The sequence below is a fragment of the Spea bombifrons genome, chromosome 4, assembly GCF_027358695.1.
Source record: "Spea bombifrons isolate aSpeBom1 chromosome 4, aSpeBom1.2.pri, whole genome shotgun sequence".
Classification (NCBI taxonomy): Eukaryota; Metazoa; Chordata; class Amphibia; order Anura; family Pelobatidae; genus Spea; species Spea bombifrons.
Genome location: NC_071090.1, coordinates 102,058,350 through 102,202,528, shown reverse-complemented (window position 1 = coordinate 102,202,528; position 144,179 = coordinate 102,058,350). Strand labels below are relative to the sequence as shown.

At 40.6% G+C, this 144,179-nt stretch overlaps 5 protein-coding genes across 5 annotated transcripts in view; 4 read left to right on the top strand and 1 right to left on the bottom strand.

Annotated features, from left to right (window-relative positions):
* The first annotated feature begins 21,706 nt into the window (after positions 1 to 21,706).
* On the top strand, positions 21,707 to 47,784 carry PLEKHA2 (pleckstrin homology domain containing A2). Its single transcript, XM_053463070.1, has 12 exons — positions 21,707 to 22,138; positions 24,272 to 24,432; positions 25,871 to 25,927; positions 29,852 to 29,900; positions 30,895 to 30,992; positions 35,752 to 35,877; positions 36,530 to 36,682; positions 37,127 to 37,195; positions 37,560 to 37,630; positions 43,296 to 43,359; positions 44,130 to 44,207; positions 46,881 to 47,784. The coding sequence occupies exons 2-12, from the start codon at positions 24,295 to 24,297 to the stop codon at positions 47,199 to 47,201; spliced, it is 1,224 nt and encodes a 407-aa protein (XP_053319045.1). The 5' UTR covers positions 21,707 to 22,138; positions 24,272 to 24,294; the 3' UTR covers positions 47,202 to 47,784.
* A 17,765-nt stretch (positions 47,785 to 65,549) lies between these two features.
* HTRA4 (HtrA serine peptidase 4) lies at positions 65,550 to 75,299 on the top strand. The gene is made up of 9 exons (XM_053463061.1): positions 65,550 to 66,566; positions 68,623 to 68,722; positions 69,774 to 69,978; positions 70,758 to 70,952; positions 71,380 to 71,412; positions 72,733 to 72,847; positions 73,536 to 73,593; positions 73,940 to 74,035; positions 74,556 to 75,299. Exons 1-9 carry the CDS (start codon positions 66,125 to 66,127, stop codon positions 74,719 to 74,721), a joined length of 1,410 nt encoding a protein of 469 aa, XP_053319036.1. The 5' UTR covers positions 65,550 to 66,124; the 3' UTR covers positions 74,722 to 75,299.
* A 3,007-nt stretch (positions 75,300 to 78,306) lies between these two features.
* TM2D2 (TM2 domain containing 2) lies at positions 78,307 to 80,511 on the bottom strand. Its single transcript, XM_053463085.1, has 4 exons — positions 80,288 to 80,511; positions 79,614 to 79,701; positions 79,169 to 79,284; positions 78,307 to 78,965 (listed from the first exon to the last, which is right to left on the bottom strand). The coding sequence occupies exons 1-4, from the start codon at positions 80,464 to 80,466 to the stop codon at positions 78,752 to 78,754; spliced, it is 597 nt and encodes a 198-aa protein (XP_053319060.1). The 5' UTR covers positions 80,467 to 80,511; the 3' UTR covers positions 78,307 to 78,751.
* A 2,297-nt stretch (positions 80,512 to 82,808) lies between these two features.
* Positions 82,809 to 132,054, top strand: ADAM9 (ADAM metallopeptidase domain 9). Its single transcript, XM_053463036.1, has 22 exons — positions 82,809 to 83,016; positions 101,287 to 101,375; positions 102,433 to 102,497; positions 103,581 to 103,659; positions 107,240 to 107,316; positions 107,967 to 108,153; positions 108,602 to 108,667; positions 110,608 to 110,679; positions 111,039 to 111,208; positions 112,231 to 112,312; positions 120,361 to 120,497; positions 121,110 to 121,281; positions 121,562 to 121,654; positions 122,404 to 122,599; positions 123,111 to 123,216; positions 125,254 to 125,437; positions 125,954 to 126,034; positions 126,680 to 126,785; positions 127,112 to 127,253; positions 127,508 to 127,754; positions 131,607 to 131,674; positions 131,910 to 132,054. Exons 1-22 carry the CDS (start codon positions 82,929 to 82,931, stop codon positions 131,983 to 131,985), a joined length of 2,583 nt encoding a protein of 860 aa, XP_053319011.1. The 5' UTR covers positions 82,809 to 82,928; the 3' UTR covers positions 131,986 to 132,054.
* An 11,025-nt stretch (positions 132,055 to 143,079) lies between these two features.
* Positions 143,080 to 144,179, top strand: part of LOC128490927 (gamma-glutamyl hydrolase-like) — an 8,659-nt gene continuing 7,559 nt past the window's right edge. The window contains exon 1 of the mRNA XM_053463075.1: positions 143,080 to 143,135. The gene's annotated coding sequence lies outside the window, so the exon portion shown is untranslated. The remainder of the gene's footprint in view (positions 143,136 to 144,179) is intronic.

Below are 144,179 nucleotides of genomic sequence, written 5' to 3'. Positions count from 1 at the left end.
GGGCTGGACAACTCATAGATACTGTGCATTGCTATACAATGCACATATATGATCCTTGGACATGTTGTAACGTACATCGTAGGGGGTCGTGGAAGAGGATAAGGGAGAATTAAATTCAGCATGAACGCCTAACAGTACTAAGTATTGGCTGGTCCAATATAGGTTTTGATGCACAGTCCATCTGCACGAGGGTTAAAAACTCAACGCAGGATTGCACCAAGGGGGGTTAATGCCACTGTATGTCCCTATAACTTACTTAGTAAATTAATTTCGGATCTGTTACGGAATTCCGGATGGCGTTGTAGTAAATCCAAACAAAACATGTCAGCAATACCTTTCCCAAGGAGGTACCTTGAATCGAGGAATAATTTTGTTTGCTTGTTTTAATTGTTCTTAGGCCTTAATGTTCATTGGCACAAAATAAATTGTGCAACTTTGTGTTTTTTGCACAAACACCCCCAGACTTATTGTAGGCAGCCCCCTTCACCTTCCTTATCAAATTATTAAAAAAAAATTCCCTCAAAAAATATCTCTTTATGAACATTAACACAACTGCCGCCATTTTGAAAATGGAGGCCTAGAGTATACAGCCATATGTTTGGTCCCTAATATTGTTTTCTGTTGCTTTTCATAAAACTATAATAATTTCTAGTGTCAGGGACCCCAAAAACACAATTTGTTGGGGGGAAAAAAATCTAATTGCCTCAATGTTATGGCAGCATATTGAGGGTCCTACAGGCTGCGCTGCTATTGTTTGGATAATAAAATATATATATATGTATTAAAGGATATATTTTTCAACATATACAATATGCGGAGGCCATATAACCTTGGCTTTATGTGAATCCTAATCCCTGCGTAATCTCAAAAAAAGAAGGCTTCATATATTAAACCACAGTATATTTTATATACAGCAAATGTTTTTTATATGTTCAGGAAAATAATTAACTGTTCTGACACAGAAGATTAAAAAAGATGACCGATAAATACGAACACATATATATATATTTTTCCTTTGGTTGTGTATGTATAAACTGTGTTTAAAATCAACTTGTGTCTGTGTTTTCTTTTGGGTTTTTTTTTGTGGTTTTTTTATATAGCAAACTTTCCAAATCCAGAACATTTAAAATACAATTTTATCAATGTTTTATAATAGGCTAAATTGTGCTTTTTTGAGTAATAATTCAGATTGGTGAGCAACAAGAAGATCCTGCATTTTTAGATAAATCGGAAGAAAATCAAAGCTACGTCCTGATTTAACGTGGTATTTTCAGCGTGTCTGCAGACCTCTATCGCTGCATATATGTCGTGGCAGGCGCTTTACTGAGCAGCGTCTGATGAATTTGCCAAAGCCCTGTCATCTAAACATTGATGTCCTTCTACAGACATAGAAACATACAATTTGACAACGCATAAGAACAATTCTGCCTGTTTTTCCTGTAAAGAATTCTCATTTATGGCGATAGCAGATAAAGCCTTTGTTTTTTTTAAATAAAAACCTGGTGGTCTATAATACAGTACAGAGAATACAAGGTGGAAATAACCCACCGCAAGATGCAGCCAGTTTACCTTCTCAATATTCCTCACCATAAAGGGTTCAGGTGTGTGTATGTGTAAAAAAAATATATATATATACACACACACACACACTCTCTCACACTAAAATGCTGGACGTCTTAATATATGATCATAGCTGTGTAGAAGAAGGAGTTAGTTCCAGATGCCCCTCAGGTGGCATGTTACAGGGGCCATCTTTGTTCTGCCAATGCCTTTTCTACAAAGCATTAACATTTAATTTCAGTTTTTTGTACGTTCACATAGAGGCTTTCCAACATTAATCAGCGGCTTCTTGTTAAGGATTTCGCGTCTCTTTAATCCTAGGGGTGACAAGCTGGTAGGCTGCGCTTTCTACCACCTGCCTCCTATCCACTACGTGTGTTTGGGTGTAGAGGTAATAACACAGATGGCCCCGGCACTGCCCTTGGCTTGGTGTCTCTCCAATGGTATTAAGTTCATCTCTTGCAATAATCACATGATAGTCAGACCTCTAATCCTATAACAGGACATTAGCACCTAGAGCCTAGCGTCCGGCTTCTGCCATACTACAGCCTGCGACATCCTCAAGACTCATCATGAGGGGCCTCCTTCTACTCAGCCTCATTCTTACACTACCCTTGGGCAGTAAGTACAGCCTTTTGGGGGGAGAAGAGAACCTAAAATCAAAGGGGTCCATAATAATTTGATTGAGAATGGAATGGCTGGGGGTATCATGATAGGTTTGGTAATTCAGAAAAATCCCCATCTTGTTCCCAAAGGTGGTACCCCTTAGAGTGTCAATGAGTGACGGAGGGTGAAAACTGTGCAGTGTAATGATTGATCAGGAATATGTTGGAAATCGTATAATATAATAATCTTTCTTCAGCTTATGAATATAAACCCTGGAAACTGTATATAAAATTATAGGAATGATCTGGTATACATCTTGTTGATACAATAGGTCTTTGTTCTGGTGTGTATCTCGGCTTGTAACACTGATCCAGTATATAGTAGATGCTTTCTCCGGTATCTCACTTTATAGACCTACAGTATGTAAGACAGTTGAACAGTTGTGTGTTTTGCTCTATTAGTTAGCTATAACTAAACACATTGCTTGTATGTTCTCAAAAAAAGTCTTTTTACCCTTAAAATGTAATATCCAAGGAAAGATATAGTATTAGGTATTCTATGCTGTCGGTGACCCTGAACTGCAGCTGCACACTCTCCGCCATTCTCCTTATCAAAATCATAATTAGTAATTTGGCTAATTGCACCCTGTTGTAGACCTGTGAGAAGACATATCTTACATCTCAGACTTTTTGTAATGTTGCTCATAAAAACGTATGGGTCCAGGTACCAATCCTTCAGGTATCCTTGTAGTAACAAGAGTACAACCATTTAGTACCACCTTCTATCTCCTGTCACCTTGCCGTTGTCTTATCCATTCATTTTAACACCCAAACCCAAACATGGCGATTAATTTCTTCTTTGGTGGACATAAGCTACTTGTATATCTATATTATCTACTGCTCCTCCCGGGTCTATTATTTTAGCTGCCCAGTAAAATGCTTGGTTAGGTTAGTTTCCTTTTATCACTACTGGCATAAGGCTTACCGGGCTGTAGTTGGCCGCGTCGTCCCTGCTACCTTTTTTTGTGCAGGGGTACTACCGTTGCAGATTTTCAATGTTCTTGAATTACTCCTGTTAATAGAATTGAATAAATCTGTTAAATGTCTTAACAGCACACACCAAAGTTCTTTTAATTACTTTGGGTGCATCCCATTGGGTCCCATTAATTTAAAATAAGCACCTGTGTATAATTCGGACTAATTTACACTCAATTTTGTAGGAAAAAAATGATGTACTTGTGTATAATGCTTACTCACCAGATTAGAAAACTGATCAGTAAAGAGCTATTAATCATTCACTGGATAACAATTTATTAAGTTAAAAGCTGTTAAAATATATTTGGGGACAATTTTTTTAAAAAAGAAATATTAATAAATGACGTATGCGGCATTCTCAATTTTATGCACAAATAGATCCAGAGAACAGAATGGGGAATAATGTTACAGAATACAGTATGTTAGGAGATGACACTGTATATATATTTGTTAGAATATTAAGATTTTTTTCTTTCTTTCATCAATCGCACTGTTATAGTCAGCAGACTAGGTTTTAAAGAGTTTCTTAGGGTTTTAAGATTAAATTAAAACAGCCTCCATCAAGCGACACATATACAGGCTGCTGTGACCTGTCAGATTATCTCGGTTACTGATTACGTGTGTTAGTCATTGTAAAATCGCTGTGCAAAGAGAGAGGCCAAAGGGACCAGCACTGGTGGATTTCAAGTGGTCATCATGCGCCATTGAGTGCTAAGGAATCTCCAGAACATGACTTCCTCGAGGTTTCACCCAACTCTAACCAAAATCCTCCAATGGAGACTCCATGAAATACATAAACATAACTCCATGAACACAAATTAGGACTCCTTTTCTCTGAATTCACAAGGATGAAGACACTGGGTTATGATGTGATTATTTATATAATCAACTTCCTTGTGATTTCCAAAGCTGGAATTACATCAGAAGAAGGGACCTGTAGGAGGATGATACACAATGTTTAAGGTCAATCACCTCTGTTTTATTTATCCGGGACTATAACACAAAATACCGTAAATATTCTTTATTTCAGCAATTAAACTGGGAATGTCACTGTTTTGGGTTATGAATGAGACCTTCTCATAAGTAAGTAAAGTTTCCCGGCTTATTGGGTAAGAACGGCTCAGTCTTTCTGGGGTTGACCCAGAGTCTCCTGGTGATGCCCTGCTTCCCGGGGTCTCTTGGTTAGTTCATTCTTTGTCAGCGCAGAAGAATGTTTGACCATGCCCACTCTACTTACTGCCTACCCTCAGCCCACTATCCACCCGCTCGCCATTTACTCAAACAACATGTGAGCATATAGCACCACTGATCATGGCGGCCCTGACCACTGACTTGGATTCAATCTATCATTACTGTGAAGAAGTTCCTACTGGGGACACTAGGTGGAGCTATAAACCAACAGGAGATTTAGACGCTTTCTGAACTTGACTTTATTGCAGTTATGATGTCATAGTATAGTCAAAGTATAGTTTCAGTGGCATATAAAAGCCTTTCTTGGCGAACTTCTACACCAAAATTGTTGGTTTACTGCGTGTGCGAAAGAAGGAAATCGTTTGAAAAAAACATAGAAGTATTTCTGCTTATATGTACGTGATAAAAGAACTTTGATTTCCCATAATAAAACTTTTGTTTCAAAGGCATAAAAATGAGTTTACACACATAATGTGAAACTGCTGGTGATCATATAATATATAATAATGTAGACATACACAGCAAGCACCTGTGCGCAGGACTCTGTTATTGTGGAGTTTTTTTTATTCATGGGGAAGCCGTTGTGGTCAGCTTACAAAAATCAGAGGTAGTCAGGGAAATGAAACCTAAATTTGAATTATTTCGGTTCGGCACTACAGTATATTTTTAGACTAGATAAATAAAACCGTGAGATATATGGAGACTGTCCACCTGCAACCATGCACCTCCCACAAATGCCACCTTAAAGCCTGTAGTGCTGCGGACATAGTGGATAGAATTATAATTTATTAACCCGTTTCTCTATCTCTCTCTGTGGTAAAGCATAGAAACACGGGGACCTTCCGCCTGCAACCAAGTAACGCCAACATGCCTCCTGTCATTATAGGCTGAGCATAACTCACTTAGTTACCCAAGTCTGTCTTAATATAGCTGTAAGAAGTTAATTCCTTTTTAGACCAAACTTTACAAAATGCATTAATATTAATGACAATAATATTAATTAATATTGTACAAAGTTCTACAAACCCCCCTCTATACTGAAACTGCAGCCCCTAGATCCTTTGCTGCAGGAGATGTGTTTAGACTAACAGATTTCCTGTGCCCATGTGGTATATTCCATGTAAATTAGGCTCCTGTTTATGCCTTCATCATCTCCCATCTTGACTACTGCAACTCTGTCTTAGCTATAGCTCACCTTTTCTAGTCTCTCCTGCTGTCAGTCTACACTTATTTTCACGGCCACCATTAAGGAGGTACAACTATTACAGTTGTTAGGGGGTTTGTTGTCCCGGAGTGCTTCCATTAAAACAAAAAAAAAACCTCTGGTGCAGTTAATGAGATATTATGTTTTCCTTCTCTGGTGCTGCTGGTCCTGGCCAGCACCAGAAATGACCGCACATGTCCCCTGCCCCCCAGCACTACACACGGCAACAAGCAGAGTATCTGGAGTAGGTTTGTGCTGAGCACAGACCAACAGCTCCCAGCACAATGATTGGACCCACCAATGAATTACCCATCAGCCTTCAAGGTAGGGAACTTGGTGGTGGTGAATTTAAGTTTTTGTTACCATTCACAAGTTGTCTGTGCCATGTTTGTCCCTAAACAGCTTGTCGGTGCCCCCCAAAAGCTTGTCTGTGCCATGTTTGTCCCTGAATAGCTTGTCAGTGTCCCCAAACAACCTATCTGTACCATCTTTGCCCACAAACAGCTTGTCAAAAAAATCTGTATCAGCTTTGGAACCAAACAGTTTCTGAGTGCCCCAAACTACCTGCCTGTGTCATCTTTACTGTGAAACTACCTGCCTGTGCCATCTTTGCCAGCAAAAAAGAGGAGTAGAATCCTGGTGTTGTGTTGGTGGAGCTCATCTAGAGAGGGGAGGCTCCAGACCATTTGTTCTGTAAGGGGCCCCAAAATTTCTTATGGCGGCCATGCTAATGTCCAGCAATATTGTAAATGTAATTAAATAAATGATTACACTTACAACATACCAAAGGCTGGTCCTTTGCAAACGTATGCACTTACACTTCTTGAGTAATATAAACCCAAGTCCTTCTAGAGTGTAAGCTCCTTTGAGCAGGGCCTTCTTTACCTTTGGTTTCTGTAAGTCCAACTTGTTATGTTATGCACTGTTTAACCATTGTACAGCGCTGAGGAATATGATGGCGCTATACTGTATAACTGAAAAACATGCAAGAGTTCTGGGTGAGTGGGACTAATGGGAACCCCCTTGCGCATACACAGAAAGCGTTCCCATTTATTTCAGGGACTGCACTTAGGTGTCACTTATGGGGTGCTTCATATTTTTTAAACAGGTCGAAGAATGCATAAAGTACTTTGATATGCAGTCTTTGCTGGAGAAGCTACATGATGTCCCTTTAAATTTAAGCTTTCAAAAGTTTACTTTTGAAAATGTTATAAGTTTGTAAATGTTACGAGGAACTTCGATCAATAGTCAAAGTACGGGGAGTAAGGCTTATCGGTAATTCCCCTATGACCGGCTCCAATCCTTATTCTAAGCCATGGTGACTTGCCTCTACACTTTAATTGGTTATTATTGTAATAACATTGGATGTATCATACAATCTCACTCCAAACAGTTCTTCTTCTGAGCAATATAGTTAAAGGGGAATTCCTACCAATATTTATTTTTACTGGCATTGCATTAAAAATAAGCATTCAAAAATACTGTGCTGTTTTCTTTTTTTTTAAACAATTCTAGATTTTGATTAATATAATAATTTTGGCCAGCACCGTGACTCCCTGTCATATTGCCTTGCGGTAAGCAATAGAACAGCTCTGTTTTAATCACCCAGCCTGACACTCTGACTAATGAAAGTCTATGGCGGAACAGACTTTGTTAGCATTGCTAAAAAGAATCAGCTCAGTGTCCAGTTTTGAGTCGTCAAAAATATGTCAGATAACAATGGCGGCCTCCAGGTCTCCAGATAAATGAAATTTTTTTCAAACAAAAAAGATAAAACCAGGTATTTTTTTAGTTCCAACCTACATTACTGTATAAAGCACATAATACATTATGCAGGGTTTTTGGTCCCTAGGCAAAGCCCGGGCGTGGGTTCATAAAGGGTTTTAAAGGGACATTATATAATATAACATAATATAATATAATAATTTAATAAAGTAAACATAATATTTAACTGTAATGACATTTCATGTGTTTAGGGAAGATATTTCATATTAAAAGTTCTATTCTTTAAAAATAGCTGGAAAGCTCACATTTTTTTAAATCTCTTTACATCTACTAAAACAAACAAAAAACACCAATAATAATAGTTGTGAGTTTCTATAAAAGAGGGGCACCTGGGGCAGAAAGAGGGACAGATTTGGGTTTAAAGTTGGGAGTCTGAAGAGTCTGTTATATTACCAGTACACAGATACAAAAGTAAGAAAATACTGCATGGTTAAAATAGTTGTGTTTCCATGTTCCTTCTGTAAAGGCCAAACGCTGAGATGTCACAGCTGTGTAGCATCCACCGAGGAGGAGTGTTACAAGCAGGGCTCCCACGTCTGCCCACAACACGCTGAGGTCTGTTCCACCATTACTGCACCAAGTAAGTCAATAATGGACGCTACATTGGTAATTCTAGACAGATAGATAGATAGATAAATAGATAGATAGATAGATAGATAGATAGATAGAGAGATAGATAGATAGATAGATAGATAGATAGATAGATAGATAGATAGATAGATAGATAGATAGATAGATAGATAGATAGGTAGATAGATAGATAGATAGATAGATAGATAGATAGATAGATAGATAGATAGATATATAGATAGATAGTACTTTGTAGCCCCTGAAACCCAATGGATGAGAATTCCTGTGTTTTGCTAAAGGCCAGTTGGAGCCGTAGGTCATCAGCAGATGGTGGGCTACCAGTTTGCTTCCCAAAGCCTAGATGTACAGCTCTAGGCAGGCCCAACTATTAGGCAGGACCCTTTCTAAATGGAAAATAGAAAGAACCCCCTTCAGAGAAGAACTATTACTAAGTACATATACAGACACATGTCACAATTTAAATATATGTGTCTATTCCAGTCTCTCTAATAAGCATCATCTTATCAGTGATATCTTTTCCCCTTGTCTCTTATGCTCAGTATTCAATAAGCTCATGGATGTGCGTGGGGCACAGCTGAACACGTTTACTAGCTTTACTGAGTGCTGCACGTAGGAGATATGAGCCACTCTACTTGGTTTCTCTTTAAGGAGTCACAGAATTCTGAAGACCAATGAGAGAGTTCTCTACCCAAATCATCCACCACAACGCATCCCGTTACACCTGTATCCCTTCCCAAAGTGTCGGTGGGCTGTGTTTGATGCGTCTTTTGTCTCTGTTGACAGGCAGCATCATCAAGTCCTGCTCCTACAAGTCCTTCTGCGACCATGCGCGACAGAGTGGTAACGGCGCCACCGTCGAATGCTGCTTTTCGGATGACTGTAATGGCCCACCCCAGGGGAACAGCGCCGGCCTGAAGAACTCGGCTAGCAGCCACACGCTGTCCCCTGCCCTCGTCATCACAGCTCTGCTCATCCTCAGACCCCTGTAGATCACTGTGCCGCAATGTATAGTGATCCTGAGTATCTTCATACAGCTTTCTAATGACAGTTCAGCGTTGTCTATTTCATGCTTTCAGGTCCACGTACCGAACGTAATGTCCGTTGTACATAAATATGTAAGGCCCAACTATATACAGATTACAGGTTTAACCCGGAGTCTCAGATAATAAGACATAATTACCAGGACTCTGCAGGGGGGCTTTTGTGGAGTTGCCCCCAACTACTCCCTGCTCCCTCTAACGTTTACAGGGGCCAGACCCGCCCTAGCCCTTACCCATCCACCATAAGGAGCAGGAACGGGAGAGCTCCTGGAGGGACCTGGGAAGTTCTTACTATACTCAGATCATGAATGCGCTGCCGCTGTATAACTATGCTGAGAATCTCTTCATACCGTGTATCTCTCCTCCTTTTCCTTGTGTGATGTTTTGTCTTTTAGTTTTTAGGATTCTCATATGTCTGCTTTGTGTCTCTTGTTTCCTCATCCTTCACTAGAATGGTCCCAATTTCCTGCATCCATGGAACGAAACTCTCTTCTTTTTGTAGATAACTCACATCAATGTATCAAAGTAACGTATTGACTATACTGGTTTATACCGTTAAAAATATAAATATGTTGAAAATATCCAAATATATCTATATAGTTATGTATCTAGAAATGACCCGCACCCCCCATAAAAGAAGAAAAAATTGTTGTGAGTTATTTTGATCGAAATTTGTATTATTTATTAGTAAAACCGCAGTAAGCAGATGGGGAAGGCAAACGCAGTGAACATTTCACATTGTGATCGCTGCTACCGAGGCCTTCTGTATATTATTTGGGTATTGGACATGGTGTGGGGGGCCTTAAATGAATGAAGTAAAGAGAGAGAAAATCTGTGGGGGTACATGCTGGGATACTGTACCTGGGAACCCTTTACATGAATTGACCTTAAAATTCTCTAAATACTAATCATTTAATAGTCCATCACAAAGATTCTATTGCCGTGGCTCGCTAACGACACCCAAATGGATCTAATAACGTTTACTGCGGAAACCATGACTTGTCACGAGGTGAAGATTACTCGAGCAGGCTTTCCGTGATATACTAGTGAGAAAAGCACTAGTTGGGATGCTTAGATATCATTAAATTAGAATAGAAGCTGAAGAAGTCCGCTGAGACCCCGAGAATCCCCCGACACAGAGACCGAGGTAAAATAAAACACTGAGAGATCCAAAGTTTGCAAACTGAGAGCCAGAGAAAAAAACTCTGAGAGCCCCCATCTGGCCCCAGGGCCACAAAAGCAGAAAATTATGCAATACTGTATGACGTGTTGCCTAATTGCATGGGCAATTAAGAATGGGATATTAAAATTAGTTAAAATAACTAAAAACAGGTGAAAAGAACTGAACTGTTCTTCATAATGATGGAAATCTCAGTGCATGCAGTAAAATGTGTAAATTAAAACGTATAATACAGAAAGTCAGTAAAATGTGCTGTTCTATAGCATTTGGGTTATGTGGGACTGGAGGTCTCTCTATCATTCCCTAATAATCTGTGCATCTCATTTTTTTGACGCGTTTTTTTGTTTAAATTTTTTTTTTACCTAAAATGATCCCCTTTATTTCATACAACATTATTTTCGTTCGTTTTTGATTTTTAAAGGTGCAAACATTTTGTTTTTGACCACAGCGCCCTGTAACAACAGCTGCACATCCTTCAGAGGCAGAGTGTTGGATTATGAGGTCATATCCAGGCCCTGGTGTGTCCCGGCGTGCCGTATTAATGATGCCTATGGAGGCTGTTTTGAATCGGCACAGCCTTCGTAACCTAAATAGGCCCCGGACCTGCCACCATAGGCTTGGGGTGGGATACGTCACTGTATCCAGGCGCTCAGTAATCAAAATGGCAGGGGGTGGCAGCCAAAACAGCCATAGGACATGTCTATGGTAATGCCCAAGGTGAATATATCTGTGCCTCGCTATTTAATTAGTCCCTAGAAATATGAGGCTTTGAGGTTTATTTTCTAAACAGGAAATTGAGATACGATGAAACAATGTCAGAAACCACTATGCATCGTTAGTTTCTGCTGTAAGAATAGTTGAGTTGGCCCTGCATAATGCATAGTAAAATATGTGATACTCCATGAACTGCCCCCCCTCCTCCATTACCGCTTTCTCTATCATTTACACCTGTCTGTACATAAAAAAATATTATTGGTTTGGATTGCAGTTTTATTGGCCAGATATGGGTCTTTAATCCGTTCCTTCACAGACCTTCAGCTTCCTATGTTCTGCTCATCGTTTGATTACCAAATATATGGAAATAATTTCGGTCCAAGAGAGTTCTCTGTATGCACGCGCAGGACTCTACAAGCAGAGGAAGTCAGAGGAACCATCGGTGTCCACAAAATACATTTTTTCAGTTGTATTAATGCGCAAAAGACACGTTTTATGTAATGTAAGGGGATGTGACTGCAGATTATCAGGACAGGCTCAGACAGTGCTGGGTTTGTATGTAATGTAAGGGGATGTGACTGCGGATTATCAGGACAGGCTCAGACAGTGCTGGGTTTGTATGTAATGTAAGGGGATGTGACTGCAGATTATCAGGACAGGCTCAGACAGTGCTGGGTTTGTATGTAATGTAAGGAGATGTGACTGCAGATTATCAGGACAGGCTCAGACAGCGCTGGGTTTGTATGTAATGTAAGGAGATGTGACTGCAGATTATCAGGACAGGCTCAGACAGCGCTGGGTTTGTATGTAATGTAAGGAGATGTGACTGCAGATTATCAGGACAGGCTCAGACAGCGCTGGGTTTGTATGTAATGTAAGGGGATGTGACTGCTGATTATCAGGACAGGCTCAGACAGCGCTGGGTTTGTATGTAGAATATGTACAGGTGACCGCAGGATTCATAAGAAGCAGGGTTGGCAGCCTAACTGCATTCAGCCCCCCCCCCAAAACAAAATTTTGTATCCTCCACCATAATCCGCAGTGTATAAGGGCACTTATTTTATAAACTCAACTCTGGATCAGCAGATTATTTTTGTAGTTAATTGAGCCCTTCTACTTGTGGGCCTTTACATTCCTCTCCTTCCCCCCACAATTCTAGTACCCATCATAACATACAATTAAGTCCATAGTTTAAAGGAAACGCATCAGGAGATTTTCAGGACTTACAGTCAAGTGAAAAAAGAAAGTACTCCCTCTTTGAATTCTATGGTTTCATATTTCAGGACATAATAATAATCATCTGTTCCTTAGCAGGTCTCAAAATTAGGTAAATACAACCTCAGGTGAACAACAACACATGACATATTACACCATGTCATGATTCATTCAACAAAAATAAAGCCAAAATGGAGAAGCCCTGTGTGACGTACACCTTGTAGAACCACATTTTGGCAGCTTGTTACCCTTTGGAATCAAAGTTATATTTTATAGTATGACCCTGTGCAGCGTGATTTACTAACCAGGTAATCCCTGCTATGTGTGGGCTTCGTTTTTCGTTGGCCCTTTGGCTTGCCCACCATCCGCTGTAGTCTGTCACGAGGGCAAGTGTTTGTGTGCTGGGGCTTCCTTTTTGCCATCATAAAAGACAGGACTGGAATCATTTCTTCCAGTACGTTATTAGGTGTCTCCTACTGTGTTTTAGTTGCACATGTTAATGTAGTATAAAACAGATCATGTTCAACCTAAACTAATTCTTTTTTTGGAAAAAAACAAACAGTTAATTTTTTGGTTTTTTTTAAGCAGTGTTTCAGTTTCAGTCTCCAGTTCTTTAAGTCAAGAAAGAGGAACTAACTTCTTTTTTTTTTTTTTAATCGGTGCGGAGAAAACAAATCTTCATTTTACAGCCACAAACAAAGCCTTTTGCATTATTTGAGTCCGTTAGAGCTAATTTCCTGTTTTGAGCTGTTTTAAATGACAGCTGGTCGTCAAAAGCACTTTATTGGGTACATTTCATGAAAAAAAGGATCTTGACTTCTGGTTGGGGCAACTATATTGGATATTTATTCTGGAACATACATGTTACTAACGGGTCCATGTTATCTGCTGCCTCTTGCAGCATGTGGGTAATCCATTACTTGGTTATATATCATACATAGTGCAGGGTTGCACTTTACATGTTCCAATCAATAACATGTTACATGTATCTGTGTCCCCAAAAAAACTAGGCATCCTATGATGTGAATGCGTTAAAGGTTGTAACTTGGTAAAATTATACTTTTATTAGTTAATATGCCTTAAAAAGAGAGTTTGAAATATAATTAGCCAACAAATCATCAAATTTGCTGCTTTTCTTTCTACGCCTTCCACGGTCTGATTCTATCCCTAACTTAAAGGTGTTGTTCCACTTAAACAAGACATTCATTTACAAATGATTCACATAAAATCAACATAGAAACTTTTCCGTTTCCATGGCAACGCCCTCTCAGTGTCTACTTTTACACCCCCTGACAATTTGGTGTTCCCGGGCTAAATTGATTAACGAGGCCAAGTTCTGCTTAATTAAAAATAATTACTGGGGATGTTTTGGGCTTTCTAACAATGGTATTTATCATACAAAATTAAGTTACGAAAGTGTTAAATTCAAATATGAATGTAAACAACTTAGTTTTGGAAAATGTGATCTTACAGTAAGGTTATTTAAAGGGTCTCCATACTTCCCAAGTGTCCTTCTTTGGGCCCCTAATCCCTCTGTTGCTCTTTCATCACCTGATGCCCCCTTCTTTTCTTGGAGCCCAGAATGTTCGCTGGGTACGAGGGTATCACAGCGTTCTACAGACATAAAACTCACATTAATGTGGATATAATCCGCAGCGCACGGGTTTATAAATTAAATCATTTACACAAAACGCATTCATCTTCTTCTAAACACTTAATTCAATCGCATAAATAGCTATCAACAGTTAAGTGACACGGGAGTTAAACCCTAAACCGTCATTATGGGTTATCCCTCTTTCAGGGTCCCAGTGGAGCTCCACTGCGGCGTCACAGCAACATTATAGTTTTTTAGGAAGTGGTTTATTCCACCAAGAACCAGTTGAAAGGTTAAGGAGGATAACAACACGGACGCTTACTAGGAGAAGACTGAGCGTTCAGTTCAAATTTAGTCTTAAGGCTAAAGGACCAATAAACAACAGCGATTTATACAAAACAGCCAATGAATAGTGGTGGGGGGTGTTAGTAAATGATTGGAAGTAGGAAAAGCGCCTACTCAAGTGCTGCTTTCAAAGTTGACCAATGAGAGGGGCACTCCGTGTTATGCCATTGTTAAGGGCCAACCAATCAGAGGAGTGTCTACTCTCACCATTTTATTCTATGGAGATAGTCACGGACAGTCTGGCTTAATGGTTTGTGCCATCTGATGCCAATCCGAGGGGCCTCCAATTGGGCAGACTCGCTAGTACGCCCATCACTGCCATCTTGTCACGACTATTACAAGATAATTATTCATATTTTTCCAGTTATTTTATGTGCTAAAATATGCTTATCTCAGTGAAATTATGTTACATTACATATGATATGAGATTAAAACCAGCTTTTTTGCTAATGCCGACCTGAATTACTGTAAACAGTGTTGGGGTTTATGATCAAGAAGATAAGCATAAAGAGGAAGACATTTTTAAAGGAACAGTCTTTACTTGGCAGAAGATCTTACAGGGAGGTTTCACTGACTTCACTTTATATTTTGAAGGGTCAACTCCAGTGAGCTTCTGCACCAAGAATATCTAATATGGCCTTATATATAGCATATTTAAATTAAGATTATTTTAGAATACTTCTTTTGGGTTGTCAGGGTTGGCTCCCCAGTCACAAAGATCTTACGCCGGTTTCAAGGTGAATGGGTAGATGCTCAAGGTCACATAGTCTGAAGCTGAATCCTCCATATTATTTCATACATGATAGCTTTAGCTTCTTACAAGTCTGTAAGTGGTAGTGGAACCATTTGGTTTCCACCATTAATGAGTCACTGCAACAGAATCTTTATGGTGTTCTACTAAAAGTTTAGAATTGGAAGATTCTTGGGGTCAACTCATTTATAAAGTTCCCAGGTGTGGAATCCATGGTCATAGGTAGCAATCCATAAACTAATGGAAGGAGGTACCGCTTGTTACAGAATTGTTATATATGCTCTGAACAGTTGTATCAACATTGCTTACTTTGTATACAAAGTTGACTTTTACAAGAGATGGTTGACCCTAAATCTTTTGGCCGATGCACTGATAGCCTGGATCCACACCCCATTTGCTACGCAGCAGCTGGAACGTTAGGGATTGCGTGTTCCGGGATCTGCAGAACATTCTCTCTTTCTCTAAAGAGAAGTCCAGTCTGAACTCAGATAGTAAGCTGTGCTGTGTAAAAATTCCGAGGGAATGGTTTGTGTGCAGCGCTTCTGATATTTTCAGAGTTAGCGGTGATTCATACCCCAGGGGAGCTCAAAACCTAAAATACAAATGCATCTGATACGTATTAGTCAGATGTGACTTCCTCCTACGCAGTTTTAAGCCCAGCTTGAATCAGCCGCTGAATGTGCTGATTCCACGGTATCTTCTCTGAAATTCCAATTTATTGTGTGCTCATGATTTCAGCGACAGGACTGACCACATATTGTGCTTTCAAGGCCACGTTGTGTGAATCAGAATGATCATGAAACACGCATGACTCACGACTCAAAAAATGGAAGGGCACATCAAAAAACAAAAAATGTAATATCATGTAGTTCTATTTCTGCAAAGGCCAACTCCATATTATGGCATTCGGATACGTCAAAATGATCATGGCTTTATTAGTATTTGTTATTATTACTCTATAGATTAATAGATGAGGAGACCGTGGCTAGATGGTCCGTGGCTAGATGGTCCTTTAAGTGGAGGGCAGCATTTATTTTAATTCTGTTTACATTTCTTTAATGCCCTCAGTCGATGATGGTGGTGATCTTAGATTAGAGGAGCAAAAGAGACTAGGAGCATAATAATATCTGCGGTTTTCCACCTATCTTCGTTTTGGGGCAAAACTCCTTTCTTCTGGCACCTTTGGTGTCAAAGGTTGTTCACCGCCCAGCGAATGTGTCTACATTAAATGACAATCCAACAATGAACCAAGTCCAAAGAGCAGAGGATGCACTTATACCAGGTGTCCTCTTTTATATGGCCTATATCATTGTAGCATGGGGACCCCAACATGGGGATAGCTCATCGTCCATTTCCATTACTGACCAAGCCTAAGAAAAACCCCATCTCCTATAGCACAGGGCATCTTTATGAAGATTAACCCCTTCATAAAACCAATTTTTTTTATTACGAGCCCTAGTTAAAGGGTCCACCTGGTCACACTCGCAGTAACTTTACGCATCGTGAGAAATGGCACTATTTAGGTGATAATTCTTTAATGAATCACTCCGGGATATTTGGTTCTGGTTTCCTCTCCATGCTGACGTCTGATCCACACTCTCTGTTTATCGTTGGGTTAAGCCATGGGAGCGGTTGGTTTTCTGCTGACTGACTCCTTTCATCCCATTTCTGTCTAGGCTGAACAGCTGTTTTCACAAAGCACTGATGAGGGCAGGGAGGGGTTAACATTAACCCTTCCAGTGCCAAGTGTAATTATCGCCTGATAACAATGTTATGCTAAATAAAAGCAAAAAATAAATAAAAAGGAAAACTTGCCTCGGCTCGTCTTTGGGAAGGGAGTGATTTAGCGATCTATGGGTGTATATATAAAATATAAATTATTTTTTTTTTAAATACATAACAATGGAGATACTAAGGTGTTTTGTCGTCTAGTTTATATCTTAGGTGCATAAAAATTCTCCCACCTGCGCTGAAAAGCAAAAAAAATAAAAGGATTTTTCGGAGATAGGGCAAAGCTTGGCCAATCGTGAGTAAAATGTGAAATGGTGAACATGATTAAAATGTGTAGGGTATGGGTGGCAAATCGGCAATAGTAGTAGCTTAAAGAAACATGATTGACAATACCAGTAAGCTTTTCCCCAACATATCCGGCAGAGACATTAATAGAAGAGCGCCAGTATGGGGCCAGGATTAAGCTTGGCTCGACTTGTCTGGAACAGAGTGGCGAAAGCCAGGGTCAAGCTGGCCAAACTGTCCTTGAGTCCAGATACGTGTCTGGAAGGACTTTGGTACTTTCCCGTTATGCTTAACGTATCTGAATGGCTGAGAGTTATGGGGAATGTAGTCCCCAAATACATGTTTAAAATAAACTACCTTGTGTCTGCCACATGCAAACTCTGCCCAGGTGTGCCTGTGAAGGAGCAGCTGCCAAAGTGAAGGGGGGGTGCACTTGGAAGGTGCCATACAGAGGTCCAAAGTCTCACGGAAATTCCCTTTGTCTCCCTAGCTTCCCTGTGACCTCTTTCTTGTTCCGGTCTCCTTTCCCGCAGCTCCGCTTGTTCCTGATATCAGCTCCACTGACCAGGTCTTCCGGAGTGCTTCTGCAAAAGGGGGCGGAGCCACGGAGAGCACCACGTGAACAGCCATTCCTCCATTCGGGGGAAAGGGTGTGCAAGGAGGTTGCCAGCTGAGATATAGTAAGATCAGCCGGTTGGCACACTGGAAAAAACTGTCCTGCAGGTGATCAGTCATTATGCCACAGCCACCCACCCCCCCACACCTGCAAATAAAACCAATAAAATTAATCACAAATTTAAAAAAAGAAGAAAAAGAAGAAAAAACACCCTACACCCGCTTTTAATCATAATTTTTTTTTTCTCTCGAAATGAACTGATGACTCTCTGTGGATTACAATCTCAGCCAGGCTGATGATGAGGGTTATGGGAGTTGTTGCCCACAAAAGCAGGTGCACAAGAAAAAGCAAAAAACCGTCACACTTGTGAAAACGTAACTGTTTTAATCTAAACATTGTATGTATAGCGTATTATCGTTTAACCCTTTATTTTCTGTGTGCCTACCCTGCCTTAGTCTGTGTGCTGTTGGTGACCAAATGATCCTAGTGAAATTTTTTCAAAAGAAAGCTCTGTTTTTTTAAAAAAAAACAATAAAAAAAAAAAACAATATATAATTTGTGTGGATGCACAAAAAAAATTAAAAGGAGAATCATGGCTAAATAAAAAATAATGTAAAAATGCAAAAAAGCCCCAAATTATTGGGTACAAAATGCCCTCAGTAAAGAAGGGGTTAACATTTTGACCTGCATTTTGATTTTTCCAGGAAAAAAACACCACCACATTTGTCTGGAGCACAGAGATGGGCAGTGATATTACTATTAGCCTGAAATCAGTTACATATTTGCTTACATTAACATTTTAAGATTAGAATCTGAAATTCGAGCACCTTTTGGGTTACCCCCCCCAACCCCCCCCCCTTTTGGGTTACCCCCCCCTTCCCTGATAAAACACAGCAAATCTGACCACTTAACAGAGGCAGCAAACCCAAAAAATATAACCACAAGAAGCTGATGGCGTGATATGAGATGAGTCAGCTTCGGCATGTGAAAGAGAAACACTTTTTAGCAGCATATCGTATGTTTAATCCAATAACCTGTTTACACAGGACGGTAAAGAGCCCCAAAAATCTGGGTTGTGTTTTGCCTTTTTTTAAAGGGACCACTTTTCTTAAATAAATATTGTATTTGTATCGGCTCCAATGGTAAAAAAAATAAATTAAAAAATGCATGCATTTTTCTGGTTTTCCTGCCTTTCTACCTGCTTTAACTAAACCAGGCGGCATACTTAAGTATGCTGCCCATGCATTTGCCAAAGCGCTCCTGTTTAAATGCCCTTACTATATTAGCCTCTAGCATTTCTTATGGGAGGCTGTTCCACTTATCCACCACTCTCTTGGTAAAGTAAAACTTCCTTACATTACATCTAGCCCCTCTAGTAGTGGATTATGACGTCTTGTTCTAAATTATGACCTCAAAATGTGAGTTGACCTCCCTCTTAATAAGAGTTGCCACCCAACTCTATGAATACGAGTTAAATCTCCAATGATTTGAATGTACTCTAACGCCAATATGCATTTTACATAAATAGAGCATTTATTTAAATTCATCACATTTCCCAATTATAGGTTGATTTGCAGTTCAATATATATATATATATAAATAAACCTATGTAATAGTGCTCATATATATATATATATATATATATATATAATATGCATTAGAATCTACCTCATTTGAGAGGTGATCGCTCCACCTTTTAGAAAATATTTTAAAATGATGCGTTTTTTATTTAAATATATTTATTTTTAATGTATACTTTTTTTTAATGCAGTACTAGAGCACCCTGGATGTAAAATATACGACCCGATTACACTGCTCTGAAACTGGTGACTTCAAATGGCCATAGGGTCACTTCTTCGGTGTTGTGGCTGGATATTGGGTATCTTCATAACCTATTCAGACCTATTTATGTAATTTAGTAAGTAATTTAGTGTGTGAATGATTTTTTTTATTGAGGCAATCCCGTTTACTGCAGTTCAAACACACATCGTTGCTGGTTTCATCGCTCTTCAGCACTGTGATAAACTCATATACACCAAATGTCCGTGGAAAACAGTGGCACAGGAGTATGTAAGAGGATATCAGGTATATTATGGTTGCCAGATGTCCGACTTTGATATGGATCGGCCCATCAGGAAAAATATACTAGAAAAAATCTGTTGATATGAACTGAACCGTCCTATATTTGGGAATTTGGCCAGTGAAAAAAAAGGAGGTTGAAAGAACCTGATGGGCCCGGATTAAGGAGCTTTGGGCCCTGGGGCAATTATACAGGAAGGACCCCTGTCTTTCCTGCCTTTAGCAAGTTTCTTTTTCTCGTCTTTCTCCTTTTTAGTCTTTTTTTTTCTTTTGTAGCTTTCTGCCTCTTCTAGTCTTCTTTCCTCCTTCTTTGTCTTTTCTTTGCCCTATCTCTCATTTCCATGTCACTTCTTACTTCTGTCATGTTTTCCTTATTTTTTTCTGCCTTTGACAATTTTTATCATCTTTCTCACTTCTATTTTGCCCCAACCTACACATAATACTGTACACACACAATTTAACGGTAGTGAGTACACACACAGAACTACCGCATCCTCCACTTCCCTCCTGTATGTTCCTTGTGGCCTGCAGCTTCCTCACTGAGCGGTGATCCGATCGGGTCCCGCCATCCGCAGCAGTCATCCTCCCTCACTACCCTTGCACGACAAGAAGTGATGTCATGTCCGGGCACGCAGTGACAGCGAGGGAGGATGATTGCGGGCACTTCACACGACCCAATCGGATCGCTGCGTCATGGACGGGTGAGAGAGATGGACCCATCGGATGGCCAGGGCCTTGGAGCAATTGCTCAACGTGCTCAGTCGTTAATTCAGCCAGCAAGTTTTATCTCATTTGTGAGTCCAGCATCGAAGGCCAATTTCCTGAGGAAACCAACAACCACATTTTGGCCTTTATGGGCCTCGTCAGTGAGGTGCAGGTAGGCATCACTCTAGGCACAAGTGAGCAAGGAAAGCTAGGCCTGGACTCACCTTTACACTTGGGATGTACCCCAAAAGACCCCCAATGGGTGAAATACCATACAAATATGTAGAACAACTCTACCGAGAAAACAGTCCTGGTCATCATCATTTTTCTGTTCACCTACTTTTTTTAAAATGAATTTGGCGGAAACCAATCTTCCGACAGATGCTGACATCTGAAGTAGGATCAGTCAAATATTCTGGATTACATTTTAATTAGAGTTAAGGTGCTTATAAACCAGTACAGGGGAATTTAGAAGCTGAATCATACCTCCAGAGGTGCTACTCAATGAATCAACCTGCACACTCCACCTACTATTACATTTTTACAGCCCAATAACACTAATAATACTGCACCTGTCGCTTTCCCAACCAAAATAGTAGTAAATCTATGTAACAACACAGATTTCATCAACCAGAACATGTGTATTAAAAATTCATGCTATGTGTCCATGAGGGCGACCGTCTAAATTACTAGACAAAGGGGTAAAATGATCATTCTTCCTTATTCAATTGCTCATTCATCTTGTGGTAAGCTGAGTAGAAAATTACGAAAAGTAAAGAGGAGTCCAAGGCAGGACAAGTCATTCATTTTTTAGGGTTTTGCCAGCTTTAAAAGAAAGGCACAAGTCAAGGGTGGTTTAGCAAACGAGTTGAACTCAAAACCAACAGAATCTCCCTTATAGAATTCAGAACCTTCGTAATGGCACTTAGAACCTATCAAGGGCTCGGTAGTTCTTTGAAGCTTGATGAAGGTTAATGTATAAAACATATATGATACTGGCTCTCCAATATGTTACGGTCCAACAGGAGAGCTACAGTCCTGAAAAAGACCTAGATCATCACTGATCGAAGAGATCGGTCTTTAAGCTCGTGTAGTTGACTGGCATGTGGTCCTCTACATTAAAATACCAGATATCACTTGTTAGGAGGCAGCGTGAGGAGTGGAAAGTTCCATCGGTGGACGTTTGTCCATCATCTCAATGCTTTTGCGTCTAAGTGGTTATGAAGGCCATCTACGGCTTCCGTTTCCCAATGCATTTCTGCCTGATTACTATAATGGGTGCTGCTTACAAATTGTTGACGCCAATCAATTAATAAACGAATCACTAAGGCAGTGTTCGCACAAGCGTGTTTTCTTGTCTCGTTCACTTCACTGGGCGGTAGAGTTTGACACACTTAGCCACACAATGTGCACAGTGGCAGCAAAGGGAATCTACGCAGCATTCGCCTGCTGCTTCCTGCTTCGGATCGCACTGCGAGAGGATCCTGCCCACATGTGTTGTATGTGTGTGTCTTTTGTGTCTGCGGAGGGGTGTGTTTGAGGCGTGCCTGCTTTTGGAGATTGTCAGGGGAAAGCATAGAGAATAGGAATCTCACAAACAATTACAAGGAGAAGATTTTATCTCTGGGGAGATCAAAGAAGAAGTTCAAGTGCAAGAGAATCTAGACAGAGAGCCTCCAGTGGGTCGGGAGACGTATCTCCTCTATAACAGAATAGTTTACTCCTCGAAGAAGGGATCGCTGTCTGGCTCCATCCCTGGAAATATTGTTCATAATTGAAAATATTATTTTACATTAAAGACCAGGGAATACCCCACCAAATCAGCATATAGGATAAGCAATGAAACACGGTCTGTACAGAACTGGAGATGTCTACATGGGGGGATCACTTTAGGACCAAGGCAAATTTTAAGGTAAGAAGTATGTTTGGATTGGATATACTTGGTTTGTATGTATTGTCATTGGGTCTGACTGTAGATTATCAGGACAGGCTCAGACAGCGCTGGGTTTGTATGTAATGTAAGGAGATGTGATTGCAGATTATCAGGACAGGCTCAGACAGCGCTGGGTTTGTATGTAATGTAAGGGTATGTGACTGTAGATTATCAGGACAGGCTCAGACAGTGCTGGGTTTGTATGTAATGTAAGGAGATGTGACTGTAGATTATCAGGACAGGCTCAGACAGCGCTGGGTTTGTATGTAATGTAAGGAGATGTGACTGCAGATTATCAGGACAGGCTCAGACAGCGCTGGGTTTGTATGTAATGTAAGGGGATGTGACTGCAGATTATCAGGACAGGCTCAGACAGCGCTGGGTTTGTATGTAATGTAAGGTGATGTGACTGTAGATTATCAGGACAGGCTCAGACAGTGCTGGGTTTGTATGTAATGTAAGGAGATGTGACTGTAGATTATCAGGACAGGCTCAGACAGCGCTGGGTTTGTATGTAATGTAAGGGGATGTGACTGCAGATTATCAGGACAGGCTCAGGCAGCGCTGGGTTTGTGTCTAATGTAAGGGGATCTGACTGCTGATAATCAGGACAGGCTCAGTGCTGGGTTGCAGTCAGTTAAACCCATGACCCATGCAGTCAGGAGTTTATAACATGGTGACAGATTATCAGTATATGCTCAGACATGACCCTTTTTATGTAATGTACAGTGACACATGCCCACAATATTAGAAACACAGGGCTAGGGTTATTAATGTAAATATACCCCCCCTGACCACAGATTATCAGGATGGACTCAGACAAAGGTGGATTCTGATGGAAGGACTGGCTCAGAATCGGTCTCATATATGGTGTAGGGTGACGGCGTTACTACAGATTACTACAGATTTTCAGAGGAAATTCTGAAATCATCTATAGTATGATGTCATAAAACTGTTTTTTTACAGACAAAAAAGCTATTATTACTTTTCTGTTAATAAATAAAATGTTTCCAGAATTATGTTAAAGCATTACATAGAGTTTCAGGTGTGCTGAACCCTTGGAACATGCTGCATTGATGGCTGGGTGAATGTTGATCCAAGTATTTTTCTGACCGCCCGAGAACTTCATAAAGCAGTTTATCCGCCCCCTATATGTGCGCAATTAGCATGAGCTTAAAAGGGGTTTTTGTTTGGGTTCACCGATGGTCACTCATTGTTCTCGCAATCCGATTCTTGAGTAAAAAGGATCTCAAGTAGATTTATGAAGATTTAGTAGGGTTGTGAGCAAAAACCGAGAGATTCTACAGGAGCAACAAGATAAAATCTGAGTTTACTGGCTCTAAATTATTCTTAAAGCTTACTTTTTACCTGGGGATCGATGGATGGATTATACATGACAGAAGGAAATAAACATAGAACATCTCATTTGGCCTATCTAGTCTGTTAAATGTTTTACCCCCTGACAATTTACTTGGTCCTTGGTCTTATGTTGAGGATGACCTCATCCCTACTCCATGGATCTTTAAGGATATTCAATGAAGGCTTGAGTTCCCTCATTACTAGAAGGCCACTCCAGCTACCCACCACCCACGTAATGGAGAAACACTTTCTAACATAGATAAACCGCCGACGAAGCAGTCTCCACTTTCTAACATAGATAAACCACCGACGAAGTAGTCTCGTCCTAACGTTTCTTCTCCTTTACGATATAATTTCCTACCGAACTGCTGAATCGTTTGTGTGTTTGAATTTTTAGGTCAGATCTAAAGGTATTTAGAGGAAGATAGATTTGTATATAAAAAAATGTTTCATTTTAGAAAGAATAGTCCCTCTTTCCTCTCCTAATGTCCCTCTTTTCTAGGAGCTCAGAATGTTTGTTGAGTGTGAGGGTATCGCAGTGTTCTACAGCCATTCAATGTGTTTAGGAACATGGAGAAATGCGTTTATAAATTACATTCAACGCCATCAATAAGACACAAGGTCACATAAAATATTTTGGTAAACCCTGTCCCCGACCACCTCTCTAACCACACCTTCTTTGGCCATTTGAATGGATGGGAGGCTCGATAGCAATGTACGAGGCTGACCCTGAAACCGTTTGCTATGATGCAGGGTGATGCGTGGAAGGCGTAGGAATGCCTTATGTTGATCGACAAAACCGCACCTGTGGTTTTCTGGACATTGAAGATGGACAGAGTGGAAGATCTCTGCGGAGGTATTTTATTCTGGATACCCAGGCGAATTACCTTCTGTGGTACATGGACAATCCCCAGGTAAGCAACGTTACCCTGCATACCTACTTCTGATTATTGTTATATACTGCATAACCCAGATTACATATATCGATAATTGTTGCTTCTTTATTTATTTGTGTTAGAACTTTTATTAAGCAGAAAATATAATTCACAAACTTTTTTCTGGCTGCATTACGGTAATTCTTGCCTTTTTATTCCCCCAAAAAGACAGTTCGAATCATTAAGGTCTTTGGTCACAATAGGAGATGTTTCTATATGTAGATGATCACTGTATGGATCCAAATGTATCACTGATCATTAATGTCAATGCAATTCTGTAATATATTTATTGTGAATTTATTATATATATATATATATATGTATACATTCTTTGCTGTGACCGCACAGATCTATTCGCAGATGCAATTATTAGTCAGTGATATAGTACGCTGAGGTGAATAGCACAGCTTCCACATCACATTGTTCATAATCATTAGTTGAGTCACTAAGGCTGTCGTGTCTAACTACCGTAGCGGACATGTCTCGTCTTTCAGAACATGTCACAGATTCTACGCTTGTGTTGCAGCTTGGCTGAAGTCCATTTTGGTCTCCAGATGACCCACCTCCCATTATGTGTTATTTATAAAATCCACAAGTTAGTAGCTTAAATATTACAGAAAGACAGTGTGTGAGTGGGATCAAGACAAGATCCCTCAGAATCCAGGGGATCCCATTATAGATCTATTAGCGTTACCTCATTGAGATGATTTCAAGGAAGACCATGACTTTCCACCGTAGACTGAACTTTGTTATGTTATTGAGATCATTTTGCAAAACAGATGTTATCACGAACTTGATGAGATCTTCTCATAAATGCCTGTGGCTAATTGATTATTTATATATCTTTTTTTAAAAATGAAGGGATCATTTTTAGACATATTATGTATCATAATATAGATATATTGAGTGAACATTTTTCATGATTAAAAACAAACAAAAAACCCGATATAATATTTTATATATTTTCCTATATAACATTGGCTTTGATTCCCTGCTTACTCACTTATGTCCTCTCCTCACGTGGATCTGATTCATGTTGAGGAACATGTGCGATGTTCTACCTGGATTACAGGAAGACACTGAAACCAAACCTTACTAGGTTGTCACCAAAAGTAGTTGGGTTCTCAGACTGACCCTGCTAAAAATGATCATTTGTTTAGTTATGAACTGGGCTGGAAAATGCACATTTCACAAATGAAAAGAGCTCTGGTGGGGCCTTCAAAAAACACCAAGAGAAGAAGTAATAGATGCAAATAATTCAAAACTGAATGTATTATTTACAATACATACAGTACATATAATATATATAAATACTGTAAGTACTATATATATATATACTGTAAGTACTATATATATATATATATATATATATATATATATATATATATATATATCTTACCTATACTTACTTTCCTAGAATCTGCCCAATGGAACCGGAGCAGTTGGGTCTCTGAAATTGACATATATCTCAAAGGTAAGAATATTGTGCCTATATTTTGAAATTATTTTTGACACCTGAACCAAGAAACTAACATTAATTCACATACAAAACATGGACTCTAATACGAACACAATAGAGCTAAAAGAGCTGACACTCTAATACAGACACAATTACATTATAGGATAGGCAGTAATCACAGAGCCGGAATCCTGCCACACATTGCAGGATTAACCATTGCTTGTTAAAGTAACAGTGCGGAGAAAGCAGAGAAGGGGTATTCTAAGAGGGCAGAAGGCAGAGATAGGGCAGCAATATCACTTCGAAATGTAAAGCTATATCACACACATATCACTGCTAAACAGGGATTTAACCATCGCTAATTCTTCCTCTTTCTTTTTTTTTTTAAACTGCTTTCTTAAGCCTCTTCCTGTCTCTGTCTCAAGATATTTTTAGGGCTTGAATTCATTTTTTTAAAAAACTTCAACGGCAGTTTAACTATTTCTAAAACTGACAGGCTGGATAATGAATCATATCAACTTTTGTAGAATTTGCAGTATGTCCAGCGCACCGCTGCAGAAAGCTCAACCTCACCGCTATGTAATAAACATGATCCTTTTTTCATGTGTGTATGTGTATATATATATATATATATATATATATATATATATAGGGACAGTATCAAGCTCATACTACTTTCTTGACAACAAACAGCTGGTGCAACATTATATATCCTGTGTATGTGTGTGTATATATATATATATATATATATATATATATATATATATATATATATATATATATATTGTATAATTAATTGTTCCCCTATATGTCATTATTGACCAAACCCTACCCATTTTCCCTTATGTTCCACCCTGATAATACAGATGATTTAGTCATTGACCAATCGGTAGCTTCCCGCGATTGGTACATTAAGCAGGTAACCTAATATGGTTGGCTGCTGCTATGGTCAACAATGGAGAAAAACGAGTGGCTGATTTTTTGTGAGATCAGCTGGCCAGCATTCAGGAAAAAAATATCTGATCCCCCCTAAAATGCTGGGATCAGTAATTATGATGTCATAGGTGCCTCTCCGCTACCGTCATTTTCAGGTGACTATGGAAGGGCATCTTATTATGAATTATTAATCTTGCATAAGGCTTTGGCAGATTTTTTTTTTAACTCTAGAGTCTGAGTCCTTCTTTTCTTTGCTGTTATAATCTCCTGGCACTAATTCAAACCTAATTTCCCTTTTGTTGTATCACATGGTGAATAGCATGACAAAGGGTTTGGACTTTAGCAACTTGGTCTCCATAACAACCCAGAAACTTACACAGCATTTCTTTGGCATTAAGTAATTTGAAATAAGGTAGACCGACTTCCCTATTCTCCTTGAAGGGACACGCAAGTCTCTTAAGCCATAAACGCATGTTAAAGTGCTTTGTAAATACACCACCATATGAACCCTTTCTAAAAAGAGAGGGAGTCCCATGACGTTCATACCAGGGTCTCACACTGAACAATTTCTGCCATTAAAAGCATAGATTTTCTAACCTACCTAAACAAATTGGGACACTGGTCTAGACAGCTGGCATCTGGGCCATGAGACCAAATGTGTGGCCGTCTAACACGGGGTCATATCTGCCCACCGTTAGTCTCATGCCCCAGATGCCAGCTGGGTCATCATTAGGCCTGGTATATGAAATGACACCACTAATCTTTACCAATCATCGCTAAAAACAAATACATCAGAACTAGCATGGTTTGCTTCTGTTTACCCCAATCTCAGGGTGAATGGGCAGATTCTCAGGGTGGAGCTGATTTCTACTCTAATTTAATGATATCTGGGCATTCCGTTCCGTTTTATCACTAGTTTCTCACCTAGTTGTTAAATTTTTTAATAAAGAATGTTATTAGAACCATATTTTGCTTGAATATTAAAGGGACATTATAAGGACAATCCATGGTCTCATGCAGCCCCACCAGCACACCTCTGCAGCCTAAATATCGCCCCACTTTTGATTAGGAAAGTGCTCCCATTGAAGTCAACAAGGTTCTCCTTAGATCTCCTGGAACACTAGCGCAAGCCAGTGCCGGAACGGGTTAGTGGCATATGTGCGCTGGAAAACAGGACACATGTTTGGCCAAATGCCATCGCCTGCAGGCCAAGTTGCTGGAGGGTAGGAAGCGCTCTTCTATAGAGGAGATCCTGCTGAATCCCTCCATGCGTTCACAATGGGGGGGGCATGTTAATTTAAAGTGTGCACCCATCCATCATATGCATTAATGTGCATACGAGGGCTAGAGCATCCCGTTAAAGAGCGCATATACTTTAAGGGAATTTTGGAGAGGGGAATATGTTTTGCGCTAACAGTAAACTCTCCCAGGGGAATACCAGACACTGACATCCAGTTAGTGGACATGTCATAGGACTGAGTTGGTCTGACACCAAAAAAATCATTTCAAATTTGGAGTATAAGCAGAAGTGAGTTTGAGGAAGTGAGAGTTCATTAGGAACTCATTTTTTAACATGCCAGTACATGCATAGCCCTATAGACAAGGCAACCCTTCTATACGTTTATGTACGATTCAAACCCTATAGGCGCTAGCGACTGGTAGATAGCTACAGAGCAACACGTCTTAAATTTGCAATGCAAAAAACGTGCAAAACAATTATAGATATAGAATGCAGACGCCATTGACCTTATTTCACCCTTTTCTGATGAAGATTTTAGTTATTCCGTTACTTTTACTGTCTCCAGCATATTCAGTAGTGCTGTACAAGGTGGTTAGAAAAACAACAACTTGAATTATGTTTAATAAAATGCAGTGGGAGCAGCACTTAGTAGAGATTTGTAACGCTATCCAAGGGTGTTACCGAAACCACTGGTTCCCTGATCACTGGGATGGATACCGTCTATTTGCCGGTCTTCTGGCATCTACTGAGTTTGGACGCAACGATCTCCTTTGCCTTATCCCAAACAGTCCTGACACTGCGGCTTACCACCCCCTACAAGGTTTTTCTGGAAAACGTCTTGTTTGGTGGGACAGCCTTTAACTCCATGAACGACAACCAAATCCGGCTGCGCGTTCATTCAAAAAGCTGGAGATGTGACGTCCTCCTCGGGGATTATAAGAAGAAGAGGAGGTGACACGCAGTGTGCCGTGCTCTGTCTCACACATGTTCCAACATTTCCAAGCGTGTTCTATAATTCATCATTAGCGTTACATGTTTTGTACCTACGCCCCTACTATAATTTTCTTAAGTGTACAAGGTTACTGAAAATCGTTATTCTTAGGGCTGCCGGGGATGTAAGTTCTTTCTTGGGCTACGAGGTCCCCTGCGGCCCGCTCACAGCTGCACTCCCGTTAACGTCAGAGAACTGCAAACACAATGGGCTTTCTGCTGCCAGAACAGAAACACGAGTGCAGCCAAAAACTGAGCGAGGCCTCGCCAGCTGCATAACGGCAAACGGCATGTTTCCAGCAACGCTTCGCAAATGACACCAACATGTTAACCCCTCAATAGCTGCACAGGGAATCCTCTGTACAAAGAGTTACATGGGAATGGATGCTATTATATATATATACATTACCGTTCAAAGGTTTGGGGGGTCACTTTGTCGATTTGGTCTAATACCATTTGATGGAATATCTTCATAGGTGTACAGAGGCCCTTTATCACTCCCATCACTCCTTTATCGCTCCCATCACTTCTGTGTTCCAATGGCACGTTGTGTTTGCTGATCCAAGTTTAGAAAGTTAGAAATGTCCTTGTTTTCCATGAAAACAGTTGAGTGACCCAAAACTTTTGAACAGTAGTGTATGTATGTAGATAGATAGCCTGTTTAAAATATATATAGAATCTACACCTTACTATATAAATTTTTTTTTTAACATTTCATAGGTTTTAAAAACAATGAATATAATATAGCCTTACTAGATATTTTTCTTTTTCAGGTTGGTATAGCTTCTGTGAAGCAAAAACCAAAGGCAACATATTGCTTCGGTGAGTTTTGTTTTTGTGGTTTCTACTGGTAAACTATTGTCAAACTTGAATCTTTCTCGCTTCAGTTTTTTTTTCCTTCAAAAGCACTTTAACTTCTCCGTTTACCTTAGGGATGGCCACTACCCCCTTGGCTGCTTTGAGATATAAAAAAATTGGGCCCCTATCTGAATGTTTTGCATGTTTTACTTGTAGTTCTTCATATAACCACTAGGGCGTCTAGAGTGCTCCCTTTAACACTTTTCTCTAAATGTGTTTAGGACAGGATAGTGCCAAATTTTGTTTTTGGTTACTTGATTACTGGGTCACTTGGCTAGACTTACTCCCCAAATCCTGTACGTCCTTCAGTTGCTTTTAATATCCACTCCATCTAACCTCACCTTACACCTCCTCCGATGACTCTATATAATCCCTGCCTATAGCTTCACCTATTACTCCATATACCAATAATTTGGAACTCTCTGGATTTCCAGAACCTTTTGGAAATCAGATCTGATTACCCCCAGGTTCCATTAACTCTCTGCCCTTGCATGACTAACCCTGTTCCTTATCTCAGCTACGCTCCTTCCCTACCACCTATAATGACTAAGAGAAGAAGACCTCCACGAGACAGACCAGAAAGTTATTATATAAGCCTTCTTATAACTCTTCTTATCACTCAATAAAACATCTCCTTATGACTTCTCACCCTGCGTCTACATTTAACCCCTCACCCCACTTTACATTTTAGAAATTATAACAAGTGTAAGAGAACCTTTAACTTCTCATGAAACAGGAAAAATGTCCACTACTTAAGAGTCAAGACTGCTCCAACTATAAATATGCCACAAGAATGCAAGAATACAACACTTTTCAGAAAAGTTTTAAATTATCTTGGTGGCCTCTGATTATTTCTCAAAATCGGGTCACCACAAGGGCAAAATTACATTGACCATGTTTACTCATACGGTACACGGCTCCTGCGCCATATTTACTTAACCTCTAAATTTTCCCCCAGTTATCAATGCTCTGTCACAGCGATATTTCCTACAAGCCAGTGATCCGAAGGACCTTCAAGGGTGGGTGGATGCCCTGAACTCAGCAAGCAAAATAACAGTAAGTTCTAACAACTCTTCTCTCTCTGGGTTAGTAGTTATGGTAGATGATGACATGATGGACATTGAGATGATGACCTTCAATCGGAAGCTGTCAAGAGACCCCAGCTGGAAAGTTTTTAAACTGCCCAATATCTAAGAGAACACAGAGCTGTGAGCTATTTGGTCAATGGAGGAGGAATATTTCGGATACCATGTGACTGTATTTGTTTATCCCTAAACCGCCAACAAACCCTAAAAAATGCAATTTTAAAAGCTGTTCCCATAGCATGGCTCAGTCCTAAGTCATGGAGGTGGGGGTAAGAGGGGCAGCCCCAGGCACCGTTGATCCTGCCCAAGGGGCCAAGAGTTCTAGTTACAACTCTGTCCATGTCCCTAGACAGAAATAGAACTTGAGGATAATACATTCCGCCTTGCTCACTGTAGCACAATGTTAATTGTTTGATTGCATATTAATTAAGAAATTAAAATTATTAGGTGCCTGTCTTCTGCTGTTTGATAGAACATATAAATTACATTCTTCCAGGATATGATGTGATTGGATAGTGTGCAAATTTAAGATCTGTTCAAATTCTATCTACCTTTTGTCTTTCAAACATGGAGGTGCAAAGTGCCGATGTAACAGACACCAGAGAAGTAAATCGGGACCATGGGATTGTAGTCCCGATTCCCACTGTCCTGATGAGCTCTACTTCGACCCGAAAAGCAGGACAGAGGTAGAGCCCGGTGGGACAGTGGGATAGAGTGACAAAATATGTACTGTCAGCGCAAAGTGGGACAGTTGGGAGGCATATGATGGGCTTGATGGATTTTTCTCTGTCGGACACTCATCAGTTTGACATGAGGTTTCAGTTTAATTGCCAAGCTAGGCCATTTCTGACCTGGTTCTGGCTATTTCCCTTCTTTTAGATTTCGTCTGCTCAGCTGTGTGCTCTAAATGTTCAATAGGCGACTAGCAAGAACTACATAAAGTGTTCTCAATGCCACCATCTAATCACAGACTGCCCCCCCCCAACCGAGTGGCCATTACTTAATGTATGTGGCAGAAGAACAAAAATCTCATTGAAAAAAATGTGAATAATTTATGAAGAGTTCCTAAAATAAGACAATTGAATCAGACAATTGAATGGACAGATGCTATTAGCGAGTGCGATTTCTTGCAGTAATTATTGTCTGTGAAGCAGCAAATAAGACAAACTATCCATGTTTACAGTGTTGGGGTTCTTAACTGGAAATAGGTCCTTATGCTTCATCTAGCATGACTTCCTTCAACAACAGCTATGCCTTTTATAAACACCATCAAACCCCCCCGGATAGCAGATGTTTGGTGTTTTTGTGCTTTCTGCTTCAATGAGTTGTGAAAGATGTGTCACCAAAATAAAATCTAGCCCCCCTCTTTTAAAAAAATATCACGCAGAGATAAAGTTATTTCTACTGTCTTAGAGATGTCTTCTTTGGATAGAAAGGATCCCACGCCACATCATTAATGTTTGATTTTCCTCCATCCCATCATTTACCTATTCTTCCTCGTTCCTACCCCCCTCCCCTTGCCCTGGTCATTGTTCTGCCATTATATTTGGTGTCCAGTTCCCCACAGGCCTTGAATTGTTGTCCTGCCACCTTGATCCTTCTCTTGCCTCCCTGGAGTGAATTCAGAGCACACGTCTGGGTCACACATAACGAGAGATGTGTCTGATCCAAACACAACTTCCCCATTATCCTTTCAATCTCACACTATCCAGAGACTTCACTCTATCATCACCAACCCAGACATATTCCCACCATCCTTCCATCTTAGCTAACGTAGACATACCACCCAACATCCTTGCCAACATCCTATTGTTACCCTACCCTGACATCCAATCCTCCTCATGACTCTTCTCATCCTGACCTACCTAGACTTCTCTCCCACTGAGTACCTTTTCCATATCACCCTACCCAACATCTCACCTTCTCACACCATTCCCGCCTTATGACTGATGTACCCTCTATACCCAGGCCAGGCCCCCAACCCAAGTTAACTACTCAATAATGGCACAGCACCAAGATTGGGGTTGAAAAGGCCACAGTCAATTTATTTCTTTAACCTAGTTATTGCCAGGCAACCAAAACTAGACGCGTTAACAGGGCATCGACTACCAAAAACTGAACTCCAATAAATAACGTAAATAATTAACATGAATAAATAATAAACACAGAAAAAGTCCCCTAAGCTTACCAGGCTATCCAAGTACCACCAACACAGGGAAGGATGCCCAACCCCAGACCCGAGGCTCCAAGCACCCTCAGCCAGGAACCTCCCACCAAAATACCTCCAAATGCTCCCCAGAGCATTCATCCCCTAGACGCCTGGTAAGCTTCCTCCCCTGACCGTGACAAATTTTAACCACCCACACAAGGTAGGGTGACACACAAAATGGCCCCCAATCTAATGACACCGTCCTTAAATAAACCCTTACGTCTGCTGGGAAACTGTTCCCCTTATCTAGTACGGTCTCAGTAATCCTTCTAAGCCCTTTTCATCACTATAATCTCTGATCGTCCTTCCTATTGCCCCCTACTCAGACTCCTATTCCGATGAAATTTATCCCATCTCCTGGTTATCACATTATCATTCCTCCCTATGATTGTTCTCCCAAGATCCTTTCTTTACAGACATATAATATCATAGCTCTCACCCACCCAGTCTGTTCCCTCCGTGTAATAATTATCCTCACGCCTCTCCCTTACTCATGTAATAATGAATGCCTGTAGCTCTGGCTGGCGGAAGGTTTACTCAGGGTTCATCCTCAACGATAATTCACGAAAAATGTCAAGCGACACCCCGGATCGCTAAATACTTAAACATACAGACTGGCGTGAAGCTAATTACAGAGACACGCATCTCTCAGGCCTGCATTACTTACCAGTCCCGGCCCTTCCTGGCATTAATCCCAGCAACACAGGAATGTACGCATTACAAACAGCTATATATCATACAAAGAATAAATATTATCACTATTATTAATATCTAATACCGGAAGGACTAGTACCTCCACCCCAACCACGCCGGCTGCGGCACAGACATATTTTTACCGTACGTAAGCAGAGATATCCGTGTATTGGCAGCTCTTTTTAGGTATTTTTTTAACCTAAATTCCTACTATCTAAGTCCATCAGGTTCCCTGCTTTTGATCTAAAAGAAGGCAAAATAAATAAATAAATTTCCTTCTTGATTCCAAAAGGCAATCCGATTTCTCCATGGATCAAGGAGTTCTAAAATATTTATGTTTATTCTATAATTTATAGCCGTGTCTGTTCTTCTTTTTTTTAAAATAATTAATGATGTTGGAAGATGTGTCTGAAAAAAGATACTTACTTCTTGATAGATAAAAAAAAAAAGCATAAAAATTAGTAATAAATAAAAAAGTAATTTGTCAATTTTGAATATGCCGGGGTTGGATTTCACTTAAGGTAATTATCTAAAGTCCGCTGTAAGGACAAGTAGATGTTTCTAAATCCAGCCAATAAGCATTTATCCCCCCAATCAAATATATATATATATATATATATATATATATATATATATATATATATAATTATATATATATATATTCTTCTCCAAATGGTGGGTATGGACTGGTTTGAAATACATCAACGCTAATTTACAGATCAGAAAACGATAACTTATTTTATATAAAGGTTTCACTGCGGTTGTTTTGGAGCAGCACAGAGATGTATGTTATAAAATGTAAATGAAATAATTCCAAGACGGTGAGTACGTGTGTGGCGAACACGCCGCGGGGCATTACATTCTGACAGTGCTAATTATACTGTGAGAAATAGGCTGCTGTCCAACGTTGAGTAACCCGCACCTAGAATAGAATTCCAGTCGTTCTTGATTAGCATTTCTGGGAGCCTGAGAAGCTGAAGCATCTGCCAAAAAAAGTACTATTCAGCGATTCCTGCCCGGGCCGACTAGGCATAGGGTGGCAGTACCAGGTGGTTGCAGTCCCAGGGGGGCGGCAGCACCTCTTCTGCATACCTGGGGGCAGATAACCTAACTGGTCGATCAAGCTCCCTGGTGTACCATTGCTCCATGGGCCGTTTGGGCAGGTCAGGGACCCCCTTGTAACCAGCCCAAATACACTATGGAGGATTGTACCTAACTGGCAGATCCTCCATTGAGACATTACTCGCGCCGCACATCCTTAAAATGCAACATGCCGGGATATGACATCATATCCCAGCTCTCAGCATAGAGGACTTGGCATTAGAGCTAAGTGGCAGGGCAGTTTGGCGGTTAAGTTATATAGGGACCCAACAGTGATTTCTGATCCACAAAGGTATACCACCCGAGTGTCCTTGTGTAGGAGCGGCAGTCCTTTTTGAGACCCAAATCCATCTGTCCTTCTGATGACTCTCTAGGCGCTTAGAATGTTTGTGGGGTATCAGGTTATCACAGTGTTCTACAGCAATAATTGTTATAATAATGTGTAAACAGCAAAAAAAATGTATGCAGAAATTAAATTGTGCCTTACTCCTTTTCTAAATACTTGAATCAATACACAAAACATCTGATACTTTTATGAAATTAGCTTTTATTCCTATTAGCAAAGCAGTAGGGAGACAATAAGACAATGGCTAATTATTTTGTGCTTTGTTCTTCATATATGGTTCTCAATCAGTCGGAACACAATTGTTTATCTCAGAGTATATCACAAAGACACCACAAGGGCATCCGTGTTGGGGAAAAACATTTATTTTTGTTTTACGTCCAGGTGCCGAGGCCAGGCACCGCTCCTCCACCTGAAACAGGATCAACAGCTCTCCAAGAAAATAAGACACAGACTGCGTATAAGACGGAAATTATTGCGGGTGTTGTTGTGCAGACACCTATAAACCAGGTATGACGTCTCGTACTCTGTAACATTACAACGACCGCCGTGGAAGGCATTTATGTGACACTAGGCAGCTGCATTGATTATTGTATCTATCTTGAGAGGTTCTTCATCTCCTCATGGGAGGCTGCCCTGGAGACGTACCTGGCACACTCGGTCAAATGCTCCACGTTTGACCAAGTGTCTGTAGGTGAAGCTCTGCTTCCCGGGGCCTCTGGGGCCACTTTCTTCTTTGGGCTGAGGAGCAGCGTTTCTCCACTCTCTTTCATTTCATACTGTATGGTGCTAGACCGATGGATGGCTATCTCCAGCTACATGGACAGCTAGCCCCGCTCCCTCACAGCGAACCTAGAGAGCTCGCAGGTCTGTGATATTATATAATGTTGGTTCTTGATATGTATAGCTGTGTAGATACGTAGTTAATGAGACAATCCATCTTCTCTAGTCTGTAATTAGATTGAGTCTCAATAACATTTCCATGGGAACTGGAGAAACATCTCCGTGTGCTTACTTACACACCAAGTAGACTGCCATTGGAATATAATACCTGTATTCAATTTAACCATAGCTTTTAACGCAAAAAAAAAAAAGCTTTAGAATGTTTTCAGAAAGAAACGATTTAAAATGATTGTTAACAGGAGTTATCTTTTCCCCATAGAATGGAGGTGACCTTCCGGATGTAAGTCAGAGTGGCCTCCAAACACATCCCACCCTCCGGCGCACTCAGAGTCACGTTCCGCTGCCTGCCAATAAAGCTTTGCCAACGCGGTCAATACTGAAGAGCGGATACTGTGTCAAACAGGGAAACATGGTAATACTTCACTTGATGGGACCATTCATCCCAACTAGTCTGCCCAATTTCCTGCCTTAAAGGACCTTAATCGGTCAATGGGGATAGGCAGTCGGAGGGGTCCGTCCAACGCGCTTATATGTTTTATTTTCCCAATAGTTCATAGCATCGTTTCTTAATTAATCACCAATGGTTGAGTATCGTTATTGGGGAAGCATCATCTCTGGTATGCATTAAGGTGAACGGGTTGGTCCATCTAATAAAAGGTGACAAATGTCTCCATAGGGTAGTAGGTAGAAGGACAAGGTTCTTCGGAAAGGAACCAGGTTAGACCACCACTGGTCCAGCATCTGCAATGAATAAAGACCTAAAGCATAAATGTATATGTTTGCACGTACACCGATAAGCGACTGGATTTCTTATACATTCTCCGTAGTTTAATTCTGATTTATTGTCCTACTACAGAGGAAAAATTGGAAACGAAGATATTTTATCTTGGATGCGTTTTCAATCAGCTACTTCAAGTGCGAGAAGGTAACTTTTTATCAAAGTTCATGTTTTTTTACAATGACCGATGGTAGCTCTAATAACTTTAGAACTTTTATTGTGCCCTATAACCCACCCATAACACATTCTATTTCTTTATATACCTCTGTGTAACTCCTCTCATTCCTACACATCGTCCCTTGTTATAACTCTACTAACGTCTACTACTCTCAGTGGTGGCTCTAGTCTTTTAAAGGTCCTGTGGCAATATACTTACCGGGCTCCCCCTTTAACACAGGTGTAACAAGAATAATTACACATATGTGGCCATCATGTGGCACCCATCCTAAGCCTTTTCTCTGACATTTTTAGCAGCTTCAAATACATTTGTAACGATTTTATTTCTCTACAGGACCGAGAACCCCTCCGTTGTATATTTCTTAGAGATATTTTGAAGACGCATGAGTGTCTTGTCAAGTCTGGGTAAGTGCAGACAAAAAACATATCTTACATTTTATTTTCTTGTTTAAATTCCTTTCTTATCAGGTGAGGTTCAACCTGCAAAATTCGTAGTTGAGGAGGTAGTAGTTAAGTGTGGTGTCCTTCCAAGAGAAGTGGTAGATGCTGACGCGGTGAAGGAATTTTAGGACATTTCATATTTTGCCTTGATGATATGACAACTTTTTTGAATAGAGAAACCTATTTTTTCTGTATAAAACAATGATTTTTGGTACAGAGAGGTCCTCAGGAGTTAGTAAAATATCTCTATGTTTCCTGATCTCTGAGTTTAGGGGGGATAAGAACCCTACGCTTTGCACAATATCATTGCGATAATATATCACTTAATAACTTGAATTCTGTCTATTGATTCCTATAAAAGGTAAATGGGGTATTATTACAAACTCTCTACAAAAAGATATTTACTTAAAAAAAATAAAATGTTAATTAAAAAAAAAGCAAACAGCGCAAAAAGACAAAAAAAAATCCCATAGAAGAAAAGCATATTGGGTATAAATGACATAAATGAGTAACTGTACGGATGCAGGTCTGTCTTTCAATGCCGGCTGGGAGTGCTGATTACGGTGGCTCGGCTTCTTGCTGGCGCGTGCAGGTGAGGAAACGCAGATAAGACATCCTGTGCTGTGGTTTGAGCCGACGTCAGGGCCCTGCCGAGCGGAAGCTGCATTTCTCAAACGCTAACTGCACTTCAGAACTGTGGCAAGTGTTTGCGGCTACACACCCTAACGGTCACCTATACAAAGACATGCCGCGCCGTATAAAGTGCCAGCCTCGCCAGCCGTTCAAGGATTTAGGGGACGGTAGCTGCCGTTTATTTAAGAGAAATAAGTGGTAAATGGGCCGAATGGCTCTCATCTGCCGTAGAATTTCTTGTTTCTATTTCGCTTACGAACACTGCTTGTTTGCTTTCCTGCGGGCTGGCAGCCCCGGCACTCCAGGCAGGCATCTGTACACACACTCACACTCTCCCCTGGGCTCTGGATTGAACCCAGCTGCAGCCCGTCCTTGCCGCCAGCGCTCTGTGCTCTACGCGGTTAGATGCCAAGTTCCCTTTCTCCTCTCCTGATGTCCTTCTTTTCTAGGAGCTCAGAATGTTTTTTTTGTTTTTTTATTTACATATTACCACTATTAATTATTATTATGTATTTCAAGGAGATTTGTGTGGCTGCATCAAATGACAAAGACAAAATTTTGGTCATTAGGGTATATCAAAGCCCCGGTCATGAAGGGGTTAAAAGTAACCAACTTTCAGATAACTTAACTGTATAGTTGAGCAGCGTATCTGTTAATACCCCGGCTATACTCTTCTCTCGGGGTATAGAATAGAGAGCCGGCCTCACAGAAGGCAATGTATTATTTAGCAGCTGCGCGCGTAGAAGTAGCGCATGTTCAAACTGACGATCTGGATCTGTCATCTGCCATATGGCAGCAACTTTACATCATATGTATTATACACCCACATGTGTGTAACATCTATGTGCCCACGCATGGACCCTTTAAAAAGGGCTCCCATTGAAAAAAGCATATTGCAGGGATACATGAAATCATTGCTTTTTGCATAATATTTTTTTTGCCATTGGGTTGCCCTGCTGTATGAATGAGTTAATCACAGCGGATCCTATAAGAGCGACAGCTTGACGTGGAGGCACCGCTAGATAACCCCTTAGGGTCCCTGGCAAAAGCTACAGCAGCTATTAGATGGTCGTGGCCCCTGTAAGTATGAGGGGTCCTAATTTGGAATACCATATTTGCTCAATTACAAGATACGTTTTTCTCAGAAAAAATAATCTGAAAAACGACCTGATCTTATAACCGAGCTCGTCTTTTATTCAGACCTTTGATCTGCATCACCGCTGCGCAGCCAACTAAGCCTAGGGCTTGTCACTCTCACCCTCTCTCTAATGCTCTCATTTACTCTCCGAGCTCTCTCTCGAAGTCTCCCTAACTTCTCTGCAGACCTCTGTCCCTGTGTTCTTTTCCGCAGCTCCGCTTCTTCTTTTGCCTGTTCTTTTTTTTCTGTCTTCTTTCTTCTGACTTCTTTCTTCATCCCCTTCTCCTGGTACCAGCTCCAATATCCACCCTCCACTTACACCTTCTCCCCAATTGGAGGAATGTGCTCCGGCTCCGCCCCCTTTTGTGAAGGTACTCCAAGATTTCTGCTCCTCTCTTTCTCTGGGAATACGTCTGCAATATTTTGTCCACTTGGAGTACTTCTGCAAACGGGTGGAGAGACGGCGCACACCACGGGGACAGCCTCTCCCCATTCCTCTAATTGAGGGAGAGGGTGTACGAGAAGGCTCCCCACTTTTGCCAAAGTACATGGATAACGGGGCGAATTGGACAAAATAAGACGTTAGAAGAAGAAACGGAAAAGGAATAAGATCCAAAGTTTTGGGGAGGGGGTTCGTCTTAAATCAGGGTTTTCTTATAATTGAGTAAATATGGTAACCTTTTCATGCACATTATGTCAGAGAATAGTTGTGAGATTGCTTACAGCCAGGAAAAGGAAGCTTCTTTCAGTCAGGCTAATGCTGGACTACAGCTCCCATCATGCTCATCGAAATTTGCTGAATTAAAATTCGCACCGAATATATGAACAAAAACTGTATTCACCTCCATACATTGGTTTTGGGGAACAGAGGGCAGTCCTATTATTGTAACATTATCGCCACCTAGTGGTGAACTTTAACAACTACTCATCATTTTATATGTAGACACTGCGAACGCTCTTCTCTTAGAATCAAAACCACACAAGTGTCTGCGCACCCAAATAATAAGTGAGTAAATTATATGTGCAACACAAAAATAATATGTACTAAAATACCCTTCCAGCGAGAGTTCCCACACACAGTATCCAAAAGGTTCGTATATAAAGGGAATAGAAAAGAGAAAGAAAAAAAATTATGGTGTAGTATATCAAAGTAGGTCTTAAAAAAAATGCTATAAAGCAGGACCCTTACAATTTAAAGGGCATAAATATGCCCATACATAGAGTGTAATGGTCTCCTTAGGAGTTTCTTTATCCCACACTGGTACTTGTAGATAAAGAAGGTAGGCAGCGGAGGGGAGTAGGTAAAAACGATAATTTTAATGTATAAAAGAAAGGCAAACTTGTTGTCCTCCGTTTCGGATGTTACAGAGTCCAGGCTTCAAACTTCGTAGCAGCGCTACCACAAAGAGAGGCCGTCTTAGTCCTCTGATCCACTTCCGTAATGCTACTCCTCCTCCCAATGTCGTCAACACGCACTACGCGTTTCGCTTATCGCTTCAGGCAACTGCTCCAGGCAGCACTTTTGAAGGGGCGGCCCCAAGCCCCTTTTTTTTTTTAAAGCGGAAGAGAGAGAGGGGCGCCGAGTGGTTTTCACTTACCGAGTTGTCAGTACCTGCTCGGCGCCCTCTCTCTCTCTCCTCTGCGAGCCCTCTAGCTCGGTCTCGGTGCCGGCTTGTAATGCTGAGCGCCGGAAGATGACGTCATTTCCTTCGCTCAGCATTACAAACTGGCAATGAGACTGAGCAGGGAGACTCGCCGCAGGACTGCTGAAAGGTAAGTACGGGGGGGGCTGGGGGTAGATTATGGGGGGGGATTTTAAACTTCGCCCCAGGCTACATTTTGTCTTGGGCCGGCCCTGGTGCCTTCAATGCCATTCTAACACACTTACACATTCAGACTCATGCTATTACACACACTTACACGTACACGCCCTCGTGCTAACGCTTATACAGTGCCAGCAGATTCCGCAGCACTGTTACAATCAGCAGAATAATTTAAAGTCACGCACAACAACCAACTGGTAGAAAAGGAGAAGAGTGCGCTGTTCTTGTGAGCTTACAATCTAGTCACAAATATCTGTATGCAGAAACGCATGCTGCACCATACCAAAGAATAATGACTCAAAGGGGCTTATTTAACCCTGTACAATACCATCTGTGCCCCCTCGCATAGAAAATAACACAGAACAAAGTGATTCTTATACCTTCCACAACCGGTTACTTATAGGCACGTAACAAGAAGCAGCGCCCCCTGATATTGCTCTCTTACGTAGGTACATAACACTGATGTTTGCGTATCACTTTATAAGTACTTTAATATACATTTTCAAAAGGCATCTTCACGCAGCATCAGATATTAGGCATGGAACTTCTCACAAAGTAAATTACTCCCCCTAGTGGAGCGTTTAAACTTTTCACATCCAAACCACCTAAACCACCTCCTCCTCTTCGAGAAGACATTTATGCTACATGCAAGTTGATCGAAGCCCTTGTTCTCCCTGATCCCTGACACAGTATGTGCAGCGCTATTATTATTATTTATTGTTTTATATAGCGCCATCAGATTCCGCAGCGCTGTACAAAGGGTAGACAGGACATAACAATTAGTATATAACATAACAAGATGACATACAGAAACAACAGGTGAGGAGGGCCCGGCTCAACCGAGCTTAAAATCATGGGCTCTTGCTTGACCAGAGCAGTTCTTTATTGGGAAGCTGAACTGTCCGTCAAATAAAAGATATCCACTAATTAGACCTCCTGTCTGGATTGGCGGGACCTAGGGTGACGCCATCTTCCTTTTGCCAGGACACATGTAATTTCCACGTGTTACACACGTGATGTGCTGCCCCCTCTGTTGAGCATCCTGGGATGTATACGTGTCCTGAAAGAAATGGCTGTTGCGGGTACCATAAGGGGACCTGAGAAACAACCTAGTGAAGGGATGAAGGATCTCCTTGAGTTTTCATTCCATGCCTTCTCTTCTAAACATTCTAGAACAGTATGAAGGTTCCGTGACATGGTCAGTCTCAGCCGAGTTAAACTGGTTTGGTCCTATTCTGTCGAGTATATGTGAAAAGACGTTTTTCAGAGACAGAGTGACCTTTTCACGGTTATGTCTTCTTTTGGAAACATTTATTTTGGTGCGGGCTCCGTGTAGAAGCTATCAGCGCTGGCTGCGTGTTGACAGGCGTGGTGGAAACACCAGGATATTTTATCTTGTAATGGGTTTCCATCATGTCACGCGGAGCTCTCACAGGTACATGGCGTAGATGTGGTCATGTGTGGGGTGGGACGGTTTATAGAAGTCAGGAGGAACGTGTCAGTGTCCCTCTCCGCTCCCACTTCTTCTGAGCCGAGTCCAACATTAGGACAGCCGTCAGCGAGCAGCTGTAACACATAATTACCGGGACATTATAATTACTTCCCATCTTAATGAGGTCACGTCTAGAGCACATTACATGGCAGAAAGAGGATAGTGTTTCGATTCAACGGCCCTTGCGTTCCTCCTGAAAGGAACGCTCTGTTCTGTGTCATGATTCCGAATATGACAAGGGGCACAAGGGGCAAATAACAATGTGGGTATTACCGGGTAACATGCATGCTGTATAATGGTACAGAGGATCTCTAGACAGAATGCCCCGATCTCTTATTGTACTATTTCTAGGGGGGGGGGGGGGGACAGCCTTTAGTTGAAGTTGATAACTTTTATTGAGCCGAAATAAAGATGTAAAGTTACGTAGCCTTCTGGGCCTCAGAGGTCTCATCTTCAGATGGAAAATGAAAGGTTTCTTAAAGTCTCTGTACATCAGGATGCGTTTAAATGTAATATTCACATGGAATTCTCGTTCACTTTTAGGGATCTGTTGATGAGAGATAACCTGTTTGAAATCATCACAGCCCCGAGGACCTTTTACATTCAGGTAAGCAGGACGCGCGTCCCGGTTGTTTGCAGGAACTCTGATTCCAAATGACTTGTTTGGTGCTCAGGGATATAGATTTCACCGACCGGGTCTAATAACCTTATTTATTAAACCATGAGTTTGCAGGTGAGTTCGACATTCTGACTTTATAATGCATTCCGAAAGGGCCAACAGTGGCTTCGCTGGCTCTGCATAACTTATACATTCTACAGGGCTGGCTCTGCCCATCTTGTGGGAGAAAATACCCCAACTTTTACTTTATGGTGTATGGTGATAGGCATACCTGATTCTCAAGGTTTTTGCCCCAATATCAGGGTTAAGGGGCAGATTCTCAGGGTCACACAGCCTGGAACTGAATCCTTCCTATTCTACACTGCTGTGATTGTACATAAGACTCTTACCTTTAACAGCATGATACCATTGGTATCCCTGCTTGAATGCAGGTGACTCAGTTAAGTGTATCTTTAATTAATGACAAGTCCACAAGGACCGGTATTAGAGCCATTTGGTTGACACTTTTGGGGAGTAACTCCAAAGAACCTTCATGACGTGTTAAAAGGTTAAGAGTCCCACGTAGTCCCCGGGTATGGTCATGGGATAAAGACGGTGTTGTCGAAATGTCGGAGCAGACCTGGGAAATCTCCTGGCGCTCCGGGAATCACGGCTGGTTACTGGGCATCCACAGCAACATTACATTAGAGTGTGTGGCAGTAGTGCTTCTGCCCATTTGCCCCCGAATCTGCATACACATCTCGCTTTGTGTTTGACAGGCTGACAGTCCACAGGAAATGCACAGCTGGATAAAGGCAATCATCGCCGCCATTCAGACGCTGAGGATGCGCTGCAGGGTATGTACCTCACCTACTGGGTGATCATTACTGAATGGGCCAGTTGGGGCAATCAAAAACGTCCATTATAACTGGCCCGCTTGCCTTACAGCCTCTGTATCACTCTTCCCCATGCCGTGCATATTGTTGAGAGGTGGAACATGGAGACTTGATGTGGGGAGGGTGCTGCCCTGGAACATGCATATGACAAACCCCTCCTAAATCCATCACGGCCTCCAGGCCTGGACTAGATATCTGGCACACCGGGGAGACATCCAGTGTGCTGGATCGCCACCCTGCGCGCTACGTGAGCACAAAATTGTGCCGAAAAATCACTGATTTCATACCTTTTGTGGTTTCGTTAAAATGAAATGATCCGTTATCTCAATAAATCTAGAACCTTACTGATGCTTTGTGGATAAAGTGTCTAATGACATCCTGAACATTCCACCAAATGTTTCTTTCTGTAAATTGTGGTATATTGGGAAAATGTCAGGGCTTTTGGTTGACAAAGTTGCCCTAAAGGTGCTTGCAGTTTTCTTTGTAGAAGGTAATTTGCAGTCATCTGATGACAGATAAAAGAACTCTTTAGTCTCTATGTTTGCTTGACTGACGACTGAGATTAATGGGATTTTCACTGCTTTCTAAACCTCCCTTTTTAAGGATGATCCACCATGCTCCAAATGTAGTTTTTTTAACGTGGGTGGAGCTTAGGCAGGAAGTCATAGAAACACGTGGAGGAGCACTGATAAAAACATTGTAATGGTGGAGCTTTGGCTGGGTGATAGGGGTGGGGCTACCATGAAACCACACCCCTTTACCTCTTACCTTCAGAGGTCATATAGCTGATGCTGTGACTATAAAAGAGTCTCTGTAGGCAACTACCTGGTGTGTCATATGGGCTTACATGGGAACTTAATGGGTTTGACCTGGAGTCTCCGGGTGAAGCCCTGCTTCTGTGGGTCCCCTGGTCAGTTTCATTTTTTGACCATGCCCTCCACCTATTTTCCTCCCACTCCCCACCACCTAAGGTCAGTCTGGGGCTAAACCGTGTATGGCTACCCTCACCCCTTCACAAAACCACCCCCTCAGACGAGGGAGAGCTCCAGTTAGTCTGTGGTAATACGCCCCTGCCTCTCCAGCTATCCTACTACCTGACTAGAAAACAGAAGCTTCAGATTACTTTCATATAATCTGCATTCCAATCTGTTTTAATCATGAGGGTAACTAAACAGTAATTTATTAAAGAGCATTTAGTCTGTCTCAATACCTCCCAACTGTCCTGATTTGTGCAAGGTCTGATTTTCCCACTGTCTCAGCAAGTGATACCTCTTCCTCCGCTTTTCATGCACATACTGCCAGTGACACTGCCTCCCAGGCTTCGCTGGGGGTAGACGTTGGGAGGTATGGGTCTTTACTGTCTGGCACACCAGTAGCATCGAGGCTCCGTTTCAGAAATGACGCCATCCATGTTCTAGCAATGGGCTTGGGACAATGCTTAATTTTCCCTTTTTTAAATGTTCTTCATAAAATGATTTAGTAAATAAACTAGACCATTCCCTGACAGTTCCTGTAAGCAAGCTGTGCCAGTCACAAGTAACAAGCAAAGGCAGAATGGTCTGTGCGGAGATCTAACGTAGGCCCCTGCAGTCTCTGTATGGTTGGGGTCGCAGGACTCACAATGCACAAGATGCAAGATGACTTGTCCTAATGCTGAACCGGATCTCGTAACACAGCCTGCAGGAGATCAGTGCCTGACTTGGGGCAGTCCCCAAACGGTTCCCAGCCACCCACCTCTGCGGCTGCTTTACTTTACTGCTTAATGCCGGGGTATGATGTCACATCTTGGCGTGTCAGAAAAATATGACACTATAGGCTAGGCTCAATCCTCCGTTGTGTAAGTGCTCCACTTGGGAGATCAAAGATCTCCTTTTTAACTGGCCCATAGAGCAGTGGTGCTCACAGAAACCCGAATGCCCAGTAGGGTGACCTGCCCATGGTTTGGTGGTAGAAGGGCTGCCCAAGTTCTCTTCTATTTCACTGGACTATGTCTTATCAGTAAAGATGCTTAACATACACTAACTATATTTTCTCATTGATCGGCTTTCATGGCAGCAAGTTATTTATATCATTTTTTCAAAATACATAAGAATCTTATTTTTCTCAGCTGAGCTATAACAAATTAGGAATATTCTTTAAGGGTTTTCAACATCTTCCGTCCTTTCACTTGTATAAATAAAACTTGGGAGTCTTGGAAAAGAGTAAAATTACATATTTCCCAAGCTGAGAAAACAAGGTTTTGCAATCTGAGGTTTGGCACTTGGACCAAACCATTTACTGTGAAGTTTATGTGACTTCAAGTGAATTGGGTAAAACAGGTTTGCTTTTTGGTACAGGACCATCCACAGTATGGTGGGATTCCATGCCCCACTCTGCCCGTGATATCTACCACCACATAGGATTCCATCATTCACAATAAAAAGTATATTCGCTGGAACGTTGCCCAGTTGAGCCCAGTTGTTGGGACTGTCCTTGCAAATTATGGACTGTTAACTATGCAGAATTTGCCATTTGTCCCAGTCGTACCTGTAATAGTGATGGTTAAGCCCCATGGACTTTGGGATGCTATGGGTTTTTATGCATTCATTCAATCACATCATTCTTATAATAATCCTCTCATTCCAATTCCTGTAGGAGCTGGCGTTTGGGCGGACAATGTCTTTAAATCGTGCATTCGTTCCAGCTTCCCCTGCCTCCTCCGCCCATTCCGAAGTCAAGCGTCACCTGGTGAAAACTTCTTCCGTGAAGTCTCCCTCTGTGAAGTCGTCGTGGCAGCCCTGGACACCCATCCCAAAATGTGAAACCGAGGGGTCTGGAGAAGTGACTTGGGAGGGCACCAAGGAGTTTAATGAGGCAGGAGGACGAGCGAGACACGTGTCTGAACCCCAAAGGGTATTAGACAAACCGTTCCCGTTCAGTCTAGACGATGCAAGCATGCGCACTTCAGATGTTTAAACAATATTTTTTTTGTATAAAACTAGAAGATATCCTTCATGTATAAGGACTTACCATCTATATAGAGTTATTTGACCCCGGCAGTGTGTATAGATACCCCCACATTACGTTGGACCAAGCAACATTTTGCTACACATCCTTATAACTTTTGTAAACGTTGATAGTTGTTTAATATTACGTTCCAGAAGTGTGATAATGTAACAATATGAACTCGTCATTCATTGTGCTGGCCTTAATTAAGGGTTCGACAAACCCCAAGAGCCGGGTCGACTAGGATTGGCATCCTTTCAGCTAGTTTCAGCTCCTGGATCTATGCCAGGTTCTTGCTTCCTATGCGCAGCCGATCAGTGGGAACTCAGCAGGGTCTGGCAACCCCCCCAGTAGTAATGCAGCCGGTCATGGCGTCTGCATTACACGGTTGTCTTCTGCGTGTGCCCTGAAGATATCAAGCCCTGCTTTAATATAATATACTGTTTTCCTTGCATTTGGTTTAACTGTGAAAATCTCTAACTGCTTTACGGTTTTATTTGTTTTATGTGTGTGAATAACTGAATAATATACGATAAACAGCTGCTGCTCTGTATTTTGTAGAGTGAATTGCTTATTTGGTTTTATGGAGGCTGTACTTGCCTGTACCCCCAAAAATATTGCTCAGTAAATGTGAAGACATGTGAAGGTAATCAGGGGCAATTTAAAAAGTCAGGTGACCACAGGGACAATCACAGAAGCGCCAGAACCAGAAGACGGAGAAGCTTACAAAGGACATCACTTTGATTGCTTGTCCCATGCTACATTACATTAAAATTTTCTGTTTTTCTATTAAAAAAAAAGGTAATTGTCAGTTTCCATGGTTTAAAATGTCATTCATAGACTGTACTGGGGGGCATGTGATGGAGCTTATTAAGTGGCTGTACATGTAAATGCACGATGCAGTGTAGATGTATATCACCGTAGCACCACAAGGAAAGAAGCTGGAACATATAAAAGTCACTTTTCCAGGACAAGTATACATTTTTACATATTGCTGGCCAACACAGATAAAGGGGTCACTCTATTTGTACGACACTGTTATAAAGGACCCTCTCCAAGAGAATGACATAAATATATGTTTAAATGCAATAAACCAAGGTAGTTGTACTTCAACAGTATCTTGACAGTAGTTACCCCTGCACTAGGCAAGCATCGCAACAACAATTCTATTTCTGACCAGCCTGGAGAACTTATGACCGTAGCCATCAATGCAATGGCTCATCAACCACCAAGATTGGGCAGCATCCCGCAGAGCTGCCCTACTGTCCCCATTTTGTCCTAAGTCAGCATGATGGACCGGTTAGGGAGATAACAGGATCTCGCCTAACCGGCCCAACGAGCTGAGAAACCGATGAAGGACTGTGCTTCTGCTCAATAGGAGAAGATGGGCGCTGAGACATGACATCGTATCTGGGTTGTTGGGTGAGAAGTAAGTCACAGCCTGACTCTAAGCATTGGCCATCCATGTCTAACCAGGCTTTATAACCCCATGCCCCATTTAGGTGTTCCACTTTGGGCACTTGAAATGGTGGGGGGGGGGTAGGCTAGCTGCGTCATAGAACCATCGGGTTTTTGCCACACCAAGATTAATTACAACATAGGAAATTATGTCATGCCATTTATTTGAGGTTCTCTAAGCATAAACGCAGAAAATATCTTTCAAATGTAATCTTTCCTCTAAGGTATTTGTCGCCCCAGGGTTGCGGACAGTAGAAAAACAGAGAAATATTTTGATTTCTAGTATTATTAATGACCGTGAAATGAATTTATTGGGGTCACATAACAGTAAGAATAATACGTTTAATAGTGCTAACGACATCATTGGCAGTAAATGACATCATGTGTATCACACAGAGCGCAGACTTTGTTCTCTTGTGCTGCAAATCTTTCATGTGAGATAAAATAACATTTTGCACATAAATTATGTTTTAATACATATATATATATATATATATATATATATATAATTCCCTTCATTTTAAAGATTAAACTTCTTTATGTAGCTACGGCATTTTATTTCCAAAACCGTCATGCATCAATTACCCCAAGCCCCTCCATGTATATATATATATATATGTATATATATATGTATGTATATATATATATATATATATATATAGAATTAAGAGGATAGGAAGGGGACCATGGCCCTAAAAAGAAATCTTTTGGTCATGGAAACAGAGATACTGGGCCAAGAGGGTTGGCACCCCTTGGCCCAATGCACAAGAAAAAAAAGATGTCCCCAGGCCTTTGTCCTTACAAACACACATTTACTCATGTACATGTATAGACTTGGCTGTTCACATGCGTTACTGCAGGGTCAGGTGATGTTGCATTACGTGACCCCCTATGGTTTCCAGATTGGTTTTTAGGAGCCCCAAGGAAAAAAGATTAAGGGGCACTTAAAAGGTGCACATGAAAAATAGGAATAACCATAAGGAGGATATACTTGTGTCCCCCCGTCCCCCCCCCCCATTATACGAAGGCTGGGCTGTTTCATGCAGAATCCCAGCTACTACTGAAGTTCAAGAAGATCCTACAGATGAACAGATTGCACAGATTTACAGCAGGCAGTAAAGTAAACCCGCATTTACGCAATATTGTTAAAACCTGGTTATTATGGCTGAATCAGGCGCACAAGGAAACATTTCTCCAGCTGCTGTTTTGTAGCATTGCGCAGTTACATAGCCAATGAGATTATAGACCATAATAAATAAATAAATCCACCACAATAAATCCACCAAGTTCAATTTTTCCAAGACATCCCTATGTTGACCGGGATAAGGACAAAACACCTTAACTCCTTCAGCGCATATCAATTTTGCATTGTGGGTAGAAATACATTCCTTCTTGACTGTAATATGTAGTCAGATCCCTAATTAATTAAAATTTAGAGACACATAAAACCTGTATGTAGAAAACCATAGTATAGTCGCTTAACGAGACTACTACTACAGCTCCCATGATTCTGACCCTGCCAAAGTCCTTGGAGTTGGGGGGAGAATCAGTTGCAGATCCAGAAGTGCTTTCCTGCTGCTGATTGGCTGGTTGGAGCATCCAATGGGATTTGTTTGTTTTTGAAGATCATGTTTTACTTTAAAATGCATTCTTCTTTATTGGGGCTATCAGAGCCATTAAGCTGTTATTTTAGTATTATACACATGGAGATGGTCATCCCATACAGAACTAGAGATTACACTGTATAACACTAGCACCCCAGTCCTAATGGGAACCCCTGAGCTCACCCCTGAGCTCACCCCTGAGCTCACCGGATATCATTACCAATTTAAATCATTGTTTATTTCTATGGAGATGTGAATTGATGCATTCCCACCACAGAGATACGCCATGATTTAAAACAGTAACAGCTGAGTAGTGTCTCATTACTTCCCATCCTGTGGTTACTCATCCACCATTTAGATGAATAATATTTTAATGAATAGCCTTTCTGTGTGTGCAGTAAAGAGACACACAGTATTAAACAGGTCCAAACGCATCTAGTCTGGCAACCTTGAGCATATTTGTCTAGCCACGGCAATACCCAAGAATATAATCATACTCCGATGTAAGGGTTAATGAGCAGTATCCCAAGGTCACGTTGCGTACAGATGACTTCATATTCCGCCGTAATTATATCCCAGCGTCTCAGGTGTTTTTCTCACTGCTATATCACAGCTAAAATCTATGCTTCAGTACTGGTGACATTTCAGAAAATATCGTTACCTTCTGACAAGTCATGGTTTTCGTAAGGATCTTAATCAGAACCATTGGTTGCCACCATTAGCGAGTCTCTACCAGAGAGTTTGGCTCATTTTAAAAGCATCAGGATATTAATATAGGATGAAAATGCCCCATAAATGCCGACAGATCACAAAAACTACTAAAAAGTCCCCACTCCCATGTGTAGGGTAACCAAGAGCTCTGCTAATGGGGAATCGGGTCTCTACCCCCCCAATGTTCCAGTAGAAGGTTACACTTTATTCTCTCCTTCCTGTCTGTGGCATTTGCTTTGGCATGCCTCATTTCTAAAGAAGCATCTGAGTACACCATCTGTATTTAGTTAGATAAACAATGATATAATTTTATGATCTTGAAACTATTCCTTACTAAGGTCATGGCAATAAAATATAAAAAAGCGCGAACAGAATCTGTATTATATGTGTTTCCTTTTGACTTACTTTGATCTCGCCTTCCTCTTCCACTGATATACCTTTTAAAATTCATAAACTTGAATACGTCATTTTATTTTTTTTATAATTTAAGGTTTTCATTTTCTTTTTATAGCTAATTTTCCGAGTTGCTATTCGACAGCCTCCTTCAGGAGCATGCTTTGGGTTCTGCAAACAAGAGCAAACCAGGAGAAGCCAAGGTTGTGATTAGGCAGGTTGTGATCGGTGGTGGGGTAATAAGGACCTGGCTACAGAATTCTGGTTACATGTAGTCTGTTACGTGGTAATCCATATGTGTTAAAACAGGGATGTCAATCATAATCTCACTTCATAGGTCATCAAGATGGATGGGACTCGTCTACATCTTACCCTATAAGCGCTGGTCCACTAAAAGGCATCACAAACTTCTTCTCTTGGACCCACATGACATCCATTGCGTTAAAGTGTATACATGGCCGATGGAATGTTAATTAAACCAACATGGGTTTGTTTCCACAGTTCTCTGACCCTTAAGTAGTTAATATTCTATGTATTGCGTATTTAGAAAGTTCCATGAAGGAAAAAAGAAGAAATATATTTATAGATTTTAAGGTCCTGATAAACATGTCCCCTGCGGCTTGGCCGGGACGTCAAATAAATCCTCCATGAAAGACATTATAGGCAGATGTTTTGCTGGTATGTGTTGTCTTTCTGTTAGTGACTTTAATCTTTTCACTGCCAGAGGTACTAAAAGAGAAGTATTGGGGAGCAGGAAGAAAGTTCTATTGCTTTTTTTTAAGCTCTTGCAGATTACCCTGCTCTGTGTCTTATGGGCAATATGGACTTTTGCCCGCAACCTAAAGGAGCTCACAAAAGGCCATCACTCAGGTTTGGATGGGCTTCAATTTCCATGCCCATTCTTGCTAGGTTCTGATGTATGTCTGGGATGTATACACATTAACATGACGTATTATTATTATTTTTTATAGTTAAAGAAGAGGGAGGCTTATTTTTAAGGTACTTCTAAAGTGCCACAAAGTCAATGCCATTGGAGTTTTGAGAACACAACCTCTGCCTTAGAAGCTACAAGAGGTTTAGAAGCTACCTTAAGCCAACAAGTAGCTCTCCAGATGCTGCGGAGCTACACCTGGGATGGAGAGCCGAAGGTTTATTGATAATCATGTAGGTTTTGATTGAAAATAGTTGGGGATCTACCCTTTGGTTACTTTTGCCGTATGCATAGATACAAGAATCTTACAGTGAAGTCCATCTCCACTTGGACGTATCTCTTGACTGCATAAAAGTACTACGAATCAGGCTCTAAATCTTTCTTTCAAGTGGAGATAGAGTATAAACTCAGTGAGTATATGAGCACCACCACAAAATACCAATCACATAACTCTTGTAGAGTTTTTTTAACTGATAACAGGCCATAGTCACTGATTGAGGTAAACACACGGACATGGAACTTTGACTTTCTTTGCCGTTACAGCTGTGACACCGCCACAAACGACCAATGCTTCCTGGAGGGTTGTGGTTTTAGGCTCTTCCTTTTAGGTTCTGATGACTATTCCAGAAAATGCAGATAGATGTCGTCCCTCCACAAAGACCATACATTGTGTAGCTGACCTTTCCGGATGTTGTTCCTCCGCAAGATGAACATATCCTCTGTGCCAGCCTGAGAGCCGATATATGAATGACTCTATTTAATAGAAGCCGGCCGCTGGGATACAGCCAGAGCGCAATTTCAGTTCTTGGAAAAAAGAAAAAGATGATTTTCTTCAATATTGTACCGATGTGCCGTGTTTAGTAACAAAATGCACTACTAACTAGTATTTTTTATACATTTTTTTCAAAGCAAGTCTTTCACGATTCCTTCTAAACCAGTTAGGCCTGACTCTGTAGTCCTCATAAAAAAACCTTGAGGAGATGGTTGGACCTCTGCTGGCTCCATGAGTATGCACGGAGTAAGCTAACAATCATTTTGAGGTATATTGGTGTGTACTGTTATATTTAAATCATTATTTATACTATTTTTATTAAATTTATAGTTAACATATTCAGATGTTGAGGAACAGGGTGGATCCTTTTGCTATGATACATTGGATGAGTAACTTCTATTACCCTAGGGCTTGCTCTAGGAGACCTGGGTGGTGAAGGCAGATGTTTGATGCTTCCTACATAGATAGCTAGAACCCTGAGCTATGGATGATTCATCCACATTCTTTTGTAATAAAAATGCTTTACTTATTGGAATACACTGCGATGACATCAATAAAATATAAAAAAAAAAATCATCATGTTGATACGGCGTCTTTTCTTTTTAACACATAATGATGGGTAAGAGGCAAAGAAAGAAAGAGAAAAAAGGAAATTGAGAAGGGGATTTTAAATAAATATCTAGAAATAAAAGGGGGTTAAAAAAAGGTATCAGGGACAGAGAGCGTGATTATCAAGCCACAATGTCCATACTGGTGGTGTGAGGGCCATTAGCTTGTTTATGATCATATTATCCATAATTTCTTGGAGGAATCTTAGTGCGACAGGAGGGTCTACTTGAAGCCAGCCCCAGAGATCATGGGGCTTTGGTAAGAGTAAAGTCTCCAGGCTGGTCAGCTTGTCAAAAACTTGGTAAACATTTCCTAGGGATTCGTTGACCTTCTTGATCACAACAGATTGACACTTTATTGGGTGTACAGGCCCTATTTTCCAATGAAACGTGGTTTGCTTGTGCCCAGTGGCCAGGACAACGATTTGGTGGGGCATTATGTGATGTCAGGTAGAGTTAAAGCACTTTATATGCCTCCTGATGAACATAATATCTGTTCTAGCTATATGGCGCTCGCCAATCTGGCTGCCCATCACTACTGACAAGAATGCGTGACCCGTCCAATAAATGCCACCATCTAAGCCATATCAACGTGGCACCGATCTCTACGGTTCCATCAAAGGTTTGTCCACTAAAGTTCTTCAGGAGTATTGTTTGGCGCTGCATGATGCATTGTTAAACCTAGGACATTTCTTAAAAGACCCCTTAAAGGTTGAACCATACATTATGCAGGGCCAGCATTTTCAATCGTGTATATTGAAGTCGGTGAGTTAAAGCTGTATGTGACCTGCAACCACCCTTTTTAGTGAATAAATAAAGAGTAGCCATGACACACTTGGATTGTAGAACACGTTCCATGCAGGCTTCGACATGCCTTAGTAAGCAGTCGCATACAGGCAGCTGAGGATATTCCTGCAGAGCGAGGCATAGTGCCGGGAATAAACTGCATAAATTAATATGAGTTCCCGAACTGGGTCACTAGGTTAAAAATCATATAAAAGGCGCAGTGTGCCATTCGGAGGAGAGAAATTTATAGCTTCCGGAAAAATAAAAAGCAATGAGACGGACGTTTCGCCCATCTGGTTTTCAGATTAAAAAAATAAATAAATACACAAAAAATCTTATTATCTGATGGCAGATTAGTAAAAGTCGTTATCAATGAAAAAAAAAATGTAGTGTGAATTATTTTGTAGTTAGGTTATCATTGTTTTTAGATAAAACCTGCACCAAACACTTAATAAAAGTCAAAATCAGTGATTACGGTATTTTTTCCTGTATTTATGTTTTAAAAAGCAAAATGCAAACTTCTGCTGCTTGCCTCTGACATCATGTCTGGAGTTTGCCAATAAAGTCCAACTGAGCAATGCTGTTCCGTAGGAACGGAGACCGGGCTTCTCACGTATAGACGTTAAACATCTTAAAATGTTGCCTCCCAATTACTTTCTTGGAAAGTGAGCCAGGATTATTGATGAACGTCTAGAATCTAAGAGCTTTTTCTTTGTCAGCGCTGACTTGCGCAACATACATTATGCACAGAGCTTGACAGAATAAGTTGAGAAGCGCCCCTGGGCTGAGGATCTTGAAATCAAAAAATATTAGTTTCAGGTTTTTGATAAGGGAACTTCCATATGTGAGGTTAGGACACCCTTTCATGCTCAGCAGTGTCAGTTTGAGCTACGACACCATTTTTCCACCTCCACTATGACTTTCCAGGTCATCACCTGCCACCACCAGAGAAATGATGGCTCTACAAGTACTTTATACTGATATGCTGAGTACCCAGAGAAATATCAGAGAGTCATTTTTTTTATCAAAAAGTGCATTTCCTACAAAGTTCATAAGAATATTTTTAAGCGCGCCATAGGAGCCATATGAGCTTCCTGGAGCTCTTTCTCCTCTGGGAGAGTACCGGTAATTTTGTACCAGGGCAGGACTAGCCACACATAGCAGGGTGACTAGCCAAGCATAGTGGAGGGACTAGCCAAGCATAGTGGAGGGACTAGCCATGCATAGTGGAGGGACTAGCCATGCGTAGTGGAGGGACTAGCCAAGTGTAGTGGGGGGACTAGCCAAGCATAGTGGGGGACAGCCACACCTAGTGGAGGGGCTACCCTTAGTACAGGGAACTTGCCACATGCCTCACCCCTGAATAGAGGAGCGAAAAATTCACATGGAAAGGAGACTTTGGGTCAAACATTGCAAAGTTCACAGTATGCACTCATACCCAGACCCATGAGAAACAGAAGGATTTGGGTCCCAAAGAGGGACTGTCCCTCCTAAAGAGGGACACACAAGAGGTATTTAAGATGTAAATCTACTCCTAGATCTGGAAATTTAGGATGCGTTTATTTTCTGATTGTGAGAAAAACACCATTCTACCCAAAATAATTCAGCATTGGACGGAGAATTAAGCAACAGAGGAAAAAGAGCCATTAAATAGACCAGCAGATACCCAGAAATGGAAAAGTATATAGTAATAAAGTATAAAGTAATATGAACTTAGTGGGTTTATTCAATATAAACATAGCAAATTCTTGATTTATTAAAGCTGTCGTCATTTCTTTTTTTTCCCTAAAACATGCCTCGGAATTACTATCCAGCTTAATCCCAGTTACATTTATTTCATGATTTTTCCTAAACCATTAAAATATTCCATCATATCTTCATCCATTGCCAAATTCTGTTTGTCAACAACAATTTATGGCATGTCTTACCTGTTCTTTTTTTTGTTTTAATGATCAGTCAAACTATCCCACAAGTTCTTTGAATAAAACGTAACGCAACGCGTTTCAAGTATTGGTCAGTCAATAAAATGCTGGGTTTTATTAGAGCTAAAATCCGAAATCGATTTCACATATTTGTGATTTGTGAAGAGTGATTCCAGGCGGGAGTATTTTTTTAGTTCAGCCATTATGTTGCAGCTAAAAATGTTTCTCAAATTAAGTTTTTTTCTGGTATGTTTATGTCGATAAGCCACCGTTTCTGATAATGCTACAAACCGCTATTTTAAAAGAGAATACAACTTAAAGTAAAAACAGTTAACAGGCATCATATAACGGCAAAGTAACATGTCCCATGAGCTCTAGAAGGCTGACGAGGATTTCAAACTCTTCCCATCTTTCATACGCCCTATCTCTCTGATATATATCTGGATAACTAACTTATTTGATTCCAGCTCTCCTTCCTCAATCTGGATTCCGCTCGCAACGCTCTACTGAGATTCCTGTTACTAAAGTAACCAAAAAATGTACTTACTGATAAATTTGTCTGGACCTTTCTGCCACAGCAGACCACTCTCTTCTTATTCAACCCTTCATAATCTCGGTGACACCGGTCGATCCTAGTTTGTGACCTAACGCTCTTACCTATAGTGTCTTCCTTTCCAGTAACTCGTCTGCTACCAGAGCCAGCCTTAGGCGTTGTGGCGCCCTGTGTGGACTACTCCTCTGGCGCCCCCCCTCACTGCCCCTTCAAACTACCCCCCTCTCTGCCCCTTCAAACTACCCCCTTCAAACTACAACCCCCCTCTGCCCCTTCAAACTACACCCCCCTGCCCCTTCAAACTACACCCCCCCTGCCCCTTCAAACTACACCCCCCCTATGCCCCTTCAAACTACACCCCCCCCACTTACCTTGTTGCCGGAGTCCTGCGGTGAGAGCGGGAGGCATCCGTCTTCTCGCTCTGCCGCGGTGCCAGCATTTCATGTTGAGCGCCGGAATAGTCCGACGCTCAACATGAGATGCCGGCACCGCGACGGAGTCACAGAGTAAGGGGCGCCAAGCGGTTGCTGAGAACTTCACGAGCAAACACTCGGCGCCCCTGCCCGGGACTTAGATTAAAGCATCGTTTTGTTTTTTTTTTTGTTTTTTTAAACTTTATTTAACATGAATGATGTTAAATAAAGTTTAAAACAAAAAAAAAAAAACGATGTTTTAAGTTAAGTCCCTGGCAGGCGCCCCTGCTACCATGGCGGCCTGTGCGGTCGCACAGGTCGCACACCCCTAAGGCCGGCCCTGTCTGCTACCCCTCTCAACTGGTGTATCCGAATCTCACGTTATACTGCCTCGATTGGCAAAGTCATTTTATCCTTTGGCTTACAGTACCGCCATGTACCGCCATGTATGGCGCATTGTGAAGCGTCTTGCTTTTGTGTGATATATATATTGTATATCTCACCGCTATACAGGAAGATAACGTGCTATTTTAATGTAAAATGCACCCAAATATTTTATCAAAACATGTAATCTCTTCATTTCATGGCACTGTTGGAAATATTTTATCTTCTGCTTGTTTTGGTAAATATTCTATACCATCTTATATACGTGTTCCGTAAATCCACTATCTTTTATATTATATATTATATTATATATATTTTTATTATATTACAAAAAGTGCTTTAGCATGCATTCTTTCAAAACAAAATTAAAAAAAGCTCTTACCTGATACAAAGGTTGCAGTCCTGCTGCTGCAGCAGCCCTTTTCCTCCATGGCCTGACATTTCTTGCCACTGATTGGCTGCTTGAAGTGGCCAATCAGGAAAGTCCTCCCATTAAAATCAATGAGAGTGCTTTTCACACATGTGCATCTGAGTGTTCCCCAAAAAAGAACAGGGGGGCCATTGGAAGTGGGGAGAGGGGGGATTTTAGGGGCAAAAGCAAATGAGGAAATTCTTCAGAACCCCCCCCCTCATGCATTTGAAATATTGACAATGAAAATTTAAAGGGACTTCTCAGCTATCATACCCATTAAAGCGGGAAGCAGTATATATAAGTTATAAGAATAGTGTATTTGTACTAAAATCCTATAATTTTGTCAATTGTTAAAATCCGCACGCACAACGCTAAGTGTTCTGTGCTGCGTGATTTGGTAATTTTTTTTTCAAACTTTACATATTTTGCTTGTGAGTCTCAAATAGGGTGTGAAAAAAAGAAAAAGAAATACACATATTTGTACATATGCCGAGGCATGAATTTTCTATCACCTGCTTTCTGCTTTGGTTAGGAATGTACTAAACTATTTTACATTTAAATCTGAACTTTTTTTTATAACCTCAGGCAACCTTACTAACGGAGTTTTTGCTCCAGGGCAGAAGAAGTGTAGAAGGCACGTGCGTGCAACCTGAAACCAAGAGGTAATTTATGATGTCTGTGTATACTGAAAAACAAATCTTGGAATATAAGGCTCACGTCCTTATTGGTTCGTGGTACGTGAATACTATCGCACTACTGTATCTCTTAAATTGTTTTATTAATTAAAATTCTAAGTTTACACTATATTCATACTAATATCTTTATTTATCCTGCCATTCTGTAGTCCTCGTATCAAATAACACTATTACATCTTATCTCGTTTTTGACTTAGAGGCAGTACATAAGTGGAACAGCCTCTAAACAGAAGTGGTAGAGGTTAATACAGTCGGAGAATTTAAACATGGCTAACCTGAACCTAAGAAGAGACCAAGAAAAAACTGAAGGTTTTAGTCTTTACAGCAGGGACTAGAGTTGAGAGATATGTACTTAAGGACACAGATCTCACACTAAAAGTTGGAGACTGGCCCCTAGGCACTATTGCTATAGGGTGGTTATAAGGAAGGGATAGTTAAGGATATAGGTAGCCATGTGGACACCACTGGCATTGATTAATTGTGACCTTGGAAAAAGAGGGGTTAGAATCCGAGGAGCGTGTCTTGGTTCCCTTGAAGTATACAAAGAAGCAACAGCTCGCATTTGCCAGGGAGCTTTGGGCAGCCAAATGCCTATGGGCCCCAGTAATACAAATTAAGCAAGTAAAAGCAAATGACGCTCATGTCACAGCATGTCTCTAGTTTCCATTTGTAGGGTAATCTCTATTTACCTAAGCTCGGAGATGTATCATCAGGAGCGTTGAGAACCAATTAAGGGAAGAGAGGACCACTTGATCCTTTATTTTTGTCTAATACGACTTCCTGGTACTGCCTGTCTCTAGATGACTATTAACTCATCAGGACCTAACATTTTGTAATTAATAGGCACTTTTATTATTATTCTTGTTTCAATGTGTTTCAGATTATATCTTGTTTCTCTTTACATACAGTATCTGTGCAGAGCTTGTTGTGGGTTTATAAATAATTGATAAGAAAAGAATCCAAATTTGTTTGCAGAGCAAGAATAAAATTGAAAGGTCTGCATCAACAAGACACACTTGATATGAAGATAAATCACTGGCAAATTATATAAGAGAATCCCTCACAGAGGTGCCACTGGATGTTCCTCGTTCCTCTAAAAGTGGCTATAATAATCCAGGCTCTGTCCATGGTACTGATAGCGGCGAAGGAAGAAGTCAATATTTGGCTCTCCCCCAAACCCGTAATTACTTTACGTTGAATTAGAAAAGGTAAAACAGCATCAACTGACACCTTTCTTATCCAGGATGTTAGTATACACTCAGGTACACAATGGACCCCGCCATGATCAGTTGATTAGAGAATGTAGACCAGGGGTCCTCAAACTTTTTAAACAGGGGGCCAGTTCACGGTCCCTCAGACCGTTGGAGGGCCGGACTATAGTTAAAAAAAAAAAACTATGAACAAATACCTATGCACACATATACACCAATCCACACACATACCAATCCACACACACATACCAATCCACACATATACACCAATCCACACACATACACCAATCCACACACATACCAATCCACACACATACCAATCCACATATATACCAATCCACACACATACCAATCCACACATATACCAATCCACACACATACCAATCCACACACATACCAATCCACACACATACCAATCCACACACATACCAATCCACACACATACCAATCCACACACATACACCAATCCACACACATACACCAATCCACACACATACACCAATCCACACACACAGGGGCGTACCTAGAGTATTTGGCACCCGGGGCGGATCCTGTATGTGGCACCCCCCCCCACACTTTAAAACTACCTGGCCGAAACTGAATATGACCCCCCCACACACACCATAAAAAAATCTAACACTTTTATTTAAAGTAAGTAACACACCAAAATAGGACAAAACAATTAAATAACTATATATATATATATATACATATAATTGTTAACAGCAATCACATTCCTATCATGCCCAGGCATACCCAGATTCCAGGAGGCACTCGCAGACTTGGCATGATAGGAGTATGATTGCCCTATCTACCCCTTCTCGCTCCCTTCTGCCCTATCTACCCCTTCTCACTCCCTTCTGCCCTATCTACCCCTTCTCACTCCCTTCTCCCTATCTACCCCTCCTAACTATCTACCCTCTCCCTCTTTGAAGTTCACTTACCTTTCAGGAGTCCTGCGGTGGGGGTGCAAGGCCTCTGTCTCCCAGCTCTGCCACTGTATAGAACTGTATAGAGTGATGAGAGTTATGATGTACTTTAGAGCATAATTATATAGTGAAAAATACATTGGAAATGTTACATCATAACACCCATCACTCTCACACACTTACCAATCCACACTTACCAATCCACACATACCAATCCACAAACACATACCAATCCACAAACACATACCAATCCACACACATACTAATCCACACACATATACTAATCCACACACACATACCAATCCACACATATACTAATCCACACACATACCAATCCACACACATACACCAATCCACACACATACACCAATCCACACATATACACCAATCCACACACACATACCAATCCACACACACATACCAATCCACACACACATACCAATCCACACACATACACCAATCCACACACATACACCAATCCACACACATACTAATCCACACACATACTAATCCACACACATACCAATCTACACATATACCAATCCACACACATACCAATCCACACACACATAGCAATCCACACATATACCAATCCACACACATACACCAATCCACACACATACCAATCCACACACATACCAATCCACACACATACCAATCCACACACATACACCAATCCACACACATACCAATCCACACACATACACCAATCCACACACATACACCAATCCACTCTCACTGTATGCTTTCCTACCTTTCCTCTTTTCTCTTTACAGCTCCTTTTCCTTCTCTTCGCTCCTCTTCTTCAGTTCTTCTGTCTTCTCTGTCTTCTTCCGGGTCAGAGGGCACGGACAGCGGTGGGCGCGGCTTCAGTGTTGTGCGCCGGGATCTGACAACAAACCCCGGCGCACAACAGCTGTTGCCGCGCGGATCGCAAGGGAGCGGTATCGGAGGTCTTTAACAGACCTCCGGCTCCCTTGAGTGATTTTAAGCCGGGTTCAAGGAAAATCCTTGAACCGGCTTAAAATCACTCAAGGGAGCCGGTGGTCTGTTAAAGACCTCCGATACCGCTCCCTTGCAAGCCTGCTCCTCCAGCGGCGGACATTACTGTCCGTCTCTGGAGGGGTGCCGGGTGCCGGCAGGTTGGCACCCCCTGATGAGCGGCACCCGGTGCGGACCGCCCCCCCCGCCCCCCGCTAGGTACGCTACTGCACACACATACACCAATCCACACACATACCAATCCACACACATACCAATCCACACACATACACCAATCCACACACATACACCAATCCACACACATACCAATCCACACATATACACCAATCCACACACATACACCAATCCACACACATACACCAATCCACACACATACCAATCCACACACATACCAATCCACACACATACACCAATCCACACACATACACCAATCCACACACATACCAATCCACACATATACACCAATCCACACACATACACCAATCCACACACATACACCAATCCACACACATACACCAATCCACACACATACACCAATCCACACACATACCAATCCACACATATATACTAATCCACATACATACACCAATCCACACACATACCAATCCACACACATACACCAATCCACACACATACACCAATCCACACACATACCAATCCACACACATACACCAATCCACACACATACACCAATCCACACACATACACCAATCCACACACATACCAATCCACACACATACACCAATCCACTCTCACTGTATGCTTTCCTACCTTTCCTCTTTTCTCCTTACAGCTCCTTTTCCTGATCTTCGCTCCTCCTCTTCTTCTTCAGTTCTTCTGTCTTCTTCCGAGGGCACGGGGTTCAGAGGGCACGGACAGCGGTGGGCGCGGCTTCAGTGTTGTGCGCCGGGATCTGACAACAAACCCCGGCGCACAACAGCTGTTGCCGCGCGGATCGCAAGGGAGCGGTATCGGAGGTATTTAACAGACCTCCAGCTCCCTTGAGTGATTTTAAGCCGGGTTCAAGGGAAATCATTGAACCGGCTTAAAATCACTCAAGGGAGCCGGAGGTCTGTTAAAGACCTCCGATACCGCTCCCTTGCGAGCCTTCTCCTCCAGCGGCGGACATTACTGCCCGTCTCTGGAGGGGTGCCCGCAAGTTGGCACCCCCCTGATGAGCGGCACCCGGTGCGGACCGCCCCCCCGCCCCCCGCTAGGTACGCTACTGCATCCTTGTGTTCCGAAAGCATCTTTCGGAACACATGGATGTCCTGAGGCAAAAACACCCGGCAGGCCGGGTAAATGCGCTCCCGCGGGCCGTAGTTTGAGGACCCCTGATGTAGACCATAAGGTGGACCGCCTTCTAGATCTGTACATAATTCCACAAAAATGAGACAGGCTAATATATTTGACAGGTGGGAGGTGGGTTGAGTTTCTATAAGCACCTTGACAGGAATAGCTCCCTACCATTAATGGATGCTGCTGGAAGAGGAACATGACTTCGGGAAAATAGAATAACATTTATGGAATGCTTAGGTGTGAACAGAAGCTTAGTCTAGCTGGGCAATCAGCTTTCTGTACTAGGTGTCATTAAAGAACTTCAATTTGTTGACCAAATTCCCTTAAGTAGGTCTAATGGTGGGTCAAAGAGAATTTCTTCACTTCAATTAGTTGGTAACAGTCCAACGTTCACTTGCATTCAGAACCCTTCTTTTCTATAAGCTTCCAAGATCAATATCATCTTCTCCAACGTCCAAGATCAATATCATCTTCTTCAACTTCCAAGATCAGTATCATCTTCTCCAACTTCCAAGATCAATATCATCTTCTCCAACTTCCAAGATCAATATCATCTTCTTCAACTTCCAAGAACATTATTATCTCCTCCAACATCCGATATCAGTATACTCCCTCTAAATCTCTTAGAAAGTGGCACTGGGAACAGAGGTTTCTCGGAAAAAAGGCCAAGAGGGACAGTGAAATGTGAGATTTAGCAAGAGGTGAGCTGCGTCCCGTTGTACGCGTCAGTCTGTACTCCAGAAATGAATAAATGTTACAGGGAAAGAAAGGTTCTGAGATTATGTAGGACCGATTTGAGGAAGATGGACAGAAGAGTGGTTTGGACAGCTGCAGTACGGACAGTGACAGGAAAATCAGGATGAGCACAAAAAATGAACAATTGAATACTGTGCTAGAAGTTTGTATTCCCCCAGCTGTGTATTTTAATCCTAAAACCCTCATTTCCAACTATTGTGCATTAAATGGATAAATTACATAACATATCACATATAATCATGGTTATTAAGTAAATTAAGCCTTTGATATATAGGGGAATGTTAATATATAGGGGAATGTTAATATATAGGGGAATGTTCGTAACACCAACATGTCTGCCCGAGCACTATAGTATACAGAGCAGCCAATCGATAGCAATTCTTTGTGCACGCGCAGAGGATCAATCATTATAAAGGAACATCTCTTTATTGTTTTCTCTCCACCTCCCTATGGGGGGCTATTTTCAACTTGCTCATTTCTTTGGAGCATTGTCTGTTATAGGTTGTGTTACCCGTGCTTTTGTGCCCTGACCTGATGTTGTGGACATGACCCTTGGCTTGATCCTGTGTCTGAACTATCAGTCTATGCTGCTGTTCCCGTGTATGACCCTTGGCTTGTCCTCTGTTAAGATCTCCGTTCAGATCCCGAGCATCGTACTCTGTCCTCTGCTCACCCTGTCCTCGTCATTGTCTATTACCTGGTCCAGCATTGCATTTGTATCTCCATCCAGCCAATTGCCTTTCTAAAGTTATCCCCTTTTATCTATAGTGTTACCATCCTGGTGTCCTGCGGGTAGTAGAGGTGCTGTTTACTCTGTCTTAATGCCTGAGGCTCATCCATGGGGTATCTTTGATTGGGGCAGAAGTGCCCTTGCTACAGTTTCACTCTAATATCGGGTCGTGACTGAGCATTGTAGCGCCTTACCTTGAACGTCACATATTTAAGCACAGTTGTCCAATGTTTCAGGTAAATTAAGCGATGGTCACAGAAAGTGACAAACATGGCTGAATGGGGATGATAATTGTCCACTATTGACCATAAATCCCGATTCCTGTATGTTCATTTTCAGCTTTCAGTTCATTTCAGTGTATTTTTTGGATTTTACCTAAGGTTATCTGCATGACGTCCTGGTTTTCAGGTGTGACTTTTCTAAACGTCACTTTAATGGCGCTCATAATTTTATTTGTGGAAATACGACGTACGGCAAAGGTCAACATCAGAACAGGAGACCTTTTCATTTAAGGATCAAAGCTGTTTTTTTGGAAAACTGGATCCTGTTTATGTCCCGATGCTAATTTGTCTTTATCTTCTTTCCTTCTCCTTGTGTTTAGTACGAATGTTGGAGCCGCGGTGGTGAAGGAGAGGAATTCAGTGGGTGGGTTTTCACAGAGAGATAGGTGGGACCAGTTGTCCACCTCCTAGTTTGAGGGCTGAGCACAAGCTTGCAGATGAAGACAGACGGAAAGTTATACGAGAACAGTCAACGTCGAAAGCTGCAGCAAAATTCCTACGGAGACTGGGCATTAACCGAGACTGAGTCTTCCACGAATGAGCTATTACTCCTGTCTCTGGGGTAACTGGGAGGGACAAGGGGGCAGAAATAAAGCAGGGATAATTAGGGAACCAGACAGTAAATGGGGGAACGTTAAAGGAAAAGCTGAAGAAACCGATCGTAGCAGAACTAGGAGAACTCCCTTGGACACCTGTGGGATCATAGCTTGGGGAATAAAGTCCCCTAATGGGTCAATTCATTTAGAGGCTAACTGTAGGAGTTATTGCTAGTTCCATTTTTTTTTTAGAGTTTAGACGTTTAATAAATTGAAAACTAGGAGAACCTAGTCTGGCGAGGAGGAAAAAAAGGGAATACGTCGATTTAGGAAGCTGTGTTTTGGCATAGAATTTTGTGATTCCTTTTAATGGCATTATTTTCATCCATATTAGTTCTTTGCAGGATTTTCCTTCAATGAGTTTAGAGCGGTTTTGTTACAAATCAAGTTTTTGTGGGCAGTTTAGGTGTAGTTCTAAGAATCTGAGTTAGATTAGTCTTCTTCAGGATGTCTCCTTTTAGACCAGTGCTCCTCGTTTTTCTGTTGTTCCTGTCCACCTCCGCCGTCCCCCGTATTTCCCGTCGCCAGACGTCTATTTGCCCCCAAGTATGCGAGCTGTCCAGGTGCCCCCGTCCTCAGATGCCCTGCCAAGCAGGCGAGGTGCGGGATGCATGTGGATGTTGCCCGGTGTGCGGAGCAGCCGAGGGTGAGGCGTGTGGACATCGCGGGGGATCCCCGTGTGGAGAGGGTTTGGAGTGTGTCGTCCCTCGGGTTGGGGGGTCTTCGAGAAGGAAAGTTGGGGTGTGCGTGTGCAGTACCAGCGAGCCGGTGTGCGGCAGCGACGGCAAAACCTATAGGAACCTGTGCCACCTCAAGGCCGAAAACAGACAGGCAAGGAGGAAGAACTCACCGCCTGCCATCCACATCCAGAAAGGGCCATGTGATACTGGTAAGTAAACCTTTGGGTTGGAGAGGCTGGGTACGGTGGCCTATGGGGAAAAAATACAACGTGTGCGGCACCTCTGCATGTTCCTTTCTTAATGGAACCTATAGGTGTACATGTAATCCTCCCACTTACATCGGGTTAGGTACCAGAGAAAGAGTAAAGGAAGCTGAACAGAACAGAACAATATTCACGAATCTGATTTACATGGCAGAAGGGATACGTTACCGAGCGTGTCCATAACAACGCTACAAAGTGATGTTAAATGAAACGGAAGGTGGGACATCTTTACTTTTAGGACTGAAAAATCGTATTAATGAGAAAACATTTTTATACAAAAAAAATATTTCTATAATCTCTCCTTGACACCTATACCTACTGCCAGCTTGCCCTCCCTCCAATATCATATATATATATATATATATATATAAAGTCTAGAACTTTCTTGCCGCAATAAACCCCAGGGGCTGGTATTTCACAATGTGCAGTAAAGTCCGTGAAATTAAATGTTTTAACTCACCTGAAAACCGTTTAGTCAGTACGTAAACCGCTTTGTGCCGTTCCACCTATTCTGCTAAATTTAACACTTTTATAGCTAAATGCAACATTTGTTTTAATACCTTCCCAGAAATACAGTTTTGCCGGGAATACTTAATTGTCATGTGACACAACAGCAGACAGTAAGATGATACTGCCATAGAAGCTGAAAAAGGTTTCTTAAAAGGTTCTGTGCGGTTTTGTTCAGTGCTTAAACTTTAATAATAAAGAATAAAAGGACAGATCTGAAAGAGATCTCATGCGCTAGAGAGCGCAATTAAAATGTTGTCTAAGACAGCAACACAGCACTTTTAAAGAGTTAATTTTTGTATCCCAATTAATGTTTGTAGTTCAATTAAATGTCTGACCATGAAACATTGCAGTTTGGGGTAAAAAAAAAATAATACAAATAATAATAAAAATAAAAAAATTAAATAATAATAATAATAATAGACATTATTCTATACCAAGTATTTTTATATACGGGACGGTGCATTTTCTTTCTCACTTATTCCGGCCTCCCCACAGCCATCTAATGGCTGAGTGCTTCCCTGTTCTCTTATATACAAAGCACTTCTGGCTGAGTGTGGCTAGGGGCTGCCTTGCCCCAGAGGTGGTTGCTGAGTTCAGTGTGAGTGTCAGTGCTGGAGGTGACAAGCTGCTTTCTGCAGGGTAAATACCTGTGAGTGTGTGTTTATGAGTGTCATGCGGGAACATGCTGGATAAATGTATGCGGGATATAGGAGCCGAGGAGCACGCGACAGAACAAGCAAAAGCACATTGGAAACCTGCAGACTGTACAGGGTGCATGTGTGTGCATGAGCGTGTTTGGGAATAATGCATTCGCCCGGTCTGCATGACGCCCCGTGCTGGCCTGGTTACCCGCTGTGTTGAGTGTCACTCAAACTGGCAGCACTGCTGTGCATGCGCTCAACTCTTCACATACGCCATATACATTCTCCGGTGTCCCATAGACCAGAGAAGGAAATTGGGATGGTGGGATTTCGGTCCCAAAACCTGCCGAGCTCTATCTCAGTCCTGAAAAGCGGGACAGAAGTAGATCTGGGTGGGACAGCGGGGTAGGGTGGCAAAATCGGGACAGTTGGGAGTCACGACTAACAGTTTGTGGCACTTGTATCTTTATTAACAAATGTCTCAAATACTACATATTATTAATTTTTTTCAACTTCTGGAGAACTGGAAAGCTTTGAATTATTTGACCTTGAAACCCATCAAATATTAACCCTTAAATGTCCCATTACAAAGATTTTACTTGTAGTTCCTCACTGATTGTAAGAAGCATTCTTATAAAACCCATTATAGTGGTCAGGAGGAGAAGATATTGTTAATGAAAACACCTGTGTTAAAGCATGGATTTTAAATGTGATATACCACCGCGAAAAGCACCGAGACGCTCAGATGTCACTAAATCATAGTAGAATATGAATTCTGAGAGTTCCTTTAATATAAAGTTTATTCAGTATCAGGACTTTCTGTATTAATCCTGAATATGTATTGTTTAAAGGCTCCCATTATCCTGACAGCAAGAGGTACAAGTTCAACTTCATAGCTGATGTGGTCCAGAAAATAGCACCAGCCGTGGTACATCTGGAGCTGTTTAGAAGGTAATCCAGCAGTAGCAATGATACACTAATAACGGAAAGTTAATGGAAAGGTTAAGAGGAGTTACAAAAAGGTTTACTAGGTAACTAGGTAAAGGTGGAAAATGATTTAGAAGTTGAGGCGATTAAGTAGAAGATCTGCCTGGGGGATCTTCTGGACAAGTTTCTGTCCCTGGGGCTAAAATGTACTGAGGATTAATGTGAGATAAGTGGTGCATTATTCCATTGCTCAGTGTAACATTAACCTCACCGCAGCTTTCTTCTGTAAGTTAGCGTGTGATATTTTATGGACACCTTGGGCCCCCAGTCCTGTGGTGAGGTTAGACATACTGGGCCCTGGCATGAACATATAGTCCAAAGACCCCACAACCCCACATTTTATTCTCTCCCAATTTTTTTTTTATTTTGAACTTGTCCCCCTTAGGGAAGTCCCATGTTTCGGTTCATTCTAACTCTTCTCCTCTTTGTTTTTCCTTTCTCACCCTCATTCCACTGCGTTGACGTATATACCATCATTAGAAACACAGATCATTTCCCCCCATCCCTCAGATTTTTGGGATCTCTAAGCTTGTCCACTTAGCTTTACATGTCACAGACAGGAAGACGCATGGATTTTTCCAGCCCTGTGGCCTTTTCATTCATTTACCTCGACTCCGCTGTGATCTTTATCTTTTTCTCATATCCATTTCTCTGCCTGATATCAGTTTAAAATGCATGCTAGCTGTAAAATAAGTCATCACGCTCTCTTCTAAATGCTATCGGCTCAAATGCAGTAAATGTGCAGTAATACTGCAGTATTGCAGTTTTTTCATGTCCAAAAAACTGCAGTATTACTCCAGAAAAACTGCAGTAATTTTTTCGTAAGGGTTGGCCTAACTGTTCTCTCCTACCTGCTCTAATACCTCTAGCCCCGTTTGGTCCTTTGCCTTGACTTACATTCTGGACAGCCTGATAATTTCTAAGGGTAATTAAAGATAATTTCTAAGGGTAATTAACCTTCTTAGTGCATAAAGAACCTTGATGGAAAAGGGCCAATGTTGCTTTTCCATTGCAGGTCTCCATTCACAGGTCAGGAAATGGCGGTATCCAGTGGTTCGGGATTTATCGTGTCTGAAGATGGCCTCATAGTGACGAACGCACATGTGCTAACGAACAAACAACGCATTAAAGTGGAAGTGAAAGACGGGGCCCATTATGATGCTAAAATAACGGATATTGACCAGAAACTAGACATAGCGCTAATCAAGATTGAACCAGATGTGAGTGTCATCTTCTCTAATGGGATGGCAACCATGGATTTTATTTGTCCTACTGTTCACTACAGTATCTTTATTAGCTGCATAATATACCTGTAACACTATAATGCCATATCAAACATCTTCCTAAGGCACATATGACTGTATATCACCTTTAACTATAAAAACTATATCTATTAATTAAAAGCATTACATCCCTTTTTAAATGTCCATACCTATTACTCCTCCGATTGTCCCAAATAACGTCTGATGGCGGATACGAAAAGAACCATTCTGCTCATCTAGTCAGTCCTGGTGTAGAGACTCAAACCTTAATCAGTCCTTGGCCTTGTCTTCAGGAGCCATATGTCTACCCTATTTTCTTACTGTATTAACCTCTAACACTTCTGTTCGGAGGCTGTCTCTCTTATTTACCATCCTCTCAGTAAAGTAGATCTCAGCCTCTGACCCTCTAGTTTTAGATGATGACCTCTTCGTCTTATATTCTTCCTCCTTTGGAATAAACCTCCCTCCTGTACTTTGTTAAATCCCTCTATGAATTTAAATTTCACATTCCCCTCTTTCTTCTCTCCTCCATGCTATAGTGATTGAGATCTCTTAGTCTGATATTCCATTCACCATTTTAGTAGCCCTTCTCTGAACTCTTTCCAGAATGTCTGGAGATGGGTTCTCCAGAACCGTGCGATACTCTTGGTGAGGTCTTATCAGAGATCTTCCTTCTTTCAAAACAAAAAGTATATAGTTTTTTTGTATAATTTATCAGTGCAATGTTCTCTGGCCAGGCCCCTCTTCCAGTTTTGATGCTGGGAAGATCGTCTGACCTGAGGCCAGGAGAGTTTGTGGTGGCTCTGGGAAGCCCCTTCTCCTTACAGAACACAGTGACCACCGGAATCATCAGCACCACCCAGCGAGGAGGCAAAGAACTAGGACTGAAAGATTCCGACATGGATTATATCCAAACAGATGCCATCATTAACGTGAGTCCTGCATTTCCTAATCAAATAATCATAGCATCAAGTGGACCTTGGCGTAGGTTACATGTAATGAGTCTTAGCTTTCTTTTCTTGAATAAAAAATGGCTCAATGTCTTAACAGTAATTTAATATTGAGTATCTTGTTATGTATCACGTACTATACATGTCTAACGCCCCCAGGAAACGGTTACTTGTTGCATGACCCCACGTAATCCATAGTTAAATCTTCAAACCTCATCTCGGGGATTTAACTGTGCACAAGCCGGGCAAACATGGTCCTTCTTGCAGAGAAAACTAGTTGGGGCTGGCCCTCCATAATGTATATTTAAAAATATAGGGCTCACTGATATTTACAGTTTAGGCAGCATGTGTAAAGGGTGGTCACTGCTAATCCGCGGCTACCATTCGATGTCACTGCTTTCTTTTACAGTATGGAAATTCCGGAGGGCCGCTTGTGAATTTGGTAAGTGTCAGCTTCCTTTTTTCTTGATGCATTGTGGCTCCCTGTGGTATACAGAGGTAAACGGCGGCAATTAAACCACCTCTAGGACTATGATTCTAGTTTTTTCTCTTGTCTGTATCTCCTTTTAAAGAGAAATTGTAGTGGTAAGTGCCATTTATACAATAGGCGTTAAGATTTTGTCATTTGTCATTAAAGAGTTACGGCAGGAATCACCGAGTGTTCCATTCATTATTCATCTGGCCAGACCATTTAAACCAAAGTACAATAATTAAAATCACATTTTGGGCAAAAGCAAAAAAAAGTTATAGCAAATAATTCTCTCCTGCCATCAACGGAGAAGTGCACCTTTCACCTAGATATTATGTTAGTCAATTGGCAAGCAAATGTATAGGTGAAAAATCATTTGAAAAAAAATGAAGTTTACCCATTATCACTATTTGATGACATAAAAACTACAAAGATGGCTACCAGGTGGGCTATGCACACCCACAGTCCTCTGAACCATGTCATAGAATTTTGTACATGCAAAGTACTGGGGTTGGGTGCATACATACTTGCTGTGACGTTTCCTGTTAATTGAGACTAAAAATTACTTTGATTAATCAGACATTACTTTTATTATAAGTAATGTTTGCAGAATCATCCACTTAAGAGCTTGGTGGAAAAAAAAGCCTCTTTGATTTCTGCCTTGGTCTACTCAGCAGAAGTGGCCACAGACTGTTCAGTAGCTAGCTGTGGTGATCCTATCTCGACAATGGATCAGACAGAAGATACTTTTACTTTATGGCTGAAACCTTCTGTGTGTGACTCTAGGCCAATTGATTCAAAGGTACCCTATAGATCGGATTAAGCAATTAATTTAGTAATCTTAGTCCATCAACCTTGGCCCGGGAAGTAAACTGAACAGGGAATACTGCTTTCCATAATAACAAAACCCTAAGAAACACAGGTCCAAAGTGACCACTCTGAAAAGGTAAATGGATTTACATCCTCTGCCCACGAGCCTCCATTTCTGCAAATTGATCAATGACTTGACCAGACATTGACAGTTTTACATCATAACTCCCATCACTATATACTAAGCCAGGCACTGATGGTGGTACACCATAACACCATACTCGCACACACTTAATCATGCATTTAAACAGACTTAAAATGATCCTTGATCTCCCCAACCAGCCCTGCTCCTCCAGCGGCGTGCAGTAAAGTCTGGTGGCACCCCACTAAAGAGTAGTGGATTGCGAAACAATGCCCCCCCCCCGCAAGTGTGCCACTGAGTTCCTGAATCTAGAAAGATTTGTAATATATTCTCTCCCTCAGGACGGGGAGGTTATAGGTATAAATACACTAAAGGTGACGGCAGGAATATCTTTTGCCATTCCATCTGACCGTATCAGGCAATTTCTGGCAGAATCACATGACAGACAACTTAAAGGTAAGTCACATGATGCGAATGCTTAATTGAGCAATGCTTTAACAATGCTAATACTTGCGTGGGTTAACTCACTGTCAAAAGTAAGGGTCTTCTAAAGCAGAAATTTTCCACGATACACCTTTTGTCCATATTGTCCTGATATATCATATATTTGGTATAACTTCATTTATGAATAGTGTGCCCATGGATGATTTATATAAACAAGATTAAAGTCCAAGAGCAAACAAGCATGTGAGAATCAAAATATTGATGATGTTTTAATACCTTTTGATATATCTATGTACACACACTAAAATGGGACCTGAGGTGACATAATACTTTATTGTGAACAATCTACAGGGAAGGCATTGATTTTAAGACAAAAGCTCCACAATTTGGGCTTCCAGTTTGTACGTACGATAGTACTCAGGGTAGTCGCTGGACCTTACCATTTAGCACATAAAGAAGGATCCATGATACTCAATTCATACAACAGGTGTTCTAAACTTATTTTGTGGGATTTTTAGGAATTTTCTATTTAACATGAAGTCAGGGAGCTAACACTGTCAAACCCTAGAGTCTTACACCCTTGTTATATAGAATGAAGCCTCAAAACGCCAACTGGTTCAAGGGATTTATAGGAAGGCTGTATGGGAAGTAGGGATGATGTGATGTTATAGTCTACCTAAGCACTGCATCTGCTTGGCAGGTAAATCACCTCCAAAGAAGAAGTACATGGGGGTACGAATGCTTCAACTTTCACCAAAGTAAGTCTTTCTGGTAATTTTAAGGAACAGTCCACTTACAAGCTATTCTCCGTCTGCACAAGGAATGCAAGCAATAAATATTAATTTAATTATAAAAGAATAATAGCTTAATAACTAAACTTAAATAATGTATGGTATGTATATGTAAATATACCTAAAAAGCTAAGCATTATTTAAGTATACAGCGGTAAAACACTATGTTATAGCTATTGTATGGAAATAAGCTACGCATTATAATTTTTGTGTTGCATCAGAACATTTGAATACTTTATATGCACAAATATTTGTCAAAGAAATTAAGCCGGGCTGGGGAAAACCGGAATTGCCTTTGTTATGTCATTCTCAGCTTAATCCGCGAGCTCAAATTGCGTGATAAAGATTTCCCCGATGTCAATTCTGGAGTTTACGTTTTTGAGGTTATTCAAGGAACAGCTGCAGCGAGGTAAGAGAATGAAGAGAATGGGAGTGTTGTAAGCTCTAGAGCTCATTCACTCGCAGTACTGAAAGCATGCGTAAACTAGATTAGTGGTGTCCGATTGTGTGCGCTGTCTTGTACTTTAACTTGATTTAACTCTCCCTTATAAAGGGCCAGCTCAGTCATTCTTGCAGGACACGCTCACTGGGGTTGGTTCTTCATTATGCATCAGTGAGTTGAAACTGCATCACATAACTTCACCTTAATTCATCCCAAGCAGACACTATGCCCAGATTTCACTAAATGTTGATTTTCCACAGGGGTTTGTCACTATCAGTATGAACAGCTTGGGGTGCATATACGTGGGAAAGGAGAAAAATATACAGAATAATAGTGTACCAAGAATAATTCATTAGTGTGCTCTTTATATGAGTAGTCACTTTGTGTGCAATACAGAATGAAGCTGAAGCCTTAGCGTTTCTTCCCTTAAGAGTTATTTGTTATCCTCTGGTTGTTGTTCCTCATTGTCCTACGTCTTCTACTGTAGTGCAGGGATGAAGGATCATGATGTTATTATCAGCATTAACGGGAGGACAGTGACCACTACTGAGGAGGTCAGCGAGGCCGTGAAGAATAACGAGGCACTTTCCATGGTGGTGCGGCGAGGGAATGAAGACATCATCCTGAGCGTGGTGCCTGAGGAAATGGGCTAAGGACATCTCCAGCCTCCCAACGTCAAGACGTTCTACACCAGGATCTCTTTACGCTAAGTGCATTGAGCACTGAAGCTTTAGACTTGGAAACCATTAATCAACTGGTCTTTGAGCATTTATCAGATGGCTATTTAAAGCCGTGATCTTCATGGGGTGGAACAAAAACACAGGGAACTGTAGTGAACTGTAATAAGCCGCTAAGTATGAAAATACAAAAGACAGAAGACAAATTATGTAGGGTATACATGATGAGTAATAATGCACCTGCGGTCAAAATTAATTAATCTGATTAATTTTTGAATAGGTTTTAGATTTCACCTCTTCCATGTGAATTATAAAAACTTATAAACAGAGAACAAATAATGAATCAGACACATGTGAAGAGAACACAGAACATGATCGTTCCATAGCGGGGAGAGGTCACTGTGTGTAAAATATTAATACCCAAGCAAAAAAAAAAATGCCAATACAGATATTTTTTATATTGTTTATAATATATATATAAATTTTAAATAATTAAATTTAGTTAGAATAAGAAAAAAAATGAGAATTTGACATTTTAACAACATTTTAGTCACTTTTTTTTAGCTGTTGTTGAATATAACTCCCATGATCCTCTGCTTTGTATCGGCCAAGGATATTGATTATATAAAAGTTTTCCAGAAAGGGGCATTTTTAAATTACACAAATATATATTATATAATTCTTTGAGGCTACGACGGGCTTAATTTATTCAAATGTAATATTCTCATAAACTTGCTTTTAACAGACGTTTTCTTTTCGGCTACATATCTTAGCTAAACAATATTTGACTAGCCCAGGTATAGATGAAAAATGTAGCTTCATGAACTAGGATTTTTTTTCCATGACCCTTTTTTACATGGCAGTGTTACTTTAAGACTATGTTTACAAAAGGAAGTGGCTTGTGCAAAGGAAAAGTGCTCCCCCTGCAGGAAAAACAGTAGCAGTGCCTTTATATATTTGGCCCTGTCAGTATTGATAAAGTTTACATATAACATTTTTGTAAACAGTTAAAAATATATATTTCGGATAAGAAAATTGAATGTTTTAGCTAGTTTTCTTTACAAATCCATATTTAAGCATAAAATAGAGCGAAAGAACTACTATTACGCACTTATGATTTATTTTTTTGATATATATACTCTGTTGCAGTACTATCACATATTGCATGAATGAAAATGTGCGTATATATATATATATATATATATATATATATATATATATAGTATTGATTGCATTGTAGACATCATAATTAATTAAATAGCTGTTTTGATACAAGATTTCTTAAAAGAGGTTATATCCTGAACCCCGATACTAAGAAAGAAAGCAGTTTTTTAGCGTCACTCTTTTCACTGTAAAAAAAAAAAAAAAAGGGTATTATTGCCTTTCATAATTTTATTATTTTTGTGTCTCAGAATATTTCATGTAAAACGATCCCATTTCAACACCATTATTTATAAACACTGTTCCACTGTTAAAAGAGAAATGTAAGGCAGTTAATGGATTACTGTTAACCCCTTTGAGTATCGTAGCTTATTCACTTGCAGTAAGAAATCTATTATCTGATGCAGTTTTTAGATTTGATATTTCAAAGATGTGCTACGCTGTAACAAGTGAAATTTTACTTGTATTAGTGTGTGATTTTTCTATGTATTTTCATATATATATATATAACGTTTTAACTACCGTGTATTATTATGCAATTACATTTTACTAATACAGTTGTGTTTTTGCCAAAATAATGGATGATGTCATCAACTCTCTTGATCAATACAAACAGCTGCAACCATTGTGTATGATCGAAGGTGGAAAGTCCGCATATATGAGACATTGTAACATATATATATTTTTATTTTTTGTTGCATCACAGAGGTGCTTGGCAGAAGACTGCCCTAGGAGGGTTGCGATCCTTCCCTATTAAGTGTGCGAATATGCATTTGATGTTACTGATGGGATAGTTTATTCTCAGAAGTCATGACTGGGATACAAAAAACATAAAGACATGTCTCATAATCCATGGGTGGATAAAGGATGAGCCAGGTGTACAGCATTCCAATACCTTTCCAGAAAGCCACACAATATTGATTGCTTTCTGTGTTGCTTTCATTAAGCTGGTTGCACATTCTCTTTTACTGTTAAATAACTTTTAGGGCTAACACCACCCTATGTTTAAGCACACAAATATCCACACATCATCAAATATCGTTGGCTATTTTCTGTCACATTATAAAGTAGGATTGAAATTTGGTTGTAGTGGTCCGGGTCCTGTGACATATCCAAACCCTGAGGATTTGATGCCTGCCATGTTTGCACAAGACCAAATGAAGTCTCTATGTCCACAATAGCCATGCAACGATCAGCCATAACATTATAACCACCAGCCGTGACCCGAGGCATGATCTTCACTAGACCTCTGAAGGTGTGCTGTGGTATTTGCACCAAGATGTTAGTGGCAGATCCTTTCAGTCCTTTAAACCGTGAGGCGCAGCCTCTACGGATGCCTCCTGGTGCCATGTGTTCTCCAGGAAAGCAACGCACCCAGCCATCCACGTGATGTAAAAGAAAACGGGATCCATCAGACCAGCCACCTTCTTCCGCTGCTCCTTGGTCCGGTTCTTATGCCCACATGCCCATCGTAGGCTCTTTCGGCAGTGGACATGGGTCAGCATGGGCACCCTGACTGGTCTGGGGCTATGTAGCCGCATACGCAACAAACCGCGATGCAATGTGTGTTCTGACACCTTTCTATCAACACTTGTTTTCAGCAATTTGAGCTACAGTAGCTCTTCTATTGGGCCAGACTTCTCCCCTCCTGCATCAATGAGCCTTGGCCGCCCCAAGACCCTGTCGCTGGTTCACCCTTTTTCCTTCGTTGGACCACTTTTGAAAGGTACTGACCACTGCAGACCGGGAACCCCCCACAAGAGCTGCAGTTTTGGAGATGCTCTGACTCGCCTAGCCATCACAACTTGCGCCTTGTCAAAATCACACAGATCATTACACTGCCCATTTTGCCTGCTTCTAACTCATCAACTTTGAGGACAAAATGGTCACTTGCTGCCTTATATATCCCACCCCCTGAAAGGTGCCATGATAACAAGATTATCAGTGTTATTCACTTTGCCTATCAGCAGTCATTATAGTATGGCTGATCACTATCTCTAACATTGAAACTTATGTTGTGTCCCACCCATGCAATAAACATCTGCACTGAAGATGATGGCGTAAGAGAATTGGTCTTCTAGTAATCTTAACCACACAAAGAAACAAAAACAAGAAAACTATTAATTAGACAACAAAACTCTCGTATGAGACACACTGGAATTCCAATAAAGAACAATAGAATTAACCCAAAACTACCCATTGTGTTACACAAAAACAGGCACCGATAGGTTGTTGGCATAAAAGGTGTAAAACATCTGCAAAGGTTTACTTACTTCACATAGTAGATATTACAATTACTACTTTGTCTATATGTAATGGCACTTTCAAACTCACCAATACATAAGCGAAATACGGGTCGTGTCACAGACTATAATGATGAAAAGAATACGAGAAGAGAGAGAAGTTCCTGGGAATTTAATATGCTTACATCCATTTATGAGTCTGTATGTCAGATGAAGAACACAATCTCACTAGAACATAAATTATGGATACGTTTATTATATTTATAATACAGCATTAACATTCCAAATATTTACATAACTTTATGTTACAAAGAGTAGACTATCCAACTCATTCACATGCCCTCAGTGTCGCTTTACACATGGCTGATAATCCAAAACAATCCTTTAGTGAGCTGGATAATAATAGTCTTAATTTACAATGAACTTAAAAGGACCAAAAAGGCAGCTGCAACTACGTACATCTTTGGCACTGATGTCACCAAGTACATAGGGAAAGACAGAAATTCCCTGACAGCAGGCACGGTCCTTTGGTTCCTGAGTCCCATACTGTTGTGCATCACAGATCCATGATCATGTGGTAATACTGTCCTCTCATGGATCAATCAGTAGATAGTGCACCAGTTGCTGTTATCACTAGGCATAAGCCCCCCAGTAATTAGCAGAATGAGGTCCACAAACCACCAAATGCCTAGACCCCCCAAGGTAAGCAGCTTGCCCACTGCTGTGCCTGTGTGCCCCAGGCAGAATCGGTCGACCCCAAAGCAGCCCAGAAAGAACGAGTAGAGCAGTGTGGTGATGAAGTAGTGACCAGTGTATCTGTGGAGAGACAGCGAACATAAACATGGTATAAACAGCCACTCAAAGCGGATCAGGCACCCCCCCCCCAAAATATGACTTTTCTAAATGCCATGAAGACAAATGACATTTTAGGTTTATGAACCAAACGCCTCCATCCATATTGCCATACTAACAATTTCCATCTCACGGACCTCTTCTTGTTTTTATATCAGATGACCTACTTGATACACGGTTTGCTCCCTCGAAGAAAGCTGCGGGGTCCAGCACATTCTATGCCGTCAAGGGCTCGGCAGATCACCTTTGTATGTTCTACATCATCATATGCCTGCCCTCCAACCTGCAAAGAATAAAATCGGACTGAAGAAAATCGATCACAAAATAATAATACTAAATTCTTATTATTTATTGTTTTATATGGCACCATCAAATTCCGTAGCGTTGTACAATGGGTAGACAGGACATAACAAGCAGTATGTAACATAACAAATTGACTAACAGAGACAACAGGTGAGGAGGGCCCTGTGTGTTCTAGGTAAAATTACAAAGTTGTACTTCAAATTATGTTATGGTTTCCAACATTTTAGCTTCACTTTCTATTATGTAGCTATAACATTGTGTCATATTGTAAGAAATGACATAAAAATGACACCTTTTAAAGACATTCACCTTTGAACATCCATATCCAAGATCTTGTTGAGCTGACAAATTTCCTGAGTGGTCAACAGGATCATCACATTCTACAAATTCTTCAGGTCTGGAAAAAAAAAAGATGGGACATATTACATTTATTATAAGGAATATATTCTAAAGCGTAAGCAACACGTAGAGAAACACATATGTATTTAAAAAAAACTACGTAATATATATATATAATTTTACAATAGAAACCTAGATTTTCAATTTGTTTTTATCTACTACACAGACAATAAAATAATTTCTTGGGCAGCAATTACCCCAAAATACTATATAATATATAAAAGGCAAAGTAAAGTGCCCATAGTTGAAATAAAGAATTGTGTGTATTATTTACGTGCATTGGCGCTTAATACGCCATTGTGTCAAACAAACAGGCGCAGGCAATGCCCTGCACTCCAGATACAATTATCATAATTATACATTGGTTTATATAGCACCATCATATTCAGTAGCGCTGTATAAATCAATATATATTAATCATTAAGGCTTAACAATACAGAAATTGTATATACAGTAGCTACAGATGAGCATGATGAGAGCTGTACCTCTGTATATATATATATATATATATATATATATATATATATATATATATATAATAAAAAATAAACAGCTACTACATAGCAGGATCAGACAGCACTCACAGGAACTCGCAAAGTACCAGGGGTCCCCAGGCGTCCCTAGGAATGGTGACAGAGCTGGTGTTCGGCTCGGGGGTAGCCACCGGAACGGTATAGTTCTGCGAGGCTATCAGAGAGAAGGTAAGGAGCAATCCCTGTCCACCCAGGAGCAAATACCCAAAGGGCAACCCCAGCCACCCCATCTTCCTCCCGCTCCGGTAAGCAGAACGACGTTGCGCATGGCTTCTTCCGCCAGTACCCCAAACCGACCAATCGCTTTACAGGATGTGACGCGAGCGCGAATCAAAGCATAGATGCGCGTACGTTGCGGCATGAGAGAACATCCGCTCAGGACGACTGACCAATGGGAGACGCGTGAGACGTCACCTATGATTCCGCCAATGAATAGGATCCCCTCTGACACTGGCGGGTGAAGCGGAGGCCTAGGCTTGTGTCAGTGCTGGATTTCGGTCTCCATGGTGATGAGGAGGTTTATGTCTTCTTAACAGGCTTACTTTTAAATGTAGGTTTCGTAAAGAAGCACATCATATTCCTGTCAAGTGTCCCTGTTAAAGAGAGCCAGTCCCTCTTTGAGATCCAGTTCCCCCGGTTTCTCCTTCCACCCCCCCATGTGCCTGTTTTATAATTGTGCACATTTATCATGCTGTTTGCTGCCCTAAAAACCACAATAATGTGTACGAGAAATACAGAATCTTCTAAATGCCAAAATCAGTATAAACAACCCGCAATATGCCACAGTCGCGTAAAAAAGCCTTAAAAACCCTGCCCCCCCCCTTCTAACAACACATCCTTAAGCACAGGCGCCTTTCTTCGGTTATTTTAAACGTAGGGTTTACACATTATTACGCTCCAAACGGTTGCAGCTTTAACGAGCGTGTCTTTATCTCAGTTTTCCAGAATAATGTACGTAGAAGTAAGATAAGAATGAATGAATGGAAGTCGCAACCAAGCGATCACGCATTTAGAATGATGGAGGAAATAACGTACACGTAATGGAGTTGGAGATTAATACATACGTATTCTCCAGCTTTGTTTAATCTGCGGCTGTGTGCAAATGCGCCATCTTTTAAAAGGGCGCAGGTTGGCGTTCAAATAATAGTACGGCTGTGTTTGATTCCAAAGGATTATTATTCATTTTAAGGTACGATTCACGGTCAGTTTGCGCAACGCCAAAGAAGAAGCGATCCTACGTACTCACCTTAAAGACCATAGCTGCCATCTGTCTGCTGGTTCTCTGTCTTACATGATATCCAGTAGATACGATAAATATAGGGGCGCATGTGGGATAAAAACGAAACAAGTAACAGTGTAATATTGTCAAAAAATAAATGATATAAATGTGATGTGAATGAGCTCACAAACACAGCCGATGCACCAAATGGTGCAATATCTTCCTGCAGCTGTTAAAAAAAGCAACGAAATGCACTTACAAGATCGCAGGTGTAGACAAAGCACTTCGATTTAAAAGTCTGGAGGTGGAGGGAAATAAATCCCAAACTCTTCTCAACGCGTTTCGCCTTACCGGCTTCCTCAGGAGAAAATAACGAGTAACACTGAGAGGAGTGTATATTGGGTTGCTGCAGTGTTATTTTGTGGGAAGTATTTGTTTATTTATTTATTTATACACTTTATTTGGATCAAGACACGTGAATGGTGGTTTTTTTTTTTACCTATTTTTGGTTTACATGATATCCAATCAAACAAATGGCTGCTGGTGCTGATATTAATGCTATTCACAACAGTAACAATATTCTGTTTTTTTTTTATTTATGTTTATATATATATATATATATATATATATGTTTATAGGTGAATTTATTTTTGAAAAGTATATTTTTATATTATATGTGTAATAATGCATACCAACAAAGTATGGGATTGGATTGGATTGAATTCAAATCCTATGTTTCAGCTTCTGGCACATATAAACCAGCATTCTACACAGGGGAAAATCCGTGAACAATGTAAATTAGTGACTCACTGGCAGTTTAAATTGTTTCTACAGATTAACTGAAATATAACCTGAACTAATTGTGACATAACGTTCACAACTCTCGTTTATAGCCATTTAGGGTTATGATCGCAGTTAGCCGAACCTCCGCTAGGTGCCGCTGCCGCATTCATTTACTGGGAATGACAATCCCTAAGCCATGTATTTGTTTAGGAAAGAACCGGTGCGCGCATGCGCAGTGAGCGCAGCGAGGTCAGGCAGTGATCAGCTGAGCCGAGTGCGGTGTATGCACTTCTTTGAGAGCCGGAGGCGGGACGGGGATCATCCCGGGAGGGGGTTGGTTGAGGATCTGATCCAGCAACGAGGAAATACAGGCTGGTTACCGAGGTGTTACTCCAGGGTGCCTGCTCAATGTCTTTGAAGGGTCCAGGGAAGCATGTTGGGGGGGTTAATTGTTGTGGATGTGTAGCTTTATGAGTATTGGGGGGCACTGAAGCCTGTGATAATTGTTAGGGGTACCAGAGATTTACCTGGCTCAGGTAGCATACAAGACTGCAATACCCCGAGATCTTGTTTACAGAAGCGGTGTGAGTGGATTTTTGGGCTTGGGCACCTATTTTTGATTGGGGGTAACGCGATCCTGGCAGCTGAGAATCGGGGATTAATGCTGCTGTTGGCATACAGAAGATCCACATGAATTTACCCCCCATGGCTGGTACTTGTCTACATCTCGCCCTATACGTGGGGTCATGGCTGGTACTTCTCTGCTCGGCTGCCCAAGGTAAGGGATATTTCTCTCTTTTGATATAATAAAGCTGTGTTGCCTTAGGTTAGTTACACTCCTGACTTAGTTATTACTGTTAACGCGCTACCCATGTACCCACACAGACACATACTCACATCATGTGTACACAAGTCCCGGGAATCTACGGGGAAGTTTTGTGTTATGGTATTTAACAGTTTTAATTACAAACAAGTAATGGCTACATTGTGTATATTGCGGTGTACGACAGACTCGGGTGTATTTGTTTGTTGTCTTTGGTTGTTATTATTTGTAACAGAGATTACCAAAAGTTGACTAAATTCTTACAATTAAATCCGGGGGGGCTTTTTATGCGATTCCAACAAGTTCTATTGAATTTGGCGGTAGACGCGATTGTCTGGTCTGCCCGGTTTTTCCTGATGTAAAGACTCAAACCTTGATCGGTTGCAGGTCTTGCCTTAGGTTCAGTAGCCGTAAGCCTATCCCTTCCGTGTTTTAAATCCTTCACTAGCTAAACATCTACCATTTCTGCTGGGAGGCTGTTCTACTTATCTACAATACAAGCAGGAAGAATAAACTATTTTTGGCAAAGAAGCATCATCACAAAATAACATCGATCTGTTTGAGATTTTTTTTTAAAAAAAAGTTTAGAAAAAGCTTCTCTTTTCACATTAATATTGATGCGGTTAACTTTGAAGGTTCCGTTGAATAAAAACCATTCGCTGATGGTGATTTTTGCAATGTCATTCCCGCTTCAACTTTAAAAATAACTTTGGTTCCTCCGATAGAAGCCAAAACCAGTTGTTCGTTTTACCTTTTAAATTTTCCAAAAAAAAGTTAAAGCTGCTGAGATCCCCTATTTTCTGTAGCTGTCCGACTGATGGTGTCGCTCGCTGATGATGTCATTTCTTAGCTCGGCCAATCACTTTAGGCCAGGGTCCAATGGCGGGATCTTCACTGTCTTGTAACTTCTAAAGTGCAAGCTACCTTTTCAAACTTTTGGAGGGCATTAAATAAAAGTATTTCTAATTTATTGGCACTTAAGTTCCTTTAGAAATATAGTTCATTGTCACAATTAGGAGGGATTAAGGGGGGAGGGGGCTATGGGCCAAAGGCTAAATTAGGGGACAGACCACCAGAAACTGGGGTATCTTACGAGCGGTAAATCTTTAAGGAAGGAAGCTGTTCAGCTGTATGTATTGATACATAGGGGCACGAGCTGGCCACCATGGACCTTAAGTGGAACCAGTGCTGGACAACCTATGGCACAGAACGTTCCAGAATTGAGATAGGGATCAGCCACATGGGAGGGCTCTGGTGTTTAAATGGCAGCAGCATCTGGCCAAAATACCATGAATATCGTAATGAATATTATCGGCCACTGGAGTTCCAGAACATCTATGTGTTGTCTTGTCAAGTATCTCCTAAATCGAGGTTGCTTTGTTCTGGTCAGACAGAGCGCTGACGGCGCCGATGAGGAAATGAAGACTGTGTCTAATTATTATGATTTGTTTGTTTTATGCATGTTACGAAACATTAAACCGTTTGAACCGGGATGCCATTATTGCGATCGTAAAGTCAAGTCTCCAGTAGGGGTTTTTCGGTGTATTCGCCCCCTTGGCCCCTTTCATTTGGATGATTTGGGTCACTTTTCTGTATCTGGTCACAGTGGAACGTTCTGCAGCCCCCTGGATTCTTTCTATGGTTATAGAGGACCTCTGTAAAGCAAACCATGCTTGCTTCCCCGATCCCTGTCTTCTAGGTAAATGGGCGATGTGCCAATGACATTTGGGTTTATTCACTAAAGAGCGAGTTGGCAGGAGACAACTCACTGACCTCCTTACTCATTATGGAGGTCCAACCCCAGTAAGCTTCTCCAAGAGGAGTTTGGATGGCCCTGCGTAATGCATGCTTAAGTTGGCGAGAGTTCCTGGCCCTACTCAGCCTTCTTCTCAGAGAAATTTTGCCAATGTATGCAAAATCAAGAGAGTTGAAAAACATGACTTTCCTGCCTTAGTAGATAAACCCCAAGGTATCCTGCTAGACAGGTTAATATGCCAGTGAATGGAGAGGCAGCTCTGCAGAACGCTTCATATAAAAACACTCTGAACGGCACATGGAGGCTAACGGGACTTTAGTTTTTTAGGACATGACTACAAAAACACACACACGTATACGTATACACATGCATATATACACGTCCTATACACACACACCCGTATACACACACACAATTACGTCTGCTAGCCCCAGGGCTGAAACCTGGTTGTGTCCAGTAGCCCTATATGTGCCGCAACCCCTCCTGGAAATGCCTTTGAACAATTAGAAAAATGTGGCCCCACAAGGACGGCGTGCAACACCCTATCGATCATTTCAGACTGGAAGTAACACTGGAGTCTATTATTCTATGACTAATGGAATTAACACGAACAACAGCCTGCCAAGAAACAGCCTGCAATAGGTTTATAGAAACGTTCTGTTTTTTTTATTAATAATAATCGGCCTAAGAGTTAACAATGTGCTCTGTTTGCTGACTTGGAAATCACTTGCCCTGTAGCGTTAGTCTGGGTCTGCAGAGTCAGAAGGTGAAAGGCAGGTGTTGTGTCTTAAATCTAAAGTCCTGATTAATTCACTTAAATGACCGTATATATTATACAACGTCTGGAGATGGAGATTCACACTCACTGGGCTCTTTCATAAACAATGCTTTATTCAACAGATAAGTAGAATCAGCGTTTCACGGTCCTTATATATATATATATGTGTGTGTGTGTGTGTGTATGTATGTGTATGTGTATATATATATATATATATATATATATATATATATATATAATATATAAAAATAAATCTTGGTATTGTTCATTTAAAAATGGCAGCCTGTGGCATAGCCAGCATGAAGTTCTCTTTCTTCTCCCTTACCAAGGCTGCTTGAACAAAACATTAGGTGAAAGGTATGTTAATGCCTTCAAAAATTCATGCCGATCCTGAGAAAAAGAAGTTATTTTTTCTGAACAGAGCTGTGTGCTGGTCATTGTACAGAATGGATATCCAGCAGTAATCACTCCTAAAAATGTAGCCAACAAACATTCTATGAAAAGCACCCGCAGCGCTGAAATAGCTTCCTGCTTGCAGTACAACATATCTTCAAAGTGCATGTACAATAAAGTGTTATATACATACAAAGTGCAATAAAACGAAGATAATGTATCTCGGTACGTTAGGTCAAAGTGCTTTACATATATATATCTATATATCCTTCACAAATGCATAGTAAATATACTAGACACTTATAGGAGAACTCCCATCAATAATTTACCAGTATCTCATTAAACATACCTTTTCAAAAGACTGTGCTGTTTTTTATTTGGTAAAATGGTTTTTGTATCGTAAAGTTTTCAGGCATTTGTATGACTTCTCGCTCTGTTATCTGAGACCAATGAACTAACGATGACAAACACCCCGGCTCCTTATCATATTGCATCGTACTTCACATTAGAACGGCTCAATCGTAAAACAAAAAAAAAAGCTGGCCGCCCGGATTAATGAAAGTCCATAGAGGAATGGATTTTATTAATGTCGCCGTAAAGAATAAGCTCAGTGTGGTGTTGAGCACGAAAGTCATCCGAAACATCACATGACCGACAACAATGGCTGCCTCGGGGTGTGCAGATGAAGGAACGAAATGAGATAAAACAGGTTTTTGACAATGTCGAACTACGTTACTGGGGTTTATGCTGAAGAGGAGAAATAACTTTTCCATGGGTTATCACCTTTACGTTTTTTTCCTTCAAAACAGGAATGCTGGATTCACTGCGGAATTCGCACAAAAAAGTAAAATTATTGTGCTCCAGGGAAAATTGTGTGGAAACAAAGCAAAAGGAAAATCCCATCGTGCCCCCATACTCTCACTATAGTTGTGGTTTCAACTTTGTAAAGGTGACTTTCAAGAACTCTTGCTGACTTAAGTATGCATTATTCAGGGCCATTCAAGCTATTCTTGGATACAGTGAATAGCATTATACTAGGAACTTGCGGGATGCGGCCAGGACTGCCCACTGATGTCGGTGAGCAGTCCGGTTGACATTGCGCGAAACACCCCATTTAAAGTGAGAATTGGCGAAGAGGGGGACGTGTCAAGACCCTGTTACCCGGAAGGACTCAAGTGTTGACCCAGAGAACCAGATAAGCAGCGCTTATCCCATAGTTCTCCTTTGATGATAATATGTACATGGATCTCACTGTTAGGAGCAGTTACTCCTGGTGTCCGACATATCCAGTAAAAGGAGGATTCACAGGTTTCATCAAAAGGCATATCGGGGAGGTAGAGTGGCATATAAGGGGGTATAAGGCATATCAGGGGGGGCAGAATGGCAAATAGGGGGGTAAAAGGCATATCTGAGGGCAGAGTGGCATATAGGGGAGTATAAGGCATAACTGGGGGCGGTTGGCAAATACAAGGAAATGAAAAATGCATTTTTCTCAATCATAGTGTTCATTAAATATTATGTTTACGTAAAACTTTTTTCTTATAGGGTAGTCCTATATTCAAGCGTTTTTCTTTTTTTCCCTAAATGAATATTCACATTTTGGGGGGTCATCTTATAATCAAGCAAATTCAGTATACCGGTATATAAAATAGGAACAACTAGTCAAGGTGTCATATATTGTATAAAAGAATCAACGCTGGAAGGCAGGCGAATAACATTGAAACAAATAGAACAAATGAAGCTGGGTGTGGAATAAAAGTTAGTCATTAAGACTGTATAATAAATGCTTACAGTCCATAGTGTAACATAAGCAATGGGGTGGTCTCTCTATAGATCATATAGATAAAAGGATCAAGGGGAATAAAGAGTTTAGCATGTTTAATACATGCTCTGAAACAAACTAACCATGAGCTTTGTATGTATTATAAATGGCATCACAGCTTCTTTCTGTGGTTCTTCATTGCATTTTCAAGCTTGAAGCCTGGTCGCTACGAGTTGTCATCATATCATATGACTGGGAACTGCTGGCGTTGATGTTCAAAGGTCTGACTCAGTTTTGAGGGCGACCTCTCAAAGTCGGCACAAAGCAATGCACTTCCTGCAGGACGTTCCATGCGATAGTTATGATCCGCAAGGATTAGGGTTTTCCAGAACCGCATAGATCTTCCGAAGGCTCAAAGTTGTTGAACGCAATGCCATATACAGTAATTTAGTTTATCATCGAAGAAAAGTGGATTTTTTATTTAATTTTGTGCCACCAAGCTTTGTATGTCTCCAGACCTTTAGGCGTACCAGGGAACTTCCCATGTGTTGGTCCCACTCTGTCTCTTGCTCCATATTCATACCTGGGAATTTTTTGGCTCCGGCTCAGTTCAGGGAACACTCTGGGTTTTCCTGGTCATTCTTTGGAAACTGCTTAGTAAAGCGCCTAGTTAACAGTTTACCTACCATACGTTTTATTTAAGGATATCCCAAAACCCTAGCAGCTTCACGACCCTCTGACGGATTTTGATGATCTCCAGTTTCCTTTTTCCTGTTCTCTTCCGTCTAGTGAGTTATAGAGGAACTCTCTATTTTTGCTAGAAAAGGGGCAAATTGTTTTATGAAAAGGAAACCACACAATTATTACTGAGTTCTTGATGTGGGAGTAGATAGAGGTCTACCTGTGATAGATAGAGGTCTACCTGTGATAGACAGAGGTCTACCTGTGATAGATAGAGGTCTACCTTTGCTAGATAGCGGTCTACCTTTGCTAGATAGCGGTCTACCTTTGCTAGATAGAGGTCTTCCTTTGATAAAGGTAGACACGGCCACATACCCTTCCCATCGCTAGCCTTACTTACCGGATGCACTTGTGATGAATCCTGCATACTTACAGCCACGTCTGCAACTTTTGCCCTGCCATGGAGACATGATCTTTACGCCATCTGGACTGTCCCAAATTGTTATGTAAATTCTATGTCATTCATGTAAGATTTTTATAGCTCTTAGAATTATCTTTTGTGTGCTTTGGTTGCACCCTCAACAGGATTTACAGTCAATGGTTAGGTTTCTTCACTGGATACACAATGGTGTATAAATAAATCACCTACTTGAACAAATATGAGTATTGTCCTTCGCAGTATGCTTTGTTTTGTCCGGTACCAGTATGTCGTAATTTATCTTAATCTTATCACTGCATATTGTAATTTTAATATTAATAGTTTTCACTGCCCCCATTGACAGGGACAATAGCTTTACTGAATATTCTGGCGCTTTATAAATCTAATGTAATTCAGGATAGCAGCTTAATTGCTTGTTCAGCAACTGCCTGGGTTTGTGCACCGATGGAATGTCTGCTGTTGACAAGCGACAAGCAACAAGCAGCCATTCAATGTATAATTAGAATTTAGTTTTTCTTTCCCCAATTGCATAACATGACATTTTTTCTGTGTTGGACTTGGAACCCATCTGCCATTTTATCGCACAGTCTCCTATTTTGCCTAAATCCATCTGCCGGGACATGGCATCAATTTCTTATTTAGTTACCTTTTATCATTTATCACGCAAAACTTTTGTCCAACAACAGCCATTAATGATTACCGTTAATGCCCCCCTCCCTAAATTGTACAGCATGGTGTAGTTTATTGGCGCTTAATAAATAAAAGGTAATAATAAAACTCTGAAGTTTCTTATAAAGATATTTTAAATCATAATAATAAATGTAAAAATATATATATTAAACAAAAATTGTTTTGATGGGCTTGTTAAATGGACCTTGTCATTGTCGAAGAGAGGCATGTAAAGAAGATTATTGTTTGAATGCCCTTCAAAACCTTTATAGAAAGATTTTGCAAATGTTCTTGAAGAAAGAAACGCTGTGTGCAGAATTAGAGATTTTTCTGCTTGTAAATATGATTAACACTGTTAATATACATATATTTTTTTGTGACATGCAAGGTCTTTGTTATCAGATTATTTTGGAAAAAAAAGAGGAAGTAATAGCTGTAAAAATAAGTGAATAAGTAAAAATAAGTGAATAATTAAAAGTACACCCTGTGGGAAAAATGTTCTTCCAAATTATACTAGCCCCACCCCCCCCCCCTTTTAACCGGCCCACTGAGCAGTGGCGCTACACGGAGCCTGATCGCCCTGTAGTGATTGGCTCCCTGTTATTTGGTGGAAGAGCTGGCGCCCCCTGGACCTGCACCTCAGAGGTGGGGCTATCCCCAGACAGCCATAAATGGGATGGGAGCAAGAGGGTGGGTAGGCATGTCCGAATGCCTCTCCCCTGCCCAGAGAAAAAGCAAGCTCACCCGGAGAGTTTCCGGATATACCGGATTTGCTCGATTATAAGACGACCCTGATTATAAGACGAGGGGTATTTTTCAGAGCATTTGCTCTGGAAAATACCCCTCGTCTTATAATCAGGGTCGTCTTATAATCAGACCTCAAATAGGTCTGATTATGAGACTAAGATCCATATCCCCCGCAGCGATGCAGGGGACCTGGATCCTCCTGTGTTAACCCCCCCAACTTACCGGTGCTTCTGAGTCCCCGGTGCTTAGTCCGGGCTGCGTGTAGAGCTCTACGCGAAACAATCGCGTAGAGCTCTACACGCTTCCCGGACTAAGCACTGGGGACCCAGATGCAGGGGACCTGGATCCTCCTGTGTTAACCCCCGACCCAACTTACCAGTGCTTCTGAGTCCCCGGTGCTTAGTCCGGGCAGCGTGTAGAGCTCTACGCGATTCGCGCGGAGCTCTACATGCTGCCCGGACTAAGCACCTGGGGCTCAGATGCAGGGGACCTGGACCCTTCTGTGTTATGCGCCCCCCCCAACTCAGAAGCACCGGTAAGTTTGGAGGAGGGAGGGGGGAGTGTTAAATAGGGGGTGTAAGGCATTTCTGGAGGCAGAGTGCTCTGTGAAATGCCTTTTAACCCCTTTAATGCCACTCTGCCTCCTGAAATGCCTTAAACCTCCCTATATGCCACTCTTCCCCATAATATGCCTTTTAACCCTCTAAGTGCCAGAGTGGCATATAAGGTTAAAAGGCATATCATGGGGCACAGTGGCATATAGGGTTAAAAGGCATATCATGGGGCACTGTGGCATTTAGAGGGTTAAAAGGCATATCATGGGGCACAGTAGCATATAGGGGGTATAAGGCACTTCGGGGGCAGATGTGCATAACTGGGGGGCAGGTTGGAAAATAGAAGGAAATAAAACCAAAATATTTTTCTCAAGCATAGCTTTTATTAAAAAAAAGTGTTTAAATGAATTAACATTTACTGGTAAAACTTTTTTCCTATAGGGTCGTCTTATATTCAGGCTTTTTCTTTTTTTCCTAAATTATTATTAAGATTTGGGGGGTCGTCTTATAATCAGGGTCGTCTTATAATCGAGCAAATACGGTATATATTATTGTGATACTATGCCGGCTGGCAGGCTGTTTATGTGTATATCGTGTCTGGTCATTGTGCGTTGCTGCAGAGGATACGGCTATGGCAGTAATTCTCATCTGTTTATATAGGTCATATTGCTTCATGTGAACCAAGTCACAGATTGTTATGGGTCATCCTGTTTCATGCCTTCCTGCATACCAGCTGCATCTATAGACTCCTCGCAGTTAATTAAGCCATGTACTATGTAAACATGACCCTTCCACTACAGTTAAAATCCTCCTACAACATGAAATACATTTTAGGAAGTCTTTTGTCTCTATATAAAATAATCCATGTGTACATTTTAAACAAGATTCACAATACAGAAGAATAAAAACATTTACTGTGTAAACCATGGATTTATTCAGTATAGCAGTGTGACTCTCCTAGTTCCCAAGTAAATAAGCCCATATGGCCGATGTGGATTCCGATGCCTTATGTAGTTTTTTTTTGTTTTGTTTTTATTTATTTATACGAAGTGCAACAAAGTGCATTTATTCTGTTGTTACCTCTCCTGTAGAATCTAATATATATATATATATATATACACACTATATGGGCAAAAAACATTCATAGCAGGAAAAAATACAATTGTGCACATCAAATACATAATTGCTTCTCTTAATACCTTAATCACTTATCAGGTAAAGCCCTGCTTCCCGGGTCAGCTTCTACTTTCTGACCAGCATTACACTAACAGAGACTTTTATAACATTTGCATTCTAAATACATAGACATTAATATATGGTTGGTCTCCCTTTGCAGCTATAACAGCTTCCACTCTTCTGGGAAGGCTTTCCACAAGATGTTGCGTTGTTTCTGTGGGAATCAGTAATGGTGTACTTAGTTTTTCACACGTGGCTTCTCCATTTTGGCTTTATTTTTGTTCAATAATCATGACATGGTGTAAAATGTCACGCATTGTTGTTCACCTAATTTTTAGAACTGCTAAGGAACAGATGATTGTTTTTATGTCCTGTGTGTGTGTGTGTATGTGTATATATATATATATATATATATATATACACACACATACACATACACACAATATCTAAAAAAGACTCAAAGTATGAAATGAAAGGGGGGAAATTACTGGAAGAGCCTTATTCTCCGTACTGGCGCTGAGGCCGAGATAAACTCATGGTTGATCTGAGTATTAGGAGTTGGCAGTATTAGGTGACACGTGCACTTAATTCCCAGATGACATTGTTTAGTTTTGTTACAGCTGCTGTAATTTGTTGTTCAGAGCTCTCCCTCACTGAACGAAATTTACCAGGATGCTCCGAAGTTTGATGTGATGTAGGGGAAGAAAAATAGCAGATTTTTTTAAATGTCAAAAAAAAAGTGTTTTTTTTCCGCTTTTAAACTTTTACAAAAAGTTGTTAAACCAGATTTATAGCGGGGCCTACTTCTTTTTGTAGGCATTTGTACATAATAGGATTCTGAACTCTTTACATTGGTTTAGTCTGGCTGAAAGCGGTATATCGATAGCATCTCAGCAACATTTTTTTATGTAGTCTGATGGGTTCAGGTATTTGGCACATTAAACGCTGGTATGCAACTGGATATGTCAAATGTAATCATAAAAAATGCAGATTGACCTTTTCACTTTAGTTCACAAAAATATGATTCCTGTTTCTTTTATATTTTTTATATAGTCCTATGCCCTATTTGTTTGTTTTTTTGCATAATATAATGTTTTAAGGCCATTTCTATGCGTTCTCGCTCTGTTATCGCAGCCCAATCTGCTAGACAAATGCCTCGACTCCTTATCATACTGCATTGTGGTAAACATTAGAATGACTCATTCTTAATAACCAAATCAGGCATTCTGACTAATAAAGATCTAGAGATAAATTAACTTCATGAAATTTCCATAACGTATCCGCGTGTGAATCCGCTTGAGCATGGAATGTAAAAAAAAAAAAAAAAATAATAATAATAATAAATGTAACATAGGTGCTTAAACTCATTGTGCCCCTTTAACTAGAAATATACATTTATAAGTGTCCCTTCTTGTCCCCAATACAAAGTTCAAATATAAGAAAAAATTGTGTACGGAAAAAAAAAAAAAACAACATTAATTTGGGGAATTATTTTACTCGGGGGATGTTGTTGAACATAAATCATGTTTTTTTAATCAGTGGAAATTCTAAGTGAAAATGCATTTTTTTAAAAAAATTCTAATAAATGACACTCTACCAAAAAAATAATATATATATATATTGTTTGTGTACTATTAACATGGAGAAGGGTAATCATGGTTGAACAAAGACATGCTCAAATGCTCTGGGCACATAGGGAATACTTGCCTCTGCTGCTTGACAGGTAAAGGGGCAATGGGGGTATATATATATATATATATATATATATATGTGTGTGTGTATGTGTATGTGTGTGTGTTTTTTTAATCGTAATACTGAGGCTTTAACAGCTGCATTTTGTAAAATCGGTGAGGCTAGGTAGACTGAGAAGGACAGGTTGGTTGTTTTTTGTAAATACAGACAATGGGGTTTTTATTACGTTGACTGACTTTGTATGTCCGCAGCTGCTGCAACCCACTGAAATATGAGTGAGTTCCAGCCTTGTGTTGTGATAATGCCTGTCTGTCATGTCCTCCGATGCTTTAAAAGAAGATAAGACTAGAATTTATACCTTCCAGTTCATTCCTTAAAGGGGCGCCACTTCTTGAAGGACTTAAAAGTGGCATCCATTAAGCTCCTTGTTTATCGGGGAGGATACACAGAATTCCTGGCCTGTACACGGCCCTGGAAGACTGCAGTGTAGAAAATGAATCACGAGAGAAACATGTTGTAATAGCCAGGGTCTCCTGGCCATGGACCCAAAATGTCAATGTTTTGTTCCCCGAGCCGCTTAGTTATCATTTTTGCCTTATGGCAAGGTGCTCCATCATGCTGGAAAAGGCATTGTTCCTCACCAAACTGTTCTTGGATGGTTGGGGGAGGTTGGTTAACAGAGGAAAACCAATGATTTCAAGCACCACCCTTCTTTTAAAGCTTCCAGTCTGTTATTCTAACTCAGTCAGCAAGTCATTCAAGGTTCTATAATTGTATTGGGTCAATATGACAAAACCATACATCCAACGTTGTACTTGTTAAAGAGGTCCTTCTTCGGTCTTCTGGTATTTTTCAAGCTATGCAACACTGCCGCCAACAGAAGCTGTCTCTCTCAAACCATAGTAGGTTTCACATGTCAAAACACGGACCCCTTTGGAGAAAGGGCCAGCACCTTACCAGTGGCACCTACTTTACCGGTCAGGGGAGATCAGAGGTTCTCCCTATCTGGCACATGATCCCAACTGCCAACAATAGCAGGACAGTGGGACAGTCCAAAAAGTAATATTTGCAAACGATAAATCACTTTTAGGTGGATGAGCCAACATTCAGATCATAAATACATGGAGCATTCTCCCTTGGGAGGATATTATCAAACGCTAGTACATTTCAGAGTTGAACGAAAATGCTCTTTAAACGCGAAGGATTTCTGTCTAAGGTTATGAGCGGAAGAGCTTTATGATGCACGGTCACTTTTTGGCAAAGTGTTTCTTGATGTTTAGTTTTCCACTAGACTCGTGATCCTTTTCCAAAGCATATGCTCTTAAACCCGTCTGCCGTGTTCCAGACAAAAATGAAAATAACCGCTTAAAGTTTCCGTATTTAGGAACGTCTGAAAGGATTACTTGTATGACTGTAATGACTCATGTCTTTTCGGTATAGAAACCTTGACGTGGGCCTGTAACCATCCCACGTTCTACATTTTACACTTCATTCTGCCTTTATAAGCTTGTGGGCTACTATTATATAAAGAAAAATATATAAATATATATTGTGTGTGTGCTAGCTTATCTGTCTATCAGTGTAGAGCCGTTTAAGTGACAGATCTGCTTTAAGACGGTCTCTCAGTCCGTTGGCTTCTGGGATAGTGAGAAAGTAGCCGATCCAGGAATCTATAGAGAGAAAAATGGCACATAAAATAAGTGATATTATTATAAAGGAGTGGTCTTGGACTCCTTGGAATCCTGCTGTTCATCCCCAGTAAGTAAACATTCCATCTGGTTTTCTCCTCTGTTACCATAAAGTTGTAAAGTTGTATCGGTTAATTTAGGGAACAATGGAAATGAACTTCGTCCTCCATCACTCGTACTAATATTTGGTAAGGATCTTCTTGTCTGCTTTAGTTTTTGGGCTGTAGAGAGGAGACGCTGGGCTTGTTAGTTCTGTTCTAGATTCTGTTGTTGCTATTTAATCCTGTTTGGGTTGTCTTAGTGGAAGTGTTAAGGACAGAATTAACGCTTCCTTCTAATCTAGATGTTAAATAAACATATTATTTTAAGTTTCTTTCAATGCAAAGCCATGACAGTACCTTTCTTAAATTCCTCATACGTCTTATTGTCCAACTCAATGACCTGCAGTTACTCCAAAGGCTAGATCACACGTAATATTAATAACCCCCCCAACATCTCGCTCAGGCTGGTTCTGAGAAGATGGTTATGGGTTGGCGTCTTAACAGCATTAACTGAACACACAATAACTTTCGTCTGTCTGTCGGGGCCAGACTTCATAAATATAAAGAATGGCAATCTCTTGTTCCCTTAATGAACCCTACTTATGATTAATGCAACATTTCGAGAGCTTCTACGGAAGTCCAACCATTTCATGTTCGCAAAGTAACACCACTTATTCACGCATCCTATGGGGACTTTTTCTTAAGCATTTTTTGTGAAAACAAGGAGAATAAGGGTATATAATATCTAAACTAAAAAAAAAAAAAAAAACCTATGCCCATCAAGTTCAAAAGAAGGCGAAAAAAAACCCTAATTAAGCTACTTCGAATTCTGCCATCGGGGAAAGGATTCCTTCTTGACTTTAAAAGGCAATCGGATTTCTCCTTGGATCAAGAAGCTCTAAAATATTAATTCTATTTATAGCCCTGTATGTCATGCTTTTCTAAAAAAAAAAAACTCATTTTGAAGACATCTAATGTATTTTATAGCAGCACCTCCCTTGGCAGTGAATTCCATACCTTTATTGTCCTTACTGTAAAAAATCCCTTCCTTTGTCGTCTGTGAAATCTCCGCTCTTTGGGTCTCAGAGGGTGACCTCCTGTTCTTTGTATATTTCTGTTAATGAACAGGTCACTGAAGAGCTCGTTATATTGGCCCTGCATATATTTGTATAATGTTATCATATCTCCTCTGAGACACCGTTTTCTAGCGTATATAATTTTAACTTTTTTAGTCTCTTTCATAACTAGTATCTCCCAATCCCCTTATTAATTTCGTAGCCCTCCTTTGCACTTTCTAATTCCATAATGTCATTTTTAAGGACCGGTGCCCAGAATTGTACCGCGTGAATCAATACCCTGTTTTATGCATGCCAAAACATTATTGGCCTTCAAAGCTACTTGCTGGCATTGCTCACTGTAGCTTTATTTTTTGTTGTTGTTTACCATTATTCCTAAACCCTTTGCATTGGTAGTTTTCCCAGAGGATATTCCATTCATAGTATAGGTTGCATTGTTATTATTTTTACCATAATGCATAACTTTGCATTTATCTACGTTGAACCTCATCTGTCACTGGCACGCCCAGTCCCCAACTCTGCCTAAACCCTCCTGCAAAGAAGAAACTTCAAGATTAGTCTGAGTTACCCGGCCTAATTTTGTGTCATCAGCAAAAACTGTGACATGGCTCTCGATGCAGCTTGGGAGATCATTTATAAATAAATTAAAAAGAAGAGGACCGAGGACAGACCCCTGAGGCACTCCACTTAATACCTGCGTACAGGCTGAGAAACATCCATTGACAACAACACTCTGCATTCTATCTTTTAGCCGATTTCCGATCCAAATACAGACATTTGCCCCTAAGCCTATTTCTGTTAATTTATAGAGTAGCCTTTTATGTGGAACCGTATCAAATGCCTTAGCAAAGTCCAGATAAATCACATCTACAGCCAACCCCAGGTCTATATTTTTACTGACTTCTTCATAGAATGCTAATAGGTTGCTTTGACAAGACCGGTCTTTCACAAATCCATGTTGACTTCTACTAATTGGATTCTGGATCAAGATATGATCTTGAATGTATACCTTTAGCAACCCTTCAAATAATGTCCCCACTACCGATGTTAAGCTTACTGGTCTGTAACTGGCCGGTTGAGATTTGGATCCCTTTTTAAATATGGGCACATCTGCCTTGCGCCAATCTAATGGAACTATGCCGGAGCCGAAAGAATCCCTAAAGATCAGTAATAAAAAATAATAGTTGGGCCAGGATTAGGCTTAGCTCCTTGGGGGTACCCTTGGGTGTATACCATCCGGCCCAGGGGCCTTGTCTACCTTAACAGTATTTAATTGCTTGAGCACTTTTTCTTGTGTCAGCCAATCCCATATTTGCTGTAATGGTTCCTTAAAATTAGCCAGCAGCTCACATTGTATTTATATGCAAAAGTTACATGGCGCATGTCCACTAATAACTATGCAAATAGTAATGGATTTCAACAAATATGTGCTAATGTATCCTGCATCATCATGTCGGAAACGCCTAACATTTGCAGAACGTGTATATGTGTATATTATATTGACACAATAATAGGAAACAAAAATGTAGGAGACATTAGCATTAAGATAAAATATAAGTAACAAAAGTTATCTATAACTATTACTTTTAGGATGAGGAGCGCCATTTTCTTGTAGCCCTCAAGGTGCGCGTCTCATCCATATCCTTATCTGTATGTTTGCTGCGTGTCTTTCATCAGTCGCACGTGGGCAGGGGCCTTATTCCTAGTACACGGAGTCCTTTGACTATTTCTATTACATTTGTTTCAATAAAATTACATTACTTTAATGTTTAATGCATTGGTGGATCCCATAGCATTAATGCAAAAGAGCAAATAAATAACCTTAAACTGACAATATACAATAAAACTAACAATAAGGTTAACACGCGTTAAGACAGGCTGGGACAGAAGGAGAAGCTGTCCCTGCTGTTGTGACGTTTTAGATTAATTACACAAATCAAGGTTCACAGGGGAGGGCTGACGGTCGGACTTGGTGGCAAACCAAGCGGGTCAGTAATAACGCAGGTCAAGAGACCTCTCTGGCAGGAGCGCGCTCTCCAAAACACATTTACAGAAATAGTTTGTAAAGAAAATCCCTGAAATGATGCCGTCCTCAAGGAAATGCCACGTTAAGCCCTTCTTACTCTGGACATCCTGGTGGCTGCTGTAGAATTGCAATAAAACACTAAGAAAAAGCTTTGAGTAGCGGCTCAACATCTTTACATCTAACCAACCCGCTTAGGGCTGCCCCTACTTGCCAGTGCTCCCTAGAAGGTTCATCTGCAGAGCATTGAAGAGATATATATATATATATATATATATATATATATATATATATATATATATATATATATATATATATATATATATATATATATATATACTGCAAACACACACACTACCGTTCAAAGGTTTGGGGTCACTTAGAAAGTCCATGTATTTGAAAGAAAATCACATTTTATCCATTAAAATAACATGAAATGGATGAGAAATCCAGCACAGACGGGGTTAATGTTGTAAATGACTATTGTAGCTGGAAACGGCTGATTTTTAATGTCGTACAGAGGCCCTGTATCACTCCCATCACTCCTGTGTTCCAATGGCACCGCTGCATTTGCTAATTGAAGTTTAAAATCCTAATTGATGGTTAGAAACCTTTTTGCAATTATGTTTCAGCCACAAATGTCCTTGTTTTCCATGAAGTGACCCCAAACGTTTGAACGGTAGTGTATGTATATGTGTGTGTGTGTGTATGTGATATATAAATACACACACACACTTTATCATTCTCGTCTAGGTACTTGGTATTAGGAATGGAAGTGACCTCGCAGAAGTTTGCGTTTCACATTAGGGTGTAGGCGGTACTAACGGGATATTCTCGCTCTTTTCTGAAACACTTACGTTAAATCGAGGTCGTGTGCTGTATTCTCACAAAACAGGCTACTTATTTATAGATCAGGGCTGTACAACTGCAGTCATTGGGGGCCAAAATCGACCAGGAATTCTGTGAATCCTTGCCCGGAAATAAAATTTTATGAATTTTTAATGGAGATGATCAAGCTGGCACATGCAAAAATTGTGGCATATTTTCCAGTTTTCAAGTGCCAGAGATCTGCAGCTTTTCAGCTTTTGATTCCCCTTTAAAGAGGATTATAACGGTTTATTTTGCCACTTTCATCTCGCTAGGGAGCAGATTGCTTTATTTCTGTTATTGATATGTACACGTATCAAAATACTAATTATTTGGACTGTTAAAAAAAATATATATATAACATGGAAAAATTAGAAACACAATTTTTATTCAACTTTTAACTAGAGATGGTCAAGGAAGTTAAAATAATTACCGGTATATGCAAAATATAAAACACTAACCCCCCCCCCAAACAAACAAAAACATTAACTAAAATTGTACATTTAAGTACATTTTTTTTGTATTGTTTTTTTTTCATATTCCACTCTCTGTTATCAGCCCATGGAGCAGGTAAAACGGTTGCTTGCTGCCATGGTAACAAACAACGAAGGGCTTGATGGCATGCTGGTAAAAAAAAAAAAGTGTGATCCCTGCCACCATGCGGGTCTTGTGATGCCATATGTAACCCCCCACATGCTGTAAACCCACCCTCCCCCGATATAAATAATGTTCAAGATACAAATATAAACATTAACAGTTAAATTGCTGCAACAAAATAATGACCTGGTGAGGTTCTGTATACGCTGGTGATGGTTGTTGTGTCCCTCAAAAGTTGAGTCCACCAGGGGTGCAAAAGTGTTTACTAGCTCGTGGACATATATATTTTTACCTATTTTCTTTTTTTAGCATGGTTATGGAATTTGAACCTCATTGAATATAAATTTATTGGATATATTTACTGATGGGTGTAGAAGCTTTGAAGAAAATAATTTTGTTTCTGTTACGTTTGCTATTTGGTTTAAAATGTATGGGTAAATAATAGTTTTGGGGGCTTTTTGCGTGTTGGGCAACAGCTCATGACAGAGCCCATTACCGTCTAATCAATTTCCTCTAATGAAATGTTTCCATCTCCTCCCCCAACCCTAAAAAACTCCACCTCAACCATTAACTTTTTCCCATGGTTTTGTATATGTTGCCTATTTTAGCCCTTTGCGAGAGAAGACGTACCATGTACATCATCAGAAAATGTCACTAAAGGACCAATGACGTACCTGGTACGTCTTTGTTAAAAAATAAAATACTCGCAGGGGCACGGCTGCGGCCGTCTGCACTGAAGCCCGGGGCTGACCAGCAACAGTAAGAAAGAGCCCCACGAGCCTCTGATTGGGCCTACAGCAATGATCATTGAGGCTTAACTCCACAATCACCGGTTTAGCTTAACTGAGCTGCTGATGAGTTAGCGGTTGTTGGGCACAAGAGGCGGACGTCCTGTATTGAGCAGGCTGACCTGGGTAAAGTCTAAATTCACTTTACAACAAATTTAGTATCCAGCACAAGCATGGATATTGCTATATTAGTTCCAGACAGAACCCTTCAAAGAAGCTTGTGATGCCTAATAGCGGACCTACGCTATTAGTCTTCTGAGTTTTTAAAACCCCCAGAAGCACCTGCAGAAATTCACTTGAACAAAGGGCCATTGTGGTCTTGAAACCTTTTGCCCTAAACAGACTTTGTTAGACTTTTCCTCTCCAAAGAAGGCATCTTTACGCAAAATATTACTTGTAACCAACGAGCGGAGATGTTTTGTTAGTAACCGCATTGTTGGATGTGTACTAATTATACAGCGAGCTCATATGCCTCTGTGTTGGCGTGTCTTTCCTTAGGTCTGGACCAGACGGCCTTTCTCGATTCTTTCGAAATTATAGTCCCTCAGAAGATTACACGGGCAAGAAGAGATGCAGCCGATAAGGAGGTAAAGCAATTTAAGATAATTTCTGTACGCATAGCCTGTGTGTTGCGGGCTGGTTCTAGGTCAACATATCTACATACAATTACTGACATAGAGGAGACTGTGATGGTGGCTCTCCCTAGCAGCTCCGTGCCCCTTTCCCCAAGCAGTAACTGGCATGTGGTGGGGATCACCCAAGGTGAGGGATCACCTTTGAGAATTCTCGTGCATGGTTTGAAAAGTCTTCATATCTCAATCGGGTGGCCCATTGTACCCATTTAACAGTAAGATTACTGTTAAAATTTTGGCATCATTTTTATTTTTTCACATCAGTCTTAGTTGGGAATTAGAGAAGACACGTCCAATGTGTAGACCTTTTTTTTCCCCCTTGAAGCTTCAGACTTCTGACCATGCATTATATCTATTTCTGGAATCACCGCGGCTATTAATGTTCTTCAGTAAGAGGAAATTGGTTTGGGTTTAGCCAACAGCCAAAAGTTTGCAAAAGGGAAGCAGATTTCTGATGAAATTTATAGAGAACTTGTCTGTTGACCTGAATTAAGCAACCAAAAAGTGCAGATGGCTTCCTTGCGGATAATATCTATAGGCTGCATCACATATGAAAAACATTCTTTTTTTAACCAGAACATCTAGTGTGTTCATTGTATAACTTTATATAGATCCCTTATACACAAGTTAGTCATTGCCTTTACAGATGTCCTGGGTTTTGCATTAAAATCCCTAAGTAGTCCAGGTCCTTATCAAAGAAAATCATCTTTGAGCATCACAAATATCTTATTAAGGTTTTGTTGATAGGTTTCTTTGCTGGCCACTCATACCTGCCAGGGCATTTTGATAGAATCATTTTAGGTGATCTACTGTAATGTGTCTTGTGATCATACTGATCCAAATGAATGTCTGGAAAGTTAGCCAGTTGTTTGGACAAAAACGTGGAAAGATAACATTTATGGAATTTTGAAACATGGTTTTTATAAACCTCTATATTTAAAGAGTTGATTGTAGAAGAACACATGGAATTGTCTGTTCATTCTCCCTTTTTTTATTTATTTTACTCCTTTAGGGTTCACTTTCTTATATGATTGAGGTAGAAGGCAAGAAATACATCCTACACCTCGAAAGAAACAGGTAATTACGAGCTGTATTTTAATAGTTCTATTAACCCAGAATTCTTACATTTTTTTAATAGTGTCATGTAACGCCTGATCCAGCCTTTCCTTGCCTGTAGTGGGTTTTAAGACCTATTAAACTAATTTTAGCTTTACCTATTCAGTTGAAAGTGAAATGTACATTTATTAAGTGAAATGAGAGAACAGTTCTCGACTTGGAATTACTTCCAATAATATAATTATCCAAAACAAGGCAATTTATCTGTATTGGCCAAGAAACTGTTTTGCTTTAAAGGCTCTGTTCAAGTGTAAGTAAATCATTTTTTTCTCTAGTATTTTCCACTAGACATTACTGTACCTTTTTAAATATTGCTTGTGTTTTTAATAAGTTGATATTTAATAAAATACTAATTTATCTTGAGATTATCTGCTTAGAACATGGTGGTCTAAAACTCTAGTTCTCAAGAGGCTCGCTCACACAGGGATTTCTGAAACGGGTTTTTCTGTTTTAATCAATGTTATTTGCTTGATTACCTGTTTGCGAGAACTTTGACGAGGGCAGGTCACTGATATGATGTGGTCGGAGAAGCCCACCACAGGCAGTGTAATAAAGAAGCCAGGTTAGCAGGTAGTCATCATATCATGCAGAACGAGGTCAGGTGGACATATGGTCTGGATACTCAGTAAGCAATAAAGTGTGTTGACGGGCCAAGGGTCAACAACTGGAAGCACCATGGCCAGGCCGTGCTTGTGCTATGGGTGAGAAGTCCTAAAGTTCCAAAAAGGAATTTGGCTTTCAAGTACCAAGTTTGTCACTCCGAGACCATGCATCTAAACTCTTCCTGATCACCCTTTTTTTTGTAACTTATTTTATAATTATTACACAAATTAGAAGCATTTAAGGGGCAATTCAATGATATCTTATATATATATATATATATATATTTCATATATATATATTTCATATATTTCCAAAATATGTTACAAACTGCTGAGCTGTATTACTATACATGAGGTTGTGAGGGTTTTGGTAACCGACCCACCACATACTGCAAACCTGCAGTAACACCTTAAACTGTATTTTATTTTATTTTTATTTTAGAGACTTTTTAGCTGAGTCTTTGGCTGTTTATACATATGCAGAAGACGGAAGTAGACTGTCGAGCCAGCTTCGAGATCAGGTCTGTGCCATTTAATAAATCTTCCATGTGTAGGCTGTTTGTAATTTGGCCTATCATTTTATGTGATTTTCATGTAATATAGTCTTTAAAGAGACCCAACCAAAAATAATGGCAAATAGAGAGGGGGAACGTATTTGGAGGGGAACAGCTGCGGTGGGATCGTTGATATCTAGTGAAAGGTGCTACATTGTAACACTTGCTATTCCTCTGTCCAATTTAGAGAAGGGAGAGGCAGAATATAATGCTGACGCAAGGACGGCCTTTGTCAGCAGATGCTAACCTCGCATGCGATTCACTTTACAAATAATCACATGTGGGGAGCTATAAAAGTATCTTATCTAGTTTGGTTAAAGTGGCAAGCTTTCTGCAAAACATTAAGACTTAATACATTTCATGCATGTGCCCCCCCCCCCCCGTATATCTTCAAAAAGGCACCAAAAGGTTGATAGTAGGTTCAATGTAAAAAAAAAAAATTAAAAACAATAGCATAATATGTATGTATAAACAGATAAATTACAGATTTATCAGGAGAGTCCCTGAGATTTATCAGCTTCAGATCCGTGATCTCCCCAACCGGTCCTGCTCATTCGGTAGCGGGCGCCATCCTGGCATGGAGCCTGGCTTACGCTCCTTGTGAGGCGGCCTACCGGGAAATTTGGCCAGTCCGGCCCTGAAGGTCGGTAAGGAGAAGGGAGAGAACTTTGGAACAAATAAAAACGGTTAGATAATACTTATCAGATGCACCAGAAGAAAAAGCTTTACTTAACTGCAAAGTTGAGCTCACATTCTTTGTAGAAATATAATTGTGTAATGAACGAGTCATGTGAAGGAATGAGGAAGAGATGAGAGAGAGAGATTGTCCTGTCATGTCATCCCCACTAATCAAATTGTGGTTTTACCGTGATCATTATGTTCTTTTTTTCTTATTGACTCGTAATATTCTGTATTCTCATGTACTTTATTTGCACTTAAGTGAAGTAGAAGCTGCAGCCAATCCCCTCTTCCATGGTCTGACGATTCTTGGGCCAATGCAAGCGCGTTCCATACTCGGGCATGGGAATCTGATTAGGGGCTGACTTGCCAAATGATATCAAGTGCAAGGGTGATGTGGTCACCTGTGGTCACAACTCCTGGGCAGGAATGGGGGCAAATATGTAAGCTTCTGCAGAATGCCCCCCTTGCATTTACAAAAGAGAGACCACGGAAAGCTTAAGGAATTTAAAAAGCACCAAACCTTAATCATCAGTCGTTGGTCTCCTCTTAGATTCTGGAGCCATATGGCTATCCCATGCGTGTTTAAATTATTTGTCACCCATTCCTGCTATGAAGGAAAGTTGGTAGAAAGTTAGAATGGCAATCATCCCTGTGTGCTTTTGTCTTTCACAGTACTATGAATATATGAATATATTATCTATATATTTGCATAAACAATAGATTTACCTTTTGTTGTTTTTTTGGTCACAATGCAAATGTTAAAGCGTCATCGCCAGTGAGTTTCTCCTGTGAGTTAAGCCTGGTTAACATTTTCTCCCTGATCTTACAGAGGGGCAAATGTGATTGGTAACTGTTGGCCCTGTATAATGCATAGTTAAAAGGATTGAAATGTCCTGAAACAAGGTCCCCGGGGGAAACCAAGTATAAGGGAGCCTCAGGTTCCAGGTCCCGGGATAAGCCTTCCAATTCGTATCATACAAGGTACAACAGCTTCAGCAGGCCGGATAGCCCTTCCTAGCAGTGAGCAGATTTATTACTCCTTTCAAGGGTTTTTATACACACATAGACAACAACATCGCCCGGTGGCAATGTGGGAACTGTAATTGACTACAATCGAGTCTACAGCTCAACGGGACGCTCGGGCGAGACCGTGCCCAGAAATCACGACTTGTGGAAAATTAGCATATTGGCAAGCATGTTCCCTCTCCTGCCAAACACGGCCAAACAAACACTGGCCTTGACCCCACACCAGCTAAAATATAACAAAATATTAAATAAAATAATAAAAAAAAGGATTGTGCAAAATAATATAGGGAGTGAAGAATACGGAGGAGATAAACGCATTGATACATTTGATTTCATGTCTTATAAACAAGCATTGTATAGAAAATGTGAATATTTAGAAGAAAAATCTTCAGCTTTCTTGTTCATTTAGGGAAGTTTTTTTCCCCTCTGGTGTTCTTGAGGGCCACAAACAGGAATACATTACCACTATTTTTTACGTACTGCACTTGTTAATGTCAAAAATAGCACGTAGGATATGATTAAGGGCGTATAAATGTTGGGTTACGGAGGAAGTACCCAAATAAATGCTGACTTGTCTGCTGTTACTCATGAGCTACGTATCCTGCTCTATTGATAAGACCAATTGTTTGAAAATACTTCCAGGATCAGCGAAGGCTGTCATCTTGACCTTGGATAGCATTTGAAACGAGATTGGGATTTACAAATAAAATTCCTACTAACTCTCCGATAAGCTCGGTGGAACTGCGGGGAAGAAAGCGGTCTTGTAGAGTTGTATTTGGTGTTTTCTCGTTGGTGTTTGGAATAGTGCAGTTCTCCAACGGAACCTACATGCGCAGGCCCCTCAAAAATGAAGGTTGCCACACCTTAAGTATTGTCGAATGTTTCTGTGGGACGTCACGGGCAACAGATTCACTTACCTTGATCCATATCATACCTTAACACAGCAGAATATTGCGTAATACTTGTCATGTGTCAGAAAGGATTGGAACCCAATGAAGGGTGGAGCAATGGCTATTCTATGTTGCATAAACATGAGGGTTATCACCATGTATATTTTCCTGTGTTACACGTATGTTCTCAGGCTTCACGAAGACCAACGTAGGTCATAAAGTTGCCTGTTCCGCCCCATAAAAACACAATGAAAGGGTGATTCTCGCTGGTTGTTCCCCATCTTGTGAGTTAATCATTTTTCTGAACTTTGTGTTCTGGAATGGCAAGCTTTGTCTCCTCTCGTCGATATACAAACCCCTCAATGCCTGTGAGTTCTTTTGTCTAATTCAGTAAATAATTTGCAACCTACAATTTGCCAGAGGGGAAACCGGTTCCTTGACGTGAAAACTCTTATCTGCTTAAGTGATCCAAGCCCTTGGCTGTCCTTATACAACAGTGACATGTCCTCTCATACCTTTCATAATTTATAGAAATACTTGTTCTCCCAAAACTCTTGCCACCCTTTGCTAAGGTAGCCTGACGGCAACTAGTGCAGGGATAACTTTGGGGGGAGGAATCATCATAAAAGCCATTACGTCGGTAAGGTCCATGATTATTCCTTACCGTTGTGTTATCACTTATTACGTTACACTATATTTATTTATAAAGCGCCAGCAGATTCCGTAGCGTTGTTACAATGTGTCACCTGCGTACAGGTGGTATTGGAAACCAAAGGAAGATGGGGACCTTTTATTTCATTAAAGTAGCCGCTTTGGCTCTAAAGTCTTTGAAGTCTAACCTTTTTGGTTGGGAGAAATGTACCGTGATGGGTTTAGGGGTCTTCATTGGTGTAAACCTCTGTGTGTTATGTGTTCTATGTAGGCATGATATGATTTTTTTTTTCTTCTAGGCTCACTGCCATTACCAAGGGTATGCAGAAGGGATCCCCGAGTCCCTGGTAGCCGTCAGCACCTGCTCAGGCCTGAGGTACTTCATTCTTCAATAGGACTGATGTGGACTTTTTAGGTCTTATTTCCCAACCAACTTACTTGAAGGTGTATTATAAAATGTGCCCCCCCCAGGAACATCCCTTTTCTAACACACTTATCGGTCTTCCTAATTGCAAGCTAGTCCAAGTTCACACACAGGCTGATATCTGTCTAAAAATGTCTGACGTTACTTGCATTTGCACATATAAAATACTTTTGAACAGGTCTATGTAGAGCGGCATGGTGACACGTAGACGCTTTTACAATTTACATAAATTTCAGCAAGTTTAAGTTTAAAAAAAATATATATATATATATATTTGGAAAGAGAAATTACCCTCTCAGGAGGCTTAGAAATTTCCCTTTTAAGGACTGCCATGATTTAGAGTCATTCCTAAAATATATGCATTGGATAAATTGGAGACAAGAAGCAGATGTTGGTAGAAGAAGAAGAAAATAATGGATTCGAGCTTTAGGGTAATGAACACATACTAAATATTCACTATCCAAAATCAGACAAAGCCATCCTGTCACCCTACATTTTGTGACATTAACCCCCCAAAAAGTAGACCATTAGAAATGAGAAGCTTCCTGATTACATCTGACGACTAAGTTTCACCCTGTGTTGTTGTTTTTTATCTCCCGCAGAGGCTTGTTACACCTGGAAAACAGCAGTTATGGAATTGAACCTTTGGAGTCTTCCTCGAAATTCCAACACTTGATTTATGACCTGAAGGATGTGAAGAAGGAACCTGTGATGTGTGGTGTGCCAAGTCCAGAAGCACAGGCCCATGAGAGTCATAATGACTCGCCCAGTATGACTCGGCTACTGCGGGTATATTTCTTTATTATTAGCCAAAAAAAAGGACTTTACTAGAGGATATGTGAGGTTAAAATCTAAGCTTATAGCATATTGTGGAAAATTACAATAAACTACTGGAAAACAGGCAGTGGGGCATCCTTGGCTGATGCTGCCCCTTCCTTTAGATGCTCCCTGGTGGAGAAGGTCACTCCTGTTCTCTTTAGATTATTGGTATCTGAGTTTTGGGGTAGGTGGAATGTATTCTGGAGCGTAGATATGGGGCATATATATGTCTGCGCATCCTTTTTCTTCTGTATTATTGTCTCCCGGTGCTTTTGTTTGCATTGGATCAATATCGTTAATAATGCATCTGAATGTTTCGGGCAAATATAATTAGCCGCTATTGATTCCCGTAATTGGTACTGCATTTAGGCTTGAAGTCAGCATGCTGATGATATAAATAATATTTTGGTATTTTTAGAGGAAGAGAGCCATCCTGCCACAGACGAGATATGTGGAACTGTTCTTGGTTGTCGACAAGGAAAGGGTAAGCTAAAAAGCAAAAAAACATTCTGGGAGCGAAGACCTAGATAACATCGTTACTCGCATATAGTCAACAGCTGTCTACTGACCAAACGAGACTTTGGGTAACTCTACAATGTTCCCTGTGATATGGATATGAAATTAAAAGTATTCAAATAAAAATGTCCGCGGCATGAGCAGTCGCCACTCAAAATTAGGTTCTAAGCGACCTCCGACGCTAAACGTTTTGATAACTCAAGCCCGTACCACCGACATTTAGCGGCCCAAGACACTGGGGGTGTCTCTTGCATCCCACGATTTGTTGAAGTAGAACACCGGGATGTAACGTCATACCCACGCGCTTCCCTTCAAGAGGTTGCCCGGTGGCAGCATGGCAGCGGTGATTAAGGTCTGAGCTGCAATGGAAACTGTTCATTCTTCATCTAAATTATAAGAGGGATTAGTACAGATCCTTCAGACACTTTTTTTGGCCTGATTAAATATTTGAGAGAAAGATCCACCCTTTGGGTATGTTCCAGCTTATGACACATCTGTTTGCTGGAACATCAACTTGTACCCCCTTGACCTAAATGTGAATGAGGACGTTCAGTTCCGATACAACCCTTTTCCTGAATGCTTTGTGACCCTGGGGTGTGTTACTGCCTCAAATTGTACTTTATATTCTCAGTAAGACTTCAGAATCATCTTTTGGATCTGTAAATCCAGATTATGTCCTGCTTACCTATTGTGCGGAATATGAAGGCGCCGTATAAATCAATAATAATAATAATAATGAAATACCAGGTGCAGATTAAGCCGGTTCCCGTGTCTACTTTTGAATCTTGTACATATTTGATTTAAAATTGCTTAAAGAGACAGAAACCCACCTTACATGTATACCATGGGAACAACCATCTGAACTTCCTATTACCGGGAGCTGCATGAATATTCCTCCCCATTGAGGTAGCAAGGGGAGATGATGATAGTACAGGGAAACCAGTTATTATGCTAGTTCTGCCACCTTTTGCCATGTATGTTACTAGCCCCTTATTTATCTCTTGACCGGTTGTCAAAGAGCACTATTAGTAGTTTTAATGGAAAAAATCTAGTAATTGTAAAAGCTGTTACCTTTTTATTAATGGTTTCCATTTGTCCGGCAGGAGCTGCCAAACTCTACCGTCAGCCAGTTCCATGTGACATCATGCACATCTGTTATTGTATTAGCTCAGTTATTTCGGAGAAATCCCCCGACAATTTCCACCCATGCTGAGGATTATAAAAAAAAAACCAAAAAAAAAACCACTTAACATCACACCCTTGTTTCTCGCCGACTCCCTACCCTTTTAACCCTTTGACTGCCAACCACGTGGGCCATACGTGGTTGGCAAAGTTGACAAAATACGCAAACCACGTATCTCCCCATTACGACTGCTTAAAAAAAAAAAAAAAAAACGGCCTTAACGCCCGTGTCTGATCAAAGTATCTTTTGTGTTTAATGGGAAATGTAAGACTTCCACTACGCTCCAATCTGAGAAGGCAGAGGTTCGCGAAAACAAAAAGTGAATTTCAGGTGTGATGCATGCCTGTATGATTTTTTTTTTTGTCATTATATTTTATAAAAATATAGCTTTTTCTTTTTTTTTATATTAATTTCCATTCTGTGTGTGTGTAATTTGTAATGTTGCGTGTAATAAAATTAATTATAGTGTTAAGTTCAACAGAGCAGGTTGAGGAGTGTTGTTAAGATACTGAACCCAACTCCACAGCTTGGGTGGCTACTGGAACCCTCAAAGAGTACGAGAGTATCCGCTTCTATGTTTAAGACAAACACTGGCGGATACGCTCTAGTTTGTAGCCGACTGATGTTTTTGATTCTTCTTCTTCAGTCTTCAGTTGTCGTAATTATTGGGCGTTTCTTTGTAACAGTTTCTTTTTTTCTTCTTGTTTTTTTTTATCTTTCTCCAGTATGACTTGGTGGGCAAGAACACCTCAGCTGTGACTTTGGAGATGGTGCAGCTGTCTAATTATCTGGATGGTGTAAGTCAAGAGAACCCAACATTCTACAACATATATTTGATCTAGAATTTGATGCTGAAGTGAAACATAACAAAATGTTGTTAAATTCCGCCAAGTTGAGGACATTGGGCGTATAAAACCATTTATTGATCCAGTGTTTGGGGTGAATTCCAAGTATATGGATGTGGTAGTATGGAGATTATTCCTCAATGCTCAGTTTTATGCTTGTGTGGATGTAGTTTAGATGGGGTATCTAGCAGTATGGTTGCAGAGGACAATTTGGTGGCAAAAGTCAATCATTGCCACCAGATTAATGGAGGCCGTAGTGAGGGTGAGCGCTGTGAAGCCCAAGCTCCAACGGACTTATCTTTCATCCTTAGATGTACAAAATGTTGAATATCCGTGTTGTCCTCGTTGGGATAGAAATCTGGACGGACGTAAACAAGATAAGCATCGACGGGTCGGCAGGGGATGTTCTTGGACGGTTTGTGCAGTGGCGTGAGAAGAATTTAGTCCCAAGCCGTAGGCATGACAGCGCTCAGCTTATCCTGTGAGTATTTCATAACATATCTTCAAATTCATGGTATTTGTCATTAATGAAGAGAACGGCAGATTCACACTCGTATAGATGCCTCAAGAGCCATCTATACCCCCAACAACACTGCTACCCCATCCAAAGTATTCCAAACAATAACATGTACGTACGTCCATCACGTTTATTTATTGAGTTGTACAAATGCACAAACAATTCACCTACCCTTGCACTGAGAAAGGGGCTGAAGCTCTGAAATATTTGCACATAAGTGCACCTTATGCAGTGGGGTGAGTTCCATGTTTGTGCCCCGAGAGTAGGCGCTCGTGTAAGGTTTAGAACGATGCCAGAAACAATGTCTTCTCCCCGGGACAGAGCGTGGAGTGTCCAGGTTGCCATGTTGTACTAAACAATCTTGTGCGCGGTCTGGCGCCAACGTGGACCCATTTTTTTAACACAAAGCGAGAGGTGTCCAGACGGCCCGGTTCCTTATGTCGGGCCAAAGATTTGTCAAAGCAAAAGAAAGGGTTCCAGAATTTGTGGTTCCTGATCAGACCGACTTTAGACCTAAGCTATATGTATCTTACAAAGCTCCGCCCCCGGCAGTGAAGAGCCAATGGCTGCCAAGAAACGCTTTACAGAAAGTGTTGCTCCACCAATTAAAATGAAATAAAAATGTATAAACGAGATGGGCCAAATGGTAGTTATCTGCCGACACAGTCTATGTTTCTAGGTATTACGGGGATGCATGCGCAGAGCACCATCTGGTACATCTGAGGTTCATATATACTGCTTTACACTGCTGTGTCATCTGCAAGGAGCTGATGGACTGGGGAAAGAAGGCGATTGCTTACGGCGTTGGCGAAGGGGGGGGGCAGTGTTAATTTAAAGGAGACGCTCCGCTGTCATATGCCATTGCTCAATATAGCATTCATTTCTGCGCATGCTAATGTTACTGGAAATAATTATCCCTTCTGCCTGAGAGCTTGTAGATGTTGAATTCTTTCTCTTTTTTTTTCCTTCCCCAATACTGAACGTAGGAAGAAATCCTTTGGTTCAACAGCAGGCATGGCGTTCGTAGGCACAGTGTGTTCTAGGAGCCACGCCGGTGGTATTAATGTGGTAAGTTTCTGCTTTTACGAACGCTTTTAATTATAAACTCGGTCTCCTAGGGTGCCAAGAATTAAGCATTTCTATCACCCCAAGGAAGACCCCGCTGTTTTACGAGCTCACGGAATACTCATTCGCCTGCGCATTCTCCTGGCTGATAATAGGGACAACAATTGCAGATTATAGATTTTCAAAGGGATTATATGGCATTAAAATATTTATATATATTTTTAACACTTTTAAAAAAAAAAATTCCACATACTGTCTATAAAACAAGATAATTAGAAGTGTATTTCTGCCTTAGTTATTTTTTTGTATTATTATTTAAAAAAAAAAAAAACAACAACCTTGCAACCCTCAACTAAAACTGTATTAAAGAGTGGATATCGTATATAACAACGTTAAAGTTGGAGACGTATGTATATGTATATATTAGGGCTGCAACTAACGATTATTTTCATAATCGATTAGTTGGCCGATTATTTTTTCGATTAATCGGATAAAAAAAATGAATGTACATTTTTCATTTATTTAAAATAATTTAATAAACAAATGATGTTAAATACAAACAGCAGAATAAAAAAAACTTTGATAAAATGCATTTCTTGTCTTTATTTCCCAACCAGCCCCCCCCAATTAATGCACATTTGAGCCCAGGCTTGCCACGCTGCCTCCCAGACATGCCACTCCACGCTGCCCCCCCACATATGCCACTCCACGCTGCCTCCCACATATGCCACGCTGCCTCCCACATATACCACTCCACGCTGCCTCCCACATATACCACTCCACGCTGCCTCCCACATATACCACTCCACTCTACCCCCACATATGCCACTGTGCCTGATATGCCTTAAACCACCTGATACACCACTCCATCCTCCCCAGACATGCCACACTGCCCTCCCCACATATGCCTTATATACCGTATATGCCTTATACCCCCAGATATGTCACTCCATCCACCCGAGATATCTCACAGTCCCATCATAGAGTCACAGACCCGTTCACAGCACACTGACACCATACTTTTATAAATAAGTACTGGGTTACTCTTCACTGCCCCCAGGATTTAGATTCCCTTTAGTTTGCCCCCCCTTTACCTCTAACTGCGCCTAAAGTTAACTTTATTAAATTAATTAAATTAACCCTCAGTCCTCATCATTAAATTAACCCTAAACACCCCATTAACCATAACTACCCCTAAATTAACTCTAAATACCCCATCAAACAAAACAGCCCCTAAATTAACCCCTAAAGTTAACTTTATTAAATTAATTAAATTAACCCTCAGTCCTCATCATTAAACCTACCCTAAACACACCATTAACCACAGCATCCCCTAAATTAACCCTAAAGACCCCCATCAACCACAACAGCCCCTAAATTAACCCTAAACACCCCATTAACAACAACTGCCTCAAATTAACCCTAAACACCCCATTAACCATAGCTGCCCCTAAATTAACCCTAAACACCCTATTAACCATAGCTGCCCCTAAATTAAGGGACGTACTAAACAACATATTGGGGATGATGGGATGATTGGCTGCAATACTCAGCACTATCAATAGGTGTCAGTATACTTTTTACACTCATGGTAAATCACAGCATGTTCTTTTAGGTAGTTCTTGATACTAATTTGCAACGAATACATTGCAAAAAGAAGCTGCAAATGTTTAACTGTTTACTTGCTGAAATATATACAGTTTTATAAAGGAATCATGGTAAATTCTATAGAAATAATAGAAACATTTTAAGTAATCAACATATTGATATAATATGGTACATGTATGTGGAAACACCATATTTACCTGTTTTGATTGGCACAATATGTGAATATATATTATTATTATTTTTATATGGGGATTATGGGTGGAATATTATAGTTACACATGCTAAGGAACATATTTGACCCATTTCTGATAAGAATATGGCTATAAATATTTTTTTACATGGGGATTATGGGTGGAATATTATAGTTACACATGCTAAGGAACACTTTTGACCTGTTTTTTATAAGAATATGGCTATAAATATTTTTTTACAAGGGGATTATGGGTGGAATATTATAGTTACACATGCTAAGGAACATATTTCACCCATTTCTGATAAGAATATGGGTATACTCATTTTTTTACATGGGGAATATTGCTGGAATATTATAGTTACACATGCCAAGGAACATATTTGACCTGTTTTTGATAAGAATATGGGTATACTCATTTTTTTACATGGGGAATATGGGTGGAATATTATAGTTACACATGCTAATGAACATATTTGACCCATTTCTGACAAGAATATGGGAGTATTATTATTTTTATATGGGGATTATGGGTGGAATATTATAGTTACACATGCTAAGGAACACATTTGACTAGGGCTGCAACAACTAATCGACAAAATCGATAATAATCGATAATGAAATTCGTTGGCAACGAATTTCATTATCAATTAGTTGAATCGATTATTATCGATTATAAAATGAGGGTTTTTTCAGAGCAAACGCTCTGAAAAATCCCCCTCATTATATAATCCGTTTAGTCTGACTCACCTTCTCACAGCAGCAGCTCCTACTTACTCCCCCTCCCTGTAATCACTGTGACAACTGGCCCCACCCCTTCCTTCTCCAGGCCAGAACCACATGGCTGTGACACTCATCTAACTGTAAGTATATGTATATATAGATATATATATATATATATATATATATATATATATATATATATATAATGTGTATGTGTGTATGTATATATATATATATATATATATATATATATATATGTGTGTATATATGTATGTAATATATATATATATATTTGGGCTACTGAAAGTTAGGGGAGGTGGGGGTTAATTTAGGGGCAGTTATGGTTAGTGGGGTGTTTAGGGTTAATTTAGGGGCAGTTATGGTTAATTGGGTGTTTAGGGTTAATTTAGAGGCAGTAATGTTAATAGGGTGTTTAGGGTTAATTTAGGAGCAGCTGTGGTTAATGGGGTGTTTGGGGTTAATTTGAGGCAGTTGTGGTTAATGGTGTGTTTAGGGTTAATTTAGGGGATGCTGTGGTTGATGGGGTCTTTAGGGTTAATTTAGGGGATGCTGTGGTTAAGGGGGTGTTAAGGGTTAATTTAGGGGCAGTTATGGTTAATGGGGAGTTTAGGGTTAATTTAGGGGAATCTAAATCCTGGGGGCAGTGAAGTGACATATCTGGGGGTATAAGGCATATACAGTATATAAGGCATATGTGGGGAGGGCAGTGTGGCATGTCTGGGGAGGACGGAGTGGTGTATCAGGGTGTATAAGGCATATCTGGGGGTAGAGAAGTGGCATGTCTGGGAGGCAGGGTGGCATGTCTGGGGAGGATGGAGTTGGGGTATCAGGGGATATAAGGCGTATCAGGCACAGTGGCAGATGTGGGAGGCAGCGTGGAGTGGCAGATGTGGGAGGCATTGTGGAGTGGCAGATGTGGGAGGCAGCATGGCGTGGCATATGTGGGGAGGGCAGTGTGGCATGTCTGGGGAGGACGGAGTGGTGTATCAGGGTGTATAAGGCATATCTGGGGGTAGAGTGGCATATCTGGGGGTAGAGAAGTGGCATGTCTGGGAGGCAGGGTGGCATGTCTGGGGAGGATGGAGTGGGGTATCAGGGGATATAAGGCGTATCAGGCACAGTGGCAGATGTGGGAGGCAGCGTGGCATATGTGGGAGGCATCGTGGAGTGGCAGATGTGGGAGGCAGCATGGCGTGGCATATGTGGGGAGGGCAGGGTGGCATGTCTGGGGAGGATGGAGTGGTGTTTCAGGGGGGTATAAGGCGTATCAGGCACAGTGGCATGTGGGGGGTAGAGTGGAGTGGCAGATGTGGGAGGCAGCGTGGAGTGGCAGATGTGGGAGGCAGCGTGGAGTGGCAGATGTGGGAGGCAGCGTGGAGTGCTGTGGTAGGCAGCGTGGCATATGTGGGGGGGCAGCGTGGAGTGGCATGTCTGGGAGGCAGCGTAGCAACCCTGGGCTCAAATGTGCATATATTGGGGGGCTGGTTGGGGAATAAAGACAAGAAATGTATTATCAAAGTTTTTTTTATTCTGCTGTTTGTATTTAACATCATTTGTTTAGTAAATTATTTTAAATAAATGAAAAATTTACATTCAGTTTTTTTTATCTGATTAATCGAAAAAATAATCGGCCAACTAATCGATTATGAAAATAATCGTTAGTTGCAGCCCTACATTTGACCTGTTTTTGATAAGAATATGGCTATAAATACTTTTTTACATGGGGATTATGGGTGGAATATTATAGTTACACATGCTAAGGAACATATTTGACCCATTTCTGATAAGAATATGGGTATACTCATTTTTTTACATGGGGAATATGGGTGGAATATTATAGTTACACATGCTAATGAACATATTTGACCCATTTCTGACAAGAATATGGGAGTATTATTATTTTTATATGGGGATTATGGGTGGAATATTATAGTTACACATGCTAAGGAACATATTTGACCCATTTCTGATAAGAATATGGGTATAATTATTTTTTTACATGGGATTATGGGTGGAATATTATAGTTACACATGCTAAAGAACACATTTGACCTGTTTTTGATAAGAATATGACTATAAATATTTTTTTGCATGGGGATTATGGGTGGAATATTATAGTTACACATGCTAAGGAACATATTTGACCCATTTCTGATAAGAATATGGGTATAATTATTTTTTTACATGGGGATTATGGGTGGAATATTACCGTATTGGCTCGGATATAGGCCGCCCCCGTATATAGGCCGCACCCTAAAAGTTTGGTGCTTTTTTAAAGAAAAAGTTTTTTTTCTTTAAAAAAGCACCAAAAAAAACATGCTGCCACTCTGTCCCCCCCGCGAGATACGCTGCCGCTGTCCTCCCTCCCCGCGATACGCTGCCGCTGTCCTCCCTCCCCGCGATACGCTGCCGCTGTCCTCCCTCCCCGCGATACGCTGCCGCTGTCCTCCTCTGCCCCCCCTCCTCGACTTACCGGAGCAGACTCCCGGGTTTCTTGCGGGGCCGGCGAGGGACATCTACGCAATACGCGTATGCAACTTCCGGTACCGGTACCGGAAGTTGCATACGCGTATTGCGTAGATGTCTCCCGCCGGCCCCGCAAGACACCCGGGAGTCTGCTCCGGTAAGTCGGGGGTGGGCAGAGGTAAAACGCTTAGATAACCTCCCGTGTCGGCACCCCCCCCCCCGTGGGAAGTGCTGGCAGGGGAGGCTGTCTGAGCGTATCGGGGAGTAGGATGCAGGTCCCCTGCACCGCTGCGGGGGATCTGTATCTTAACCCCGCTGCCTGCCCGGCGCCCGGGACTGCATGTCCCGGGCGTCGGGCGCTAGACCCCGAATATAGGCCGCACCCCCACTTTAAAAACTTAAAGTGGGGGAAAAAAGTGCGGCCTATATTCGAGCCAATACGGTATAGTTACACATGCTAAGGAACATATTTGACCCATTTCTGATAAGAATATGGGTATAATTATTTTTTTACATGGGGATTATGGGTGGAATATTATAGTTACACATGCTAAGGAACATATTTGACCCATTTCTGACAAGAATATGGGAGTATTATTATTTTTATATGGGGATTATGGGTGGAATATTATAGTTAGACATGCTAAGGAACACATTTGACCCATTTCTGATAACAATATGGGTATAATTATTTTTTTACATGGGGATTATGGGTGGAATATTATAGTTACACATGCTAAGGAACAAATTTGACCCATTTTTGATAAGAATATGGGCATTTTATTATTTTTACAAGGGGATTATGGGTGGAATATTATAGTTACACATGCTAAGGAACACATTTGATCTATTTCTGATAAGAATATGGGTATACTCATTTTTTTACATGGGGATTATGGGTGGAATATTATAGTTACACATGCTAAGGAACATATTTGACCCATTTCTGATAAGAATATGGGTGTACTCATTTTTTTACATGGGGATTATGGGTGGAATATTATAGTTACACATGCTAAGTAACACATTTGACCTTTTTCTAAAATAATATGGCTATAAATGGGTATTATGGGTGGAATATCATGGTTACAGATGCCAAGGAACAAATTTGACGTTTTTCTGACAGGAATATGGGAGTATTATTATTTTTATATGGGGATTATGGGTGGAATATTATAGTTACACATGCTAAGGAACATATTTGACCTGTTTTTGAAAAGAATATGGGTATAATTATTTTTTTACATGGGGATTATGGGTGGAATATCATGGTTACACATGCTAAGGAACATATTTGACCTGTTTCGGATAAGAATATGGGTATACTAATTTTTTTTACAGGGGGATTATGGGTGGAATATTATAGTTACACATGCTAAGGAACACATTTGACCTGTTTTTGATAAGAATATGGGTATAATTATTTTTTAATCCCCATGTAAAAAAAATATTTATAGCCATATTCTTTTAGAAAAAGGTCAAATGTGTTCCTTAGCATGTGTAACTATAATATTCCACCCACAATCCCCATGTAAAAAAAATAATTATACCCATATTCTTATCAAAAATGGGTCAAATTTGTTCCTTAGCATGTGTAACTATAATATTACACCCATAATCCCCATGTAAAAAAATAATTATACCCATATTCTTATCAAAAATGGGTCAAATATGTTCCTTAGCATGTGTAACTATAATATTCCACCCATAATCCCCATGTAAAAAAATATTTATAGCCATATTCTTATCAAAAACAGGTCAAATGTGTTCCTTAGCATGTGTAAATATAATGTTCCACCCATAATCCCCATGTAAAAAAATGAGTATACCCATATTCTTATCCGAAACAGGTCGAATTTGTTCCTTGGCATCTGTAACCATGATATTCAACCCATAATCCCCATGTAAAAATAATAATATTCCCATATTCTTATCAGAAATGGGTCAAATGTGTTCCTTGGCATGTGAAACTCTAATATTCCACCCATATTCCCCATATAAAAATAATAATATATATTCCCATATTGTGCCAATCAAAACAGGTAAAATATGGTGTTTGCACATACATGTACCATATTATATCAATATGTTGATTACTTAAAATGTTTCTATTATTTCTATAGAATTTACCATGATTCCGTTATAAAACTGTATATATTTCAGCAAGTAGACAGTTAAACATTTGCAGCTTCTTTTTGCAATGTATTCGTTGCAACTTAGTATCAAGAACTACCAAAAAGAACATACTGTGATTTACCATGAGTGTAAAAAGTATACTGACACCTATTGATAGTGCTGAGTATTGCAGCCAATCATCCCATCATCCCCAATATGCTGTTTAGTACGTCCCTAAATTAACCCTAAACACCCCATTAACCATAGCTGCCCCTAAACACCCCATTAACCATAACTGCCCCTAAATTAACCCCCACCTCCCCTAACTTTCAGCAGCCCAAATATTAATTTTATACTTACAGTTAGATGAGTATCACAGGGGCCAGTTGTCACAGTGATTACAGGGAGGGACTGGTAAGTAGGAGCTGCTTCTGTGAGTCACTCAAACGGATTATATAATGAGGGGTATTTTCAGAGCGTTTGCTCTGAAAAAACCCTCATTTTATAATCGATAAAAATCGATTCAACTAATTGATAATGAAATTATATGTTTATATAGATATATTATAAAAATATTTTATTTTTTATAAAGTTTTATAGGAACTGACCCATTCAGGATAAAATCTTTACTGAAGGATCCTGGGGAATAAATGGTTTTTCGAGGCAGGAAAATATAAATCTAATATTTTTTCTCAGATGTGATAGTTGTTCTTTAAGAATAATGGCTCAAAACGCATGTAAAGTAGTTTTAGGCTGTTAAATAATAACTGAGAACAGTAAAGAGGTAACGTTGCTTTGGTGCCTTGATAAACATAGCTCTCATTTTGTGTGAAGATTGCCTTTTAAGTAAATTAAAAATAGGACAGATTACCGTTTCAGTCTGTTGCATTATAGCCTAATTATTTTTCCTCCGCATTTGTTGTTTTAGTTCCCACATAACAACGTGCAGAGTTTCGCTTCAATCGTAGCCCACGAGCTTGGCCACAACCTCGGCATGAACCATGATGATGGCGATAGAGGATGCACATGCGCCGTGGGATCCTGCATCATGGGCTCCGGGGCTTCGTAAGGACATTTATGCAAATAATATGAAAAATGCGAAAGAAAAAAAACAACACTTTTTCTCTGTTTCACTGTGCCTTAAAAGAAATTTGGGTCAAGAAAGACGGGTATCGCCGGGGATGGAAGGCTGGCTACCAGTTTAGAACTAAGAGACTGGAATTTAAGAGGTTTAAGGAACAGTGGCCTGTTTCATTTTTAATGAAGATGTCATTAGGTAGAGAAGGGATCTGGTCGTATCCTAATTGAGCTTTCTTATTCAATGCGTTCGCTGCAGGGTATCTCTAATTATTACGCCTGTTGAAGGTTACCAAACGTACATCATAGCAATAGGTGGTAAAAGCATACATGTCATGGTTTCAAATCCTCCAATTTACAGTCCAGCATATCTAATAAACATGTAACGGGGTTTATATATGGAAATAAATATATGTGGGAAACACACATCTTTAATTATTGCAGAAGCCCCCCCCCCGATGCTAGTTCTTCTGTATCAAATTAGTGAGGTCATCAATAATATTATGTTGTATATCTGACATACGTGGCCTGAGCAGAAGTTGGACGTTGAACTATGTGAGTTAAGGTTTTTGTGACCCCCTCCATCTTCTCAATCTGCAGCGGCTCCAAGAATTTCAGTAGCTGCAGCGAAGACGACTTTGAGAAGCTGACGCTCAGTAATGGCGCGACCTGCCTGCTGAACGTGCCAAAACCGGATGAAGAATACAGCGTGCCCTTCTGCGGCAACAAGCTGGTGGACCATGGAGAGGAATGCGACTGTGGAAGTGCCAAGGTCTGTGACTAAAAAAACATTCATACCGCTGCTTTGGGTTTAATGCCACATTGCCTGTCTTAGACATGAGCGAGATGGCCTGTGATGGGGGAGAGCTGTACGTGCATAGGAGCTCAAGCTAGGCTGAGCCCATGCTTACCTTCCCATCTTTAACCGGTTTCTACAAAAGAAGAGCCAAATTCGTTCCATTAAGTCGAGAGCCAAAAAAAAGGCTTTGAGGTTTTAGCCGTACGTCAAGGAGTCAACGGATAACAGATTTTTATGGCGTTGTCTCCTTCAGGAGTGTGAAAAGGATCCGTGCTGTGAACCTGGGACCTGCAAGCTCCGTTCAGGATCTCAATGTGCTTTTGGATCCTGCTGCCAGAACTGCCGGGTCAGTATGTGCTTAAAGTGTGCGTGTCTGGTCACATACCAGGGCAGGTTCGGAGGCGATTGTCTCCCTGGGCCGGCCCATACTTGTTAACAAAGGGCCGGCTCGAGGAGGCAGGAACACGGTGGGGCCACATGTAACGCGAGGTTACGTGACTTTGCGGTAAATGCGAGGCTCCTCGCAGTGAGTGCAAGCACTAGAAAAACAACTACCCTGGTGAGGTAAAGAGATGGAGGGAATATGTATGTTAGAATAAGAATTTATTTATACTTGTCTTTGTGTGCCTACATGTATGTGTGAGAGCAAGTGTATGTTAGCATGAATGTTCAGGATTTTTTATTGTTTGGGCATATATCCAGGGGTGGGCTGGCCCCAGGGGGCAGATGTATGTGTAAGAGGGCTTGTGTATTCAGCATGCATGCAAGTATGTGTAAGTATTTGTGTTAGTGTGAATGTGTGTGCACATGTGTCTGCCAGTGCATATGTTGGGGGAAGCAACTTGGCTTTACTTTACCCACCCAGGCCAGAAGGTGCCAGCCCTCCCCTGTGTATATCTATATTTCTGAGAGAATTTAATTTTACTCCAGATTTTCAAACAATTACTTTTTTTTAGTTTTTTCATGTTTTAGTTTTATCCTGTTTTGTGTGTTGGAACCTTTTTAAACTTTCCCCGTGCTTTTCTTCTTCTGGTTTAGTCTCTATAGGAGCCCCCCATTTATTATCTAAATTTGTCATTTTTTTCTCTTTCCCAGTTCTCCCCTGGTGGCACGGTGTGCCGGGCCGTGGCCAATGAATGCGACCTCCCAGAGTACTGCAATGGCTCCTCATCTTCCTGCCAACCGGATGTCTTCATCCAGAATGGACACCCATGTCAGAACAACCAAGCTTACTGCTACAATGGCATATGCCAGTATTATGATGCACAGTGCCAAACCATCTTTGGATCCAGTGAGTTTTTACTTTTTTTTCCCCAGGAAGCAAGTATTAAGGTTTAAAAACATTTTTTGGGAATAGGGCCACCTTGAAAATAAATATCATCCCCATGCCTCCACTGTTTGGCTGTACTAAACAAAATGTCCTGCATGGCGGTCAGCCCCAGCAGTCTTAATTTTTTTTTTTTTTATAAAAATAGTATATAATTAAAAAAAAAATTATATAATATTGTCCAAGTGTCTTGGGCACTGGAGCTTCCCTTTAAAACAATCCTCTTTCTCTGGGGTAGGGGAGCTGTGCCCACATTATGCCCAATTTCCCTTTCATTCCTAATCCATGTTTCATTCATAACATTCATGACATTCATGCTATTTGACACTAGTCCTGCACCCTCATAAAGTCAGAGAACATTAGGTAGCCTTCCCCGGGAAGTTCCCAGATATGATATGTTTACGTTACCCTAACAACATTTAGAGATGTATGAGCTGTTATCCCGCGTAATTGAGGATTCTCTAAACCCTTGCAGAGGCCAAAGCAGCTGCTCCGATTTGCTTCCGGGAAGTGAACTCCAAAGGTGACAGATTTGGTCATTGTGGATTACAAGGCAACGCTTATAGAAAATGTGACAGCAGGTAATCAGCCGCTCTGATCTTCTAGTATTTGGGCAAATCCGAGCCTATTGAAATTAACTTCTGCACGTTAGGTTCAATGACATTACACATAGCAAATCGGCTTTGAAAGTGGGGGTAACTAGGGGGGTAGGTTTAATTGCTTACGCTTTTGTCAGATGGTTTGTGGAAGATGTTTTGCCGGGTAAAGTCTTTTAAGTCTCCCCAGAAGTTGTGTTTCCCTTTCAGAAACTCACCTTTTATAGTTAAGTACTCTGAATGAATTTGATGTTTTTCCTACCTCTTTGTTATGTTCCACTAACTGGGAGAGAAAAAGCAGAAAAGAGAGGACTAAAGAACAGGAAATTGATTAACCCCTTATTGACAGTTCAATGTAATAAACGACAAAGCCCGTGCATGTACGGGCTGCTGTTAAGTGAGGCTGACCGGGGATCCGGGGAGGAAAGCCCTCCCCGCAAGAAAAACGGCTGCCGCCGCACCGATCATCAACAATCGCAGCGGGCGATCGGAATCGCTTCCTAAGCATAAACGGTGTTGCTGACATGCCTCGATATCAAGGCATGTAGCAACACAACCCCCCCCGCTCCGAAGGGCAACCACAAGGGCCATCATGTAAATAACGGTGCCGCCACTCACAAGATGGCGTCAACAATAGAAAAATGTTTTTTTATGAGCAAGTCCTACAATTCACGCTATATCTTCACAAAAATTCCTGCATGCCCATGGGGTGCCTAGTTTTAAAAAAAATGTATGATTTGATGGGGTAAATTGAATTGGCCAGCTTCAAAGATGTCCCAAATATGGGACGTGGGCACAGAGTGACCAGATGTCTAAATGGCAAAAAAAATACACGCCTCACAAAGGTGGCCTTTTACCTCCCAAATAACCCAACAAACCCATGCATGGGGGGTATCACTGCACTCAGGAGATGTTGCTGAACACATAATGGGGGGGGTTTGACAGGGACACTTAAAAAAAAAAAAAATACAAGCAATTGCACTTTACAATGTCGCGCTTGCATCACCACTTAAAACACGCTCCATTTTTGTCAGCACAGTCATGCATATTAAAAATAACCACACATTGAATTGAATTCCCATGAGTCTCAGCCAGATATACTACTTGCATGATTCTGGCTGAGCATTATGGGAAGTGCAGTTAACAGTAGATGCTGCAAATGTTAGCTGTGAATTCCCATAATGCTCAGTCAGCCAGGTGTCCACCATGACTAGGGATTGTGGGAGTTGTAATCCACAACTAACACCTGTTACATTATCTGCTGTTAACGACAGTTCCCATGAGTCTCAGCCAGACACACTGCTTCCATGATGCTGGCTGGGCATCAATGAGAAGAGTAGTCAACAGCAGCAGAGATCAGTTTTTAATTAAAAAAACAAACCCTTATCCACTGCCTTTCCACACACTGCCTTTATACACACCTGCCCATAAACACACATGTACACATACACTGCCTTTATACACGCCTGCCCATAGACGTACACTCCCCTTAAACACACCCGCCCATACACACACACACACACACACTGCCCTTACACCCCTTCCTCCATCCTTCTTCCAACATAGTGATTAGGGAGCAGTAAAGAGAGGTCTGAAGTGACAGACCTTGCACTCCCTAATGTTGAGACAACTAGAGGGAGATTGTGATCTCCCCAACCAGTCCTGCACCCGAGTTGAGTACCGCTCTCGTCTCACCATTCCTCCGCTGCAAAGCGGGACAGAGGTAGGGATAGGCGGGACAGAGTCTCAAAATCAGGATTTGGGGGGGAATGCATGATCTTCTGTGACATGTGCAAGAAGGACAATGACATCACTACCTGGTAATGGTATTGAAATGTAACCAAAACTGTTTCCTGAGTGGGTGAAAAATTATACAACAACCATATGCATATTTTTTTATGTATTCAAAATGGGGCTTTTTTTAAACCTACAGGTAAATACTTTAATCAGAATTGTTTAGGATTCCTATGGTGGCTATCAATAAAAGGAATGATCACTGTCTTCTCCTGTCGCCTCTTTCAGGAATTCCCTGTGTGGGAAGCTGCAGTGTGAGAATGTTCAGTCGATGCCAGTCTTTGGCATAAAACCATCCATCATTCAGACCCCCATACAAGACACGACGTGCTGGGGCGTAGACTTCCAGCTGGGTTCCGATGTTCCCGACCCAGCCATGGTGAACGAGGGCACCAAATGCGATGAAGGCAAGGTAAGGATTGTCATGCACTCAAACGTCTGTCTAAAGGGTAGTCCATTATAGCTGTAACGCTCTAGAGTATGTCTTTAGAGTGTTAGCTCTGCAAGGCAGGCTCAACCTCCCTTAAGAAGCGGTGGTTGCATAGCTGGGGTTCTACATGCAGATTGTGAATCAACACTAAACACCCTAATGTTTAGTGCATTTGCTTTTCGTTGGAGGTTATTTTGGTTTTTCGTTTTTTGGAGCGATTCTTAAGTTTAGGTTCTCTTTTTAACATTTTAAATATTCTATACTAAGTTCTATGTATACATTTTCTATCATTCTGGATTCCGAAAAAAATACTTGAGAGAAAACAACTCCTTTTTGTACTTATTTCCTCTAAACCTATTCCTTAGGCTCACCTAGAACACAATGGTCTAGAACCAAGCCTCAATGTGCCTATCATTGCGCAACTCCTTCTCCATGTGATCAAAGCACTTTTTTGACAGCTCTGGAACTTAGGTCTCCCATTATTTATTTCCTTGCTAGGTTTGCAGTAACTTTATGTGCGTTAATGCATCCATTCTGAATTATGACTGTGATGTACAGAAGAAGTGTGGTGGAAATGGGGTAAGTATGGGAATATTTGGCAATGGTAAATATTTTCTTAAATAAACTTTGGATGCAATGACTGACTTATAATTATCGAAGCTGATCTGTGATACGCATCGCGGAGATCCGTTAGACCATGGAAAAGGAGCGGAGCTCGCTAATTTCATGATTTCTTGTATTGGTTTAAAGAATGCATATTAAATTACTCCTAAAGTACCTTAATATGCCTTCTTCTTCGACAAGGCTGTCAAGGACATTAAACTGTCCCTTTAACTTATTTGCAATAAAGGATTCCAGCCTACCTGATGTGAAACTCCTTATGCGATGGGCACTTAATGGGTATTTAACTTATCCACCTTTTTTTCCTGGTTTGTGCTCCAATCAACAAAAAAAGATAACAAAACTATTAAAAAGGTGGCCAGATATGTTCTGGGATACATAAACCCTCGGCACTTTCTCAAAGTGTCATGGTTAATGCACGTTTTAAGATGCCATCTACACCCAACTAAATTCCCATTTGTTCATGCGGTTTTCCGGTTATGGAGCTACCATCGCCTCGAATGCCCAACTTGCCAAAAGCTTCTTGCCCTCACTGCTCTTCAGTGCACTCTTCTCTTAGCATCGGCTATAGAACAGGCTAATATTTTTTCTTTAATTGTTTAGGTCTGTAACAGCAATAAGAACTGCCACTGCAATGAGGGTTGGGCTTACCCCACATGTGACACCAAGGGACATGGGGGCAGCATAGACAGCGGTCCAACATACAATGGTGAGTAATAGAGTTGGCTTATCAGCCAGGAGACATATACATTTGGCACTGGGTATTTTCGAGCGAGTTAACATATATCTTTTTTATATTTTATATATTCCATTCTTAGACTGAGTCATTAGTCACAATCAGTGTCTTTTATTGGCCCAAAAATGTGAAGTCACAAAAAGCTTTTGGGACCTCAGAGGCTTCTCTTCCGTCTGAAGATGTAACTTTACTTTGTTTTCTGTGCTGCCTGAGTTAAAGGCGTCAACTTTGAATAAAAGACTCTGTTTTCTCTTGGGTTAATAAGACTATGTCCCTTTTTTTTTTTTCCCCGTTCCAAGATAAAGACACATCTCTCAGGGACGGACTGCTAATCTTCTTTTTCCTCGTTGTGCCACTGTTGGCCCTCGGAGCCTTTGCGTTTTTCCGGAGAAATGAATTGAAGAGAAGATTCTGCAAGAAAAAGCGTTCAAGAGCGCATGAGTAAGTGACACCGAGGCGGAATGGTGAACTCACAAACAAGTACAACAAAATTGTATAATATTGGCAGAGTTTGTATGGATTGTGGGCAGAGAGCAAAATCTTAAAATTGTGGGGATGATGGTTCTAAGGTTTACAGGACCGAGAACATGACATAAAAAGGGTTCCACTTCACACCTTACCCTGGGGTCTGGTTGGGTACCGGTTCTCGTCGCAGCCACGTATGTGCGGTTCCTTAAGTGTTCCTCTTATTTCAGAGTTGATAATAGAAACCAGGCAGGCGGGCAGAGGAATGCCGGAGGCCCACCAAGGAATGCACCAGGCGGTGCACCCAGCAGAGATGGTCCACCTGCAGGCCAGCCAAGGAATGCACCCCATGTTCCCCCTGCCCGAGTCCCTCCTCCTCCTGGGCCACCAAGGAATGCACCAAGTGGCCCTCCAAGAAATATGACACAATCGGCACCCAACAGAAACATCCAACCTACTTCTCCCAGTCATGAAACTGTAAGTAGCATTTTTATGTGTCGGGAGATTTGTGATCTTGAATTAAAATGAATGGATATCTGTAGAAAAGCCCCTTTAAATCCCGGGATATATAACCTTCACCCGTCTGGCTTTCCTTTAACTACTACCGATTCCTTCCGACTCCACTTACACCAGTGGCTTAAAACTATGGGTTTATTAAAATAACAAATACATATATAAGTATATAGAGAAGCGTCTGAAATACAAGGCTCTATGACTCTAACTACACTATGCTAGTAACTCTGTGTGTGCATGTAAGGATGGGGTGTCCCTGTCACCTTGATGTTATCCTTCCTTCCTTCTTTCTTTCTTTCTTTTTCTCTCTTCTCCTTCTGTTGCTCACACAACACCTTTATAGCCACCATGCCCAAACAGTCCCAGCCAATCATCTTCTGAGTTTTTGTCCACTCATCCTTAGGAAGGCACAATCTTGTACCTGCACCAGCTGCCTGTAGAGATCGCTCTTGTCCAAGAAGTTAGGTTGCCCCCACAGTAAAGTTGATGGTCCTCAGGGCAAATTCAGAGTGGGGCTCTGGAATGTTGATATTGTCTCCTGCAATCCTTTTGTTGTAGGAGATTGTAGATTGTGTCTCCTGTTTATTGTCTAGCCTTGGATGTCAGGCGCTTCAGTGATTTACAAAGAATGATTTGCACAATAAAACATATAATAGTACAAATGAAAATAATAAAAACAGGATGAAACATATAATACATAAAATTCCTTTTAGAAAATGATTGTCCAAAAATATGATCCCAATGATTATTTGTGGAAATAGAATCAATGTGAGGAATAAGTTGTTCAATTTCTCCTTGGAGGTTAATAATTGACTTATATTTATTACAATATCCACGCGGCAGCTTCTCGTTAAATTATTAAACTTATAGATGGTACCTGGTCCCAATTAGACTTAACAAAATCAATACTGTACATTCAAATAGATGCTGGCGCTGCTTTTCTCATACGGGCTCTTTTGCCCATATTTGGTGGGAGTGCCCGCAACTGCTAAATTTAAGAAACAATCTTTTGCAACTATTCGGATCACTTTTCCACTGTCTGGAACAACTAGATCCACAGGTGTTCCTCTTCCACCTGGGACTCGAGAATTTTTGTCTAAATTATAGAATCTTAATGATACATGTCCTTATGGCCGCAAAGATATGTATAGCTAGGCATTGGAGACAAGCAGGTTTATTTAACTGGAGATTAGTTATTAATCAAATTAATCATCAGTATCTAGTGGAAAGAGGATATTACTTTAAAATTAATAAACTTGCCAAATTCGACAACATCTGGCGACCTTGGAAACAATTTTGTGATATCGACTCTCAGAATGTTAGAGAGCTTATTTGAGGATTAAGATTCCTACCTCTTTTTTTTTATATATATATATATATATATATATAATTTATTTATTTACCGATTTATTTATTTTTATATTTATTTATCTCTTCTCTCTTTTTACCATCCACCGTACCCCTGGGCGGACAATTTATTATGACCCAATAGTTAGCCCCCATATGTTTCTCATCTCCTAAGTATGACTGATGTATGAATGATATACGTGGTATTTGTGATTGGTATTTGGCTGCTATATTTATAGCTTATGCCAAATATCTTGTAACTTATTCTTCTGTTGAATATTTTCCATTCGGTGGGGCCAGAAATATAGCGTCTGTTTGCTTATAAAGTCCTTAACCCCTTAAGGACAATAGGGGTTTTTACTCGTAGTATATTGTGGGACAATGGCTATTTTAACATTTTTCGGTGTTGCTGTGATTTTCTTCTTTCTCATTCCGTGCTCCCACACATATTATATATTGTTTTTTTCAGGACAAACAGGGCTTTCTTTAGATACCATTAATTTTATCATATCATCTAATTTACTATAAAAAAAATGATAAAATATGGGGATTTTTTGTTAAAAAATTACTTTTTCTCACTTTTTAAACAAAAAACTTTTACTCATCTGCAAAAACGAATGAAAAAACCTGCTAAATAGATTCTACTATTTGTCCTGAGTTTAGAAATACCCAATGTTTTTATGTTTTTTTGCTTTTTTCTGCACGTTATGGGGCAATAAGTACAGTTAGCGTTTTGCTATTTCAAAACCTTTTTTTCCAAATCTGGTAATTCTTCCCCCCATGTGCCATTTCGGGTATCTTTGAAGCCGGCCAATGCAATTTACCCCATCAAGTCATATATTTTTAAAAACTAGACACCCCAAGGTATTTCACATGCTGGTAATTTAACCCTTTCCATGCACTAATTTTACCACCAGCCTTTGTGAAACTTTATGGTAGTACATTTTTTTGTATTTTTTTCACACACGTTGTACTTCAGGTATAAATTTATCGCTCCTGGTATATGTCCCTGTCAAACACCCCAATATGTGTTCAGTAACATCTCCTGAGCGCAGTGATACCCCACATGCATGGGTTTGTTGGGTTATTTGGGAGGTAAAAGGCCGCCTTTGTGAGGTGTGTATTTTTTGGCCATTTAGACATCTGATCCTACTGCCCCCATGTCCCATATTTGGGACATCTTTGAACCCGGCCAATTCAATTTATCCCATCCACTCATGCATTTTTTAATACGAGACACCCTATGGGCATTTGTAATGCCAATATTTTAACTCTTTCCATGCTGGAATTTTTGTAAAGATAAAGAATTTTAGGACTTGCTTATTAATTTTTTTTTTTTTTTTTTTGGTGACAGTGGGGATTTTTATATGTTACCATATTATTTTTATTTTTTTAAACTTTTTTTTTTAATTTTTTTTTTAATTTTTTTTAATTTTTTTTACTAATCACTCATTAGTGAGCTGGGCTCCATTGACCTTGCATGGTTGGATGCAGTACCTGCATTCAACCTGCAGGAGGAGCTCGAGAGTTCACAAGAGGGTCTGGATAGACCCTCTATGAACTCATATTTATTGTTGATGCCATCCTGTGAATGACGGCAACGTCATTTACAGGATGGCACTTGTGGTTGCTCTTCGGAGCAATCACAAGGTGATCGGGGTAGGGGGGTAGTGTTACTGACATGCCTCGATATCGAGGCATGTCAGTAACACCATTTATGCTTAGGAAGCGATTCAGATCGCTTCCTAAGCTGTTTTAGCCGGGCGCCGCCGCGATCTTTGATGATCGGTGCGGCGGCGGCCATTTTTCTTCCGGGGAGGGCTGCCGAGGGCTGCCCTCCCCGGATCCACGGTCAGCCTCACTTGTGAGGCTTCCGTGGATGCTGCAAAGCCGCCGATCGCGGCGAAAACGCCGCGATCGCGGCAATGCAGCTATTTAACGGCAGCCCGTACATGTACGGGCATTGTCGTTAACCCGTTGCACGGCAACCCCGTACATGTACGGGGATTGTTGTTAGGGGGTTAAACAAATATATAATTTATTGTAGTACTAAATATAGTAATCAATGAGGACTGGACAACCTGTTTTGAATAACTGTTTAAATTTATTTAAGATTATATATTTCTTTGTTGGCAAGAAAGAACTGACATTGTAATACCTTACCGATGTACCCTATATTTGTGTTAAATTGCTTGAAAAAAAAATTAAATAAATATAAATATTAAAATAAAAAAAAAATAAAATAAAAAAAAAATTATTAAACTGTGATTCGCAGCATTTTATGGTTAGGCATATCTAATTGCATCAAAAGCTAATATTAAAACATACAACTTATCTGCTAATTACCTTCTACAAAACGTAGCTGTCCTACAACCCATTGCGGTTTACCATATTTCGATCGCTTTTCACTAATCCGCTGTTGGCAAAGACATGAGGATATAAGAGCGCCGTTTTTCTTATTCCCCACAGCCACATAAGCCAAATAACTTCGCTGTTCCAACGTATATGGTGAAACCACCTCAGCCGACACCATCAAGGTTTGTACATCGTGATTTGTTTTTATTTTTTTTTTACCGATAACTACATCCAAATCCATTCTGTTGTAGTATAGCACCTCCTCTATACATTATCCCACCCCAAATAACCTCTCTTTAACGCTCCTATACTTCTGCCTTTAACCCCCCTATAATTCCATACGTCAAATGCCCCCTCTTATTCCATACAACCCCTTCCTATAATGCCAAATAACGTTGATCGCTATTTATTTTACAGGCCGCCGCTTCCTCACCAAAGTAAAGCCCATCCCAACATTGCCCCATCTCGCCCGCCTCCTGCACCACCGGTATAACCGTTAATATTTTCACCAGACTTTTTCACTGACTGGGCTCATCTTTATTTCGATTTTGAAGAAGAAAAAAAAAAAGATGCGTTTACTACTAAGGCCAAGTGAGATTTCTCTGCCGCGGATATACACCTGTGCCACAGTAGTGAAATAGAGACCTCTTGGTTTAAATGTGGGGTCTAATCACTGCAAATCCCAACAGCCCCTCAAACACAGATACGTGCGAGCGGCCCTTCCTTTGCTTCTCTTCGTTTCCGTCTCCAGTGCCTCCTTTTCACCGTTTTCTACCATTTTACTGAAAAACACAGCCATAAAAATGCCTTATAACAACCCAGCTTTGGGAACTCTGCGGTGAGCCTCACTCAGACATGGCTGACGCCAGAGACCTGAGCACATCTCTCTCTGGAGTTTTTCGAGTTGAAGTTTTCATATTCGGCTTGCAAGTCAATGAAACGAAGATACGGTAAACACAAAACCATCGCTTGTTTACACACGAAGGCTTGGGTGGCTGGACGTGAAGAATATCCCCAGCGGTTTCCCGTTACTATCTAGAAGAGAAGGATGTCCGAAACAAATCCTGTGTGATAATATATAGGTTCAAAATAATACGTATAGGGATGAAATCACTAAAATATTACGTGTCTAAATAGCTGGAAATTTTCTAGGCTTTTATTCTTGGATCCGTATTTGTTCAGAATGTGAGCCCCTGCGAGTACCAGAATTACGGCAAAAACCACCGCCTTAAAATTGGGCCAAAGGAAGAGAATCTGATTACTTTTCAGTTTGGCAGTTTGTATCCAATATTTTAGATGTATGTGTATATTCAGGGGGTAGTATACATTTTCCTGATGGAAGGGGAAGTATGATGATGCAACCTGTTACATCATATTTAAACACTGTATCAATCAAAACTAATCTCTATAATACGCGGCTTTAGGACAGCATAGCCTATTCAACTGTATATAATTTTACCTTCCAGAACTAATAAGAAGTGATCAGCAAGGTGTTAGAGACGAGACTTTGTAACACTCATTAGGAGTTATTTAATAAGGGGTGATCCTGAGCGCAATCGGTCTTATCACTATAGCAACCAGAGGAACAGTCAAACCAGCAGGAGTAATCTAGTGGTTCTCAGTTATTAAAATTCTATATCTAGACACATGCACCAGAATTGTCCTAATAACATCTGACGTATCTCCTGCCACAGGTAGACACAATGAAAGCACCTGGCAACTCGATGGATTTGGCCCCTTGGTTCCACTCGCTCATAGCCCCATCTTTGTATTTTTCAGGGCTAAGGGCCATCTTGGCTCCAACCCTTTCCCTTCTCTCGTGGGGGGGGGGATCTGCAGGGGACAAACCCGGGTACGATAATAAGTAGTGGTTAAAATTTCCCTAGTTGTTTAGTCACTGAGGATCTACGACTCCTAACACCTTCTGAAAACATATTTCATCCATTTTCCGTTGGCAAAATGTTTAGAACATCTTATATTTCCAGCGCTGAACATTCCGCTAAGGTAACAGAGAATGATGGGAGTTACCACTCAGGCTGGTAGCGTTAGGGTGGGAGTTGTAGTTCTGTGTTGCTGCATACCCTTTTTAGAAAAAAATAATAATTTTACATTTTTCGTGTATAGAACAAAGTCCCTGCCGTAATAATGATGATTTTGTTGCATTTTAGAATGAGTTTCCTTCAACAATTCTTTTGTAAAGCATCTAATGTCTTATTTTGTTATTGAGATTTTAATATACTTGAAGTTGTCTACTATGAATGTATGTTTGGAAATTGACTAACTTTCTTTGTTGACTACTTGGATTGTGAAATACAGGATTATTTTTTTTTGCTTACAAATAGCAACGTGGCTGTATTTGCTGACGGTATACAAACATCTCTCGGGTGGGGAAATTCCCATACGCTGCAACTTTAGTTATTTTTGATCGCCTTTTCTTTTTACAGTCGGAGAAACTGTCCCCTAAACAGTGTTCGTGAATACCCACCAATATTTCAGGTGTCCAAAGGTGGCCCAGAAGTGGACGGAGTCACGGCCACACGCTGCCTTACCCAAATATCCATCTTGCGACACTAGCGCTACGAGAAGGCAAAGTAGGAGCAGAACATACCCCCATTGTTTTTACAGTTCCTTCGGACGATCAGAGGAGATCAGAGGTTCCCCTCCCAACCAGCCCGTGATCCTCGTCTCCTTAAAAGTGGGACAGTGCCCAAAAAATTTCCCACAAAAGTCTAAACGAGGGAGAACATGCTTAACTTAAGAAAAATGGCTATAGACATATCGGCCAAAGTGGAGTCTTCAGTTGAAGCTGGAACATTTTATTGGGGCAACAGTGCACCTTCTTCTATGTTGTCCCAATGAAAGGTATTAACATCTACCAAAGGCTCCATATCACAAAATGTGAAAAGATAAAATATGTTATATGTAGGCAGAGGGGAATAAACCAGTAAATCTGCACAGCAATAGTCAAATTAAATGAAATATTGATTAAATATAACGCTTCGACTTTCAAAAGGTCTTCCTCAGGGTCGTGAAAAATAGTATATTAAACATTATTTTGGTGGCATGTTTCTTAGCTTCGATGCTTGAACATCTTGGTTAAAAAAAAAAAAATACCCAAATATTATTTTACAAAAATTAAGGAAGTTCAAGACATTTAGAATGTCTGGATGCCGGGAGGTTCTCCTACTTAACTCTGGAATCATCGACGGAATGGGAATGAGGTCTCCACTGTATAAATCATGGTTCTTTAGGATCTACGTTAACTTCAGTAAATGTGAATAGTGTAATTAGGGGTTTTTTCGCAACATATAAGAAGATATTATAAAGGGCGTTCTGATCCAAAGTTTATTCCATGCTGGATGGACCCATTCCATTGGTTGCTCTGGTGATAGGACCTCTTTTCACTCTTTGCTTGATAACTGTGTTCTATTTTTTATTTTTTTTTAAAAAACCTCCATTGTAGAAGGAAACTAGATTGAGATATATTGGGCTGGACAGATAAGAGTTTTTAAATCCGTTACATTAAAACAGTTATGTAGAATAGTACACTGCACTGCTTAGATCTGGGGTAATAGCTCCTTAAATACCACATTGATTAATGTTTATGAACATTATGGATATTTTATTTAATTTACAGCAGAAAAGAAATAACAACTTAGAGAATGAGGCTGTGAGTTGCAGAGAGACGCAGATGTAAACGGGCTTGTTTGTATTCGAACTGGTTTATCAGCATACAGACTGAATTCGATGTTGTCATCCCTGACGAAAATAAACGAATGGCAATTATAATAAATTATATTTATAGTGCGCCGTCCGATTCTGTAGCACGATTACAATAGAGAGAGTAAAAATGAACTATAACTTTAAACGAGCACTTTAATCCTAGTTTGATAGATGCATATTAGCGGCCGCTTGGCATGAACCCCAGTGCGTTTTACCGCATGCTAATCGGTGCGCGCATTCTTTAGTTATCAGACTTCCGTCTCGTATATCTCCTCCACTACATGCTTCGGTTAAAAGCGGTGAGCATACCACAGTATGCTTCTTGCACATGCTCAGTAGAACTCCAATAGGCAATGAGCGCCGAGCTTTCAGCTTATTCTTGTCCTTCGTCATCTGTAACGTCTTCCCATTGCATTCATCTGTTGAATTTATGGGTCAGCTTTGCCTGGTCCGTGTAAGAGTCATGGGTGATGGTCCTGAGCCATTTAATGACTTTCTTTATGGAGGGTCCATCTAGAATCTCCATCTTTGAGGCGGTTTTTGCTCTGGTTTGCGCTCACGACTAGCCAGACCACCCCAAGTTGGGGTTCAGCTAATGCCAGCTCCCCCGGTTATATGTTACTAGTTACCTCGCTGTCCGCAATCTATTTCACCCACGTGTGCCGCCATATTAACATTAAGTGCATTATATAAATGGGCAAGTGTGGTACCTTGAATTCATGAATGAGCTTTCATTACTCACAGTGGACAGACAGTCCACCCTGTGTCAGAAGGCGATCATGGGGTGAATGGGATTAAAGTTACTGTGATCCTGTCATTCATTTCAGCCTTGAAAGACATTTAGGAATTTCTGTCAGCGGGCAACCTTTTTTTTTTTGTTTTTGCTCATTCGGCTACTTATCTTATCGAGGTCCATTATCTGAATTCTGACTGGTGTATTGAACTTTACCCAGCCGGGAGGCCGATTTCAGTTGGGCTTGGGGTTTTTATTTTTTTTATTCTTTAGGGCTTTTTTCCAGCAATAATCCGGAGCCTGCAATTTGTAACTTTTACGTACTTTGAACTTGTCTCTCTTTATATGACGTACTTTTATATTTAAGGTGTTATCAGTCCTTTATGTATTGCTGTAGAAGAAAAACCACTTTTTTCCCTATACGTTATATACTCTTAAATAAGAAATTTGAAAAAATCAACGACACTAATGTTTCGATAACGCTTTTGCAATATTTCTCTAATTACAGTATAGATAATTTAAAATTAGGATGTAGTTATGTCATCAAATATACCTTCACCGCTTTTTGACTGACGGGAATCATTTGTAGCCTCTTTGTGAGGCAAGGTAATGAATTGTACATATTCAAGGTTAAGAGATTTTTTTTTAAATATTGACTTTATTTTATTATACAGTTAATGAAGTGTTAATGTCTGGAATTTTCTGGAGCTTCCATATATATTTTACTGAGCATAGCGACAGAGAGACATTCTGGTGGAGAAGCCGTTATATACAATAGAGTTAATCAGGGATGGAGTACCATATGGCACACTCAGACCTTTTCCTTGTTAGGTTGTGGGTGTGGCTCAAGGTAAGCCCGGCCCATTTTCTGTTGTGCTTTTCAGTCCTTTTATGGGATATGTGGGTGTGGCTTAAGGTGAGCCCTGCCTACCTTCTGTTGTACTCCACAGGCTTTTTTGGGTGTGGCTTAATATTTGGGCTCTTTGCTTTTAGTTGTTTCACATACCTTTTAGGGACATATGGGTGTGGCTAACTTCTGCCCACTTCCATTTGTGCCTCACTCACTTAGTCTAATATCCAACATATTTTACACGTAACCCACCCAGTTCTATACTTATTCGGCCTGTATCCCACCCACAAGCCTATCACGGGCCAATAATATGTTCAACATACTATCCTCTGGGGTGTCTTGGTCATGCGCCACTTAATACGACACTAGAAAGGCGTGACTTGGTTCTTCACATTGAATAGATCGCTTACACTTACCAGAAACTTGTAGAATCCAAAATCAACTGTGATTAGAGAAATATTAAAGGGTATTTTCTACAGTTCTTTATTAGGCAGAATGATTACCTTGTCCACAAATGTACTTTTATTTCTGTATTGTTTGACCTTCCTTCCCTCGACTTGATTTTATCGAATGGCTTTTATGTGTGAAATGATTACACTCCATAATCAATAAAGAATGTTTTTGTAATAATTTGTTTCCTTTTGTTCTTCCACCGTCTTCCAGTCTTTTGTTAGTAACAGAAGAGAATAAAATACATGTCAATATTTCTACAGATAAACAAATGTACTAGAACCTCATCAGCATTTTAGTTCTGTTTAAATGTTTCTGATAAGGGACAAAGTAAGACCATCATTTACATTACTTACCCTGTTGTGTATGTGGATGACCGGGGCGGATTTAAATCGGTGATTTGTTTTTTTTAATAAAAAAAAATAGGATTTTTTTTTATAATTATTTAAATCAGATTTTTTTATTATTATTATTAAAGAATTCATTAAGTTCATTAAAAAAAGGAACACCATAAAAACTGAAAGGGACCACGCAGCTATTGTATGCATTAAAGAGCATGTGCCTTTAAGTCATGAAAAATTAATGTTAAGTCTTTACAGGTTTTTTTTATGGTTTTGCAACATTACAACAAAGCTAAAAAGCTGCGTAAAGAGAGAAGTCCCTTTTCAGGAACAGAATATAGTGTTCTACCCTACTATTCATCAATACGAAAGAGATGTGACCCAGTATGAGGAAGTCCCATTAAAAAAATAAATACCGTATTACGTAAGTGATTCAAAAGAGAGTTTATTTGCTTATCGATTTACACAAACTTTATCTGTTGACCTGGATCTATTTATGAGGAGATACATAAAGGGTGGTTAGGGGAAAGTTAAACTTTTCCTAGTTATTAAGTTTAGGTTTTTCAACCGCACCCATTGCTAACAGGCTAGGCCAGTCGGCCATCTCCATAGACATAGTTCATTAAATTTCTGCCCTGCTAGATCTGCCCCGGTCCGCTGTAAGGGCTTTTATTGTGAAGTGGAAGCTTCTAGAATTAACAGCTCAGTCATAAAGTAGTAGGCCACGCACAATCACAGAGGTTTACATGGCTGAGCAGTTACACGCAAGCCAAAGATCACTGGACTCTGGAATGATAATTTCACATTTCAATACAAATGCCACAAGCATGTTTTTAAGATGTGCTTTAGAGGAATATGTTTTTGACAAGCTGAATACTTGGTATATGTATGTGTTTGCCATGTATTTTTATCATACTGCTTGTTAAACAAAAGAAAGCCTCAGTCTTAATCATCCAGCTGGACTCTGGCTAATGAATGTCTATGCAGGAAAATTATTTTATTATTCCCTGAAACTCTTGATATTTCATGGAGCACTGTAATTGGCTTACATTAAGTCTACGCAGGATACTATTATATATTCACTCTAAAATATTTTACACATTTTACAATACATTATACATACACGGAATACCTATAACATTATGACCACTTGCCGAATATTGCGTAGGTCCCCCTTTTGCCTCCAGAACAGGCCTGACCCATCTAAGCAGGGACTCCACTGGACCTCTGAAGGAGTGCTGTGGTATCTGCACCAAGACGTTAGCAGCAGGTTTGTAAGTCCTGTAAGTTGCGAAGTGAGGACTCCATGGATGCTTCCTGGTGCTGCGTGTTCTCCGGGTAAGTGAGGCACCCGGCCATCCACGTGATGTAAAAGAAAACGTGATTCATCAGACCAGGCCACCTTCTTCCATCACTCCGTGGTCCAGTTCTTATGGTCACGTGCCCATTGTAGGCTGCGCAGCCCCACACACAACGAACTGTGATGCTCTGTGTGTTCTGACACCTTTCTATCAGAACCAGCAGTAACTTTTTCAGCACTTTGAGCTACAGTAGTTCATCTGTTGGATTTGACCACACGGGCCAGTCTTCGTCGCCCATGACCCCGTCGCTGGTTCACCGCGGATCTTTTAACAGGTACAGAACACTGCAGGCTGGGAACCCCCACAAGAGCTGCAGTCTTGGAGATGTTCTGACCCAGTTGCCTAGCCATCAAAATTTGCCTCTTGTCAAAGTCATTCAGATCGTTATGCTGCCCATTTTGCCTGCATTTAACACATCAACTTTGAGGGCGAGATGCTTACTTGCTGCCTAATATATCCCCCCCCCCAGAGACAGGCGCCATGATAAGATTATCAGTGTTATTCACTTCACCTGATCGGTGTATATATATATATATATATATATATATATATATATATATATATATATATATATATATATATATATATATAAATAAATATATATGCCGGTATATATATATAGTTACATAATTGCTGCAACATCCTGTAATAAACGTTTTCAAAATAAACACTATTAAAAAAGGTCTTAAAACAGATACTCGTAATTCTCTATTAAGTAATATATAATGTATTGTCCTATCATGCAGGTTTTTAAAAAACTAAAGGTTGGGTTTTTGGTTTTTTTCTGTGAACAATCACACGACGGGAACCAGTGAACAATGATTTTGTAATAATTAAGGATTATTATAATGCAGGCAATAAAGAAAAGTAGATGGTAGAAAACCTGTCTATCCTGTAGAACATCATTTCAAACTCAATGCGTAGTCGTATTAATGTTGTTTGTTGAACCCGTTGAGAACCCTTGACATTTTCCCATCTGGAGCTTAAATAGATACAGGGGTTAAGGGGGTGCTTGCGACAACTGCCCCGCTGTCCCTCTGACTACTGGGGTAGAGCAGCTTTGGTTGCCATTGTATGATGTATTTTTTTTCCCATCAATTTAGGGTTAAACCTTATGCTCTTGTGTCATTGTTTATACCAGTAACCCCTTGCAATACTGGATTTATACTGAAAGTAGTTGTATTTCTAAAAGTTTTAATGAATTTAATATATAGGATTAGTTTATAATATGCCTTTAATGAACCCAATTAAACAAAAGTGACCTTCTTTGGCCTTTTCAAATGATGGAGGATATATCACAGGGTTTTAATGTTGATAAAATACCAGCTACATGGTAACTCCCCCTGGACTGGCCATCTGGCACACCGGGCAAGTAACCTTTGGGCCGCCGGCCAACACCTTCCCATACTGACCAGATTTGCCACTCCAGCAGTGTGGAGCTGCCAGCTGGATATGCATGGCATATGTCAATAGGCGGCCATGACACATGTCAATAGGCGGCCATGACACATGTCAATAGGCGGCCATGACACATGTCAAAAGGCGGCCACTGGTCTTCAAGTGTCCAACCCTGCCTCCTACAATAAAAACAAATCACTAAATAATTTTTAGGACAATATATGGACAATATGAATATGAAATATCTATAACATGACCAAAAATAGACTATACAGATGGGTACGGATAAGCTTTGAATATGCTCTGTTCCACTAGTCCACTCTAACATCCTTCCTTATAGGCTTTTTATAATGCAATTACTTTATCACTAATATAACACAATGATTCATTTCTTTACATCAAGAAATACACAAATCCTTAAATCTGAAAATCGAGCGTGAAAGTCATTTATTTTATTCTCCAGGAACGTACAAAAAGAAGTACCAAAAGATGTCCATAAAATCATTACAACAGTTTCGGTGGATTTGTTTATTTAGGAAATGTTTTTACTGAGATTTCACAAAATTTTCAAGAATGTCTTGGAACTACTTACAAAAACAGCAATACAGTTAAAAAAAGGTTAAACGCAAAAGCAAATCTATTTACAAAGCCTATGGTATTTCGCATTAAATAAAAAAGGGGCAGACATCTGCAGGGGTTTTAAGCTGGTGGTCTTGTAACGATGTGGACCCATAAGCCATTTATTGGAATTTGACTGGTTTGGAGAGTTGGCATGAGAACACTGCCCAGGAGCGGACTAGCCCTGGGGGCAAGGAGGCAGAGAGGGCAGCCCAAACCCTTCCAGCTCGGCTGGCCCTCTGGGGGAGGAAGGAGCCCAGAGGTAAAAAAAATGGGGGAGAGATGTATAAAGTATATCAAGGTGATGGGTACACTGCGCACCCATAGTCAATAACCGGCATTAGCATTTATTGCACAATATGCTTTTTCTTATAAGGGGGTTCCTGTACAGGGCATTTATTTGGGGCCCGAGTTTGGGTGTTAATGGGGTCTAACCATATGCCAGATATTTGTAAGAACTGGGGGCAACTATGTGATTTTACTTTGTTTTGGTGTCCAACTGGGTATCCTGTAAGTATTTTTTCCTAATAGCAGTTTTCATCAATATTTAGGAATAATTCACATTTATTTAACAAAGGTAGCCTATTACCAACGAGTGAAAAGAGAATAATAGAGATTGCGAGCAGGGCCCTCTATACCTAGCGTATGGGCTTGTATTAGTCTGTCTATTCTAGTTTTGTCACACGCTTTGAATGTATAAGCTATAAGAGGAGCTGCGTGAATTGCTGGCGCTATATAAATAAAAGAAAATAATACATTCACTACGGTTTGAATGTTTGGGGTCACTTAGCTGATTTCATGCAAAACAAGGACATTTCTAGCTGTAAAAGGGTTTTCTAACGATCAGACTTTTAAACTTAAACTTGGATCAGCGAACACAACTTGCCATTGGAATACAGGAGTGATGGGAGTGATAAGGAGTGATGGGAGCGATAAAGGAGTGATGGGAGCGATAAAGGAGTGATGGGAGTGATAAAGGGCCTCTGTACGCCTATAAAGATATTCCATTAAAAATCATCTATTTCCTACTGCCCAAAGTGTACGTCCCCTGCGGCCCATTCCCTTCATTGTTTTTGGCTATGCCCTCCCATCCAGTCTTTTTGGGTTCCATTAACCCCCAAAGTGGCGATATTTGGGATGACAAAAACACAGCGCAAGATTTCCCCAAAAATGGCCCATATTGTAATTGCGGTAGCAAAAAATGTTTTTTACAATATTGGATACGTCCCACTTTAGCAATTTTCTAATCCTAATCTTTTCTGTCTGGATTGGATAGAAGCCACTTTTGGGGAAATCTTGAGCTATGGGGACCGTATATTAACACCTTTAATGCTGAACTAAGGCAAATGGTAAACGTGACCTTTCAACACACTGCTTGGGACGGCCTGCAACTATTTCAACAAAGACCACCAATTATATTTCCCAGACTATGTAATGATTGCCTATATTTACTTGACTTTCAGATATGACGATGGGGTGGGTTGCAAACGCTTCCTGTAATGTTTGTAACATGCGGATTTATTGGCTGTTGATGGCTGCTAAGAGAAATTTGGGTGCCCTTGAACTTATTTGGTTCATTTTATTTATTTCGGTTTTTTTTTGGTCTTTTTGTTTTCTCTTGTGTATTGTTTACATGCATTCATTGTGTCTCCTACGTTATACATGCTGTATGGTTGGTGGTTGGTTACAGGGCTCTTCTTCACTTCCTCCCCTTTAATTAATGCTTAGCGGATGTTCGCGGCTCTGATCAGGCCTGATTCTTTACGTGGCCTGACCGGTGACCGGCTGTTTCGAGTTAGCTACCTATGGTGTAAGGTGGAGAAGACAGAAACAAAACACAAGACCATGAGAGGGTGGTAGATAAATGGAACAGCCTCTCATCAGAAGTGGTAGAGGTTAATACAGCGAGGGAATTTAAACATGGGATAGGCACATCGCTCCCGAATCTAAAACAAGATCAATGGCTGATTAAGACCTGAGTTTTACAGCAGAATAGATGTATTCTCGATGGTTCTCTGCCGTCAAATTCTACGTTACTTTTTTGTAAACATAAAAATCTTCCTTCCCCTTTAAAAAAAAAAAACCAGGCTTAAAACTTCCTGCTGTTGGAACTTCTTACAAACGTCTTGTAACGTTGTACGGAGAACAGATCGCTCGGAGACCTGGAAGGTAAGACATGGAACGTACTCGATAAGAAACCGGCAGCAGTCCAGCTGTGTTACTTGAGTTCAAAGCATGCTGGGAGTGGAAGTTTCTGCCACTTTCAGCGTCTGAAGCTTCTAACACGGTCCTATGAGTTACTGTTGCCTCCGATTTACATTGTAACCAGTAATCTATTAACCAGCGTATATTGTATAAATGAAACACGTCTTACCTGTTTATATAATTATACTGAAAATAGCAAAATTATGTTATGAGAAGGAAAAGCTGCGGCTTATTTAATAATGAGTGTGGATGCATCCAGGGTTTAGACTAAGGGCACCATAAATACCTACTTAGTGTGTGTATGTGTATGTGTGTGAGATTTATTTGCACGTGCTGCTTTTGCCATTGCATTATATCCGTTTCCATTAAAAAAATGGCATAGTCTGTCCACATTTACTGCAAATATATTAGGAAAAAAAAGCAAGAATGTAAATTTACAGGGGCAAATTTAACAATGGGGCAGAAGGGAAAATTGCCCCAGGGTCCCTGATGGTAAGGCGCCCCCGCTTGCTGCTTTACCTACTGATATGTCATTTATATATCATCTACTACACAGAACGGGAAGAGATTGTTTGTTGATGTATGGGGGTCCTTCTCCGCCACCAGTGCTATTTGCAGGGACACTGGCAGACTCCATTGCTGGAGAATGAGCAGTGATGGCCGCTGAAGCTTCCTTATTTTCTGCATCAGGATCAGAGAGTAAGAAGTTCCTTTTGTAGTCGCATGTTACTGTCAGTAAACGTACGAGCTGCATGGCATTGAATGTTTGTAAGGAAAATGAAGGGTTTAGGATGAATGTGTCCCAGTAATCACTGGATCCCGAAGCCAGGTAGGACTTTCCATCAGTGCATATGGAAGTTAGTGTGTATGCTTGTGTTTGTATTTATGTGGAGACGTCTCTGTGTGAACACGTGCCTGTCTGTCTCATAGGTAGCCACAAATCTGTATATATCAAAAAGGTACGTGTTGTGCTGGGATATCAGCCCTGTGGGCTCTACCTGACCTCGA

What these genes read in the sequence shown, in the direction of transcription:
- TM2D2 (XM_053463085.1), bottom strand. Translation starts at nt 80,466, where the DNA reads ATGGGGTGGCTGGGGTTGCCCTTTGGGTATTTGCTCCTGGGTGGACAG. An exon ending in CTGGTACTTTGCGAGTTCCT is followed by an intron (nt 79,702 to 80,287) that starts GTGAGTGCTGTC and finishes TTTTTTTTCCAG; the next exon opens with ACCTGAAGAATTTGTAGAAT. An exon ending in GGGAGCAAACCGTGTATCAA is followed by an intron (nt 78,966 to 79,168) that starts GTAGGTCATCTG and finishes GTCTCTCCACAG; the next exon opens with ATACACTGGTCACTACTTCA.
- HTRA4 (XM_053463061.1), top strand. Translation starts at nt 66,125, where the DNA reads ATGTCTCCTTTTAGACCAGTGCTCCTCGTTTTTCTGTTGTTCCTGTCC. An exon ending in AAACAGATGCCATCATTAAC is followed by an intron (nt 70,953 to 71,379) that starts GTGAGTCCTGCA and finishes TTTCTTTTACAG; the next exon opens with TATGGAAATTCCGGAGGGCC. An exon ending in GAGGGCCGCTTGTGAATTTG is followed by an intron (nt 71,413 to 72,732) that starts GTAAGTGTCAGC and finishes TCTCTCCCTCAG; the next exon opens with GACGGGGAGGTTATAGGTAT.
- PLEKHA2 (XM_053463070.1), top strand. Translation starts at nt 24,295, where the DNA reads ATGCCTTATGTTGATCGACAAAACCGCACCTGTGGTTTTCTGGACATT. An exon ending in GTGTCAAACAGGGAAACATG is followed by an intron (nt 36,683 to 37,126) that starts GTAATACTTCAC and finishes GTCCTACTACAG; the next exon opens with AGGAAAAATTGGAAACGAAG. An exon ending in GCTACTTCAAGTGCGAGAAG is followed by an intron (nt 37,196 to 37,559) that starts GTAACTTTTTAT and finishes ATTTCTCTACAG; the next exon opens with GACCGAGAACCCCTCCGTTG.
- ADAM9 (XM_053463036.1), top strand. Translation starts at nt 82,929, where the DNA reads ATGAATTTACCCCCCATGGCTGGTACTTGTCTACATCTCGCCCTATAC. An exon ending in TGTCTAATTATCTGGATGGT is followed by an intron (nt 110,680 to 111,038) that starts GTAAGTCAAGAG and finishes TTTCATCCTTAG; the next exon opens with ATGTACAAAATGTTGAATAT. An exon ending in ATCATGGGCTCCGGGGCTTC is followed by an intron (nt 120,498 to 121,109) that starts GTAAGGACATTT and finishes CTCAATCTGCAG; the next exon opens with CGGCTCCAAGAATTTCAGTA.